Source organism: Equus przewalskii, chromosome X (genome assembly GCF_037783145.1).
Source record: "Equus przewalskii isolate Varuska chromosome X, EquPr2, whole genome shotgun sequence".
Taxonomy (NCBI): domain Eukaryota; kingdom Metazoa; phylum Chordata; class Mammalia; order Perissodactyla; family Equidae; genus Equus; species Equus przewalskii.
Window position 1 is genome coordinate 123,176,216 of NC_091863.1, and position 107,770 is coordinate 123,283,985.

Genomic DNA, 107,770 nt, shown 5'->3' on the forward strand with positions numbered 1-107,770 from the left:
CAATGACAAGTGCCCCCTTTGGCAGCGAGCCAGGTCAGCAGAAGCCATAGGAGGGTCTTGGGCGGTAGGCACAGGAGGAACCAGAGCTGGGGGGCGTTTCAAAAGCACCTCGGCATATCTAGACCGAGGCGGCGCCCCTGCTGTGGCCCTCAGGAACAGGGAAGTTGTGCTGCTGTGCAGAAGGTCGGCAGCCTGCCTGCCCTCTCGACCTAGGGCATGACGGGCAGACTCATGCCAGGCCCTTCCCGGCCTGCTGCCCCAGAGCTTCCCATCACACGCAGGAGCAGTGTGCCTAGAAAGGGTGGCCTTGGAACACCCAAGGGAAGGCGGCGTATGGAGCGGGCTGCCCTTTCCTCCCACGGCAGTCCTGAAAGCGGCTGGCTCTTTATATTTAGGGACAGCCAGACTGAATCAGGAAACACATCACCATGCTGTCCTATGAGCTGTCTGATAATGAAAGCCCAGACCTTGAGTCACTTTCACAGAGAGATTTATCGAGAATGCTAACAGCACAGGATACAGTACTTCCCAACAAAAGGTGCAAACGCGTCACTTAGAAAGGCATGCTGAGTATTCTTTGCTTTCACACGTATTAAAAAACTTACAAAAATAAAATAAAACTGCGTGCTGCCCATCTTTTCAAATAGTAAAAGAACCTTATGAAAAAAAACCACTTGATTTTACAACAAAAGACACAAACGGACATTTTTATGTAAATTTATAAGGCAAACTCTTTATATAATAAATAGGTTACAGGGATTCAGTGGGGGGTGTTTTTGAAACGTATACAGGTACATTCAGACAGGTTTACTGAAATGGTACAAATTTCCTTAATAAATTGCCTTTTGTTTTTAAATATATCAGTGCTTTCAGTCATTTGGCTATACACAAAGAACCTTTTTTTTGAACACTACAAAAAAGCAATCAATATATTTTTTTAAAACGACCTACTTATTTTCTAAAGTAATTGTCCCAAAACACAAAAACTGAAGGTGAATGCGATAGAGGGCTTTTCAAGACATCTCCAGCCAAGTCTGTCCTGGGCGGCTCCCCGCACCCCAGACACACCTCTCCCATGCTCAGCCGGGCTTCTGTGCTGGAGCCGGCTCCCTCTGCACAGGGCGGCCTCTCTCACTGCGACTTGGGAGGGGGCAGCCACCCTGCCTGGTTCTTTCCGCTACTAAACCCCATGTGCAAATGGTCACTACAGTCAGCACTGTCCTCGCCTTTCAGGGGAGGGGCCGCCGGGCACTAAGGGCACATGTTTGTCCCTGTTCTGTGAACCCAAAACAATGTCTGGTGGGGCTAACAACTTTTCTGAGAAGGGTCTGGTTTTGACATGGAAAGGGAAAGGCATTTCTCACATCCAAATTTTGCTGGGGATTAGATGACAGCAAAGAGAGCGCACCCCCTCTGCCAACATCCTACCGCCCAGATAGTGGGGTCAAGAGGCCACATGAGTGTTGTGCACCATGGGACGGGGTGGGATGTGATGGAGGTGTCCTGAACCATAATGCCCACCGCCTGGCCTGTCCAGGAAGAGCTGTGTCAGGTGGAGAGTGGCCAATGTGCCCTGTCAACATATACCTGATCTGTGGCCACAGCGGAGGTCTCCAGGGAGATGCCCACCCTTTGAGCCACGCGACTCAGGCCCACCCCATCCTCCTCCCACAGGAGCGAGGTTGGCTCTGCTCACACACCCCTCCTGGCTCCTCTCGTAGGAACATCAACCTTGTCAGTCCTTAAAAATAGCGATGATGCTAATAATCTCGGGGGTGAAAAAAAGGCAAAAGAATCCACTGGGTGGAACAAAACCTGGTTTTGCTCTGACTTTGAAAATGGCAACACATCAGCTATTCGGTCCGTCGGCTTAGGCTTCACTTCTTCAGGTGGATTTGGGCTGATTGGGGCAGGGGTCATCTCTTCGGATCTCCCCTCCTGGGGAAAAAGGAGAGCCCCTCTCATCTCGGTCACCATCCCCTCCCTCTGAATTCTTTTGTTTGTAAAGAAAAGGTGTCTAGAAGCATTTGTCTCTGGAACAATTACTTTAAACATGGTTACAATACAGACCAGTTCAAACACAGAAGAGATTTACTTAGCGAAGTTCCTTTCACCCACCAAAAATTACACAAATATAAGCCTCAACACCACAGTTAAGAGGACCAGTAGAGAGAACCTCATGTTTGGAACACAAAAGGAGAAATAAAAACCAAACCAAACCCAAACAGAAAAACCCCAGAACGACAAGGGGAGGGCGCGGGAGGAGGGAGGAGAGCGAACACAGCACACGTTACAGTGTCCGGGTACACGGGAGCCCTGCGCGAGGAGCGGGCTCGGCACACATTGAGTAACAGTCCTGGTGATATTTGGTCATATATTCATCAACTACTGACTCTGGAGCGGCTGTTATTGATTGAAGCAGTGACAAATCAAACGGAAAAGGAGGCCTTGGTAGCAAGGGAAGGAGCAGGCTTCAAGTTCTGCAAGCCTTTTGCACTCCACCGTCCAGCTCCCCAGAAACACTGAACTGGGTGGGCCCCGCTCCATCCAGGCAGAGGTCACCCGGTGAGGCTAACTTGGGCGCTGATTTCAGATTGCAGTCAGAAAGCACGCACGTGGACACATTCGGACACCCACCTGTTAGTGACCAAACATCAGCGGCAATGGCCTCCTTGCCTCCTCTGCCCCCATCCCAGGCTGGGTGGGAAAGGACGTTATGACCCACCGCTAATACTGAACATAGACTGGAGCAGGCCCGAGAGTGGGTGCACAGGCTGCCCCAGCACAGGTCCTTCAATGGGCCCGAGGGCAGCCCGGCCACCCAAAGAGCCTATGAGCATTTCTCTTCTGGATTCAGGCCTCAGAAGAAGTAATGACGCAGGGAGGGAAGCTTTTGGCCCTGATGATTATAATGCTCTCTGCTTTGGAAGAACAAGTTTCTAGGTTTTTTTTTTTTTTTTTGGTGTTTTTAATTACTTAAAAAAAAACGATCAAAAAGAACTGTTACAGCTAAACTCTCTAGCAGATATTGCTCATTAAGAATTACAAAAGCAAATGCAATTACTCGTAGGATAGGGGAGAAGAGAAAGGGACGTTTCTGGAGTCTTCGCTACCTCCTGGAAGGGACCCACTGGACTCTCATATGTGGTTCTGGGTCCCTGGCGTTCTACCTGGTGTGGCTCACACATTCAGAGACACGACAGGCCTCCCATCTCCCCTCCAGCCCTTGGACTCAGCAAAGTGGGAGCCCCACTGGTGGGGAGGCCTGCTGAGCCCACTCCACACGATCACTCTGACTGGGTGATTAGAAAGGGTGGGGGAGGGGTGTCAAAACACCCCCATGGACTCCAGCTGCCCGACCCAGAGGTGGAAGGGGACCAGGCAGTGCCAACTACATTCTGGACTTCGCCAGGGCAAGGGAGCGCTCTTGCACCCACCCACTGAGGTGAACTGTCCTGCATCAGCATCCTGGGACCTCTCTCTCAAGCACAGGAGAAACAGTGCAAAACCCAGGTGTGGCCTGGAGCCTCCTTTGCTTGGCACAGGGAAGCCCTTGAAAGAAGCAAGGAAAGACCACGGATCTGCTTGGACAGAAGAAGTAACCAGCAGACAGATTTGTCTTTTTGTGTTTTTTTTTTGTTGTTTTGTTTTTTTATTTTCCCTTGTCCTATGCTATGGTTATCAGAAATATTGTAATTAAGCAACAGGTATAATTTTAACAGGTCTTTTTTTGTGTGGAGCCACAAGCAAAATGAGTTTATAATTGTGCAATATACAGATATATATATATAAAAATTCAACTGCTTTGTGTGTCTAGTCGGTGCGTTAAATAAAAGGGACAGAAAAACTAAAAGCAAAACTAAAAAGCAAAAGCCCAGGACAGAGGAGGCCAAGGAGGCCTATGTGTACAGTCTATAAGGTATTGGAGAGACTCAGCGTCACCAGGAAGAACAGCTTTGTCACTTGACACACAAACACTGTGGGGAGAGGGACTACCAGTGGGCAGGAGCCAAACCTCTCGGCCTTTTCATCTCATTTTTCCCTTGCTGCTGAGTAGGACCTGAGAAAAGGCAAGCTAGACAGGGAGCTAGGAGAGCCAAGGCAGTCTGCAAGTTTCCCAAAGGTTCTGGAACTCAAAGGCCGGAGTCCCGTGTCCCATCCCCCAAAACTCCCCCGCCGCCCCGCCCCACCCCCCCCACCATGAGGGTCTCAGCTCTGCCCAGCACCTGTCCTCACACCTGCCCTCCCTCTGCCCTGGGGTTCTCATGGGTGAGGGACAAGGGGGGCACACACCCTGGTGAGTGCTCAGGCCTTTGTCCTCACCTCCAAGTTCAGAAGGGAGCGCCACTTCACCCAGGCCCTAGGCCCCAAGGTGAGCAGACAGGGAAACGTCCTCAGAGGACAGGCTGCATCACAGGCAGAGGCTGAAGGGGAAGACATCACCCTCTCCTTCCTAGTTGCCTGGGTCCTAGTCAGAACTCATTTTTTCCTGACAAATCAGTGCTTGGGTAGGCTCTGTCAAGATGAGAAAGGAACAAGACACAGGTGGTACTAGGTAGTAAGAACATCGTGGGCCTTCGGAGTCACTGGTTAACACTCCACTTTCTACACCAAGAGCTGGGCTCCTGCAGCTTTGGGATCAAGCGGGCCACCCCATAGGGCATGGGTGGCAGCCAAGTCCCCGGGGACTGCTCCGCAAGGAGAGACTGGCTCTCCAATGACAGGATGGCCCTGAGTCTCAGTTCCAGCAGCTTCAGGCTGGATCCCCCTTCACCTGAAGCGCCCACCACACATCAGACCAAGCTCCAAGTATTTTTAGATCAGCATTTTTGCAAAAGCTTGCTCTTATTCATTCAGAAACATCGAAATGTAATTTTCTGCCAAATGTTTTCTAGGTTTTCCTTCTGAATTGTCGAGAACGGGATTCCGTGTTCACTTTTTTCCCCTTTAAATATGTAACTTTAGACCCTAGGGAAGGCAGTATCCTAGCAGTGTGTAACAATGAGACTATGCCTTTTGTAAAGACTGATACAGTATCTAAGAGAGAAAGACACAAAACTGGAGACTCAACAAACCCCTCCCCAGTGGGCGAGTTCACTGATGAGGAGAGCAAAGATGGGGCCATTACAGAGAGCAGAGTGAGTGGGGACACAGCATGGCGGGGTTGCAGGACCACGGGATCAGGGGCTCTCCCGCAGGCCTAGCGACGCTGCCGCACTTGCTCCCTGTGCCATCAGCTGGGACTCGGTGGACTGGCTAAGCAAATGCCCACAGGGCTCCAGACAGTTTGCTTCCCAAGATCTGGGCCCTTGGTCCTAGAATCCGTGCGTGAAACTCAAGTCAGGAAACAACTCAGGGCAACAACACCAGCTAGGAACCGATGCACAAAGTTCTTCTCTAAGAAGCAGTACCTGTGACCTCTCCTGGCCCCGTCAGCCCAGAGAGCCCGGCAGGAATGCTCTGGAAAGGGGGCACAGAGCTCGACTGCCAGGCTCCACTTGGGCTCCGTGAGATCCAGTTGGCCCCACCTGGTGGATTCAGCTCATATCCACTGCTCCCTCCTGGGTTTGAGCTGCTTACTGAAAATTACTTCAAATCCAGAGGTCCTATCAGCTAAGGAAACTCCTGTCTCACCAATGTGGCAGTTTGTTTCTGGCCAGTACCCTCTTTCATGATCACCACCACAGCAATGACAAGCTGCGCAGAGGAGCCGGTGACAACTTGGGGCTGCTCTGGGTCCCAATGCCACGGGTCATGGCCTCTAGCCTGGAATAATGCCACTGAACAAACTGTTGCCCGCACCTGCCTTGGGGTCTCAGGAGTAGCAGCCAGATGCTGGCTGTGGCCAGCAGCCCTGGGCTAACACTATGGCTTTCACCTTCCAGGGAGCTGAGGGGCTGGGGTCCTTGGCTAGTTTGGCACCAATGGACTGGGGGATGTGGCCTTTCTAGGTGTCTCCTGTGCCTTCTCATAAGGGAATACAGCACCAGCAGAAGGGAGCTGTACTAGAGCCTGGCTGTGGCCCAGTGTCCCCAGTTCACTGCAGTCCAAGGTCGGCAATTCTACTGGTTACGATAAGCCCATCAACAGGCAGGGCTGGGCTCGGCCGGGCATTGTGGGAGGAACTGGAGGACATACAGAACTCTGTCGGGAGAGGAGGTAGTAACTAACAACTAGAACGAGGGTTGGGGAGACTGAACGTGAATCTGTGACCCAGTCCCACGGGTATCTGAAAGCTGTCAGTCAATTCCTGTGTTCACCGTCCCTCCAAGATGCCCCCCAATCTTCGTGCTGTTTAAGTACACACGAAATTGAGGTCACACCCCTAAATTGGGCCAGACAAAGCTGGTGAGAATCCCGTGGCTTAGAACAGGGGTGGCATGGGAGCTGCAGGGCCCCTGCACACCAGGGCGACAAATTGCCAAGGCAGCCTGCTTAAAGGTGATTCACTTGTGATATCTTTTGGGGTGGGGGGGAGAAGGAACGTGGAAGAAAGGGAAGAAAAGAGAGAAAACCCTAAGGAGCCTCAGGCACTGCCTGCAGCTTTGGAACTCTAGGGGAAGAAGCTGGGGAACAACTGGGCTGCAGGTCGGGCCGGATGGGAAGAAAACGACACTTGAAATGCAGTGCTCTTGACCACCAATGCCTAGCCAGCCCCTGAATGAACTGTCACAGGTGAAAGGCGGGCCTGGTGGGCCCCACACTCCTCTTCCCAGGACCAGATGGTACCGAGCTGATGGGGAAGCTGGCTCCTGACACTGGTCCCAGAAGCTATATTTCACTGGACTAAGTGTAACACATAAAAACCTGACTGACCAAAACGGACGGGCCTCCATGACAAGCTGGCTTGACATCATGCTCGCATGGATAGGCGTCCTTTGGGGGTGCTGGGAGTATGAGGCCACTGCAGGGTCAGGAGCCTTTTGTCCTTGGAGAAAGAGGGGTCCCGAAGGACTCATTCCTCCTGACCCCCCTTCCCCTCCTGGGGAGGAGTCAGAAGTGAAGCCTGGGGGACTGGCAGCAGAGCGGGTCTGGTTGTGAGACTGGCTTTTGCAGCATAAGGAGATGGATACAAAAATGCCAGAAAGGCCGACTCTGGCTGTACAAACAGAACAGGGCAAACTCCCTTGCTTCTAACCATTCTGGAAGAGACAGACACGGCTTTTCTTAAGCTACTGATTGGAACTGTCAACTATGGTTCCTGATCACTAAGGACTGGCAAAGAAGTACTAGACGGTTTCTAGGATGTTCCACTCCTTCATGGTTACGCCGCAGTAAGGAAGCCAGGGAACAATAACTGAAATACACGAGACAACACGCACTTGACAGTTCATGGCAGCAGCTCACATGGGACGTGCTTGTGGGTGTTTCTGGAAGCATAAGACTGCTGTCTCATTTGCTACTTTGATAAGGTACTTCTCAGTTGGACAGATTTAGATATAAGAGACATCTCTGTAAACACAGAAAAGGATATACCAATATGATGAAGATATGCAGCTAGATAAGGACTTCCTGAACAGAGGTTGAATGGATGGGAACCCAAATGAAAACTGATCAGTTAACATCCCACAGCAAACCTGAGCCTCTAATCCGGCACACCACAGCCCTGGCGCAAATGTGGAAATGTGTGATGTCCTGGCCCCACTCAGGCTCCAGCAAGCAAAAGCCAAATGTTTTCCATTTGAAAAGGACTCAAGGTTAAAGAAGGAGCAGCGAGGCCAGGGTCTAGGCTCTGGTCCCAGCTCAGCTCTGGGGGCGTCTGCATTTGTTCCGCCTGCTGCCCTGCTGCTACACTGCGTTAGCCGGGGCTGGTAGAGGCCAAGGTCAGAGCTGGGTCACTCGATGACTCTGGCAGGCCACAGGGGGTCTCTCTGTGCTGTCCTCGGCTCCCAAATCCAAATCCAGCCTAACTTCTCCCACCCGCTTCTCTCGAGTAGAAGGCTGAGAAGTCCCCGTGTCTGGTGTCTGACCAGGGAAGTGGGCTCCCTAGGAGAGCAAGACATTGCTGTTCTCTTGCCCTTTAGATAGGCTGAGGGGCTAGGGGCCAGGTGGACTCAGCAGAGCTCGGGGCTTCCTCAGGGCTCAGAAGGGGGTGGGAGTGGGTTGGCAGGGCAGAAGGCCAAGGGTGGGGCAAGTTCTAGGGAGCTGAGCTGAACAGCGTCAGCTCAGGGAACAGTTGGGCATTGCGGCTGCCTGGAACAGAAGGGATGGACAAGGAGGGAAGAAGAGGGGAAGAAATGAAAAGATGAAATGAAAGAAGGCAGAAATGGAAGGAAAGAAGAGAAACCAATCAGGAAGTCCTTATAAAATTGCAGCAAACACTTAGAGTTTCGGAGCTTCGTGGGAACCCTATGTGCTGAGCCCACTTTAAAACAAGCGCAGGTATATACAGATCCAGGTAGTTCTAAACACCGTCACGTCTGGTGGCTTGAGTGACAAAGTGTCACCGACTGAAACCAGCTTGCTCTCAGAGCATGTTTGTTTTGAAGTGGGAACATGAAGACTCAATAGTGCAAATAGTTCTAAGCTGTCCCTAAAGGAGTAGAATTGGAAAGTTTTGGAAGAACATTTTTCCCTCCTTCCCCCCGGCCCCCTGCCCGTCCACTAAGCCTCTACCTACCACCAATCACAGACTGCTCTGGGCAACTAGGAATCCCTCGCCCCGCTGCGCTGCACTCTCGGCAGGCAGTCGGAGCCGGGCCAGCCTGCCTCCGCCTTGTCCTGTTGCCTGCACGGTCTCTCTCTAGCGCCACCCACGGGAAGATGGCCCTGGGCCATCATCCTCTCCTCTGGCTCAGGCCGGTCTACACCCAGAAGCTCAAAGGACAACTCCCTCCTAGCCATGCCAGAACTGGAGCAAACAGGTGCTACTTCCCTGTCCTGTGAAATGTCCCTGTCGGTTTTGGATTGGGGCTGGCATGGGGCCAGATTTGTGCCACCACGGGTGGGATCACACGGGCTGTAGCCACTGTCCATCTTCATCTCTTCCTCTAAAGAATCCAACTGTCTGTCCGGCCTCACACCTCCTTGTCCCAACATGGGTGAGAGTGGGGGAGCTAGAAGCAGGGTGGGGGAGAGGAGAGCTGAGACTGGGGCACCAATGGCACCAAAAATGGGAGTGTCCTCTCAACTGCTCTCTGTCCCTAATGACCACATTGGGGGGAGGTCTGGGAGGGAGGGGAGGTGCAGGCGTACCCTAAGAAGCCTGGTCAACAGCTTGTCTGGTCAGTAGTATCTGCAGCAAGCCTTGTTGAAGGAGCCTAGTTTAGAAAAGTGCAAAGCTACTTCTGGCCCTGGTTAGGTCTTCAACCTGACTGTGCTTGTCGGTAAGAAAAACATCCCCAATGCTCCAACTACTCCCACCCTGAAGCCACGAAACTCTAAGTTTACTGAAAGAAAAAAAAATATTTTTTATTTCAGTTAATCGGGAAGCTTTGTCAGAGCCCTACCCATAAGGAGAAGAGACAACAGCTGCCTTTATTCTTGTTGGTTTGCTTTGCAATCCGCTCTGCGTAAAGTCAGCTAACTCTCTCGGTCACGGGCGTCCGGCTGTCCACAGGCTCCTCTCTGTTTGGCCTTGGCATGGAGGATGAAACAATGTCTTTGCGCTCTCCCTCCCCTCGGTGTTTGTACTTTTCTGCGGCCGTGGCGGCGGTTGCAACCGCGGGCTGAGTCTTAGCTGGCTCCTTGGGGCAGCCGTCACTCTCCAGTGAGCCTCCTCTCGGCATCTTCTCCTCTTTGCAGACGCTGCTGCTCAAGTCCTGGGGCTCAGGGGGGCTGGTGGGGTCCTCGGAGCTCTGGGGCTCAGGCGGGGGTGGGGGCGGGGGTGGGAGCAGCGGTGCAGGCGCCCTCGGGGGCTCTGCGTGGTGGTGGTGGTGGTGATGCTCCTTCTTGGGTGGTGAGGAGGTGCTGCTGCTGCGACCTTTGGGGCTGCTCTCCTTGCTTTTCCGCCCGGGGCTCTTGCAGGTCTTCAGTCCCTTCCCACTCTTCTCGCCGAGGGTGGACACCAGCAGGGGCTTCACCACCTCCTTCACTTCGATGCTGACTGTCTCCCGGGTCTTACGCTTCTTGATGGGGAGCACGGTCTCCTGCACGGACCGGATGGAAGACTCCTTTACGGCTTTCTTCTTGGCTTCGGCGGCAGCGGCTGCCACCACACTGCCCGGCTTTCGGCCTCGTTTCTTGGGAATGGCCTGGGGGTCGGCCTCAGCTTTCCGCTTCCTACCTGGGCGTTTGATAACCATGACCTGGGCCGATGTGGTAGCCCCACCCCCTTCAGCCTTGCTCCCCGGTGAAGCTTGAAAAGGCATCTTGACAAGCAGCTTCCCGGGACTTTTCTCCAGGACCCTTTTCACCTGCACGCCCTCTGATGCTGCTGCCTTGGGTCTCGCGGTGCCACTCCCTTTGGGGCGTCCCCGACCTCTGCCAGTTCCTGGAGCTTTGGGAGATTTGGGCTTCTTAGGTGGTTTCTGCTCTCGCCGGGAGGGGCTCCCTCTCCCAGTTACCGTGAAGTCAAAATCATTAGGGTCCAGGGAGGTGTCGCCTACCTTTTCGAAGTACGCAATCAACTCCACTTTAGAGCGAAAGGCTTTCCCCTGGGGACTGTGGGAACAAACGGAGAGACACAAAGAACGATTAGAAGCTTCCACGGCAATACTGGAGATGGGGCAGAGCAGAAGATGGTGATGAACTCTGACAGAAGATGTTCTGCAACCGAAATGCCGATGACACTCCCTGAACAAGAATCACATTTAAGAGAAGCCAAGATGAGCTAAAACGAGATGGGCCAGCCCTGGTTATACCTGAAGTAACTGGACCGCTGGGCGGCAGTGGGCGCCTGCATGGCCAGCTCTGATGCCTGAACAGCTCAGTGCTGTTGCTCCATAGCTGTCACTTAGATGCCCCCGAGGACCCGCCTGCCACTGAGGCCCTTCCTCTGGCCCCCAATGGGGTCTAGCTTGGGGACCCTGTTTAGTTTAGTCATCAGGCTGGAGCCCATTCTGCTGGCTGAACTGGGGCATGCGGCTCAGCCTCACTGGGACTCGGTTTTCTCACCTGTCAACAGATAATACTTTGCTCACCCTTCTCACAGTTGTTGGACTCAAATGAAGCTATCTGCAAATGTCCTTTGAAAACTGCTAACCTCTTCGGGATTATCTAAAGGGAAGACCTGAAATGTACTTATTCACTCCTCTGAAGCTCTGGCTTGGAAGTTACTCTGTTTCAATAAAAAACGCCCGGCGACCAGCCCAAAGCTGGACAAATGCAAAAGGGACAGCTGGAAAAGCACATGGAGCCTGTCTGTATCTCTTCCTAGAGAGCCTACCTTTCCCAGCAAGATTCACAGAGTGGACTGAGCCCTATGAACTCCTATTCCTTCTGGTTCACGAAGCTATGTCACAGAATGACTCTCCCAGAAAGGAGGTTAACAGGCTCTGAGAAGAGCCCCTTAGCTGGATTTTCTCTAGCTAGGAAATGGCAGGAACCCCGGGAACTCCACTTGCCTCCCGAGCCCAGGCCACTGTGCATGGCAGGCCCCATGGCCTCAGAGCCCAGCCTAGGCAGGGCCTTCTGTCCTCAGTGCTTCCCAGGTGACCTTTCCTGGCATCCTCACTGTGGCCCTGGGTAGGCCCTACTGCTATTCCATCTCCAGACAAGGCCTCGAGGGCTGGCAGGGTAAAGTCGCACTCTGCTGCTCTGTGCATGTCTCTCCCTCAGGGAAGTGACCTCTGCACACAGTCGTTCTAAGCATACCCGGGCGCACCTGCAAGCAGTGTTCACTGGTGAAGCCCCCCTGAGTGAAGGTGGGATTATGCACACAGATTTTCCTGATCAGTGAGTAGCATCAGTTTCTTAGCAGCCCTCCCCACCTCCAGCCCACCACGGTCTGCAGAGACAGGAGATGCCCTTACTTACTTGATCAGATACACATCATACTTCCCGGCGGAGCGGCCAGATTTCCTTTGCTTAAGCTTTCGGGTCCAACCTTCAGGCAGAGTGGGGTCGTCGTACATGGGTCCCCGGTCTCGAATGATGGAGCGTCGCTGTTTGGGGGATGCAGAAGCTTCTGGGACAGCTGGGGCTGAGCCTGACCCTTCTGAGGTCTCTGCTTTGCCTGCCTCTGCTGGCTCAGCAGAATGGTGGGCCGGTGGCTGCAGGGGCTCATGCTTGCCCTCTTTGTCTTCTTTCTTATCCTTCTTCACTTTTTTAAACTTCAAGGGTTTGTCCTTGAGGCCCTGGAGATCCTGGTCTTCTGATTTTTCTTCCCTGAAGTGTTAAACAAGTATGTTAGTATTACAGAGAACACACTGGTTTGCAGAAAAAGTGAGCAATGGCAGGTTCAGGGGACCCCAGCACAGGCAGGGCCCTGAAAGATGGGGCTGCCCTGCCAGTACTCACCCCGATCTCGATGCCCTTTCCCTTCACAGGTTTCTTTAGGGGCTTTGGGCTGCTGCTAGTAGTGGCCCACTGCCTGTACTGTGCACTCTACCTGCACTGTGGCCGCCTCAAGTCCTGCTGTCCCTAGTCCCACTCCTAGCACACAGAAGAGTGAGCAACTTGCACAGGCGGCATTTGTCTGGGTAGAAATACTGTGTGGCTTCTCAGCACACCGCCTTGGCAGAGGCCACTTTATGAGCTGTGCCCAAGGGCCTCTAGGTTTAATGGCTGACAAGAGGCCTTCAACTGCTGGAGAGGGAGCTGCCCACCCAAAATGGGGGTGGCAATCCTCTTCACGAAGGCCTAGCTTGGGTGTTACTATAGCCTCTGTATTTTGGGTTTTCTCAAATGTGTGCCTGATCAAAAACAGCCGTGGGGCACAGTACAACTTGCTGATGGGAACACAGCCCAGCATTCCCCACTGGGGAAGTGGCGTGCAGCACAGCGCTGTGCAAAGAACACATGGGTTTGGAGCCAGCCAACCTGAACTCAAATCCTGACTCTGCCATTTCCAAACATGGACCTGAGCAAGTGACCTCAATATCCCATGCCTCAATTTCCTCATCTTGACAATGGGTACCAACACCCCAGAGGGAGATAACTCAGAAAGGCACTATATAAATACTGGCCAACTCGGGCAACCAGAAACCACTGCCCAGGGTTCTGGCATGAGAAGAGAAGCGATCCCAGGTCAGGTGAGCCTTTATTACCAGATGCTCCCTTACAACACATGGCCTTGGCTGATGAGAGGAACGAGCAAGGAGAAAGGTGCAGAAGAGCGCCCTCCCCATTCCAGGGCAGGTGCCTCCCCATTCTTTCATGCTGAGTAACTCTTTCCCTATTCTTCAGTTCTGTCCGGTAGGGTCCCTTCCTTGTGTACTTCAGAAATGGTCACTGTGAGGTCCTAGACCCTGGGATCAGAGTCTGGGCATGATGCTCTCTCATGGCTGGGCTAAGAGGGCAAGAACATAACTCGGGCCAGGGGAGGTCTGGAAAGCAGAATCGTGGGCTTGGAATCAGCCACCTGCTAAGTCCCTCAGTTGGCAGTTCATTCTGGAAAAGAGCAAGACTATTCCTGTCCTCTGTGACTAAGACCTAGAGCTGCCCTGTCCCACACGGCTCATGTCAGCACTGGTTCACTGCCTTGTGGCTGGTCTACCCCAAGCAACTTCCCTTCTTGTCCACACTGTAGGGACTTCAATGAAAGCACCATGCTGTGCAGGGGAAATGAGGCTCGAATGATGTGGGTAAGTCAACAAAGGCGGGTTAGCACCAGGACTCACTCGGCGCCATGAGGACACACCTTTCCTGAACAGCTCAGGTCAGGCGTGGGGAGACCGGTCGTGGTGAGGGTGTCCCGGCCCACCTTGGGCTCGCCCCTCAGTTCCTCCCTATCCTAGATCTTCCTCCAGCAGTTTAGGGCTCCAAGAATGGGATCCACCAGATTCAGCTCATGGCCCACAGGAGACCTTTTCTTGCTGTAAAGTGCAGGTTCCTTAATATGTTCCAACACAGAGCTTACTTTTCAATTCTCCCAGTCTTAGCTTCTCAATGGGAAATGAGTGAGAAGCTCAGTGTGGCCTGCGGCCCAGTGTCATAGAGAGGAGGAGAGGAAAAGAGGAGTTCGCCAGCAGCAGAATGGCAGACAGACTGGAATCACCACTTCTACATAGCCCACAGAGGCACTGCCGAATGCCAGGGCTGCTCTTTGGAACCTAGACAGTCCCAGACTTAGAGAAACCACCACACCAAAGGAAAAGGTCTGGCTTCTTCAGAACTCTCATTTGTATTCCCCAAATACTTCAACCACCGGAAAGTCAAGTACAAACCACATGCCCCAGGAATGCCTCTTAGATATAATCAAGTGTGTCGATGCCATCTAAGGCAATCCCTTCTAGAAATTTACCCTGAAGAGACACCTCCGGAAATGCAAAACAACAGATGCATGATGTTATTTGTGAGAGCATTATTTTTACTAGCCCAAGACTGCAGACGACTGAAGATAGCCACCATCGGGGACCCACTGACTGGATGACAACGCCCACACCATGGAGAGCTGTGCAGCCGGAGACGGGGCTAAGCAAGAGAGCCTTGAACTGCTGGGGAGCAATCCTCAGGATCTACCATGAGGTGAAAAATGTGTATAGTAGGCTGCCTTTTACCTGAGGAAGAAGGGGACCTTAGGAAGCATACAGCAGAAACTAATGGAACTGGTCCCTGGTGCATGGTAGGTGGGAATGAGGTGAGGTACAGGCGCTGGGCGAGACCTCTCTGGGTATGCTGAAGTGTAACTGCAACTTCTCAATCATGTGTAAGTTTACATAACCAGAAATAAAACAAAAACAAAAAGTAACAAAACCCCACTACATTGAAAGTAAACAGAAACAAAGGAATTTAACTGTATATCAAGTTGATAACATACCACAGAGAAAAGATTTATTTCAAATACCTCTGACTGCGGTGCTCAGTACCCCGTGGGTGGGACATATTCCATGGCCAGCAACGGTACCCCAGGGACAGGGAACAAGCCTAGAGTCTGCAGAAGGGCACCAGGCTGGCAGTGGGGAGAAGCGGGGGTAGAAAGCAAGGAAGTGCTTGGAAGCTAGCAGGGAGAGTCGAAGGGCCCCTCGCACTGGACAAGGCTATGACCAGGTGAGCATCCAAAAGAATGAACTAATCAGAACACAAAGAAGAAAAAATCCACGTGGTGACACTGGGAGAAACAAGAAAGACCTAAAGGAAGTGAGGGGGCAAGCCATGTGGCTGTGAAAGGGGGAAGAAGGTTCTGGGCAGTGGAGAGGCCTCAGGCGGAGATGTGGAGGGCTTGGTTGGGTTTTATTGTGAGTGCGACAGGAAGCTATCAGGGAGCTTTGAGCAGGGGATGGAGACAGGGGCTCTCATCTTCAAAGGATCACTCTAGTCACTGTGTGGAGAACAGTTAAGAAGAAAGCAGCGAGGACCCATGAAAAGTCTCTTGGAATGGTCTTGACGTGGCCCAGGATGGGGACAGTGGAAGATTTGGGAGCTGACCAGGAAGTGGAGCGACAGAGTCGGCTGCCAGACTGGTGTGGGGGTGAGGGGCAGGGACAAGTTAAGGACCATGGCCAAAGCCTGGGAAGATGACAGTGAAACTGACTGACGAGGGGGAAGCCTGGGCCAGGAGCGGCTGGGGGTTACAGCCACATCCACGGTTAGAAGTTCAAGGAGAGGAGAACATACCTCTTCAGCTACTAGCCACAAAGCAGGGAGATTCAGCTGTGCCCAGACTCTGACTAGAGTCTAAATGAACTGTTTGGGTTTTTAAGTTTTTTATTGTGATAAAATGTATGTAACATAAAATTTATCTTTTTAACTATTTCTAAGTGTAAATGAACTTTTTTTTTTTTTGGTGAGGAAGATTCGCCCTGAGCTAACATCCGTGCCAGTCTTCCTCCACTTTGTGTATGTGGGCTGCTCCACAGCATGGCTGATGAGTGGAGTAGGTCCACACCTGGGATCTGAACCTGCGAACCCCGGGCCACCAAAGTGGAGCACGTAGAACTTTAACCACTCAGCCACAGGGCCAGCCCCTAAATGCTTTTAATAGCACTGAAGATGAGGAATAAAAGGGCCTTTAATTCTATCTGTAATATTCTAGTTCTTTTGAATTTAAATTACTTGAAGCAACTAGGACAATATGGTGATTTTCAATTCTGTGCATTGAGGGGCACACAGGTGGGTGTTACTTTATTTTCTGACTGCTCCTCTTCTATTTAAAAACAAATAACAAAAGCCCACAAAGAAGCCTGGAAGCCATTCTGCTTGGCATGAAGTGGAGGTAAAAATGATGTGGAATAGGTAATCCAATTGGACTGAGCTGCCTGCTCAGTCCCAGGGTGACTTGAGGGAGGGAGGCCAGGCTGAGGTGCTAGGCAACTCCCCAAAGTCCCGCCCAGCAGGAGGTTTAAGGGGTTTGTTGAAACACATACTTTTTCAAAGAAACCAAACAGCCCTGTTCGTCCTCCCTCTAATCAGACCATATGTATGTGCATGTGCACACATGGGTGCACACATGCACACACAATCTTGAAATGAGTATGAGGAGAACTGAACACCAAGTTCACAAGTTCAACTCTTCAGCGTTGCAGAGGAAAAGAAAAGGAAATACAACTAGACAAAGGGACTTGTCTGAGGTCATGGTTGAGTCCACGTGTGTTCATCGACTGCCCATGCCCTGAGCCAGACTCTGCTAGGGGCTGAGACGCCAGGGTGGAATTAGCATCACTCTTCGTTCTTCAAGAACTACCAGGTTAGTGGTGGGGACAAAGAGGTAACAAAGGAATAGTGACACCTTCCCCTGTTCCAGGCAGAGGGAAAGCCCAGAGACTGAAACTCCCTGGAGGAGGAAGGCCTGAGCTGAGTTTTTAGGGCTGAAGAGGAGTTCCACAGGCCGGCAAGGAGGGCTCAGGGCAGGCAACACCAGACGGGCAGAGGCAGTGATATCGACAGCCTTGTCCCATCACCCCTGTGACGTTCCTCCCTAGAGGGAAAAGTGACTAATGATGCTTGTCCCGTGTAATCAGCAGCTCTGGGTCAGCCCTTTCTCTCATCTTGGGTTAAGATGGCACTTCTGAGAAGCCTTCCCTGCTCCTGCCTCCCCCCTCCCATGAGCAGGAGCACTCTATGCCCCCCAGTGTACTTCAATGAGACCACCGTGTGGGTCAACCTCCCCAGGCGGTGTGTGCCTTCTTTACTGTCATCTCCCTGCTAAATGCACAGTGCCAGGCACAGGAGCAGCACTTAATAATCATGTGCCAAGTGACAGTCACAACCCAGATGCTATGCTACATTTGCTTCTTTTTTTTTTTTTTTTTTTAAGATTTTATTTTTCTCCTTTTTTTCTCCCCAAAGCCCCCCGGTACATAGTTGTGTATTCTTCGTTGTGGGTCCTTCTAGTTGTGGCATGTGGGATGCTGCCTCAGCGTGGTCTGATGAGCAGTGCCATGTCCGCGCCCAGGATTCGAACCAACGAAACACTGGGCCGCCTGCAGCGGAGCGCGCGAACTTAACCACTCGGCCACCGGGCCAGCCCCTACCTTTGCTTCTTTTGATGGCTGTATCCCTCTGGCCACTAGCTTCAAGGAACAGGGGCTAGCTTAGTGCCCAAAGCAAGCAGGCTCTGAGTAAGTGAATAAATGATGAGGTTGGGTGCTACCAGCAGCCTGCTGGGCACTGGTGGGTTGGGGTTGGCAGGAGATGAGGCTGGGGCAGTCACTGAGGGCCTCGCTGTCATGCACGCCCAGGAGTGCAGACAGTGCCATCTACAGTGATGGGGAGGGAGGGGTCATGGGGGCAGCAGTATGGAGGATAGTTACACTGGATGGACGGGTTCTAGGCTTCCACAGATTGGCTTCCAGCAATAAGGTGGTCAGGTCCACAGATACTCCTCCTGCTGAAACTACTAAAAATGCCGGACTGAGTATCCTCTAGAAGATGCTACAGAAGACAGTCTTTAAAATGTCTTACCTGTACTTACAAGCTGGCAAGAATGTAAGGAATACACAGGCTAAGGAGTAAGGGAAGGAAGGTAGGGTCCTGTTCTGCAGAGGAATCTGGCAGGCCCCCCTCCCCTACCAAGAAGTGATCAAACAGCACTACTGACCGTGGCCAGCCTGCTCAAGTGCCGCCCCATCCTGCAGGAAGGGGTAATGGAGGCCATGAGGAAACAACAAGACGAGTCCAAAGACAGGGGCATTGCACACAACAGGGGCCCTGGGTTCTTCAAAACAGCCTGCAGCATGAAAGAAAAGGGCTGGGGACTACTCCTGGTTAAAGGAGACCAAAGAGACAGGGCGACTGGCTCCATGGCTCAAAGGTGCCAAGAAGGGGCAGTAATGGGGGTATTTGGAGAAATGTGAATATGGTTCCATGTTAGCTTGACGCTAAACTTCCTGAGTGTCAGAACTGCACTGAATGCTCTTAGGAAAGCCATGCTGAATGAAGTACTTAGGAGTCAGTGTAACAACGGCTGCGACCAGTCCTCGAATGGCAAAACATGCACAGCATCAATGTGGCAGCAGGTTTAAAAAGGGGGAGATGACACTGATCTAACTGGAAGCTGTGCTGGTTGACAGCAGTATTTTGAAGCAGTTTCAAGCAAGCTTTCTGACAATTAAAGAGAGCCTTCACGTTACATGAACATATTAAGAGAAAAAGCTGGAAACCTTGCGGAAGTGCCTTCTTTAAGTGACTCAAAGAACCACAGTGTTGTGCTCTATACGGTGAAGCTATAAGCGTGAATGAAGGTGTCAAGATATTTCCCTGTGTTAAAAAAAAAAATCTTTGCTGAAGGCAGCGTTGCCTAGGACCTGACTCTCAATGTCGACAGAACGACTCATCTGTGCATTGTGTGGGAGGAAGCAGCCATCTGGGAGTTATGGTGAAAAAGGGTCAGCTGATGGCACTGTTGGGTGCAAATGCCAATGGAGATTTGAGCATGCCCCAGCGTTCTTTGAACCATAATTGTCACTGCTTTTGTTAGTGAGGTCTGGTTTCCAAATCATATAGGTTTGACATGGTCTACCCCAGCCCAGTTTTTCTCATAACAATTCCTGTTTTTTTTTCTTCTTCTCCTCCCTGAAGCCCCCCGGTACATCGTTGTATATTCTAGTTGTAGGTCCTCTGGTTGTGCTGTGTGGGGCGCTGCCTCAGCATGGCTTGATGAGCAGTGCCATGTCTGCGCCTAGGATCTGAACCGGCAAAACCCTGGGCCGCCAAAGCGGAGCGCGCAAACTTAACCACTCGGCCACGGGGCCAGCCCCCACAATGCCTATTTTTTATTGTGTGATTTGTAGAACACAGATTTTTTTTTTTCAAGAATGCACATATCACACTGAAGCAAAAAGACCTTCACAAATCTTAAATATCTATGAAGCATGTGAAAGAAGGCTCTTGAGTAATAAACCATCACCCATTGATTTTGCTGCTAGAAAGCAAACATTAGATCAAATCCTTCCTTTGATCTAGAGAAGGAAAATTAGAGTTGCAGGAATCTTGTTTTTAGGCCAAATCGCTGTATCCTGAGGGGTCTGATGGCATGCAGAAAGCAGCCTCAGGAAGCTGTACCTGGCGCTCATTTGACCCAAGGCTCCTGTGTATTACAGGGGTGTAAACAACCAACAGCTGGCAGGTGCAGCTGGCCAGGTAACTGTGGCTGAGGAGGGACCACTCAATCCCCAAGGCTTCCAGATTAAAAAAAAAAAAAGGCTACAAAGCCAGGTGAAAGCAGCAGCTGAAATGTTTTTTTTCACTTGAATTGGAATTCAGCCCCCTCCAGAGTGAGCTCCAGGGAACGTTCCAGAGCCCCAGCAAGATCCTGACCTGACCCAACTTCAGTCATGTTTGCACCAGGCCAATTTCAGGAGATGTTATTTCTCAGCACCTTTCATTTCCAGTCATCCATCCCATGAAGCTGCATAAGGAGCCCAAGTACCACAATGAGGCCACGAATCGGAAGGGCAGGGTGGCAGCCACTTCCCAGGTGAAAGGTCAGGGATCAGAGGAGAGAAATGGCCTCCTTGCAGTGGCTGCTTCCATCTTGAAGTGTCATTCACTTGGAGCTTCCAATTCTTTCTACCTCCAGTATGCGCTGCAGAATCTCAGGATCAAGGAGGCTTCTCTGTAAGAATCAATAAAGGCAGCAGCACTTTGAGATGTCAGCTTCAGCCCCTCTAAAGATCTGAGAGAAATCAAAATGGTACCAGAAGACAGTCTCAGTGGTGTCTGGGGAGCAAAAGAGGGGATGGGGTTCAGCTCGAAGGCTACCGTGGTAGAACCTGAAGTTCAGCAGCCCTGCATGGAATTCAGTATATTTTTAAATACCCCAGTTTTTAGAAGATGCAAGAAACTGTCTATGTTTTGAAAAGGTAAATAAAACAGTTCTTGCCACCCAAAGGTAGATCCCTCTCCAAATAAAGGCAACCAATGCCATACAGTAAGTCTCATCTTTACAGCATGAGTCCACTACACATGGGGAAAAGAAAAGCAGGTTTAAACAAAAATTGCCACTGTGGATAACAGTTAGGTAGTTCCTCAAAAGGTTAAACATGGAGTTCCCATAGGACTCAGCAATTCCACTCCTAGGTGTAGACCCAAGAGAACTGAAAGCAGGAACTCAAACAGATACTTGTACACTAATGTTCACAGCAGTATGATTTACAGTAGCCAAAAGGTAGAAGCGACACAAATGTCCATGGATGGACAAACAGAGAAAAAAAATGCAGTCTATCCATACAATGGGATGTTATTCAGCCTTAAAAAAGACAGAAATTCTGACACATGCTACAACATGGATGAACCCTGGGGAAATGCTAAGTGAAATAAACCAGTCACAGAAGGACAAATACTGTATGATTCCATTTATATGAAATGTCCAGAATAGGCAAATCCACAGAAAGTAGTTTAGTCATTGCCAGGGGCTAGGGGTAATGGGTAACAGGGATTAACTCCCAATGGATACAGAGTTGTTTTTTAAGGGATGATGAAAATGTTCCAGAACATTTTCATCATATCCCCTAGATAGAGGGGATGGCTGCACAACACTGTGAATGTACTAAATGCCACTTGATTGTACACTTTAAATGAGTGAATTTCATGGTATGGAATTATATCTCAATTTTTTATTACACCCCACTAAAACGGCAGCTGACTTCACCAATTACCCTTAATTGTACGTAAAGGTAGGTCTTAGGATGCCCATGCAGTGCTCAGAACCCACAGCTGTCTCCAAGCAAGCCTGTCTGGCTGCAGGCATAGGGCCCAGGCAAGCAGCTCTGTTGTCCATCCAAGAGAAAGAGGCCAGTGTAGGGACCTAGGGTGACACATGTTAGACTGGACCAAGCTGACCAGAATGCCATCTCTGAGGCCTAAGACATGGTAATCATGACAGAAAGGAATTTATTTCAAGAAGTTTAATGACTAGGCATTTAGCCAAGTCGAAGGCTGTTGGCCAAATATTCTGAGGGTATTTGATCAATCTTTTTTCTATGTACATAACATAAAATTTACCATCAGCAGCACTTAGCACATTCGCAATGTTGTGCAACCATCGCCACTATCTAGTTCCAGAACATTTCATCACCCCTGGAGGAAGCCCCATACCCATTAAGCAGTCTCTCCCCCAGATCCCCACCCCCCAGCCCCTGGCAGCCACTCATCTCTTTTCTGTTTCCACGGATTTGCGTCTTCTGGACCTTTCATAGGAATGGAATCATGCCATCTACGGCCTTTTGTGTCTGGCTCCTTTCTCTCAGCATAATGTTTCCAAGGTCCATCCATGGTGTAGCATGTGGCAGAACTTCACCCCTTTTTATGGCGGAATAACCTTCCATCGGATGGATACACCACACTTCGTTTATCCAGTCACATGCTGATGGACAGCTGGGCTGTTTCCACCTTTTAACTGCTATGAACACTTGTGTACAAGTTTCTGCATGGATGTATATGTTCAATTCTCTTGGGTCTATACCGAGGAGTGGAATTGCTGGGTCATATGAGAACTCCATGTTTAACCTTTCAAGGACCTGCCAGACTGTTTTTCCATGGGGCTTCCTTTGGGGGTGACGAAAATGTTCCGGAACTAGATAGGAGTAAAGTGGGGCAGCAGAAACTGCTTCCACTCTGGGATGCTTAGCAGGAAGGAGCAAGCTTTAAACAGAAGTCATCACAGCAAGAACACTGGGAGTGGTGTCGGGGTGTTTCATTTCACCTATGCACTCATTCAGTAGCTAACATTCCTTGAGCACCTTCGAGGTGCTGCACCCGAGCTGTGCAAGGGCAGGGGCGCCACAGGAACAAGACGCACTTTCTACCTGCAGCCATCTCTCCTCTTTCTCTGGGGTGGACAGTGTTCTAAGGCAGACGGTCAACAATGAAATCAGCAATGTTGATGAGTGCTGCAGAAGGGGAGAGACTGGGAGCTGGGGAGACTCACTGAGGAGCTGGGGAAGAGCTCCAGAATACAGATGCGATGGTGACACTGTGTCCCGAGGATGTGGAGCCGCTGTGGGTGGGGGAAGGATAGAGCCCAAGGCAGTAAAGTTGGTAAAGTTGTGGACCACAACTGCAACCCAAGCAGGGTGGCTTCACCATCAACTGTCTCCATGAAGGCAACTGCAGAGGGAGCTGATCAAATGAGGTAAGAAAGGGAGAAAATCAAGAACTCAATCCTTATTAATGATGTTTGCGTGATTTCATCTCTTCCCCTGGAAAGACTGTATTGTTAGGATTCACTCTCCATTCTCCAGGCTCCACATTTAGCAACTTCCCTTCCATCATGTTCCCTGGTGCCTTTGTTCCTACATCCTGCAAGGGTGCTCACGGTGATCTTCCACACTTGCCAGGGCAAAGCTGGCCACCAGTGCCCCAAGACAAATATCTAGTCTTCAAGGTCCCAACAGCCAGTCTCCATAAGCACTGACATCATTCTGCCCTTTTGGTCCCCAGTAATACATTCCCACAGCTGCTTCTTCCCCTAGTTTTCTGTTAATACTTTTTTCTTCTTACTTTTGTATACTTTATGTAAATAAGTTTTGCAGACTTTTACCGAAGTGTTGGCTGCTTTTACTGAAGAACAAAATATTTGCCAAAATAAATTTAACACAGAGGCAACATATTTGGGGGGAAAAAGGGGCAGAAAGGAGATGTCTAGTAACAGAAGAGAGAACTCTGCATAAGGGCCAGCTCATTTTGTCTAAATCTCTTGTCACTAATGTGAAGTGAATGCCTATCTCTAGTGCAGGTCACCCCACATCTGCATGCCTGATGAACTTCTGTTTCCCGATGATGACATCTGAGCCCACTGAAATGACCAACAAAATAGAAAAAAGGGGAAATCTCTCTACCAGTGCTAGCAAACAAGAAGGGTGCCACCAATGGCTGAGAGAGACTGCTGTAGGATGGGGTGTGGTTGGGGTCACTGCTTGCATGGTTCTGCCACACTCAAACATGTGAGCAAAGGAGGGATGTACCAGGTAGGTCTGGGGATAGGATTCCCCAACAGAGCCCTAGGAAATCTTCAAGGTCAGGACAACAGGACCTGGAAGCCAGGCTGGCTGAGGTGCAGTTTGCTGGTGGCAAATGGCAAGGCCTGGAAGCCCACTAGTGTCCTACATGGAAAGGCCAGTGATAGGCTGAGGGGTTTCCCTGGGCACTGCTGAGCAGGGAAGGGGCAGAGAAGGGCTACGGCCTCTAGTGCCCCTGTACTGCTGGAAGCCCCAGAAAGAGGTACACAGATATAGAGGGAGACCCTACTTGTTTCAGCGACCTCACAGCAGCACCCTGGGCCCCCACTTTATCCCCACCGTGGTTTCCGATGAGAGGGGTTCAAAGCCACTGGGAAGCTGCAGGGACTAAATCTCTATCCTATAAATAACTCTGGGTACTGGCTAAAAACTAATTAACATGCCCGGTGACAAGACAAATATCACCAAATTGGTCACTTCCCTGTGTACAAACACCAACTGGGTAGAAAATACAATGAGAAGATTGAATGACATCCTTCCAGTCAAGATCCCCAAGGAATTCCCTCTGGAGCTTGACATTTACCCAGAATAAGCATCTGTGAACAACCAGAGAAAGTACGTGCGGGGGGGGGGGGGGTGCGCGTGTGTGCACGCACGCACATGTCTGTGTCTGTGTGTGAGTTGCCACACAACAGAATCAATTCCACACGGATTAGAGAATTAGGTTCAAATAGCAGGTTATAACTTCCCACAGAATTGCTTTCTCCCAATCACTAATAAAATGAGAAACAAACAAAGGAGGGGAGGAGTGTGAAGGGACGAATTCATCAAACAAAGGAAAGGGACATAAAATCCAACGCAGGATGTTTCAAAACCTGGCAGCCAGCCGTGGAGAGGATTCCAGAGGACAAAGCAGCAGCAGGACTGAGCTCTTGCCCCTGCCCCACCCCTAGAAGCCATGCTAGGGAGCTGACAACACCCTGAGACCTCTCAGCCAATAAGATGGAAGGAAACAACTGGGTGGGAGTCTGTAACTTTTTTCCGTTAGGCCCAGGAACTACAGAAGCTCCTGCTGGGAGGCTTGGAGGTGCAGGAGAAACAGCTAAAGCGCCCACCCAGTGAGCCAAGCCGTCTCTGTGGGAGGCAACCACTCTTGGGTACACACGGACTCAGGGAACCACCTGGAGCCTGAGGTACCCCATTCCTGCATCCCTAGGGAATGGTGTACACATCCCTCAAGCAGCTAGAGTGAGCCTTGGTATAAGACATTTAACGTAGTTCTTAGAACAGAGAGAAGAATCTAGATATTGCTGAAGACTGCCTGGCTGCAGCTCTCCCAGTGTGCAACTTCTCTCTGACCAAAGGAAAACAAGCTCACGATAGCCCAGAGGGGAAAGCAGTGAGAAGATGCCAAGAGAATGGGAAGAGAATGCCAAGAATTTCCCCGCCATACCAAAGCAAACAGAATGACTGGACGGAGCCATCCAAGCCTGAGCCAAGATGACAAGAAAAGACTTGGTAACTCTGCAAATGTATTATGGCCAAAAGAAAAAAAAGACAGGGAGAGAGATGGCTCAGGAAAGGCAAAGTCTCTCACCAAGAAAACGCTGCAAAGAAGAGAAAGAAACTCCTCACAACTTTATAAGAACAGGTTCTCAATAAGAGTTCAAAGATGAGATGATAAAACGGTAACATGAAAGGTCAAATTCTCAACCTAGAGAAACCAACTGCCCACCCAAACACATCATTATGGAACTAATAAATACATTCAGAAACAGAATATACATAGCTGAAAATAAAATTAGACATACAGTGAAGGCAGATAAAAAGACAAAAGCTAAAGCAATTAGAGCAAAGCTAATAGCATTGGAAAAGAGACAAAGACAATCCAACATAACGATAATTTGTGGCCCTTGTAGTAGGGAACCCAAAAAATGGAACAGAAGATGCCATCAAAGATATAAGAGAACTGACCTAAAACGAAGATGAGCTGCATCTGCAGCTCGAAAGAACACACTGTGTTCCAGGAAAGTGTGATAAAGGAAGCTCAACAGTGAGATAGACTCTGCTCCACTTCAAGGACAGGGGGAAGAACTCCTCAGGCACCTCGAGAGACAAAGCAAACAACTTCCGGGGGGAAACCTCAGAAGCCCAGGCATATGGAACATCTACAAAGCTGTGACGCAGCTCTGTGCAGCAGCGAGGAGCACAGGCTCGGGAGCCAGCCCGCGTGACCTCAGATCCTGACATGGTCGTTATGGGTGTACGGGTGCATGTATGTGTGCACATGCACAGAACAGAGGTCAGAGAGATGGGAAGGGGCCCAATCCCAGGGGAAGGGCTCTCTGAGGTGAGTCTGATCCCAGATCTGAAGGAAGTGAGGGGTGAGGGAGCAGGTCATGTAAAGAGGGGCCCAGGCATAAGGAGCAGCAAGAGCCAAGGCCCTGACCCCAGGAATAATCTGTCATGTTCCAGGAAAAGTAAGAGTGATGGGCTGGAACCAAGTTAGCAAGGCAGAGAAAATGAGCTCAAAATGAGGCAGGCCCAGCTATGTAATTTGCAGAGCCCAGCGCAAAACGAAAATGTAGGGCCTCCTGTTCAGAAATGGAGAATTTTGAGATGGCCACAGTACAGCATTAAACCAAGCACGATTCTTCTAAGCCCTGGGCATCATAGAGGTTGCATGCCCAAGAAGCCAGCCCTGCTTCCAAGCAAGAGAGTTTGGGTTTTATTCTGAGAGTGATGAGAGGCCCCTGGCAGGTTTTTCTCAGAGGGATAACATGATCAGATGAACAGTTTTAAAAAGTTCACTCTAGGGGCTGGCCTGGAGATGTAGAGTGGGAAGGGGGTGAGATGGCATGGAGACACAAGGTGCTGCAGGGCAGGCTCACAGTTCGGGGTGCTAAATGTTTATTAGGGATTGACACCTGTGAAAGGAGTGGGGAGGAAGCGGACCTGAGCAGAGGAAGAAGCCAAAGTGCAAGCAGGCCCAACAAAGCTCTGGCCCACCTCACCCAGGCACCTGGGCACTGCCCAGGAAACAGCATGACCTTGGTGAGGAGGCTCTTGCAGCTGAAGGCCGCCTGCTGACCATCCTCCCCATCAGGGATCTGCACAGTGCCCTCCATGCCTGCCACACAGGGCCATTGCAGAGTCCAGGCAAGCAATGTGGTGGCTGGTCGAGGTGCCATCAGTGGAGGGCATGTGTGTGCTGGAGGGAGGGGGAGTGCGGGAGATCAAGAGTTCTGACTTCCATATTTTATGTTTTCGGTCTTGAGGCATTTCACCTTCTTAAAGGGCAGTTGGACATATGAGTCTGGAGTTCGGGGGAGAGGTCTGGGCTAGAGACAGACATCTCAGAGGCCTCATCACATAGGTCTGAAGAGCCAGTGAGTGACTGAGTGAGGGCACTTCAGACGGGCGTGTGGACAACCCCTCCCCCACAATATCTGGAGTTGTGATGAGGAAAGAGTCAGCAAAGGAGACAGAGAAAGAGGAGTGAGGCAGTAAAAGGATGATTGGGTGTATCTGTCCAGATTACTGGTGGCAAGCAACAGAGATCAATTCTAGCTGATTTACACAGACATGGACTTTATTAAAAGGCTACTGGCAAATGGAAGGTGGTGATATTTGCATGATGATATGAACATACTTAATATCATAGAATTGTACACTTAAAAATGGCACAAATAGGGGCCGGCCCGGTGGTACAGCAGTTAAGTGCACACGTTCCACTTCGGCAGCCTGGGGTTCACCAGTTTGGATCCTGGGTGCGGACATGGCACTGCGTGGCAAGCCATGCTGTGGCAGGCGTCCCACATATAAAGTAGAGGAAGATGGGCATGGATGTTAGCTCAGGGCCAGTCTTCCTCAGCAAAAAGAGGAGGACTGGCAGCAGATGTTAGCTCAGGGCTAATCTTCCTCAAAAAAAAAAAAAAAAGGTACAATTTTAGGTGTATTTTACCACAATAATAAAAATTGGAAAGAAAAAGGCTCTTAGGTGGCCAGAGATCCCCAGGGGGCTGGAGAAATGGGTTTGAGTTTAGTTGGGCAGCAACAAAATATTCCAAATTCTGCTGCCAGGCTGGTACAGGGCAGCCGGCACTGCCTCTGCCACCCTGCAGGGGGCACCGCGGCCACTGTGGTCCAGGAGCTGGTCCTTCCTGCAGCCCTGACACTGAATGAGGGCTCCTCCTACTGGCCTTGACCCACTCGGCAGGTGGGTATAACTGATGGGCACATGCCCTTACCGTCCTGCAGGACTCAGGCCTTCTGTAGAGGGTCAGACACTAAGTAATTTCTACTTTGCCGGCCACAGTCTCTGTCACAACCACTCAACTTGCCAGTGTGGTGGGAGAGCAGTCACAGACAATGCATAAAGGAAGGGGTGGGACTGGGTTGCAATAAAACTTTATTTACAAAAACAGGCAGTAGGCCCTATTCGGCCTTGGGATGTAGTTTGCTGACTGCCTCCCCAACTGAAAGGGAAGCTAGGAAAAGCAGCATCTGGCATTTTCAGTGACTATAGTCAGAGGTCACCTGGCCTCCCATCAAACTCAGAAGGTGGGCTGAGAGTTCCCCAAACACAGAAGGGGGCTCAGATGTGAGGTTAGGTGGTCAAAGAAAATAAAACTGACTAAGCCAGTGACACTGCACCAGGAAAAGGTGGGGTCCCTGAAGAGACACAAGGAAGGGGTTTACAGGAAGGAACAATCATGTCAAGAAGGGGACTCGCCAGTGGCCATGGCAACATGGACATCCACTGGGGGCTGACAGGACTGTTCCGTGGAGTGCACTGAGCAAAGAGTGGGAAGTGAGGAGCGGGGATGGTGAGTAGCCAAGTCTTGACAAGCCTGGCAAAAGTGGGAACAGAGAAGTGGGTGGGAGCTGAGAAGGGAGTGCTCAGTGAAGACGGGAAATTCTAAAACATGTTTGTATGGCGATGGGCATGATTCATGAGAGGACAGAAGACTGAGAGTCCTGGGGAGCGTGGAACCCGCAAGCTAGGAGCACAGGAAGTTTTTGTCACCAGTGGAGTTGTCTGTCAGAGCACCGGGGGTGGAGTAGTTTCCAGTGATGACAAAGTCCAGGCTGTGACTGTGGCAGTGGGTGGTTGAGGTCACTGGAGCAGAGGTGGTCAAGAAGACAGGCAGCCAGGCACTAGGAGGACCATCTACGTGCACACTTAAATCACCTGTGAGACAGAAGGGACTGGAACAGAAAGACAAAGACTGGGCCTGGCAGCAAATCCTCAGTGGAGGGGGGACTGTCTGGGGTAGTGAGCAAGCCCATGACAGGGAGTGTGTGGGCTTAGAAAGCTGAGTGGCATGAGCATCACAACGTGGTTTTTATGAGAGCATGGATCTCGAACGCAGAAGACACAGCTCCTCCCCCTGCTTGGGGTACATGAGCTGTGACAGTCAACAGACTGCTCTCTTGGTATGAGGTACTGCCGGGGAGCTGGGAGCACGAGAGGAGGGATCTAACCCGGATGGGGTCTGGGGTCTTAGGGAGGGCTCTCTGCAGGAAGAGATACCTGAGCTGAATCTTCAAAAATAAGCAGGAGGAAGAAATGCGGCAGGGGAACCACGGACAAAGGCTAGGATTGTGAAAGCAGTCCTGTACGGCCGAGGGGCACAGGAAGGAGAAAAGGAGTGGCAACAGAAGAGGCCAGAAAGAGGCAGGGGTCATGCTAGCGGCTTCGACACCATTTGAAGACAGAGGTACCAGTCTCAGGGTTTAAGCAGGGGAGTGAGATTTGACACTAGGGACTGTATGTAAGATAGAAACGTGTAGGAGAACTGCTGAGTTATTGTAGGAGTCCTAGAGAGAGGAGGGCTTGAACCAGGGCGGTGGCAGAAGGAATGAAGAGAGAGGTGGGAGAAATGAAGGAACAATGGGCAGGGCTGACTTGCTTGCTTCCTGATGTGGGCAGTGAAGGGCAGGGTGGGCGACTCTCGGGTTCCAAGCTTGCGTGACTGGTGGTGCTGTCGACTGATAGAGACCAGAGGACATTGCGTTTGGCTGGTCTTCTGATCTATCCTCCTTATTTTAGGGGAGGCAGGGGGTGGTAGGCAGCAGTGGGTTAAGGACAATGGGAGGGAGAAGAAAGGGCAAAACCCCTCAAATGGTAATATCTGACTAATGGTCACATACACCCCATGAGCCCTTTTTTTTTTTAACATGAAGCAAAACAAGTTTTATTTCTTTCATATTTCTTTTTAACGCTCTCTGTCGCCACCTAATGGGATGTCAGCTGAAACCCAAAGACTCACCCGTGGACAGACAGGAGGCTCCTGAGACAGCAGCCACCCAGGCAGGGGGGATAGGACACCGCCTGGGTGAAGGACCTGCCCGGCTAACTTCAGATGTCTGACAATACCTCTAGGGTCCACGGGACAACCTTCTGGAAGATCAGAGGTTCCTGCAGCTAACAGAGACATTCATTCATTAATAATACCTCGTAAGATCATTTTCTGCAGATGTGCTTCGAGCTTGACTTCTCTGTACTCCCAGGATCAACTATCAAATTGAGGCATGCTGAGGGAACCACTGTGTAGACATCCATGAAACTGTTGTTTGGTGGGACAAAAATTCTGGGGCACCTGAGCCTAGTGAGCTCAGTTTTTGGTTCTAGTGTTTACTGTACCACATCTAGGTTTAGGTGGACTTACTTTATAAATTTGGGAATGCAAAAAAATCTCCTAGTGAAAAGTCTTAGCTCTGGGGGCAAAACAAGGAGCTACACCCCTTGCTTCCAATTGCCTTCCTTCCACAGTTCTGACACGCCTACAAATATCATTCACTGAACAAGAAGTGTAGCAAGCCACACCAGAGGCGACAAGGGGAGGCTGTGGTGGGCGAGTGGAGGCAGTCACTGCCCTCAGTGGCTTCAGCCTAGAGGGGGCACATGCGGCAAGTGGTAACTTCATAGTCATCTGGGACTGCTTGGAAAGAAGTCTACTGGAGCCTCAATGCAGGATACAGAGCCTAGTGCAGAGGAAGGGACAAAGACGGAAGGGCCAAAGAGCATGACCTTATTTAACTCCCCTTTTTGCCAGTGAAGAGACACAAGAAGGAAATCAACAATTTCACATGCCAAAGAGAAGCCACTAAGATAAACGCTTGAGTATGGTAAGTTCTCACCTGCAGAGTGTGGGTAAGCACAAGCCTACCTTGCAGGCTGGTACGGATTCCATGAGTGGATCCTAATCAGGCAGGCAGGCAGACAGCAGTCTGTCCAGAACCACTGCACATGAGTGGGGGGTGGGCAGAGGAAGGACCCAGTAGAGATGCGACCCCAGGGGCTGATCAACAGGAAGGTAGAGATGGTGAATATAAACTACTCTTTTGGAAAGCCAGGCACAGAGAAGATGTGGGGTGACCAGAGGCAAGGGGTAGGGAGCTGACAGAAGGCCAAGAGAAGATACACTAAATTTGTGATGGAATGTAAGGCAGCTTTAAAAGGACCTTTACTGTTTTTTAACACACAGGTGTCTTAGTCTCAACACCTGTGCTTGGCTGCCACAGTGAAATACCACAGACTGGGTGGGTTAAACAACAGAAATTTATTTCTCACAGTTCTGGAGGCAGGAAGTCCAAGATCAAGGTGCCAGCAGATTCGGTGTTTGGTGACAGCTCTCTTCCTGGCTTGCAGATGGCTGCCTTCTCACTGTGTACTTATACAGCACATGGTGGGGAGAGTGTGAGCTCTCTGATGTCTCTTTTTAAACGGACACTAATCCCATCAGGCTCCACCTTCATGACCTCATCTAACCCTAATTACCTCCCAAAGGTTCCATCTCCAGATATAGTCACATTGGGGGTTAGAGCTTCAATATATGAATCTTGGGGGGACACAAATACTTTAGTCCATAAGAATGGGGATGTTTGTGTTGTATTGTTAAATGGAAAATGAAAAGGCAGGGTATGGCACCATGCATACTGTGTGATACCAATTAAAACTCAATCCAGGAGATAGTGGCACAGAAATGTGAATGTATTTAATGCCACTGAACTGTACACTTAAAAATGGTTAGGATGGTCAATTTTACGTTATGCGTATCTTACCACAATTTTAAAAAAAAGACTCAATCCAAGAGAAGGCAAGAGAGGAGAAAAAATACAACAGACAATGTGAAAAAAATAGAATGCACAAAATAAAATGGTATAAACAAATCTAAATGCATCAGTAATTAAATAGACGTTAATGGTCAAAACAGACAGAATGGATCTTTTAAAAATCTAGCCATTTGTCATTTTCAAGAGCTATACATCTAACCCACAAAGACAGAGAAGGGAGGAACGTGAAAAGCAGTAGCAGTGACCAGAAACACAGGCGGCGCAGTGCTATTGCTTTCAGGTGAAGTCAAAGTCAAGGCAAAAGCACTATTATAAAGAGGGTCACTTCATAATGCCAAAGAGTTCAATTCACTGGGAAGATAAAAACCACTTCTAAAACTGAAAACCTGGCCTCCAAATAAATAATAAAGCCAAAATTAACCAAGCCCATGGAGAAACCGTGACACACGTTCCCTAGCAGTAGGTAAACCAAGTAGACAAAACGACAGTAGCAAGAGAGGATCCACACTTTCATAACCCAGTGGACAAAACTGAGGTGATAAGCTTATGCAGGCTCTGCACCCCCAGCTGGTGGGTGCATGCTGTGTTCAGGCGGTCACGCGCTTCCAACAAGCCACAAGAGCTGCTGTCACACAGATCATGTCCTCTGACCACAGTGCAGTTTAGCTAGAACTTGACTTTTTTTTTTGAGGAAGATTAGCCCTGAGCTAACATCCGTGCTCATCTTCCTCTACTTTATATGTGGGACGCCTACCACAGCATGGCTTGCCAAGTGGAGCCATGTCTGCACCTGGGATCTGAACTGGCAAACCCCAGGCCGCCGAAGCGGAACGTGCAAACTTAACTGCTGTGCCACCGGGCTGGCCCCTAGAATTTGATTTCTTAGAACAGTAACTAGGAAAAAAACCCATAAAGCCACATGCTTGGAAATTCAAAAACACACTTCTAAATAATTTTGGGCCAAAGAAAGAATCACAAATAAAATTAGAAAACCTTTTGAGCTGACTTAAAAGTGGTAACACTATACATTGAAACTCGCTGGATGGATGCAGCTGAAATAGTTTGAGAGTCAGCTGTAAATGCTCACACCGTATTTGAAAAGAAGGCTGGAAATCAATGAGCTAAGTCTACAATTTAAGAATTGAGAAAAAGAAAACCAGAGAATGTACCCCAAGAAAGCAGAAGATACAATAAAGATAAAAGCAGAACTCAATGAACCAGAAAGCAGACATGCAGTAATACAGGACAATAATACTCAGAAGTTCACTCTTTGAAACACGAATAAAACCAACAAAATTCCACCAAGACAAGAAAAAAAAGGGAGAACGTACAAGTGAACAATACCAGAATGAAAAAGGAGACATAAATACAGATGTTACAGAGATTTATAAAAAGATGCGCACAACTTCATGCTAGTAAATTTGGTAATGTAGACAAAATGGACAAAAATATACCTTAGCCACACTGACCCGAGCAGGTGCAGGGAAAATAAAAATAGGTTTTGAAGTGTGTGTACGTGCACAAAACACCTCAAAGGACACATACAGGACCCCGGAAGCAGATGTTCCCTGTAGAGGGGCCTGGGTGGCAGCAGGGACACTCAGAGACCAAGCGTCATTCTAGAATTTGCACTTCCTGAGTTGTGAATTGTGTGCATGCGTCATCTGCTCAACAGTGGATCCAAATACACCCGGAGACAAGGAAAGGCCTCACCTGGCTGCGTGTGCAGACTGGCCCAGGAGGTGGGGAGCAAGCTGTGCAGCAGGAGCAGATCCCAATATCAGCTGGCACTAGGTCTTGTCTTTCTTTCTTTTTGTACTTTTAATCTTTACAATTTTGGTAGGTGAAAATGGCATCTTCTTTGTTCTCATTCGTGTCTCTTTCATTATCACCGAGGCAGAACTCTTTTCCTATCTTCATTGGCCACCTGTATCTCTTCTTTTATGAATTTCCTGTTCATATTCTTTGTTCATTAGTGGTGACTAGTGGTAAGTTAGCAATAAGAACTGTTGCTTTCAAATCTAGACTGAAAAGGAAATTTAAAGATCTGCCCAAGTGCACTCACAATAAGTGACTGTTGAATGCCCAAACTAATTGTTCCCACTACCCAGTTGGAGGCATTAAGCCTAGGGTCATTCATTGGATGGTGATCTGCAGCTGAACTATTTTCCCCAATCCAAACACTTCAGACTCACCCAAATCCCATGAAACTGCACCCAAGCATGCATGCATTCATTCATTCGTTCACTGAACAGCCTGTTTGTCAAGCACTGTGCTTTGATGGAGGCCAGGGTCTGCTGAGAGCCTCACTCACAGTGGGCACCAGCAGCACTTCCCACCCTTCCTCACCCCTTTCCAGAAGGGCCCTTTGAGCTGCTATCAGTACTCCTAAGTTAATCGCCCATTACCCAAATGATACAGAGTCAATCAAAAAGCTCAACCAGGACATTTTCCCAATACTTTCACAATCATTGCTTTACATACAATCTCACTGAATGCTCAGCAACCCACCATAGCAGTGTTTAACCCCGAAGGCAACACTGAGGCTCAAGGAGGGAAAAGTGACTTGACAGCTAGTAGGTGAATGAGCTGGGATTTAATCCTAAGGCGACATGGCTCAAAAAACCTATGCTCATCCACTATATTCAAGATAAAATTGTGAAAGCATGTTTTTACCTTGCCCAGACCCCATGAATTGCATCAAGGTCCTGGGTTGTAAGTAAGAGAAACCAACTCTAGCTAACTTCAATCACAAAGGAGTTCTTTGGCAGATCTGGAAATGGAGAGAAGAATAGAGAACTAAGCCCAGAAAAGCAGCTGCACAACTGAAAACATAGCCAGGATTGTACTAAAGAACTGTCTGGTTGGGACACCCACCCTTAGGTACCACTGCCACCTCCTCATTGGACATTAGCCATTACTGCCGGATTCCTGACACATGTGCCACTCACCATGACCTATGTCTCACTGTCCCTCAATAATCAAAGTTCCTGAGGGCTGAATGGCTTTTGCCAAGCCTAGGACACACTGCCATCCCCTAGCTTCCAGGGAGCAAGGGGAGGCGATATTTGTCCTCAGTGGCAGGTGCTGCCAGCTGCCCCCCAACACTCAGGTTCTCCATCTGCCTTCCTAACAGGACCCTGTGCTTGGCTAAGGAAAGATATTTCCCAGTTTTCCAGCAGAGCTGGGATGACATTCTGGCCAAAGAGACGCTACCAGAGTGCGCTGTTCATTCCATTCTTCGTGCCTACTCTTGCCTTGTGGACTGTGAGCAGAGCACACCTCCTTGCCCACTGGCTCTGTGCTTGCTCACGCATCTGGCATCCACTGACGGGACTGAGGAGGAAGAGACTTCAAGAGGCTTCTGTGTCTCTGCTCACTCCTCTTGGGCTCCTGACATGCACCTAAGAAGAGACTGTCCTTAAGCAGCTGCTTTTCTTCCCTCGGTCCTGGAATGACAGGCTTGAGAACAGATCTGAATCTCATCTTGCAGTTGATCCAGACCCGTGAATAAGAAATAAATGATTGCTGTTGTAGCCACTGTTTGTTCCTCAGTAAAAAATGATGCATGTGGGGATGGAAATTATTGAATGGAACTGGAGGGTGAGGCAGCAAGTGCCTGTCTGCCCTTCCCCGACACCCTCCTTCCTAACTGGAGAAGAGGGTGCAATAACTAGAGCTGCAACTGCCTTCTTGTGACCACAGGCAACCTTAAGGATAGAAGTCACCTGCTCAGGGTGATGGAGGAAAAAGATTGAGGGACCCTGGATCCCGGATACTTACATAAGCCACTGCACTGGCCATGGACAGCCTGCCCCGGCCATGGACAGTCTGCCTCCAGACTTCAGGGCGCACAAGAGAAGAGGACAGCACAACCCTCCAAGCCTGTCTCTTTAGGCCTTCTTAAGTAGAAGCTAGGGCTCACCCGCCTCCTAGCCAAGATCCACATAATGGGAAATTCTTTTAACACAGAAAAGGTATTAAGGTGCTTGGAGGCCAAAAAAATAAATAAGTAAACCACACAACAAAATGTTCAGGATAAACTGTATGTGAAGTTTATTCACTACATGGCTTTCTCACGAAGTTATCACAATCACTATAACTTAAGCTATTGAAAAATGACACAATAAATTCTGAGATTCTTCCTATTTCTGTTGGCTAAAAATGCAACCTTTGAATTGTTTATAAGTGAATTCAAGAGACAAAGGTAAACCCAGATAATTCAGAATGTACTAAAGACAACACATATGCCTTCTATGTGGTAAGCTCCCAGCATTATTTATTCAAAGAAAACTTGCCTCATTGCAAAAATATAAAAAACTTTAAAAATAAAACAATTAATGATACAACACACCACTTCCTACAACACCAGCTTCCTTTCTTTTCCTTCAAATTAGTGAGTATCATAACGTGATCGGAACAAAAACAAAACTTTATTCAAATTGCTGAAACTCAGGAAGTTCAATTAGCCAGAGAATGCTGCTTTCCCAAACTACAGCCCCTGAGAAGGGAAAAGAGTGGTTCCTACCTGCTGAGTGAGCCTGGGGTCTGGGCAGTGGGTAGACACACGTGGGCCCAGAGGCCACGTGGTGAGCCAGAAACCCTGTCCCTTATTGCTCCCGGGAGACCCAGGTGCTGTACTATGCAGGGGAAGGCCCTGAGGAGCTGCAACAGGGTCTCTGCTCTAGAAGCTCATAACCCACCAGAGAAAAAGTAACATGCCAGAAAACCACTGTCTTTTTCTGGCTTCAGGGGCTGCACCATATATCTGTAGGGGTCACTAACGGCCTAAGTGGAGAGTAGTGAGGCCCCTCAGACCCAGGAGCTGGGGTGGACAGTGTCAGCCTCCTCTCAGGAATCAGTTCCTGAGGTTCCGTCCAGTCTGGAGAAAAACCACAAAGGCTATTCTCATGGGTACTTTAAGTAGCACATCTGTTGGCAAAACACAAATGTTGTTACACAAATATGAAGCCACAGATTACGAAGGGACCTGACAGCCTTTAAAATCCATTTCTCCTACTTTGCACAGCTGCACTGGGAAATCGTGCTGCTAAATTACACACTCATAAAGGATGTATGTTCAAAAAGTGGGGGAACTGTGTGGGTGCTATGTAGATTTTCATCAACTTATTCCATACTTTTGGATAACCGTAAATCCCCAAAAAGTAACTCTAACTCCACATATCTGCCCTTTATATGTACCTTCTGACTCTAGACTGCAGATTTGATTAACCCATAAACAATACTGCTCCTCTTGGCCACACAGAAGCTAATGAGTCAACAGCAGAGGAGGCTGCATTCTGTTCTGCCTCTCTGAGCATAAGACAAAATCTTAGGGAAAGGTCCCACTGCAGACTTCATCCATCCATCCATTCCATAAGTATGCATGACTCCAGCACTGGAGATACAGCAGGGAAGAGGTGAAAAAAATCTCAGCCCTCATGGGGCTTAGATTTCTAGTGGATGGGAGAGGTAAAGGGGGCAGAGGGAGGGATGGAGATAAAGAGAACTCAAATAAAATCAATGAATAAAACGGGGTATAGCAGATGATAAGTGCTAGGAAGGCAGGGGGAAGTGGTGGGGTGGAGGCAGGTGTCAATTTTCAGGGAGGGCCACATTGGGAAGGTGCTGCTAGAGCAGATGGGAGGGTAGGGGCCAAGGCCCCGAGGCAGGGGTGTACCTGGAGGATCCAGGGAGGAACACAGAGGCCAGGGAGGTCACAGTGACTGAGTGACGGGACAGTAGCAGGAGAAGCCTCGTAGGCCACTGTGAGGACTCTGGGTTGACTCTGAGTGAGAGGGGAGCCCACTGGAGGGTCCTGAACAGAAGAGTGCTATGCTCTGGCCCACAGATTACAGGCCTAAACAGAGACACAGGGAGCAAGGGCAAAGGCAGGCAGCAGGCGGTGAGGCTGGGAACTAGGACCAGGATGGGATCAGTGGAGATGGGAAGAACTTGCCAGAGAGCATGAGCAGGGTTTGTGGACAAACAGGACATAGTGTAAGAGAAAGTATCGTGGGTAACTAGCATCAGGTTTGTGGCCTGAGGAGCAGGAAGATGGAGTTGCTGTTTACTGGGAAGAGGAAGAGCAGGGAAAGAGAGGGTGTGGCGGGTCAGGAGCTCAGTTTTGAACAGGTACAGTTGGAGAAGCCTGTTAGAAACCAAGCAGAGATGTCAAGTTGGCACTGAGAGCACAGGTCTGGAGTTCAGGGGACCCGGTCATCCGCAGACATAAATTTGGTAGCCAGTGGCTTGCAGATGGCATAGAGAGGCATGAGGCTGAGTAAGATCACACTGGGAGTGAGGGTGGGGAAGAGAAGTCTGAGCCCGAGGCCCTCCAACACCACATGGGGCACAGAGGGAGACCCAGCACACACTCACCAGGGACCTTTCGAGGACTCGTGGATGCCAGGTACCATTCTAGGTGCCTGAGCTACCTCCGTGAATACAGCAGACAACCCTGCCATGTGGAGTTCTGCTCCAGCAGGGATGACAGACAGTTAGGACAAGCACGGTCAGTCACCTATTGTGCTAGAAAGGGATTAAAGCTGTAGTTTGGAAAAAACAGAGCAGTCAGGGTAGGCCTCACTAAGAAGGTGCACCCTGGCACAAAGCCTCAAGGGAGGGAAGGGACTGACTCACGTGATAGTGGGGTCACTGACGCTGACAGGCCAGGTAAGAGGAGAAGTGATAACTGCCCCCGGATTTAACAACACAAAGGTCATCATTTGTGTCAGCAAAGGAACGAATGGAGAGGGCTCAAGAGAGCATATGGAGAGTCAGAGTGGAATCTTGCTGGTAAAGGGAAGGAGAGAAGCTGGAAGGGTGGTGGGGCCAAGAGCAGCTTTTGCCAAGGTGGGAGAAGTAGCAGCAAACATCAGAGGAGGACTCGCAGAGGCAGGAGAGGGCTGGAGAGACGGCCCAGAACAGGAGCAGAAGCGAGGGCCCAGGAGAGGAGGGGGGAGTGCAGAGCAGGGTTAGATGCTGGCAAGGAGATGTGGGCCTGCGGATATTCTCTTCGGATTGCTTCCCAGCTGTCCAAGAACTAGGAAATGAGGTATCAGCGAGATGGTGTGACAGCTGATGAGGAGGTAGGAGAGGCAAGAAGAGACTGGGGAATTGCAGTATACTAGCTGGGCAGTGTGAAATACTCCTAAAGTGAGTGGACGTGAACTTGAAACTGGAGCACTCAGGGGACTACATTCAGCTGCATGGCAGAGCAGGTGGGGGGCAGGCAGATGACTGAATTTCACCAAGGTTGGGGGTTCATCAACTGAGTATGACGAAGTAAGAAAGTGACAAGGCTGAGGAGGTGGTATGCCAGGGAGTAACCACGATTGTCTGTGCCATTTATGCTGGGAAGGAGATGAGTGAGGATATGAGGGAAGCAAGGGCCAGAGAAAAGACGGAACCACCAAGAGCGTCGGAGTGCCCACAAGGGCAAAGGATTGCTGGAGTTGGGTATAGAGGCAGTGAGCTGGACATATAGGAGGATCTTTGCTTTTGCAGATGATGAAAATGATTAGGGCTAAATTTTCGGGCACCAGCACCAGCCACTGTAAAAACTGACTTTGAGAAAGAATAAAAAGATGTGGCTACCCTTCAGAGCATGTGTATCTTTCAAAAGTTGTCTTGAACCTGAAACCATGAGGCTTCTAGAAGAAAATGTAGGCAGTACACTCTGACATCAGTATTAAAAGGATCTTTTCAGACACCATGTCTTCTCAGACAAGGGAAACAATAGAAAGAATAAACAAATGGGACTTCATCAGATTAAAGAACTTCTTTAAGGCAAGGGAAAACAGGATTGAAACAAAAAAACAACCCACTAATTGGGAAAAAATATTTGCAAGTTATATATCCGACAAAGGGTTAATCTCCATAATATATAAAGAACTCACACAACTCAACACAAAAAATCAAACAACCCAATCAAAACATGAGGAGACATGAACAGACATTTCTCCAAAGAAGATATACAGATGGCCAATAGGCACATGAAAAGATGTTCGTCATCACTGACCATGAGGGAAATGCAAATCAAAACCACACTAAGATATCACCTTACACCCATTAGAATGGCAAAAATAACCAAAACAAAAAGTGACAAATGTGGAGAGGTTGTGGAGAAAAAGGAACCCTTATACACTGCTGGTGGGAATGCAAACTGGTGCAGCCACTATGGAAAACAGTATGGAGATTTCTCAAAAAATTAAAAATAGAAATACCATATGACCCAGCCATCCCACTACCATGTATCTATCCAAAGAACTTGAAATCAGCAATTCCAAAAGTCCCATGCACCCCTATATGTCCATTGCAGCATTATTCACAATAGCCAAGACGTGGAAGCAACCTAAGTGCCCATCAACTGATGACTCGATAAAGAAGATATGGTATATATATATACAATGGAATACTACCCAGCCGTAAAAAAGAATAAAATCGTCCCATTCACAACAACATAGATGGACCTTGAGAGAATTATGTTAAGTGAAATAAGCCAGATAGAGAAGGACAATCTCTGTATGACTCCACTCATATGATGAATTAAAAAATGCAGACAAAGAGAACAGATTAATGGCTACCGGGGGAAAGCTGGGGTGGGCACAGAGTGAAGGGGTGCACCTACAACACGACTGACAAACAATAATGTACAACTGAAATTTCACAAGATTGTAAACTATCATAAACTCAATAAATATTAACTTTAAAAAATAAAAAGTAAAAAAAAAAAAAAGCATCAGAAATATCAAAAGACAAAAAAAGAAGTTGTCTTGAAGAGAACCGTAAGTACTTTCACTTTTTGTGTGTGTGTGGAAGATTAGCCTTGAGCTAACATCTGTTGTCAATCTTCCTCTTTTTTTTTTTTTCGCTTGAGGAAGATTAGTGCTGAGCTAACATCTGTGCCAATCTTCCTCCACTTTATATGGGTCGCCACCACAGCATGGCTGACAAGTGGTGTAGTTCCACACCGAGGATCTGAACCCACAAACTGGGACCACCAAAGCAGAGTGCACTGAACTTAACCACTACGCCACTGGGCCAGCCTCAATACTTTCACATTTTAATGTTTCATTTTTGTCTAGTCACAGAACAATGTACAGAAGTATGAGACTGGACTTCAGGGAACAGTTGATCTTAACTACACAAACTCTCCAGTGAATAGGGAGGCTTGTCCTGTTAGAGCTGCTGAACTGTGGCAACTGGACAGCCAGGAGTTCTTTGGGTGCTATGTGAAGACTACTTAGGATAAGACGAATATCTCATTAAGTCTACCGTGAACTCCTTTAGCTGAACTGCTGTAGTCATGCTACACAGAATAGGACTGAATTGCCACTGCCCCTCTGCGTATAGCCTGGATTCCACTGAAAACAACTGTTCTGGGGGGACTCCTGGCCCCTTCTATCCTGGAGATGGACAGGTTTCTATAGTGAGTTCAATGGTGGCCCCCAAAAGATATGCACACATTTTAACCCCCAGACTCCATGAATGTGACATTATTTGTAAAAAGCGTTTTTTTGCAGATGTAATTAAGTGAAAGATCTAGAGATGAGATCATCTTGGATTTACAGCGAGCAGACGTACACACAAGAGAAGGCCATGTAAAGATGGAAGCAGAGACTGGAGTGATGCAACCACAAGTCAAGGAATGTCTAGGATTGCCAGGCAGCCATCAGCCACTGGAAGAGGCAAGGGAGGATCCTCCACCAGAGCCTCCGGAGGGAGTGGGGCCCTGCAACACCTTAATTTGGGACCTCTGTCCTCCAGCACTGTGCAAGAATACGGTGCTGTCAGTTTGGAGTGCTTGTTGCAGCTGTCTTGTAAACTCACAAGCTTGTACTTGAGCTCTAATTCTCACTAGACTCCTGAGCTTAAATGAATGATCCATGGACCTTCTAGCCTCCTCGCCTTTACCAAAGAGGAAGTACCTGCCCAAAGCCCACCCTCTGGGGGCCACTCTCCATACAAGAACTCTACTTCTCTAGGGTCCCATCTCCTCTTCCTCACGCAAAGGTGCTCTCATAGCCACCCACCTGAAAAAGACCCTCTGCAACCCCATATCACCTTCAACCCCACCCCCATTTCTCTGGTCCTCAGCACAGCAAAACTTCTCAAAAAGAGCTGTCTACACTGTTTCCACTCCCTCACCTCCCACTCACCCACTCCAATCTGGCTTTTGTCCCCATCACCTCTGATGAAGTTCACCACATTACAGCGAGCTTCCTGCTTCAAATTTTTCATTAAAGGATGACAAACTGTAAGCATGCATTTGCTACCTGGCCCTTCAAATCTCAAAGAAACAAAGTACAGATGTACAAAGAGGAAGAAACCTCCAACAGATAGTAGGAGGGGACTTCTGAACAGATGAGGCATCTTTCACAAATTTCTAGATGCTGGAAGTGGGAGGAATGTGTTGACTAATAGAACAGAGCAGAATGTACTACTGTACAAGGGAGCTACAAAGGAGCTGGAAGCCTGTGTGCCTCTTAGAACTCCAAAGAGGCTCTCTGCTCAGAGCAGACCAGGCCAGGGGCAAGCAGTGCCCCTCCAACTTTCATATACATGAGTCACCGAGGGGGCTTGTTGACTGTCAGATTCTGATCCGGAAGGTTTGGGGTGGGGCACTTCCAGCAAGCTCCCAGGTGAGGCTGATGGTACTGGGGCCGGTCAGTGAAGCACACTTTGAGTGGCAAGCTGCCACTTCCTTCCACTGGCAAGAAACCAGGGTCTTTTCTAAATCAATGGCTGGAACCTTCCCTTCTTCTCCCCATGGCTCCTTGTGTGGCTGGCAGCAGCCCAGGTGAAACCCACCTCTTTCTGGCTTCTGAGGGTACAGTATGTTAGGGCTGAACCCCATCTGCTTCCCTCCAAAGCCAAGTCTAGTCAACTAGCCCTGCCCTGCTCCCCACAGAACTCCTACTCCAAACTCCCCTTGGGGGAGAGAACCTATAGGAAATAGGCAACTCCACCAGAGCAAGGGCGGCACACTAGCTACCCAGGCCTCTTGTCTCCAACCAAAACGGCTCTCCAGGGCCAGGGGAAGAGACCCAGCAACGTGGAAGACACACCAATTCTGTCCCTAGAGGAAACAGATAATATTCTTGGAGAAATTCTAGAAGATAATGCAACCATAAAACCAGAACAGAAACATCCGCAAATAAGAAAGAAACAGATGATGAAAGAGTTCAGAGATTAACAATGGGTCAGCTACAAACACAAAACAGCAGTGTGGCACTGTGTACAATAGGAAAGGGCTGAAAAGGACCCAAATGTCCATCCACAGGGAGCTGCTCAACTAAAGCATGATTCATCTATACAACGGAATCTGTGCAACAGGAACAAAAAGAATGAGGAAGGGAGAGCCCCACACCACCATAAAAAAGGAGGGTATCTACCCTGATAGGGAGTGATCACCACAACAGATGAAGTGAAAACAAACTAAAAACAAGATGCGGGGGCCGGCCCCATGGCCGAGAGGTTGAGTTCACACACTCTGCTTCTGCATCCCAGGGTTTCACGGGTTTGGATCCTGGGCGTGGACCTAGCACTGCTCATCAAGCCATGCTGAGGTGGCATCCCACATGGCCGAACTAGAAGGACCTACAACTAGAATATACAACTATATACTGGGGGGCTTTGGGGAGAACAATAATAATAATAATAATAAAAATAATAAAGTAACACTTCATTAAAAAAAAACCAAGATGCAAAACAGTATATCCAGCACATTCACTTTTCATGTAAGAAAGGAGGAGAAATGAGAACACACACATTTACTGGCTCATCTTTCCAAGAGGAGACACAAGAAGGATGAGCAAGAAACTAATAAGAAAGGTCATCTATAATGGTGGGAGAGACTGGATCAAAGGGGTAGAAACAGAAATGTGACTTCTGAGTATACCTTTCTAGATAGGCTTGGCTTAAAAAAAAAAAGTAAGCCTGCTATACTAGATTCAACAGACATCAAATTGCATTTCAATAAATACAATCAGAATAAAACAAAAGAGAATTACAAAAACCATACATGTTGTTTATGTGTACATAAAGTGTGCATATAGGCCATTAATATAAAGAATCACTATTACAATCCTAACTTTTTATTATTCCACAATCATAAGTAAACAAAGTTTGGTGAAGAAGCAATTCTCCATATTAAATTAGGCTTGACTTTTGAACCATTAAATACTTCACATATTTCAAAAATAAAGACAGAAAAAAACCACAAAACAAAAAATAAACCTAACTGTATATCAAATCAATAACAACCACACAGAAAAGAATTATTTCAAGTGATTTTTCCTATTATAACGAAAAAATTCAAACATACAGAAAAATTGAACTGTACAAAGAACACCCACATGTTTATCACCTAGATTCCACTGTTGACATCATTCATCCATCCATCCATCCACTGTATTTTTGATGCATTTTAAAGTTCACACATCAGTACACTTCATCCCCAAACACTTCGGCATGCATATTATTAACTGGAGTTGAAAATTTATTTTCTTTTTTTTAGATAAAATTTACTTCCAGTGAAATGACAAATCTTAAGTGTATTATTTGATTTGATAAGTTGTGTCAGGTGCATGCACCTGTATAAGCCAAACCCCTATCAAGATAGAAGACGCCACCAGAGCCACAGAAAGCTCCCTGATGCCACTTTCCAGTCAGCCCCACACCACATTTGGTCCTCAGCGACATTTGGTGTTGTCAATTTTCAGTTTGAGCCATTCTGGCGGGTGTGTAGTGGTATACTGTTGTGGTTTTAATTTGCATTTCTCTGATAACTAATGTTGAGCACTTTCTCATGTATATTGGTCATGGTTCAGATGCCTTCCTTTGTGAAGTATCTATTAAAATCTTTTCGCATTTTAAAAATAGGTTGTCTTTTTATTATTGAGTTGTAGGAGTTCTTTATACATTCTAGATACAAGTCCTTTGTCAGATATATGACTTTCTATTTTCTCTATGATTTGTCTCAACTATTTTCTCAGTGATTTGTCTTTTATTTTCTTAATGGTATCTTATAAAGAGCAAATGCTTTAAATTTTAATGAAGTCCAATTTACCCATTTTTTTCCTTTAATAGTGATTGCTTTCTGTATCCTCAGAAACCTTTATCTTCAGATTGTGAAGCTATTCTCCTACGTTTTCTTCTAGAAGCTTTATATTTTTAGCTTTTAAAACATATAGGTCTATAATCCATCTTGAGTTAATTTTTATGTATGGTGTCAGGTAGTGTTACGGGTTAAATTGTGTCCTCCTTAAAAAATATGTGTTGAAGTCCTAACCCCCAGTACCTAAGAACTTGCCCTTATTTGGAAATAGGGTTGTTGCAGATCTAATTAGTTAAGATGAAGTCATCTTGGAGTAGAATGGGCTCCTAATCCAATATGACTGGTGTCCTTATAAGATGACAGCCACGTAAAGATACAGACACACATGGAGAACGCCACATGACGAGAAAGGCAGATAATGGCGTTATGAAGCTGCAAGTCAATGAACACCAAAGATTGCCAGCAAACCACCAGAAGCAAGGAAGAGGCAAGGAAGGATCGCTCTACAGGTTTCAGAGGGAGCGTGGCCCTGTCAACACCTTAAGCTATAAGCCACCCAGTTTGTGGTACTTTGTTATGACAGCCCTGGGAAACTGATATGGGTAGGGTTAAGGTTCATTTTTGTTTGGTATGGCCATCATTTGCTATCATCCAGAACCATTTACGGAAAAGGCTTTCCTTTCTCCCACTGAATTTCTCTGGCACCTGTTAAAAATCTAACTATCATAGAAGTTTGGTCAATTTCTGGGCTCTCTATCACATCCACTGAACTAAGTGTTTATCCTTAGACAAGTATCAGGTAGTCTTCATTAATGTAGATTTACACTCAGTCAAAGGCAGGTAGTGTAAGGGTTCCAATTTTGTTCTTTTTCAAGATTGTTTTGGATATTCTAGATAATTCCCATTTCCATATATGTTTTAGAATCAGCTTGTCAATTTCCACAAAAAAGCCTGCAGTTATGACTGGGATTATGTTTAACCTACAGATAATACATGGGGAACTGACACTGTAAAGATTATTCAGCCTTTCAATCCATGAACGTGGTATGTCTTTCTATTTATTTAGGTTTTTAATTTCTTTCAGCAATGTTTTCAGTTTCAGTGTATAGATCTTGTATATTTTTCATTAAATTACTTCTACTGGTACTGCACTGTAAACTTCATTTTCCAATTAATTTTTGTATAGCTGACTTTGTATCCTGAGACTTTGCTGAATTCACTTTTAGTATAGGTCTGTTTTCTTTCTTTTTTATAGATTCTTTCAAATTTTCTACATTACCTCCAAAAAAATTTTTTTACTTTCTTTAATATTAATGCCTTTTATCTTTTTTCTTGCCTGATCATACTGGATAGAACTTCTAGTACAATGCTGAACAGAAGCATTAAGAGTGGACATCTTTGCCTTTTCCCTGATTTTAAGGGTAACATGTTCAATATTTTACTATCAAATACAATTTATCTGTAGCTCTTTCATAAGTGCACTTTATCAGATGAAGAAGTTCCCTTCTATTTCTCATCTGCTGAGTTTCTATTATGAATGGGCATTAAATTTTGTCAAATGCTTTTTCTATATTTATTAAGATAATTAGATGCTTTTTCTCCTTTATTCTCTTAATATGGTGAATTACACACTGGTTTTTGAATGTTAAACCACATTTGCATTCCTGGGAAAACCCTCACTTGGTTGTGATGTATTATCTTTTTTACATATTGTTGGATTTTATTTTCTAATGTTTTATTAAGATTTTTACATTTATGTTCAGAAGGATATTGGTCTGTAATTTTCTTTTCATGTAATATCTTTGTAAGATTTGGTATCAGGGTTATGCTGGACTCATAAAACAAGCTATGAAGTGTTTCTTCTTCCTCCTCTTCTATTTTCTAAAGGCTTATGTTTATGTAAGATTAGCGTTATTTCTTAAATATTGGTTAAAATTCACCAGTGAAACTATTTGGGCCTAGAGTTTTCTCTGTGGGAAAATTTTTCAATAATGAACTAAATCTTTTTACTAGACGAAGGGCTATTAATATTTTCTACTTCATATTTTGTCAGTTTTGATATGTCCTGTTTTTCAAGGAATTTGTCCATTTCATCCACGTTGTCAACGTCAGGTGTTCATAACATTCCTTTATAATTCTTTTAACGCCTGAAGAGGCTTTAGTAATAGCCTCTTTTATGCCTGATACTGGCAACTTACGTGTTTCTCTTTTTTTTTGAAGATTAGCCCTGAGCTAACTACTGCCAGTCCTCCTCTTTTTGCTGAGGAAGCCTGGCCCTGAGCTAACATCCGTGCCCATCTTCCTCTACTTTATACATGGGACGCCCACCACAGCATGGCGTGCCAAGCAGTGCCATGTCCACACCCGGGATCCGAACCAGCGAACCCCAGGCTGCTGAGAAGCGGAAGGTGTGAACTTAACCGCTGTGCCACCAGGCCGGCCCCTGTGTTTCTCTTTTGATCTTGATTAGTCTGGCCAGGGGATTATCAACTTTGGTGATAGTCATACACTGAATAACGAGGTTTCAGTCAACGACGGATTACATATACGACAGTGGTCCCAGGCTACTGTTGCAACTGAGAAGACACTGATGCAATTCTGGAAGGATTACAACATCTATGACTGTATCAAGAACGTTGCTTGGACTTGGGATGATGTCACCAAGGAGTGCATGAATGGCATCTGGAAAAAGACACTCAAGAGGTTCATGCATGACTTCAAAGCATCTGCCAAGGATGTGGAGGTTGCAAAAACCAACAAGGCTGTGGTTGTGATGCCAAACAACTTTAACCTGCACAGATGAGGATGACCCTGAGGAGCTCCTAGAGGTGGTTCCTGAGGAACTGACTAATGAGGAGTTGCTGGAACTGGGACAGGAATACATAGCTGAAGAAGAGGCAAGAGAAAAGGAAACTGCAGGAGAAGAAAAAGAACTTTCCCAAGAAAATTCACAGTGAAGAGTTTAGCAGAAGCTTTTGCAGATCTCAACAAGCTCCTTAAAAAGTTTGAAAACATGTACAGCAATATATCAAAAAGATTATACACCATGATCAAGTGGGATTTACACCAGGGACACAGGGATGGTTCAACATCCACAAGTCAATCAACGTGATTCACTACATTAACAAAATGAGAAACAAAAACCACATGATCATCTCAATAGATGCAGAGAAAGCATTCAACAAGATCCAACATCCATTTATGATAAAAACCCTCAATAAAATAGGTATAGAAGGAAAGTACCTCAACATAATAAAGGCCATATATGACAAACCCACAGCCAACATCATAGTCAATGGACAAAAACTGAAACCCATCCCTCTCAGAACAGGAACAAGACAAGGGTGCCCACTTTCACCACTCTGAATTCAACATAGTACTGGAGGTTTTGGCCAGAGCAATTCGGCAGGAAAAAGAAATAAAAGGAACCCAAATAGGCAACGAAGAAGTAAAACTCTCACTGTTTGCAGACAACATGATCTTATATATAGAAAACCCCAAAGAATCCATAGAAAAACTATTAGAAACAATCAACAACTACAGCAAAGTTGCAGGGTATAAAATCAACATACATAAATCAGTAGCATTTCTATATGCTAACAATGAACTAACAGAAAAAGATCTCAAGAACTCAATCCCATTCACGATCGCAACAAAAAGAATAGAATACCTTGGGATAAATTTAACCAAGGAAGTGAAAGATCTATACAAAGAAAACTACAAGCCCTTCTTGAAAGAAATCGACGATGACATAAAGAGATGGAAAGACATTCCATGCACATGGATTGGAAGAATAAACATAGTTAAAATGTCCATACTACCTAAAGCAATCTACAGATTCAATGCAATCCCAATCAGAATTCCAATGTCATTCTTTACAGAAATTGAACAAAGAATCCTAAAATTCATATGGGGCAACAAAAGACCCCGAATTGCTAAAGCAATCCTGAGAAAAAAGAACAAAGCTGGAGGCATCACAATCCCTGACTTCAAAACATACTACAAAGCTACAGTAATCAAAACAGCATGGTACTGGTACAAAAACAGATGCACAGATCAATGGAACAGAATTGAAAGCCCAGAAATAAAACCACACATCTTTGGACAGCTAATCTTTGACAAAGGAGCTGAGGGCCTACAATGGAGGAAAGAAAGTCTCTTCAACAAATGGTGCTGGGAAAACTGGACAGCCACATGTGAAAGAATGAAAATTAACCATTCTTTTTCACCATTTACTAAAATAAACTCAAAATGGGTCAAAGACCTAAAGATTAGGCCTGAAACAATAAGTCTTCTAGAAGAAAATATTGGCAGTACACTCTTTGACATCAGCTTCAAAAGAATCTTTTCGGACACCATAACCCCTCACATGAGGGAAACAATAGAAAGAATAAACAAATGGGACTTCATCAGACTAAAGAGCTTCTTCAAGGCAAGGGAAAACAGGATTGAAACAAAAAAACAGCCCACCAATTGGGAAAAAATACTCACAAGTTATTTATCCGACAAAGGGTTAATCTCCATAATATACAAAGAACTCACACAACTCAACAATAAAAAATCAAACAACCCAATTACAAAATGGGCAGGGGACATGAACAGACATTTCTCCAAAGAAGATATACGGATGGCCAATAGACACATGAAAAGATGCTCATCATCACTAATCATCAGGGAAATGCAAATCAAAACTACACTAAGATATCACCTTATACCTGTTAGAATGGCAAAAATATCCAAAACCAAGCATGACAAATGTTGGAGAGGCTGTGGAGAAAAGGGAACCCTCATACACTGTTGGTGGGAATGCAAACTGGTGCAGCCACTATGGAAAACAGTATGGAGATTCCTCAAAAAGTTAAGAATAGAAATACCTTATGAACCAGCCATCCCACTACTGGGTATCTATCCTAAGAACCTGAAATCAGCAATTCCAAAAGTTCCATGCACCCCTATGTTCATCGCAGCATTATTCACAATAGCCAAGTCATGGAACCAACCTAAGTGCCCAGCAACTGCTGATTGGATAAAGAAGATGTGGTATATATATACAATGGAATACTACTCAGCCATAAAAAAGGACAAAGTCGTTCCATTCACAACAACATGGATAGACCTTGAGGGTATTACGTTGAGTGAAATAACCCAGACAGAAAGACGAACTCTGTATGACTCCACTCATAGGTGGTAGTTAACATATGGACAAAGAGAACTGATCGGTGGTTGCCAGGGGAAAGGGGGGTGGGGGGAGGGCACTAGGAGTGAAGTGGTGTACCTACAACATGACTAATAATGATGTACAACTGTAATTTCACAAGGATGTTAACTTTCATAACCTTAATAAAAAAAAAAGTTTGAAAACATGGACCTCAAGACCGAAAGGTTTTCATTAATAGAGAGGAATGTTCCTGGTGCATTATCTGCTTACAAGCAAATCTACGATGGAAAAAAAGACACAAACCAAACAAACCACCATGGCCAGATTTCTGAAAAGAGTGACACTTCATCAAGAAGAGCCTCAGGCAGGTCCTTCAGGAGGTGTTCCGGAGGAAGGCACTGTTATCACAGGAGATGACAGCTGTGTGTGTGTCACTGCTCCTGAAGACGTTCCAGTAGAACAAGATGTGGAGGTGGAAGACAGTGATATTGATGATCCTGACCCTGTGTAGGCCTAGGCTAACAAGTGTGTTTGTGTGTTAGTTTTTAACAAAAAAATTTAAAAAGTAAAAAAATTTTAAAATAGAAAAAAGCTTATAGAATAAGGACATAAAGAAAGAAAATATTTTTGTATAGCTGTACAATATGTCTTTTTTTCTTTAAGATTTTATTTTTCCTTTTTCTCCCCAAAGCCCCCTGGTACATAGTTTGTATTTTCAGTTGTGCGTTCTTCTAGTTGTGGCATGTGGGACGCCACCTCAGCATGGCTTGATGAGCAGTGCCATGTCCACGCCCAGGATCCGAACCGGTGAAACCCCAGGGTGCCGAAGTGGAACGCGCGAACTTAACCACTCGGCCATGCGGCCGGCCCCAATATGTCTGTTTTTAAGCTAAGTGTTATTACAAAAGAGTCAAAAAGTTAAAAAATATTTTTTTTATAAATTTAGTGCAGCCTGAGTGTACAGTGTTATAAAGTCTACAGTAGTTACAGTAACGTCCGAGGCCTCCCCGTTCACTCACCACTCACTCACTGACTCACCCAGAGCAACTTCCAGCTCTGCAAGCTCCATCGTGGTAAGTGCCCTATACAGGTGTACCATTTTTTATCTTTTAGACTGTATTTTTACTGTACCTTTTCTATATTTAGATACAAAAATATCATTGTGTTACAACTGCCTACAGTATTCAGTACAGTAACATGCTGTACAGGTTTGCAGCCTAGGAGCAATAGGCTATACCATATAGCCTAGGTGTGCAGTAGGCTATACCATCTAGGTTTTTGTAAGTATACTCTATGATAGTCACACAAGGATGCAATCACCTAATGATGCATTTCTCAGAATGTATCCCGATCGTTAAGCAATGCATGACTTTATATTCAAAGAACCAACTTTTGGCTTTGTTAATTTTCTCTATTCTTTGTTTTCTATCTCATAGATTTCTGCTCTTACCTTTATCACTTCCTTCCTTCCTTCTACTTACTTTGGGTTTCCTTTGCTCTTCTTTTTCTAGCTTCTTAAGGTGGAATCTCAAAACCACTAATTTTAAACCTTTCTTCTTTTCTAATAACTGCATTTTATAAAAGCTATAAATTTCCCTCTAAGTACTCCTTTAGCTGCATTCTATAAATTTTAATATGTTCTATTTTCATTATAATTCATTATTGCTTGAAATCTTTTCTAATTTTTCTTGTGATTTCCTCTTTGATCCATGGGTTATTTAGAAATGTGTTGTTTAATTTTCAAATATTTGGGGATTTTCCTAGATCTTATTGTTATCTTATTGTTATTATTTCTAATTTAATCTCATTCTGATCAAAGAACATAATCTGTAGGATTTCAAGCCTCTGAAATTTATAGACACTTGTTTTGTGGTTCAGTAAATGATATGTTGTTGAACTGTATCATGTATACTTGAATAGAATGTGTGTTCTGCAGTTGTTGAGTGCATTATTTTACAAATGTCAATTAGGTCAAGGTGGCTGGTAATGTTCAGATCTTCTACATCCCTACTGATTTTTCTGTTTTGTCCTATCAATTACCAAGACAAAGGTATTAAAATTGCCAAGTATGATTACAGATTTGTCTATTTCGCTCTTTAATTTTGCCAATTTTTCTTCATGTATTTTGCAGCTCTGTAATTACATACACACGCATTTATGACCGTTAATGTCTTCCTGATGAACTGACCCTTTTATCATTAAGAAATGTGTCTCTATCACTGGTAATATCCTTTGTTTTGGAGTCTGGTTTTTTTGATATTAGTATTGCCACTCCAGCTTTCCAATGCTAACTGTTTGCATGGTATATCTTTTTCCATCCTTTTATTTTCAACCTAGCTGTGTCTTTACATTGAAAGTGTTTATCTTGGGGGCTGGCCCGGTGGCGGAGTGGTTAAGTTTGCACATTCCACTTTGGTGGCCCGGGGTTCGCCGGTTTGGATCCTGGGTGCAGACATGGCACCGCGTGGCAAGCCATGCTGTGGCAGGCGTCCCACATATAAAGTGGAGAAAGGTGGGCACGGATGTTAGCTCAGGGCCAGTCTTCCTCAGCAAAAAGATGAGGATTGGCAGCAGATGTTAGCTCAGGGCTAATCTTCCTCAAAAAAGAAAAGAAAGAAAGTGCTTATCTTATAGACAACACATAGTTTGGTCTTGCTTTTTTAATTCAGTCTACAATCTCTGCCATTTAACTGAAATGCTTAGTCCATTTACATTTAATGTAACTATTGATCGGATTGGATTTAGGACTACTGATTTGTTCTTTCATTATGAGTATATTTTCTTTTATGTTCTTGAGCATAGTTACAACACCTGCTTTAAAATCCTTCTCTGCTAATCCCAACATCTGGGTCATCCTGGGATAGATTACCATTGATTGTCTTTTCTCTTGAATGGGTGTGGGCAAAGTATGACCTGCAGGCCCAATCTGCCCCACTGCCTGTTTTTGTAAATAAAGTTTTATTGAAATGCAGCCATGCCCATTTGTTTACATACTATAACTGCTTTCACACTACAATAGCAGAGTTGTGTAGTTGTGCCAGAGACTGTATGGCCTGCAAAGCCTAAAATAGTTACTATGCATAGAAAAAAATTTGCTTACTCTTGCCCTTGAGTAAGAGTCACATTTTCCTATTTCTTCAAATGTCCAGACATTGTGAGTAATACACCGTCAGACTTCAGATTCTGCTATGTTCCAATGAAGAGTACTGATTTTTTATTTTAGCAGGCAGTTAACTTGATAGAACTCAAACTCCAAACTGTCTTCCCTATGGTGGGCAGCAGCTGAAATCTCTGTTTATTTCTTTTGCCTTAGCTAGACTGGAACTCAGCAGAGTTTATATGAAGAATCTGGGTCCCTTGCCTGTGGTTAACTGCTTTCCAGGACTTCTGCCCAAGTTTCCAGCTGCTGTGGTTGCTCTGAACTCTGTCCTCTTGATTCCTCAACCCCTGAGATTGTGGGTCTCTATCCAAGTCTCAGACTCCCCGCAGCAGCACTCACTAGGACTCTCTCAGGTGAAAAACCATCACAAACAGGAAATTCACCTAATGCAGTTCCCATCTTCCAAGTATCAACTTCCTTCCAGTTTCTACCTACTTTTAGGTACATTCTAGTGCCTTTTTAAGTTGTTTTTAATTTTTGTCCAAAGTTTTTAGGTGTTACCTGCAAGAGGGGTAGTCCAAAATGGGCTACTTCACTACTACCAGAAGCAAATCCCCCAGGCAACTTTTGAACACAATAATCCTGATTTTGCATCCTTACTGAGATATATCCTAAGCACAAAAAGAAATCTTGAACTTCATTTCGCATTTTTATTGTTAGAGATAATATTTGTACAATTTTATAACTATTTTATACATATTACAAGGTAAGACAAACAATTAACTATGTTAATGTTAATTAGGAATCAACATTTTCAGTGTAAGAGAAAGATATATAAGGATAAATTAAAAGTTAAAGACAAACCCTCTAATGTTAAATTTCCAAAGAAGATATCATCGTGTATTCATGAGTTTAAATTTTTTTTCAATGTATTTTCTAGCTTTGTCCACTGAAAGGGCCTAGACGCAATTTCACTCCAGTAAGAATGACTATATCTAGCACTCAAATCTTGGATTCTAAATATCATTTCCCACTAAAAGGAACCAGAACTCTTGGAACCAGTTCTGGGGCAGGAAAAGCACACTGTGGGATGCAATGTCTTGTGCCAGAAAGCAAAGAATTGCTCAAAGACTAATTAATGAGGGAATGCCAAGAGGACACAGGTGCCAGCATGAAGGGACTCTCACTGACCAAATTTACAATAAATTGATCAAAAAAAAGGTGACTGCACCTGAATTGTAAAGCATCCAATAAATAAAACTTCACTAGTCCATACTGACATGAAAGAGAAGATAAAACACAACAGCAAATATTTTGCCACCATTTGAGGTGACTATTACACCAACTCCTTATTCTGGAATTTAGTCATTAGTTTAGTAATTAAAGGCAAAGATTCAGCATTTATACTGTCTTTTTGGGAGAAAATACAGTTCCCCCTTACTTGATGAGGGAAATTTCTTTACAGAGGAATACCAATATTAAATGTAGAAAAGATGACAGAATTAGAAAATCCATCATTTTGTAACCCCCAATGTAATAATAGATCCAGGCAAGGGTCATCAATGAATGCTAAAACCATTAGGTGAATGGCTATTGGGCAACAGGATCTTTGTATGGTGCCAAAGCATCACACCACAGATTACATACACAATTACAATAGGAAAACTGGACAACTGCAATGGAAAGATGTGGAAATCATCTCCTTCTTCAACCAAGTGGTAAAATGCAGCATCACAAACTACGGGGGAACCAGCCAGTATGTGCTTCCTAATCTGACGCTAACATGAAATATTCTTGTCCAAAATGTTTACCTAAACAAGCTAGCAGAACCTACCTCTCATTTACAATTAATATAAGGGATAAACAGGAAAAGAGACACATCTAGAATGTGGGTCTTCTTTAAGACAACTGGGCTGGTTGCTTCAAAAAGTCTATGTCAAAATAATTGATTAGGGGCCGGCCTGGTGGCACAGCAGTAAAAGTTCGCATGTTCCGCTTCTCGGTGGCCCAGGGTTCGCCGGTTTGGATCTGAGGTGCGGATATGGCACCACTTGGCAAAAGCCATGCTGTGGTAGGCATCCCACGTATAAAGTAGAAGAAGATGGGCATGGATGTTAGCTCAGGGCCAGTCTTCCTCAGCAAAAAGAGGAGGATTGGCAGCAGTTAGCTCAAGGCTAATCTTCCTCAAAAAAAAAAAAAAAAAAAGAATTGATTTAAAAAAAAAGTCTAGGGGCTGGCCCCATGGCCGAGTGGTTAAGTTCACGTGCTCTGCTTCGGCAGCCCAGGGTTTCGCCAGTTCGAATCCTGAGCGTGAACATGGCACCGCTCATCAAGCCATGCTGAGGCAGCATCCCACATGCCACAACTAGAAAGACCCACAACTAAAAATACACAACTATGTACCAGGGGGTTTTGGGAGAAAAAGGAAAAATAAAATCTTTAAAAAAAACGTCTATGTCACAGGTGGACTGGAGGTAGGGAGGCTGTTCTTATTAAGAGACAAAGGAAGCATACTCAAATGCAAGGTATAAATCCTAATTGCTTACTAGCTCCCCCCCACCAAACAGCTATAAGAGACATTTCGGGGAAATCAGAATTTGAAACGGCTGTCTGATGACATTAGAGAATTATTGTTAATTTTTTAGATGTGCTCGGGGCACTGTGCTTTTATTGGAAAATGTCTTTATTTTTAGGAGACATAAGCCCAAACAGCTAGGGATGAAATGTCATGATGTCTGTGAATTCCTTTCAAACGGTGAGCAAAAAGGTATAAAAATGCACATATCTATACAGACCAAGAAAACATGTCAAAATATTAACAATCATTGGATCTAGGCAGTGGGTGCACAGGCTTCCCAATAAGTTAGAAAAAAAGATTTGGCTGAAATAAAGAACTTAACAGAAGGGAGAGAAAAAGTCTAGGAGATCTTCCAAAATTCAGAGCAAATAAATAAATAAATAAACAAACAAATGGAAAATATTAGAGAAGGCTAAGACAGAGGACCAATATAAGAAGTTCAAAATTAAGTTAACAGGAATCTCCATAAGTAAGGGAAATTGGAAGGATAGAAACTAACGTATTTTTTTAAAAAAGAGTTGACAACAGACAAAAGTATTCTGATTGAATGACTCCAGCACAGTGAATGAAAAAGACACAACTCTAGACACATTCTTATGAAATTTCAGGACACTAAATAAAAAGAAAAGATCCTAAAAATTCTCCAGGAAAGGAGAGAGAAAAGAAGGCCACCTACAAAAGAACTACAATCAGGGGCCAGCCAGTAGCATAGTGGTTAAGTCTGCACACCTGGCTTCAGTGGCCTGGGGTACATTGATTCAGATCCCAGGCACAGACCTACACACCGCTCATCAAGCCATGCTGTGGCAGCATCCCACATACAAAATGGAGGAAGACCGGCACAGACAGGAGGGAAAATGATTTTCAACTTGGAATCCTACGTTCAGCCAATCTGGTAGAAGAGCAGAAGAAAGGCATTTCTGACAACCAGTCACTCAGAAGACACGTCTGTTATAACACTTTCGGCTGTTAAGAAACACAAAAGCCAACTCAAACTGGCTTACACAATAAGAAATATATTCTCTCATGTAACTGGAAGCCCAGAGCTGGGGCAGGGCCAAGGTTCCTCCTGTCTCTCTGTTCCATCATCCTTGGTGAGGAAGCGCTGTTCTCAGGCTTTGTCCCTCTGTCTGAGGTACACACTGCCAGCAGCACGTTCCTTATTTATATCCAGTGAGGGGGAAAAACCCTTCCCTGAACATGCCATGAAAGCCCTTCCCTTCAGTCTGAGTGGACCAACTAAGATCATAGGTCCAGCCTTGATCAATAACAGTTGCCAAGGGAATGCAATGTGCAGAATGACTTAAGGATCCTCGCTGGAGTTGGGAATAAGGTGGAAAGGTGAACACCAGGGTCCTGTTAGGAACAGAGAAAGAGGAAATGGATATGGGTAAGTGAAAACAGTGTCCACTACAGTTTACTACCCACGTGCCCTATCTTAGCAAGTTATTTAAAGATGTATTCCAGAAAACAAGGAGTAAACCAAGTAAAAGATATGGGTTCTGGGAAATAGTGGCCCCAACCCAAGAGCTCAGAGAAGGGAAGATCCAGGTGGCAGCTGTGTACAACCTTAGCGAGCAAGTACTTGTCCAGATTGCAAGAGAAAGAAAGAGAGTTCTGAGAGGAAGGCCTTTGGAGGAAAAATGCAAAAATCACAGGGAAAAAAGCAGCATGGCTGAGAGGATTTTACAACAAGATCAGGGAATACTATTAAAGAAAAGCAAGGGGCCGGCCCCGTGGCCAAGTGGTTAAGTTCACGCAATCTGCTTCAGGCGGTCCATGGTTTCTCCAATTGGATCCTGGGTGCAGACATGGCACCGCTCATCAAGCCATGCTCGGGCAGCATCCCACATGCCACAACCAGAGGCGCTCACAACTAGAATATACAACTATGTACGGGGGGCCTTTGGGGAGAAGAAGAAAAAGAAGACTGGCAACAGATGTCAGCTCAGGTGCCAATCTTAAAAAAGAAAAGCGAAAGGCAATCAGAAACAGTGGGGAAAAAAAAGAGTTGTACAAGAAAATCAAGGTCCAAATACAAAGCAGGGTGAATTCTGGCGAGGATTTAGGATTTTAAGCCGATGACGGAGACTAAGAAAAGAGAATTCATTTGACTTTGATCGGTCTTTCTCCTCTGAGTGGTTCAGCGATTGTGACCCAGACCTAGAAAGGAAATGCAATCCTAGCATTTATTTGGCCCCACAGTGAACAATATTCGTATATGCATAATAACGTCAATGGTGTTGACTGGTTTTCAACGTTAGAACTAACCTATGACCACTTGGATGTGGCTGCAGGGCAGAGCAAAAACAATTTTAAGAACAGATACGGTCACATATAGCTCTCAGGAGGCAGAAGCGGTGGAGGCGGGAAGGTGGAAGGAAAAGCAAGGTCATTAATATCCTCATCTTATACAGAGGGGAAGTGTCATCTAGACTAAAGTTGATGGAAGAGGAACTCTGTTTAAAGTTAGAGAAAATGTAAATATGAATCTCAACATGGGAGGTGATGTAAGCTAAGTCGTCCTCCTTCATTTCAGGGAGTTAATTTAATTCCCCAAAGTGGCAAATCAAGAAAGATGTATAAGCATATGATTTAGTTTTGAGGTAACCATCAAAGAAACTAAAAGTAGAAATGGTTAAAAGCCGTCATCTCTGGGTCATGGAAGAGGAAGGGGAAGGGGCAGACTTGTTTTCACCAACCTCTTTTGAGAGAGGTTATGCTGTTATCGAGTGGCTGTAATATTTTGATAAAAACTCAGAACACAAAACAACCTAAGCTTTCAATAGTTTCCTACTGCTCTGACGTCAACATCAAAAATCTTGCACCCAGCCCGTTCAACTTCTCTGCCCAGATCAATGACACCCCCTAAACCCTACTCTGCTCCAGCCACACAGGGCTTCTCAAGTGCCTCAGAGAGCTAAGCTCCTGCCAGACTCAGGGCCTTCACACATGCTCTTCTCTGTCAAGAAAGCCCTGCTCCATTCTGTGCCTTGCCCACTTCTGTTCACCCCTTGGTTCCCAGCTTGAGCACTGTCTCCTTAGAGCAGGCTTCCTTCTCCCTCCCAAGACTGAGCTGTTCCCCCATAACACACGGTCACAGCGAGCCCCCCCCATACTTGTCCTTCAAGGCACTTAATCCGTTGTAATTACACAATTACTTGTGAATTACTTAAAGTCTATCTTGCCCACCAAACTTAAGCTCCAGGAGGAAAGGTACCAATCTGTCTCAGTCACCCTACAGCCTGCCTATCACAGTACCCAGAGTACTGTAGCCGCCTGACTCCATCATGTAATGAATGGTTGGATGACAACCTAATGAACTGTAGATCCTTCAGCATGGAGCAGCAAGAAACTCCGTACTTAAACTGAATTGTATTGGCCAGATGAAAAAGTTATTAAACATGGAACAATCCTACTATTTACAATTGAGTGTCATTATAACAAACAGTCCTATGAAATGTGTAGTGTTTCATGAGTGTCGGTGAGGAAGCTGTACAATATGTCACCCAAAGTCCTGCTGCATCCATCTGAAAGATGACTTGTGATTTGGACTGAGGTCTTAGCAGTGGAGATGGTGAGAAGTGGTTAGTTCTGGGGTACATTTTAAATGTAGAGCCCCACAGGACTTGCTGGTGAAACAGAGGAAGGTGAGGGAAAAGAGCAGAATCTAGGTCAACTCCTATGATTTTGGATTGGTAACTGAGTGGATGTTGATGTTATTTACTAGAGATAGAAAAGACAGGAGGAACAGTAGATTTGAAGGGGGGAAAAAAAGCAAGAGTTCTGTTTGGGACTTGTTAAGTTGGAGATGTCTATGAGCAACTCAAGTGGAAACACTGAAGAGGCCATCCAACGTGGGGCTCAAGAGGGAGGTTAAAGATGCAGGCACACAGTAGAATCGTCAGCACACAGCTGTGCCCGTCATTCGGAGCACTAAAAACGCAGAAACAATGGAAATGCCCCTAATTAAATCAAGGCCTAGCCATCAATGCGATGTCATGTAGTCATTAAAAATGATGATGTAAAGACATTATCCAGACATCATCTATCTGTAGATGGCAGATTTATGGGCAATTCTTACTTTTCCCCTTTCTATACTTTCTAAACATTTTTTTTCATTGAACAGATATTGCTTTTGTAATTAGAAGATGCAATTACGTTATTTTTATTTTAGGGAAAAGTGATGACACAAATCTATTTTTACCAACATAGACAGACATCTACAAAATATCATTGAGGAGAGAAGGGAAGTTACTACAGCACATATTACATGATCCCATTTATCTAAAACAATATGTATGCACGCACATGGGTGCATAAAGAAGACTTTTAAAGGATGTTTAAAATGCCAACAGCAAAGGTAACTTTTAGGCTATTATTTACTAAGCAATTTATGTGGTATTAAGTGTTCTTAAACAGTTTTAGTTGCATTACACTTTGCGTGGTATCTGTAAAACACTAAATGTGTTCACAAAAATATCTGAGATAATAATGTGAACCAAGCTTTAAACGTCATTTTGTTTCCCTTTATTGCACCTCTGCTCTAGGGCTTTCCTTGCTCTCCTTCTCCTACACACTTACTACTCAAGTGCTGGCTGTCCTTATATATGTAGCTGTATGGTACGTACACAATAGGCGTTCTTCATCTTTTTCTGCCATGGACCCTTTTGGCCCTCTGGACGCCTCCTCAGAAGAATGTTTTGAAATGCATAAAATAAAACGCATAGAAATCGATTAACAACATACTTTGAGAATCAGTGCTAGAGTAGTAGGTGCTTCTTTAGTAAACCATTAAATAACCAGATCTAGAGATGGGTCTAATAACTACCCTAAGTTTGAAGCAGTAATGAGCACAAATGATATTTCAAAATATCTGGAACTATAATATGGTATGAAAGTATCTTTGATCTCTAGTGGTGACAAAGTCACATGTATTCGTAATACTACCATAGTCTACGGTCATCACTCAGGGAAATCTGAATTTTTAGGTGAGTGAAAATAAAGATGGAGTGTTTTTCCCACCCAAAGCCACAGAACCCCTGAATTCTCCAGTCTGAGTAGGAGCCCTCAGTCTAGAAACATACACACCAAACGGTAACAGCAGTTTTCTCCACATGGTAGAATTTCCAGAGTGATTTCCATATGCATCTTCCAAATTTTCTACAATGATGTTTTACTGGTGTAATTAAAAAAATCAAGACCTTAATAAATACTGTTTTTGTTCATTTGTTTTCTCTTAACCTGGAAGAGTGGTTAAGAAATTTCACACAGTTGCTTACAAGCCACATTAACTTTTATAGGGTGATACCACTTAAAAAAAAAGACTTTGAACCTTCCCTAACTACTTAAGTATTATGACAACTTTAATCATTCCCCTGTTCTTACAAGCCTAGAAAAAAATTCACTAGAATTACTTATTCTGGAGTTAAAAAGGACAAAAAGACAAACTGTTACAACTGCAGACGTCAGTCTGTTTTTTTGCCAAGTATAATTCCAAAAACAGCTGAAAATATTAGAGCAAATTAATACTTAATATGGACCAATACCTTCTGCTATTTACAAAAACACAAAAACCAGAAACACACTGAAATTTAACATTTTAAAAATAAGTTACTAAATATGTGCAAATTTAAAATATAACTTATCAAAGTAATGTCAAAACTTAAATACCACTAGAAGCCCCAGAAAAACCAAAATGCTTTAATGTTTTCAAAAATAATTCACACGTGGAAAGTCAGCTCATGCTAAAAAGTGCTCAAGTTCGTGTTTTAGCAGCAACATGGAGTGTGCAAAAGGAGATGGGAATGAAGGGAAATGTGCATATCTCAGAAGCCTGCTTTGCTTTCTTTCAAATCTAAAAATAAAATCTTTGGATTGCCCGATTAATAAGTCCAGAAAATGGATGCCTTTTTTTGTGGAAAGCTTTCACAAACACAGAAACAAAAATATCTTCTCCTCAGTTAATAGGACCAAAGGATGTAAACATAAACCAGATGTCAATCCTTGTTTCTCTACAATTCCATTCTCCCTCAGGGCTCTGGTGGGGCTTTTGTTGTAAAGATGTGTCTACAGCACAAGGAGACATGTAAAATGAGTGAAGGTCTGCACAGAGCAACACGGACCAGGCTCAAAAGCGAGGCACTGAGTGAAAAGAGCCAGTTGCAGCATGTTACATACAGGAGGACACCACTCTGTAAATCTGCAAAACACTTTCAAGTGTTATATGTTGTCACATGTAACACAGCATAAAGCTTGCATAGAAAGCATCCCCATCACCTCTGAGGGACGGGCTACCTCGGGGAGGCAGGGCAGCAAGTGCAACCATGGGCTGAGATTTTGCTGGAGCTGTCACATTCGAGTTCCATAAAAGGAGGTTGATGTGAACAGGACAAACAGCTAACATTTCCAAAGTCTGGGTGGAAAGCACCCGAGTAGCTACCACACGAGCAAAGTGCGGAGGCTGGGACGAAAGAGTGCCAGGAGGACTGCGGGAAGGTAGGATCTCAAAGGCAGAAGAGTCGGGATGGCCTGAGGGAGGGCAGAGGAGCTGCGAGGAGGGCTCCGACCCCACCTCCCGAGCCCAGGCTTGCGGAGATTACAGCAGTACAGGCCACAGTGGCTGTCAGAGTGGACCTAGTACTTGACATGACAGGAATGAGCTTGCTTACACACTGCTTCCTTCACCATGAAAGTCTTGGTAAAAGAATAATAAATAGGGGCTGGCCCCATGGCCGAGTGGTTAAGTTCGTGTGCTCCGCTGCAGGCGGCCCAGTGTTTCGTCGGTTCGAATCCTGGGCGCGGACATGGCACTGCTCATCAGACCACGCTGAGGCGGCGTCCACATGCCACAACTAGAAGGATCCACAACTAAGAATATACAACTATGTACCAGGGGGCTTTGTGGAGAAAAATGAAAAAATAAAAAAATCTTAAAAAAAATAAAAATCAGAAGAACTAAGCACTGTGTTTGGTACCATAGTTGACTCACACGCCATCCAAGCTCCTGCCCTCCTCCCAGGATTGAGTATCAGACAATGAAGTGTGTTGGAGAAGGGGAAGCCCTCTCCTTATGGGTCCCCGGGGCCTCCCAGGGTAGCAGTCAAAGGAAAGAAGGTTCCATGAAGAGATCTGGAGTGGGAGCCCCAGGGCCCTGATGAGTGGGTGGGAAGTCGGCTCAGAGCAGATGGCCTCCAGAGCAGCACAAGGTGAAAAGGGGACAGAATGGATGGTGAAGAGCGCCTCACACTGCCTTCTGGGGCTCAGGAACATCTCAGAGTGTGCTGCAGCTTGGAAAGAAAGCCAAGCCTATTTGGCAGAGCTGGTGCAGCTGTGTCTGATTTCCTACCAGCATTCCCTGGTAGGAAGCCACTCCTAGCCCCCTGGCCTGTCTTGCTCCACCTGTCTCATCTCCGAACTCCTCAGACCCAGCCAAACAGTTCTCTCTTGTCTGAGCCTCCATACGTGCTGGTCTCTCCCCTACTCATACTTTCTCCAGAACTAGCTAATGTTGCCTTATCGTTTAAGTCCTGGGGGTCACTTTTCAAAGAAGTCTCTTCCCTGACCCCACCCCGAAGTCTAGGTGGGATCCCTCAAATATTTACGCGCTCCTTCAGTGGCCAGTACTTCATCATACCATTTAGCCCCTTGTGAAGTAATGGCCTTTTTGCCTGTCCGTATCTCCCTTTAGACCAGAAGATTACTGGGGGAGGGACAGTCCCTGGCATCTAGTACAGTAACCAACACGTAACAGATGCTCAGTATAGGGTAAACAATAAAGGACTGCTCTACACATAAAGAGTACAACAGTTAAAGAGAAACGAAGCAACAGCACTCTGGTCCCGAATACTTCCAGGATATTCCCTATGCATATCACAATGCAAACGAGACAGAAAATCCAGCAGCTGCAGGAGACTCTTCAACCCTGAGTCCCAAGGAGCCACCACAACTTAGTACCAAAATCAAAATGCTCCATTTTCTTCAAGATATACAGATGAGAACTGGCTGAAGTTCCCCCTGCCAAGTAAAGGTCCTGCCAAACAAGTTCTGCTCATACGAGGTCACATCTGATGATATGGAAGCTTCCGAAGTTTTGCTCTCTAGTGCGAAATGCTAAAAATTATTTCTTCCTAACCTAATGAACAGTTCTCTAATCTCTACAAATAGCATTGCAGTCATAAATTTACGTGCTTATCTACTCATTTGTACCCTTTTCTTTAAAACTGTCCAATTAAAAGGGCATCCTTGATTTAACAATATCTATCAAAGTTTAAAACGCACATATCCTTTGACCCAGTAAGTCCCATCTCTAGGAATTTATCCTACAGATAAACTTGGCAGTGAGCAAAAAGGTACATGTAAAAGACTATTCACTACATTATTAGTGAAATAAAAAACAAGGGAAACGTAACTATCCATCAACAGAAAACTGGTTAAGTAAATTACAGTGCATACATCTAAGGGACTACTAACCCAATCCTTAAAAATGATACGGTTCTACAGGAACTGATACCGAACAATCTCTAACATACATTAACTAAAAAGAGCAAACCTCACAAATGTGCACGGTTTTTAACTGCTTATGTAAAAACACACACACATAAAATATATGCATAAACACAAATATAAAAATATAAAATAGGGCCAGTCTGGTGGCACAGCAGTTAAGTGCGCACATTCCGCTTTGGCAGCCTGGGGTTCGCCAGTTCGGATTCCAGGTGCAGACATGGCACCGCTTGGCAAGCCATGCTGTGGTAGGCATCCTACATATAAAGCAGAGGAAGATGGGCACAGATATTAGCTCAGGGCCAGTCTTCCTCAGCAAAAAGAGGAGGATTGGCGGCAGTTAGCTCAGGGCTAATCTTCCTCAAAAAAATAAATAAACAAATAAAGTAAAATAAAATAATATGAGGTAGCTAAAAGAGTCAATTTCATACAGACAGAAAGTAGAAGTGTGATTGCCGGGGCTGGAGGACGAGGGAGGAATGAATGGGAAGTCATGGTTTAATGGGGACAGTTTCAGTTTTGCAAGATGAAGAGGGTTCTGGAGATGCACAGTGGTGATGGCTGTACAACAATGAGAATGTACTTAGTGTCACTAAACTCTATACTTAAAAATGCCAGACCGGTGGTGTAGTGGTTTACGTTCACATGCTCCGCTTTCGTGGCCCGGGGTTCTCCGGTCTGGATCCTGGGCGCAGACCTACACACCACTCATCAAGCCATGCTGTGGTGGCATCCCACAAAGAAGAACTAGAAGGGGGCCAGCCCGGTAGCATAGTTGTTAAGTTTGAGCACTTGGCTTTGGTGGCCCAGGGTTCACAGGTTCAGATCCTGGGCGTGGACCTACACACTGCTCATCAAGCCATGCTGTGGCAGCATCCCATATACAAAGTAGAGGAAGACTGGCAGGGACGTTAGCTCAGGGACCATCTTCCTCAAGCAAAAAGAAGATTGGCAATAGATAGTAGCTCAGGGCTAATGTTCCTCACACACACACAGAAAGCACCGCCCCAAGCCAGCCGTAGTGGTCTAGTGGTTAAGTTTAGCATGCTCTGCCATCAGTGGCCTGGGTTTGGTTCCTGGGTGCCAACCTACAGCACTCGTCATCTGTCAGCGGCCACGCTGTGGTGGCAACCCACATACCAAAAAAAAAAAAAAAGAAGAAGAAGAAGAAGATTGGCAGCAGATGTTAGCCCAGGGTGAATCTTCCTCAGCAAAAAATAAACGACAAAAAAAAGAACTAGAAGGATTTACAACTAGGATATACAACTATGTACTGGGGCTTTGGGGAGGAAAAGAAAAAAAAAGAGGAAAAATGGCAACAGATGTTAGCTCAGGGTCAATCCTCCTCACCAAAGAGCATAAAAAAATGGCTAAAATGGTAAATTTTATGTTATGTATATTTTACCACAATTTAAAAACTTTACACACACACACATAAATAAGAAACTGGTAATGATGGCTGCCTCCAGGGAGAGAAATGGGTGTCTGAGGACAGGGTGGCAAGGAGATCTTTTATCATATTTAACCTTTTAAACCATCTTTTTCATTCTGTACTAGACACCTATTAAAAAAACCTTTTTTAAACCCAGCCTTATAGAAGAAGCCTTTTCCTTAATCATAAATCATTTATATCACTTCTTTAAGTAAAAATATTCGGGGTTCACTGGTTTGGATCCCAGGTGCAGACATGGCACTGCTTGGCACACCATGCTGTGGTAGGCATCCCACGTATAAAGTAGAGAAAGATGGGCACGGATGTTAGCTCAGGGCCAGTCTTCCTCAGCAAAATGAGGAGGATCAGCAGCAGTTAGCTCAGGGCTAATCTTCCTCAAAAAAAAAAATTTCAATCCAAATCAGGATTCCACTTCAGTTTTGAGGGCATTTATTAGATTTAAATGATGCAAGCTGCAAAAAAATTACACTTGTTCCCCTAAGAATATACTCGCCAAAAGCTTGTCTTTATTTTTATCAGCTGTTACAGAAAAGCCTCAAAGTCATCATAGAAGAAAATTACCATTTTTATCAGTACACAACTTTTATTTCATCACAACCGAGCTAGCTGAATATAGAACTGTTTCAACAGCAAAAAGCCCTCATCATAATTCAAGACAAAACCAGCCTGCAATTACATGAGTTAGAAAACAAACCATGCTTATGTTGCAGTCTACTCTAAAGCTCTAACTTATATGTCAGAATTTAAAACACACAGACATACACACACACCCGCTCTGGATGCCTCCTAGTTTATCTAAAACCTACTTTTGTGAAGATCCACTGTTTTCTTGGATCTTCCAGAATGAGCACTGCAGCCGGGCCGCTGGCATCACAAGCCCTGTAGCCCCGCTCCCAAAGAGAAGGCAGCACTTGCAGGGCCTAGTACCACCCCTGACTCAAAGCAGGGGCTCAAATATTTACTGGGTGAATGAATAAATGATTATCTGCTGATAGGCCTGTCATCAAGCCTCACAAAGAAGAAATTCAGAAAGAAAGAAGTAAGAGATGCTTTGTTAATTTGAAGTCAGCACATGAGAGAAGTGAAGACTAGAGGATGGCTGCGACACAACTGGCTAAGTGGGCTCCAGACCTCATCTCATCCAAAAATTAAATACAAAAACAGGTATTTTAAAAACCATATGATGGGCCGGCCTGGCGGTGCAGCAGTTAAGTGCGCACCTTCTGCTTCGGCAGCCCGGGGTTCGCCAGTTCGGATCCCAGGTGCGGACATGGCACTGCTTGGCAAAAAGCCATGCTGTGGTAGGCGTCCTACATATAAAGTAGAGGAAGATGGGCATGGATGTTAGCTCAGGGCCAGTCTTCCTCAGCAAAAAGAGGAGGACTGGCAGTAGTTAGCTCAGGGCTAATCTGCCTCAAAAAAAGAAAAAGAAAACAAGCCACTTACCTATAAGATTCTTTTTTATGCATCAAATATGTGTGTATGAATATAGTACATCATCAAGTTTTTTAGGAAGAAAATATAGATGAACACTGACACGTTCTTAAGAGTAGGAAAGGACTTTCTAAGTATAAAAGCAACAGAAGAAATCATAACAGAAATTTTATGTATCAAAAAGACAAGCAGAGTCAAAAGATACATGACAAAGTAGAAAACATATCTGCATGATGACAAAGAATTAATATCCTTAACACATTACAAGTTCTTACAAATCGACTTAAAAAGAAATATCCTGATGGAAGACTGAAGGCAGAACACAAACAGACAATTCACAAAGACCAAATACAAATGGCCAGTGATTACTGAAGTTCGGCCTCAGTAATAACCCAAGGAGCAGAAATTTAAAAGATGGATATCCAGTTCTGGGAGGGTACAAGAAGTGGCACTTTCTCAGACTGTGGTGGGAACTGGGACAGCCATCCTGGAAGGCGATGTGGTGATATCCACCAGCAACTCCAAGTCTAGGCTGCCGTTCTTCAAAAAGCGACTGGCACACGAGGAAGTTCAATCCAGTAGTATCCTTAATAGTGAACCATTGGGAAAACCAATAGGGAGAAAATGCAGGACAGTAAATCAGCACCAGACCACGCTGCTATTTAACAGAAATGAGGCAGAGATATGAATCCCAGGAACAGATGCAGAATATGTATAATACCATCTTCATTTTGTTAAAAATACAAAAGGTACATATTTGTACAGCCTGAGAAGAAGATTCAGAAGGATCTAAGTTAAGTTATTAAGAGTGGTTACTTTGGGTACTGGGCGCGGAGAGCAATGGGGAGCTTTCACTTTTTTACTTGGTATACTTTAAAATTGTCTGAATTTTCTACAAAAGCACGTATTATTTCTTATAATTTCTTAAAAAGGAAATGAAGAAAAGTAATAAGATATCAAGCACTTATCTACTAAAGACAGATTCTGTCCTTTAAGAATTCCCTTCAAAGTTCCTTGAAGGTCAAATGGCCGTGTCTTTCCCACTCATAAGTAATAGATATGTTTTAAAATATCTCTTCCTTTCTACATTTCTTAGAAGAAACTGTGCAGAGTCACTACTACCTGTTTTATAAAATCTGTTCATAATCTGAGAAAAAGACGGTTAAAACATAACTGCCCCCCGTCCCAGGCCTAGCATCCACCAGAAGAAACCCATTCACTGCCCATATTACATTTAGTCCACACAATTTCTGAGACAATGCACAAAGCACCAGCCACACAACTCCCACCAGCATAAATACGTGGTGTACAAAGAACGTCCTGTCAGCAGGGCCCAGAGCACACCCCACAGCAGTAAAGGGGAAGGACAATTTGAGTCACAGGATGAGGAGTGGAACCAAATTGGGGACTTGGAGGCAGTGCAATGCTCTTCACTTCCTTCCACACCTTCTGGTCTACTCTGCCCAAACCCTGCCGCTCATGTAGTCCCTAAACAGTCCCTAAAGAGGCTATCTGTTACGGATGTCCACACAGCTTTAGACTGAGGTGTCAGAAACCACTAGAGAGACATAACAAAGTGCTACCTGGGAGTCTCAGCTGGAAGCACAATGGCAGCTTATGTGTAAACACATTTTTTCTTAGGAAAAGAAATGGAAAAATTCAATTAGAACGTTCTGCCTTACCACACGAAATGTCTGAAATCCAGGTGTCAAAACACCAAACGTGGAGTGACCACTGATTTTAAAAAAGCTTGAGATACTAAGCCTGACAGTTGAGAAATTAAGGAACCATTCATTTTTACAAAATTAAAGTCTACACAATGGCACCAAAGTAGCCAAAAGTGCAGCTGACAGAGCACCTGAGCATCAGACCTTGAATGGCCTGGATCTCCAGCTTTTCAAAAGGCATTCATTCTGCTCTAGAGTCTCAAGAGCCAGCCGTGCGTCTGGGTGCTCTCTTTAGTCCCCGTGGGAGGAGCGCGGCAAGCACGTACCATTAGCTGTGGGCTCTCCCATGCTGACAGCTTCCAGGAGGCCATCCTTCTAGAGGACCACACACCAGTTCCCATGTCTGAAAATGCATTACCACCTCTCACTAACGTTGACCAGGAAGTCATTTACCCCAAAACAAAGCAAACAAAGCACCATGCTGAAGGCCACTGGGCAACAGCAGCGGCGGCGGCAGGTGAAGAGCTCAGTCAAAGCGCTCTCAGCTCAGCTGACCTGCTTCAAGGTGAACTGAAGTTGCAGATCACCAGTTCCGGCTCTAATCTGACGCCCGCCCCCAGATCACACCGTGGCTACCAAGTAACCCTACCCAAACTGACCTTTCAGGGCTCAGGGAAGTGACTTTTTTTTATTATATGGCACAGTTTGGCACAGTTATGTCTTCAGTCTTTGGGGTACTTTTATACTGTCCAAGAGTAGTATATCTTGTTTTTTTCCTTTTTTTTTTTTAAAAACAGATGGCCAAACCAGGACATATACTAAAAAAAAAAAAAAGGAAGGTTACTTACCTGAGCCCTAACATTCCAGCTACCATGGAATCCTGTTGGAGCTGGTCTACAGAAGCAAGATGTATTCTGGGGAGTCACATGTCACATCAAAGCAGGAACTGGTGAGTCTGTATTTTTATGGAGCCTAAAACAAAGAAAACCGTAAGTTGAAAGCCCCCGTTGTGCTGCACGACCTCTTTCCCAGGGCTATGTGGACATTGTGAAGATAAACATATAGACAAAGTACTATGCTATTTCCTGGCTGACCTAGCTAGAAACAACGGCTAAACTGAAAATGACTGGCACGTAACACACTGCTAAAATAAAGGAAAGATTCATGCGGGTTAGAATCGGCACTATCACAGGTCTTGTCACCTCTGAGGGACACTGTGACACCATAAAGCATACCATTAGTGGTGATCTCTGGTAAGCATTTCTTGCACTATGCCATACAGAAATACTCAGGGAGAGAATACATGTTCAAGAGAACATGCAACATCAAAACGTCACTCCAAAAAGAACAAGTGAAATCCAGAGGCAAAGGCTCCCTTCTTTTTCAAGCAGCTGAAGTTGGAACAAGCTGCTGTAACTTCACGGAAAGGGGCTTTAACCCGGAGAGGAAAAAAACTACATCAATGGAAACCAAGCGCCCTGGGAGAGCCAAAGCCATCCTCCCAAATCCACAAGTCTGTGTCAGAGCCTCTCAGAGCAGTAAAGTGCAACATTCAACAAACTGAGTTATTAGTTTGATAGTTTATCTTCTTCTTTAAAACACGTTCAAAAAAGGACTTTTGTCATTACATTTTTCACCGTTAAGATAACCATCATTTCCCTGTTAAAATCTAAACTGCCCCATATTAGCTAATCTCTGATACTTTGCCGGCCCAAGAGTAGCACTTTTATCTTCAGACTAAAAAAAGCCTAGAGTGTACAACTTAGAGACTACTTACACAATTACTTACGTACTCAAACCCAGAGGAAGGACAACACCAACCAAGTCTTTTACAGCTCTATAACTACCAGGATGGTACCTAGAATTATCTACTGAGGTGCAGAGGCCTTATAATTCCCTTAAACAGTCAAGTCATAAAATGCTTTGAAATCCCAGAAGTCAAGCTAACAGTATTACTCAGTTAGCTATATAATAAAAATCAAACTGGTACCCTGGCTGGGAGGCTCTGGAAAAGACACAACTTCTCACAGCTGCAATTTTTTTTTTACTTGTAAACTGAGGGAACTGGACCAAGGTTCCTTCCAGCTCTGAAAGTTTAAGATCTTTGATTAACTCAAGATTTCATGGGGAAAAGAAAGAGCCAGCAAACGAGAACAGTTAGGTGAAAACCCAATAAAGCAGTCATTGGCAGGTCCATATAGACAATGCCCACAGCTCTTAGGCAATGAAGACAAGTGAACCCCTCCTAAGGCTTGCTCCCAAGAGTCCAGACTTCTGCAGTTAACTGCAAAACAGCTATGGTGAGGACAAAACCCTATGCCAGCAGACCCAACAGAAGCATGCCTGGAAGAAGTTATAAAGGCCAAGGCTTTATTCTCTCAACAGAATGGTCACCTCCCCTTTGATATGGGCGTGGGGCTGCCCTGCCGGCCCCCAAATCTCCACTCTTACTCAGTTCCTCCCCACACCTACCATCAAAGTAGTGGAACCAAGTATTTAAGCAATGGCATGCAAATCAAGCTTTCAATAGGGAAAGGTTTCTTGCAAGAGAAAGGCAGAAGAGAGCAGGTAAAGGCAGAAGAGCACAACTTTTGTGTAAGTGAGCCCAAGGAAGAGGAACCCGTTCACATCTGTCCTACTCAAAATGAGTTAAAGGCACAGTGGTGACAACAGCAGTTTGACTGGAGAGGACTGGTACAGAAGCACCAAGGACAAGGTCGTTCCGTGGGAGCAGCAATAATGCTCTACCCAAGAAAGAAGGTTGTGTCTGCCGGCAACCACACGAGGCTGGTCTGCACGCATGTCACCAGTGCAGAGGGCAGTGAAAACCAGCAGGTGTCCTGCCATCCTCCCTGGAACTTACCACCAGTCTAGGACTATGTTTGTCCCCCTGTGCGCTTAAAACACCAGTTACTACAAATGTCAAATATTTTCTGTAATTCTCTCCTCCTCATAGATAACACAGGCAGCCTGGAGACAAACTGCTCTTAGCTAACTAAAAGATTTCCACTGATATTCAACTTTCTAAACGATTACAGGTTCCTGGACACATCATTTATCATGCAAACAGTCCCAGGCAGGTACATTAGCGACGGAGACTAACAATTTTACCTCTGTTCTTCTTTATTCTAGGTTAAAGAAGCGAGCTTCTCATTCCATCTCCACGTGGGGGAAGGAGTATTCCGGTGGGGGCAACATACATCGGACTCATCTAGCCAGTTTTTCTGTCAAAGTCCACAGCTTGCCTCCCCACCCCACTAGATTTGGCCACTCATAGGCAGGGCAGGCGGAGAAACAATGACTCTGGCTGGAAATTGCAAACAGAAGGCAAAATTGTATTCTAACCCTCCCAATATACAAACAGCACAAAAGTCAGAGAAAGGTTTGACTGCACCATGCTCTATCAGGTGAAATAAAGACCTGGCACTCTAGGTTTAAAGCATTCGAGGCAAATTTGTAACAAGAAAAAGACAGTGTGACAGGCCAGCACCAGCAAGAAAGTGTATAAGGTTTCTTCACACTATTAGGACACAGACTTCAGATGCCACCAGGCACTTTGCAGAGAAACTATATTCTGGAAGCTGTGCTGTTTAAAGGGCTAGGGGTATGACAAACAGCTAACTGGAGGGGCACCCGAGGAGGCAAACGCATTGCCAATGATGTGAAACAAAGCAGAGCCCTCATCTTGTCACGTCTCAGGTTCAGACGTACAAACCTTGGAATCTTCCTCAAGTGAGGCTTGTGTGGACAAGAATGTACCTCACTGATCAGCCATCTAGCTGACATGCCACAAATGGGTGATCTGTGGCAACCTATTTAATAAACTGTATGTCTACTAGATTGACTGTGCCCTTTAAGGTTCTGACATGCCCGGGTAAGAAAATAAAAGCAAGTGTTTTGTAGGCTTCCTGACTGGGATTTGAAGTAGAAGTCCTAAAATGCCAATAAATAAGCCTATTTCCCCAAATCTCTGATGAAAATTCCCAAAAGACCTAAAAAATTCAGACCCTGGTTTTTTTTTTTGTAAGGATCCAGCATACTTCAAAAGACCCAAAAGGTCAGCTTAATCTCGTTGTTAACTGAAGTCACTGAGATCCAGATAAAAATTCCAGCCACGAAACTCAAATTTCTCCTCTAGAGTAATAATTGCCTATTAACTGAGTTTTACTTCCAAGACCCAAATATGCTTCATTTTTCTAGTATAACAAAATGCCTAAAACTTGTGAGAGTCCCACAAAGTCTAAGCCACTTAGCATCACATGCTGGTAGGTTTGGTTCCATGATCACCAACCACCCCCTGAATTCGATCCTACCATCTCACAATTTGGGGTATGATCCCGCACAGGAGAGAGATAGACCGTGTGAATGGCTCTGCAGAGCCCATTCCTGTTCCTGGAAAATTAACCAGAAGCACACATCTGCCTGACCATGAGTCAGGAATATCAATTTTGTGGTGGAGCCCATTTCTGCTATAACCAATCCACACAGAGCGACCGCCACAGAGGTAATCCAGAGCAAGCTTTTCCCCCTCGGGTCCACACTTAGCAATGTCATAAACGGTCTCCTCTGTGAGAGCAATCTTTTTAGAGTCTTCACAAAGACCTTACGTCTTCAGTGCAAAACCACAGAAACACTGGCACGCCACGTAAAAGTCACCTGAGTTTCAGTTTGGGTGATTCGGTCACAACCAAACCAAAAAGAAAATAAACTTTCAGGGACAATTGACAGGAACCAGAGCGATGCGATGAAGTGGCCTCATCTGGTACTGGTGATCTTGAGCAGGGCGTGCTCCAGGACTATGGGAGCCCGTTACATACTATGTCCCACTCCACTTATGTAACTGGACGATCCTGGCGAAGGGGGGAGGATGGGAAGGCGCTCATATTCTGAGGCCACAGCACCCCAAAGACCCTGGGGGCACGCACCCACCAAGGAGCCTCAGGTGCTGTCGGACACACAGTCCCCTACCCAAGGCTCCTGAAGGGAACTATAACCGCCTCTTTATGATGGGTTATGGGACCAGGAACACAATGTCTAGTCCCTTTTGTGGGTGGACAATAATTCCCACCTACTTGTTCTTGCTAGATGGGAAAGGAGATGGTGGACCGACCAGCTCACAGTGGGGGCAGAAAGTCATGGAATGGGCGAGAAGGAGGGGGAGGCAAAGCCTGGAGACGGGGGTGAGAACGCAGGAGCCCTTGTGGCGCACTCTCCCGACGGGAGGCGGACTGCGCACGCGCGCCGGTGGGGGGGCCGAGTAACGGGAGAGGGGGCGCGCGAGGGAGGGAGAGGGGAGAGCGCGATCCAGGGAGAGGCCGGGGCCGCGGGCGCGCGACGTCGCCGCGGGCCCGAAGCCCCGCGAAGGGCACGACGCGCGCGCAGCCCCGACAGGCGAAGACCCGGCGACAGGGGCGCCTGCGGGGCCGGGGGCCGGGATGCGCGCCGGAGGCGGACGGAAGGGAGGGGGGCGCCAGGCGAAAGCGGCCCTGGGAGGCCACGGCGAGGACAGTCACCCGCAAGTGCGGGTGACGGGCCGAGGGGGGGAGCCGTCACCGGCGGCGGCGGGAGGGGGAGGGTAGAGAGGAGGGACGCCATCCGCCAGCCGTGTCGCCCGACCCCGCGGGCCCCTCCCGCGCCACGTCCCGCCCCTACCCCCCGCCCCCCGGCAAGGGTCCCCGCCCGCAGCCGCGGCGGTCCCACTCACAGTCTCTCCTCCTCGCCTCCTCCTCCTCCTCCGCTCGGCGCGGCAGCGGCGGCGGCGGCCATTTTCCGGACGGCTTTTACCACAGCCCTCTCTCCGAGAGGAGGGAGCGCGCGCGCCGCCGACGCCGGGACCCCGCACGGCCGACGTCGCGCCCCGCCCTCTCGGCCGGCCTGCGCGCTGCTGCACCTGCGCGCCCGCGCCCCGCCCCCGGAGCCGCCGCGAGCCCGCCCGCCATTGGGTGCGGCGGCCGTGGTAGGGCGGGGCCTCGTCGGCGACACCGCCAATTGGCAAGAGTTACTGTCCATTCCGGCCAGGGAAAAGGGGGCGGGCCCCCTGCCCAGCTGCTGATTGGCTACCGTCGGCCGTCATTTGAGGAAAAGAGGCGGCTTGGACGCGGAGGGGTTGGTTTAGTGGGCGGAATTTGAATATTAAGGATTAATGGGCCCTTGCGGATGCTGGGGCAAGTGGAGGCCTAGGCTCCCGTCGCCTTATTGCGCGGCCCTCCCGGGTCATTGACTTGCTGTCCACAAACGCACAAAGTACGCTCCAATAAGTGGTTCACTGCACCCGCATTTTCTCAATGTCACCATCTTCAGTAGAAACAGCAAACTTGCCTGCCGTGGAGCCTGATGTTCCAACCCAGGGACCTTGGTTTAAGAGGCCTACCCATTGCATTCTTTCATCTGAGTCTGCCTTGTGCCACACTCTCACAGGGGCAGGGAATAAACTCACAACGAATCACAGCCCTGGCCTTCGTGAAACTGGTGGAGGAAGAGGGTGCATGCCAAGGCTACACGAGACCTGTCGTTGGTGGACCAGATGGTTTGGTGGAGGTGTGGAGAAGGGGCAGTGGGAGCACAGAGGAATCAGCAGTTAGCTCTGCCTCTGGGAAAAGAGAAGACTTCCTAGAAGAAGTGATTTGGGAGCTAAGATCCAGCAATTCTGTTTCGGAAAAATATTTAAGAATATGAGAAAAGTTTTAGCCAATGGGCTGATCAGGACAGGACTGTTTGTCAAGGAAACATTACTCCGATTCCAGCCATCATCCAATTCATCTGATATTCCTTGTGCTACTCTGTGCTTAACAAGGAACCTTCTGATTCTGACTTGGCTCCCCCCCCCCCACCCAATTCATTTATTAAATACCTGCTATATGCCAGGCACCATTCCAGGCTCTGGATACACAGTACTGAACAAGACAGTGAACTAAGATTCTTATGGAGAAGATTCATACTAAACATACAAATAAGTATATAATATAGTGACACATAGTAATAAAGGCTTTGAGATAGATAAAGCTAGGGTGAAGGGGGTGCTATTTAGATATCCACAGGCTTCGTCCTCATTTTATTCCCCCATATGGATCTCTAGGGAGAGAACATTCCTAGCACATTCAAAGGCCCTGAGGAGATACTATGCCTGGCATGTTGGGGAGTAACAAGGGCTAGAGAGTGGTAGGGTTTGCAGTTGGACAGGCAGCTGGAGCCACCATGGGAACTGGGAGCTTATTCTGAGATGAGATGCCCTTGGAGGATTTTGAAGTGGGAACTGACATCATCAGATCTATGTTGTAGGTGCAGTGTGGAGAACTGTCCGTGGTGGGACAAAACTAGGAGCAAAAGCCCAGTCAGGAGGCCCTGATGACAGTCTAGGAGAGGTGATAGTGACTTTGACTAGGATGGTAGCAGTAGAGGTTCTGAGAAGTTGTGAGATTCAAGCTATATTTTCAAAATCAAGCAGAAAAGATTGGAAGCAGGGTATAGAGAAAGAGAAGAAACAAGGATGATTCCTGAGTTTTGGGCCTGAGCAACTGAGTGAAGGGGTGCCTTTCACCATGACGGGAAAACTGCAGGAAAAGTACGTTTTTGGAAGTAGAGATCAAGAGTTCTGTTTTGGTCATGTTAAGCCTGGGGTGCTGTTAAGCCCAGGGTTAGACATGCAATTGGAGATATTGAGTAAGCGGTTGGGTCAACAAGCGGTCAACAAACTGAACATCCAACTCAAGAAGCTATAAAAGGAACAGCAGTGTAAACCTGAAGAAGCTAGAAGGAAGAAAAATAAAGATGACCAGAAATTTATGAAACAGAAACAAATGATAGAGAGGACTGAGAACATTGAGAGCTGATTCTTTGAAAAGCCAACCCTCTACCAAGCTCCACATAAGGAGAGAAGAGACGAGCAAATTGCATGAGAAATGAAAAGGAAATGCAACCACAGATACAATCGATTACACAATAGATGATAGATAAAACAGAAAAAGTTTTAAAAGGATATTATGAACAACTGTATGTCAGTAAATTGGAACACATAAGCAAAATGAATAAATTCCTGGACAAGCACAGCTTACAAAAACTGACTCTAGAAACAGAAAACCTGGATAGACTCTCTATAACCACAAAGAAATTGACTATATATTTTAAAATCTACCCTCCCCCCAAAAAGCAAGCTCAGAGAGCTTTCCAGATGAGTTCTGCCAAATCTTTAATGAGTGGGTAATTCCAATCATAAACAGAAAAGAAAGAAATCTCTCCAAACTTATTTTATGAGACCGATGTTACTACTATAAAGAGCCAATAGAAGTATGGCAGAGGATGTAGAAATAGATGTAAAAATTCTAGACAAATAGACTGAATCCAGCAGGATATAATGATATAACGAAGTTGAGTTTTATCCTAAGAATGCAAGGATGGTTTAAAATTAGAAAAATCAACCTTAACATATTTAAGGGGAACAAATTATATGATTATTTCAACAGATGCAGGAAAAGTGTTTGATAAAATTCAACACCTACTTATGATCAACAAAAACAACAACTTTGGGAACTATGAATAGAAGGAGACTTCCTGAGTCTGATCAAAGGTAATATCTATAAAACCATGAGAGCAAACATCATATTTAATGGTGTTAAGTAGGAACAAAGCAAGAAACAGAACAAGAACTAAGGTGCAACATCATCCATGGGACATAACACCCAAGTATACTCTCCTCCCATTCTCTGACACCTTACCCTTGAAGTTTCACCATGAAGAGAGAGACCCATTAATCCCAAGTTGATTCCTTGGTTGTTAGGACACAGGCATATAGATCCAGCCAGTAATAAGAAGCTGGAAAAAGGGGCCATCCCGGTGGCATAACAGTTAAGTTCACACGCTCCCCTTTGTGGCCCAGGGTTCGTGGGTGTGGATCCCGGGCGTGGACCTACACACCGCTCGTCAAGCCATGCTGTGGCGGCATCCCACATACAAAATAGAGGAAGATTGCCACAGATTGCCACAGATGTTAGCTCAGGGACAAGCTTCCTCAAGCAAAAAGAGGAAGATTGGTAACAGAAGTTAGCACAAGGTCAATCTTCCTTACCAAAGCAAATAAGTAAAATAAAATCTTTTTTAAAAAGCTGGAAAAAGTAATGGGGAAAAAAGATTCAACTCACTCCAGCTACAGAAATTCTAAAACAGCTGGGAATAAACTTAATAAAAAATGCCAAAAACCTATATTAAAAAACTATAAAACTTTACTGGAAATCATATAATAAGACCTGAAAAAAAAAAAGAAACTACCATATTCCTGGAAAGGAAGAGTTGACATAATAAAGATGTCGTTTCTTCATAAATTAATCTGGAAATTCTTTGCCTGAGTCAAAATCCAGGAGTTTTTATAGACTGTAACAAGTTACTTCTAGATTGGGAAGAGTAAGTGAATAAGACTAGGAGTCAAGACATTTTCGAAAGAAAACCAATGAAGAGAGTCTTGCTAAATTCCTTAGTTTGAATAAACGGGACTTAAATGATACACTTTCAGTCTCACCATTGAAAAATAGAAAGATATACTAGAGTTTAAAGTATTTACGAGTGGAATTTAAAGTGGGCCATGTTAAAAAATGGAACTATGACATTTTTTAAATGTGTCCCCTTAAAAATAGGACTGTAGGACATAAAAACCAGGAAAATATATATGGGAAGCAATTGACAGAAAACCAAAAACCAGAAGGATTTTATCGATGTGGCAGACAGAGCACAAACTTCTACTCCATCTGTCTAAAAATCTCTTGAACTGATAGAAAATGCATATTCTTTACAAGAACAAATCCAAAATTACAATGGAAAATGAGAAGGGTAAAATAGTCCCAAATTTTAGAACTAACATCCAAGATGATGCCACAAAAAAATAAAAAACACAAATTTGTTTCAAACACCTCAGAACTTTTCCTAGAGTTGCTTATGTTAGACCCCTCAAAAACAAAAAAAGGACAATCTCGGTAAATTCCAAAATGTAGAAATCATGCAGTTCAGTCTCTGGCAACAATACAATAAAATTCAAACTTAGGAACAAAAGAATGGGCAAAAGTAAGACAAAACAAAACAAACAGTCTCCACTTGGAAGTTTTAAAACAGTCTTCAAAATAAACTTTCTGGCTAAAGAGGACACAAAAACGAAAATTATGAATTCTTCAAAAACGACCAACAGTGAGAGCCCTATATATTAAACCTATGCTGTGTAGCCAAAGTGGTCATCTAGAAAAATTAATAACTTTAGCTACATTTATTAGAAAATAGGAAAATAGATAAGAAATGAATTGATTATGATTCATGCTCACACTCATGCACGTGTGCACACGCACACAAACACACAGTTTTCCTTCTTTACCCTTAGAAGCTCACTACAAGAAAAGGATCAAGGAATAGAAAAGAATAAACCCCTCAGAGTGAAGAGAATGTGGTAAGGATGGAGGCTATCCTTAATGGACAGATTTCAACATTTTTTGGAAAGCAGATGGGAATTAGTTGATTCAAAAAAATAGGCAGGAAAGATCCGCCTAGAATATTTGACAAGGGAACTACAGACGATGTGGGAGCCAGTTTGCCAGCTAGAACACCAGAGAGTAGGCTCAGCACCAGCAGGCATGTGGTGGAAGGCGATAGAATTAAATAGGACTGCACGCATGGGGATTGATCGCGAGGCCTCCCCTACAGAATGACTGCACCAGTTAGAACCTCTTCTCCTCCACCAGATGGCCGAGCTGCAGCTGGTGCAGGCCTGCAGGGAAAATACCTGACAGTTCTCTAAAGAGTGGGATGAAAGTCTGAAGAGAGCTAGGGCTTGCAGCGTGGATGCTGGCAACCCCTAAACAATTTTCTCCTCATTCTAGCATTTGTGGGATGTGAACTCCATTCCTTAGCTCCCTGCCCTACACAGAAGACTCATAGCACGAAAACGGACCTATTACCCTAAAGCAGATTAAATCTGCAATAGCTATCCAGCCCTTCTTTTTTTTGTTAAAATTTAAAAAAAATGGTAATGTGTCTAGGCTCTAGTTTCAAAATGGCCTCCCCGCTTCTTTATTAAATATAAACCAACCACTAAGGACCATCAGAAATTTGAAGAAGGCCTTTAACATGAAAAATAGTCAAGTATAGATGGCTAATGAACACATGAAAAGATGTTCAACATCACTAATCATCAGGGAAATGCAAATCAAAACTACACTACGATACCACCTTATGCCTGTTAAAATGGCTATAATCACTAAGACTAAGAATAACAAATGTTGGAGAGGGCATGGAGACACGGGAACCCTCACACACTGCTGGTGGGAATGCAAACTGGTGCAGCCACTATGGAAAACAGTATGGAGATTCCTCAAAAAACTGCAAATAGAACTACCATATGACCCAGCTATCCCACTACTGGGTATCTACCCAAACAACTTGAAATCAGCAATCCAAAGTAACGTATGCACCCCTATGTTCATTGCAGCACTATTCACAATAGCCAAGGCATGGAAGCAACGCAAGTGCCAATCACCGATGATTGGATAAAGAAGATGTAGCATATATACACAAGGGAATACTACTCAGCCGGAAAAAAAAGACAAATTCATCCCATTTGCAATAACATGGAAGGACCTAGAGGGAATTATGCTAAGTGAAATAAGCCAGACTGAGAAAGACAAACACCAGATGATTTCACTCATATGTGGAATATAAACAAGTACTGAGATAAAGAAAACAGTTCAGTGGTTACCAGGGGAAGAGGGTTGGCAGGGGGCACTGGGGGTGAAGGGGAGCACTTATGTGGTGACAGTCAAGAAATAATGCACAACTGAAATCTCACATTGATGTAAACTATTATGAACTCAATAAAAAAAGATAGTCAAGTATAGTCTATAGGGGAAAAATGAACTTGGAGGAATCCCAGAAAAGGCAGGGAATATATGGAAAAATTTTAAATTTAATTAGCATATTCAGAGAACTAAGAGAAAATATTGTATCCACAAAACAAGAACAGAATATTATATAAAAGGAGTGGAGAACGAAAAAAGTATTCTTGGAAATGAAACATGATTATTGAAGTTCAAATTCCAATAGAAATATTGAAAGATAAAACTGAAGAAGTCTCCCAGGAAATAGAACAAAACAACAGAGACAAAAAATATAAGAGAAAATATAAGCACTTTGAAGAGTGATCTAGGAAGTCCAGCAAGCAACTGGCAAGAGTTCTTGAGAGATAAAACTGAGAAAAAGGAATAGGAATCAGAATAAATAGCATGAGACTTCATAACAACACTGGATGATAAAAGGTATTAGGGCAACGATTAAAAAAAAGATAATAGGGCAATGCTTTCAAAATTCCAAGAGAAAATGACTTTCACTTTAGAATTCTGCACCAGCCAAAATATCCATCAAATATGACAATGGAATAAAAATATTTGTAGATATGCAAGAACTAAGAAAATTTACTTCTCAAATATACTTTTTTATGGAAACTACTTGAGGATGTTCTCCAGAAAAACAAGGGTATAAGCCAAGAAAAAGGAAGATATGGGATCCACAAGACAGTGGATCTAATCCAGGAAACAGTGACAGGAAACCCCAGGGATGCCAACTGGGCAGAAGGCCTGATTGGCAGTCAGTTCAGGTTGGAGTAGGAGAATGGCAGCCTCTGGGAGAGAGGACTCCAAGAATCAAAAAAAAAAAAAAGTGGGGGCGGGCCTGGTGATACAGAGGTTAAGTGCACACATTCCGCCTTGGTGGCCTGGGGTTCACTAGTTCGGCTCCCGGGTGTGGACATGGCACCGCTCGTCAAGCCATGCTGTGGCAGGCGTCCCACGTATAAAGTGGAGGAAGATGGGCATGGATATTAGCTCAGGGCTAGTCTTCCTCAGCAAAAAGAGGAGGATTGGCAGATGTTAGCTCAGGGCTGATCTTCCTCAAATTAATTAATTAATTAATTAATTTTTTAAAAAGTGTGTGTATGTGAACTCAACATGTTAGATAGTGTGATTGTGAATTTGAAGAAAATAGAATATCATGATGGTGATTGGTACAGGAAAATAAAGAAAAGCAATTCGAAACAGCAGGGAAAAAAGAACTGTGCAAGAAAGTTACGATCAGGGGCTGGCCCCGAGGTCGAGTGGTTAAGCTCGCGCACTTCGCTTCGGCGGCCCAGGGTTCCGCCAGTTTGAATCCTGGGCACGGACATGGCACTGCTCATCAAGCCATGCTGAAGCGATGTCCCACATGCCGCAACTAGAAGGACCCACAACTAAAAATACACAACTATGTACCCGGGGGGCTTTGGGGAGAAAAAGGGAAAATAAATCTTTTTTTTAAAAAAAGTTATGATCAAAATAAAAGGCAAAGTAAAATATATTATAATTTTACCAGTTGATGGTGTGTAAGAAAAGAGAATCAATTGGACCTTGAAGCTAAGAAAATTCTGTTTTCAATTGTCCCAGGGGTCATCAAATTAGACTTATAAGAAGGAAATGTAGTCCTAGCATGCCTCCTCTTGATCTGGCATTAAAAAATATTTACATAAATATCATAATGTGAATTTTTGTCTTAGGTTTTCAATTTTTAGAGTCAACCTATGCAAAAAACAAGGAGGGATAAGTTTTTGTTGCAGAATGGGACTCAGCTCTCTTCCCCTGTGTGTAGTAAAGGGTTAACCTGGGTGTTCCTGAGGGTGGTCTCAGGGACCCCTCATGCATCATGTTTGATATTCATACTGTTATCTTTAGTTCTCTGTAAGTTTACAAAATACACTCCAACCTCTCGTTTCATTAACTTTCGATAGTAATGTATCTTGGACCACTTGGTATCAGCTACACTTTACTTTTGCAGCGTCAGAGCTAACATTTGCACCCCATCCTGAGAAAGATGAAAAGATAATCGCTGAGGGAGAGGTGGGGGAGTGGAGGGAGGGGGAACAAAAGCATAACAGGGTTTGAAGGGGCCCAATAAATGATATCCATTTTTTTTTCCCTCCCCGAGTGTCATGGAACTTGACAATGTGATTCTAAGGGTCGTCAGAGTAAATGCACAAGATGGCCAAGAAAATACCGCCTCAAGGGAAGACTTGCCTTACCAGCTATCCAAACACACTCTGACTCGACAGTGGTGAAAACAGTGCAGCTGCAGTGCTGAAAGAGACAAATGATCAACGGAACTGAGTAGACCCCCAAAGCGACCCAGACACAGTTGGGGCAGATCCCCCTTCTGCCTTGTTGGTAGAGCCATGGTTATATTCCGGCTTCCACTCTTATCTTGTGTGCTTCATGAATAAATCCTGCTGCAGCAAACTGTGGCGGCTGGAGACTCAGTTCTGGCCAATGAGAAGTTCAGGCAAGTCCTCCAGGGGCTTGGGGGAAGCCGCAGGCCTTCTGCTCCTCCTGGACTGGGTTGGGTCTGAAGGTGACATCTGAACTGGTGGCAGTAGCTCAATCAGGCATCAGGGGTCTCTTTATGAGAACTTTCTGTGTGGTTAAGGGTTCCCCCCGCCCATAACTACTTTTTCTGTTGCCTTGATCACAAGTTGCTTGTGACCCCAAGCTGGCAGGGGGCTTGAGGCCACCTCTGTGAGGTCTTGGGAGATTAGAGACTTCGTCAGTATCTGTTGTTATCTCCTGGTTTTGGTTTTTAATTTTTTCTTTTTTTTTCCTTTTGCTCTGGTTGGCTACTATTTTATCTTCTTGTCTTGTGTTTAGGTTCTCGAAGAACCAGTTTCAGGATGGATTTATTAGTTTTCTGTGTTCCAGCTCAGTACTTTCTGTTCTCATCATTCCTGTTTTCTAGATATTCCACAATTTTTTCTCTGACTTTTTTTTTTTCTGAAGAAGATTTGCCCTGAGCTAACATCCATGCCAGTCTTCTTCTCTTTTTTAGTATGGGCTGCCAGCACAGAATGGCCGCCAACAGAGTGGTGTAGGTCTGCGCTGGGAACCCAACCTGAGCTGCTGAAGCAGAGCCCACGAAACTTAACCACTAGGCCACAGGGGCTAGGCCTTGGCTTTTTGTTTTTTACTGAAGATTTTTTTTAAAGGAGTTCTAAATTCTAAAGGCAGGCTTTTGCGTTTTTTTCTTCTTCATTTTTCTTGTTAACCTTCTATTCCAAGAATGTGTGCTGTATTATTTTCTTTTCTATTTCTTGAAGTTTCTTGGGGACCCTCTCCAGCTTACTCCTTGGTCGGCAGCTCATCCGTCACCCTTCTGCCACGATACCTGGCATGAGTTGTTCTTTATTGTGATCTCAAAGTGACTGTTTTATCCATTAGGGCCCTGCCAGGAAAACAGAAATCACTTCAACTGAGGGCGTTGAATTCCAGGAGGGGGCACCTAGGGCTAGTGGGAGGTTGACAGGGCAGGGTGGGGGTGCGTAGTGACGCAGCTCAGGGATCAGCACAGGCATGAAGTCACTGCTGCCCCTAGGCTGGAGGGACACAGGGAGAAGACCTGGGATCATGGTGAGCCTCTCAGTGGGAGCTGCAGCTGCTGCCCGCGTGGCCGCGCCGAGAGGGAGAGAGGCAATGCCGGGCTGGCTCCCCTCCTCTGGCCCTCCAGTCTCTTGCTCAGGCCTCCCACGGTCAGTCCCAGCCAGAAACCAGCTGAGCCTGGAGCCCGAGAAAGGCAGGCGAGGGAAGAGTAAGGAATGGATCTGAGGACAAACAGGCCTGGGCAGGCTTTAAAAGAGCAGCAAATTAGCATGCTCATCCTCCTCGCCACCTCCCCTCCTTCCCTGCCCTCTGCTTCTCCAAACTGTGTGCTTTTATTATTACTTTTAGATCTTCTACTGGTTTTACTTAAACCTTTAAAATGATGTATTCAAACCTTTACTACTTGATTGATCAACATTGGACATTATCTATTGATAAGAGCAATTTTTATTGAAAGATAAAGGAACCAGCCACTTGAACTTTCTCCCAACTCTTCTCCCTCCATCTCTGATGTCAGTCTCTGAATGATGATTTCTGCTTCCTCACGCTTCCAGACGTTTACGTTCCGCTTTGGAAGAGCAGTTCCACAGATGCCCGGCTTTCTCGAAGCTCTCAGGCTTCGTGGATCAGTGCTCACCATGAGTCTTCAGAAGGCCTTGCTCCGTGCCTCTGCATTTGCTCGACTTTGTCATCAAGTATTTTGGCAAAGGTTTCAGAATGTTTCTTTTCAGATAATCATTCATTTCCAAAATGGGATGATTCCACCTGAAGCAGTTTCTGAAGACACCCCTTGGCCTACCTGTACCCTGTGGGCCTGCCACTCCAAGCCAAAGCTCACTGGTTTGCCCCTTCGATGTGCCAGTTAATTTGAACAGCCTGTGCACTGGCTAAACTCTTCCGAGACGCATCTGCTCTCGACAGCCTCCTTTGTAAATTAATGGAAAAAGCAATATTCATGTCTGACAAAGGGGAATTCAAAGAATATTAAATGGTACCCAAAAAGTATCATTTTATGTCAATGAGGAGAGCACTTTACCATAAATAAGTCACTGTAACAAATCTTTATGAACCGAGCAGTATTTCATTGAAGCAGAGAAAGCACAGTTTGCTAGATAAATGAAGAAGAAATAGGCAGAAAGGTAACAGTCTTATTCTTGGGGCAAAACGAAGAGAAGGGTACAGGCTGGTGTTTTGTATCCTTTTATGGGAGGATCAGTCAGGTGTGGCCACAAGAGGAGACAGAGGAGAGGCTCAGGAAAACAAAGTTTATTACACTCACGAGTCCTAGAGACAGGAGGCACACCACACAGGGCCACATCCGGAAGTCCCAGGGTGGTCAGGAAGAAGAAGGCAGGAGCAAGGGGATGGTTTAGGCCAAAGCCTTTACTGGGGTTTCTGCAGGAAAGGCGAGACAGGGCAGGACAAATAGTTTAGGACTGGCTAGTTTGAATAATCTCAGGGAGCTGTGGGCTGTGGAGGTGTCTCTAGTGCCTGGCACCTGGCCCTGGGATGATGAAGGCAGAGGAATATTGCCTCCTGGGCTGTAGGGGCCGGCTAGAGGAGGCAATTGATTGGTTAGTTTGCATATCAAAGACATACTCCCAACTGGGCCTTTTGCTGTCTCTAAGAATTGGTTAGCCCTAGGAAGGGCAGTCTTTCTCTAGTCAGAAAGATTTTTTTAGGATGTCAAAACATCATAATATACAGAAAATTTGAAATACAGTACAGTTGGCTAAAACTATAATCCGTCACATTGGTTTTCTAACTACGTATCAAACTGTGTACACTACAAAGAATATATGTTTTCTAGTTCCAGTGAGAAATTTACAAAAAGCGCTAATAGATTCCGCTGCAGAGGAAATCAGAATCAACCGCTCAAGCGCCCTGGGCTCAGAGAAGCCCTCCCCACTCACTGCAGCTAAAATAGCAGCTGCCACCTCTGCCCTGTCTTGCTCCATGCCTGGCTGTGCCTCCCTTCCAGGCACCTAGCTCTCCCCAACGGCACAGGATCTAGAGGCTTGTTAACTTTCGTCTCCTCCGCTGAAAGGTGAGCTCCCCGAGGGCAGGGCTGCATCTTGTTGTCTGCTCTATCCAGTGCCGGAGAAGTGCCGGGCCCATTGTTGGCACTCAAATGTCATTTGACCCAATGGATAAATTCCCCAAACACACTTGCACCTCTATCACCTTGTTATCAGCGTCCAGAAAAAATGGCGTCTTTGTTGGATTTCTTCACTCTTGGAGCTCTAGTCTAGAATGATGGGCAGTGGGAGGGTTGCAAGTTTAGATAGGGTGACAGGGAAGGCTCACTTTGTAGAAATGCACATGGAAGGTGAAGAATATAAAATCTGAGTGACGAGTAAGGAGAGGGCTACCTGGTCACTCTAGGATGACAGATGACGAAGCGTCCAGGCTCGCCAGAGAAGAGAAGCTAGATGGGTCCTGGTCTGCCCTCAGCTTCCCTGGAGCTCCCTTCCTGTGAAGCCAATGGGCAAGGTCATGAGATTGCTGGGAAACAGGGCTCCCTAGTTGGGCATCTGGTGGGGCTGGCATGCAGACCAGGGACCACACGTGTCTGTCTTTTGCATCACACTTTTCTGATCCAGACCGGCTGCCCCTAAGCCTGGGACCTGGAGCCAGGCAGGACCCTCCTCCTAGGGCTCCTTCCCCTCTCTCTTCTGTTAGAGCTTGTGTCCCTGGGGCCCTCGTCTTCCTCTGTGATGTTTACCCCACATTTGGGAGGGAGAGGAAGCATATTCTCCAGCAATTCCCTGAGCAAGAGTGTGCAGGAGAGAAATTTTTGAGAACTTGCATGTCTCACAAAGTCTCTATTCTGCCTGTGGATAGCAGTGATAATTTGACTACCTATAGAATTCTAGGTTGGAAATGATTTTCCTCAAGCACCTAGAAGGAATTGCTGCGTTAGCTCCTTGCTCCAGGGGTTGCCATTCGGATTCTTGCCTCTTCCTACTGAACTCGGGGCCTCTCTCTCTGGAAGCTGGTTGAATCTACCCCTTGTTCTCAGTGCTCTAAAGCATCAGGAGGAGGTACCTTGGAGAGGGTCTCCTTTCACCCATGTGCTGGAGGCCTGGATCCGGGTGCAGAGGAAGGGCTCTCCGCTCTGAGCACACAGGCTGCAGCCATTCACAGGATCTCCCTGTTCCGGGCAGAATTTCACTGCCCCCAATTACAACTGGTGTCCCACAGTCCACTGACCCCTTGTTTTGCCCTCTCCAGAGAAGAAAGCTCTCAATTTCTGCCAACTCCAGTGCCTCACCCTCAGTTCCTTCCCTGCCAGCTTGCGATCTGACTTTCTGCTCGGCTAAGTCAGTTCCAACTCACCCACCTCTTTTCCCAGCTTCAAAATGTCCTCATCCTGTGCCCTCCCCTTTCGCGTAGATTTACGTTATTTTTCTCCCAAAAGTTGCTTTACTAAGGCTCAGAATTAGCTACGGATGTTCAATCTGCTATCTCAACCTGAAATGAATCTCTTTGGGCATTTTGATGTTCACAGCAGCTGTATTTGTAATAGTTCCAACTGGAAACGCCTCAAATGTCCCACAGAGGATGAATGAGAAACACACTGTGGTCCACCCGAGCAAGGGGACACTACTCAGCGACAAAAAGGAAGGACATAGCCAAACATGCGACAAAAAGGATAAACCTCAGAGTAACCACGCTGCATGAAAGAAGCCAGACAGAAAGCCAGGACGTACTGCGTGATTCTATTTATAGAAAACTCTAGAAAATACAAATTAGCAGATAGTGACAGAAAGCAGATCAGGGGTTGCCCAGGAATTGGGCTATGGGGAGCGGTGGGAAGGAGGATTTACAGAGCAGCACGAGAAACATTTGGGGGTGATGGCTCCATTCACTATCTTGATTGTGCTGCTTGTACGGGTGTGTACATGTGTCAAAATGTGCCAAATTGCATACTTTATTTATTTATTTATTTATTTATTTATTTATTTATTTTTGAGGAAGATTAGCCCTGAGCTAACATCTGCTGCCAATCCTCCTCTTTTTGCTGAGGAAGACTGGCCCTGAGCTAACATCCATGCCCATCTTCCTCTACTTTATATGTGGGACGCCTACCACAGCATGGCTTGCCAAGCGGTGCCATGTCTGCACCCGGGATCCGAACCGTCGAACCCTGGGCCGCCGAAGTAGAATGTGCGCTCTTAACCGCTGTGCCACCGGGCCGGCCCCCCAAATTGCATACTTTAAACAATACACTGTGTTGTATGTAAGTTATACCTCGATAAAGCTGTTTGAAATAATGCACTTTATAGGAATGGAATACTGCAGTATATATTGGTTTGTGTCTCTCATCTCTCACTCACCATTATGATCATGAGATTTACCTGTATTATTAAATATAGCTAGAGTTCATTCGTTTTCATTCCTGGATGACATTTCAATGTGTGAATATGCCATAGTTCAGTTATCCATTGTACTATGGATGGGCATTTGTGTGGTTTCCAGTTTTTTGCTCATTATGAAGAACCAAACACTGCTATGAACATTCCTCTCAGAGCCTGTGTACATACCTTTCTGCTGGCCGCATGCATACACCCAGGAGTGGAGTGCCGGGGAAGAGGGTATGTGCATGTTCAATTTGAGTAGATAATGCCAGTTTCTCAAAGCGGTTGCACCCAGTTACAGGTCCACCAGCAACTACTGAGTGCGCCTGCAGCTTCCATCCTTGCCAACACTTGGTGCTGTCAGAGCTGGGATCTGTCATCCTTTCCAGCCTGGTGAGTGTGTGGTGGTGCCTGATTATGGGTTAATTTCCCACTTCCCTGATTCCTGTTGTGATCGAGTGCCTTTTCACATCTTTGTGAAAAGGTCTGCTTTGGTAAGGTGCCTGTTCAGGGCTCTTGCCCATTTTTCTTTGGAGTTGTTGGTCTTTTTCTTTCTTTTTTTTTTTCCCCGAGGAAGATTAGCCCTGAGCTAACATCTGCCACCAATCTTCCTCTTTTTGCTGAGGAAGGTTGGCTCAGAGCTAACATCCGTGCCCATCTTGCTCTACTTTATATGTGGGGCACCTACCACAGCATGGCTTGCCAAGCAGCGCATGTCTGCACCGGGATCTGAACCAGCAAACCCCAGGCCACCAAAGCGGAACCTGCACACTTAACCACTGTGCCGCTGGGCCGGCCCCATTGGTCTTTTACTGATTGAATGGCACATCTTTCTCTATTCTGTATGTGACTCCTGAGTTGGGCGTGACAATCTTCTCACTGTGTAGCTTGTCTTTTCATTCACTTTATGATGTTTTTGAGGAATCCAAGTACTTGATTTTAATGTATGCCAGTTCTCTACCTTTTCCTTTGTGGTTAGTGCTTCTTGCATCTCATGTAAAAACCCTTGCTTACCTGTAGTAATGAAGATATCCTCATATATTTCTACCTCACAGTTTCACTTCTATCTCTGTGTGAATGCAGTTGTCCTGGCACAGTTTATTAAAAGTTTCATCCTTTCCCACTGCCCTAAGCGCCACCTCTGTCGTGCACCAAGTGTCCACAAAAGCAATAGGGTTACTTCGAGGCTCTCTATTCAGCCTCACTGGTCGATTTCTCTAATCTGCTCCCAAACTCCACTGTATTAACTGCCATAGCTCTAGAACATACTCTGCGTCTGGGAGAGCAAGTCTTCCCACTTGTCCTTCACCTTCAGGAGTGCCTCTTCTGTTCTTGGGGCCGTGCAGTTCCGTGTAAATGTTAGAATCAGCTTCTTGTGTTGATTTTGATAGCTATTGCATTGAATCTGGAAATCAATTTGGGGAAAATTGACACCTTTACAACATTGAGTCTTCCGATCCATGGACATGTGTAGATCGCATTTATTTAGGTCTTCCTTATTGTCTGTCATTAAAATTTTTTTTAAAGATTTTATTTTTCCTTTATCTCCCAAAGCCCCCCAGTACACAGTTGTATATTTTTAGTTGTGGGTCCTTCTAGTTGTGGCATGTGGGACGCCGCCTCAGCATGGCTTGAGGAGTGGTGGTGCCATGTCTGCGCCCAGGATCTGAACTGGCGAAACCCTGGGCTGCCACAGCAGAGGGCGCAAACTTAACCACTTTGCCACAGGGCCGGCCCCCTAAAATTTTTTTTTTTAAGATTTTATTTTTCCTTTTTCTCCCCAAAGCCCCCCAGTACATAATTGCGTATTTTTAGTTGTGGGTCCTTCCAGTTGTGGCACGTAGGACACCACCTCAGCGTGACCTGATGAGCGGTGCCGTATCCGCGCCCAGGATTCGAACCGGCGAGATGCTGGGCCACCGAAGCGGAGCCGGTGAACTTAACCACTTGGCCACGGGGCCGGCCTCCTCATTAAAATTTTACAATTTTCTCCACAAAGAGCTTGCAAATCTTTTGTAAATTTATTCCTAGGTACTTAGTGATTTTTAAAAATGCCATTACAAATGGTATATCAATTTTTTAAATTTCATTTTTGAACTGTTTGCTGCGGATAGATAGAAATGCAATTGATTTTTATATATGGATTTTGTATCCAGCAACCTTGTTAAACTCTCTTAGTAACTGTAATAATTTATCTCTAGATTCTTCAGCATTTTATTTTTCGTTTTTACTTTTTTTTTTGAGGAAGACTAGCCCTGAGCTAACTGCTGCCAATCTTCCTCTTTTTGCTGAGGAAGACTGGCCCTGAGCTAACATCCATGCCCATCTTCCTCTACTTTATACCTGGGACGCCTACCACAGCATGGCATGCCAAGTGGTGCCATGTCCGCACCCGGGATCCGAACCGGCAAACCCCAGGCTGCCGAAGTGAAACGTGGGCACTTAACCGCTGCACCACGGGGCCAGCCCCTCTTTAGCATTTTATAATACACATCAAATCGCCTGTGAATAATGACAGTCTTTTCTTGCCTTTAGCTTTTATTTATTTTTCTTGCCCTACTGCCCTAGCTAGGACCAACAGTGTAACATCAACAAAAGTGGTGATGATAGTGGGCATCCTTTTATTTCTGATCTCAAAGGAAAGCTTTCAACATCTTACCACTAAATATGATGGTTGCTGTAATTAGATTTATAGGTCTTTTGTTAAGGAAGCTCATTTTAATTTTTAGTTCCCTGAGTTTTCTTTTTAATTATGAATCGTTGTTGAATTTTATCAAATACTTTTCCTGCACCTATTGTGATGATCACATAATTTTTCTTCTTTAACTTATTAATGTGGTTAATTGCAATAAATGATTTTCTGTTGTTAAACTCAACTTTCCACTCTTGAGATAAACACAACTTGGTTGCCATGTATTATCATGTTTATATATTGCTAATATTTTGTTTTGGATTTTTGATCTATGCTCATGCATGAGTTTGGCTTATAATTTTCTTTCCCATAATGTCCTTGACAGGTTTTGGTGTCTTTTTTTTTTAGGAAGATTAGTCCTGAGCTAACATCCATGCCCATCTTCCTCTATTTTATATGTGGGACCCCTGCCACAGCATGGCCTGATAAGCAGTGCGTAGGTCCGCACCCAGGATCCCAACCAGCACGCCCGGGGCCACTGAAGCGGAGCTTGCGAACTTCACCGCTGCACCACTGGGCCAGCCCTTCTTGCATTGTATTTCTGATTGAAGCTCACAACTATATTGCTCATTATTTCTAATAGAGATTCTCATATCTGGCATTTCTTGGAGATGTATCTAGGTCAACGTAACCCAGGTTTAACCCATGCAACTCATGAAGACATGGCAGATTTTTAGCCCTTGGGAAACCAACTTGCTTCCCATCTGTTGAAGAAACTCATCTAAACACTCCTGTTTGTGTGCAGCCTGTCCCTGGGAGCTGCACCATAACCCGGCCTTCTCTCGCTAGCTGCCTTGCTGCCCTTTGACACGTGCTCATCATCTCTCTGGCTGAGATGATTGCTTTCACAGTTTCAAGGTTTCCCCCACAGTCATTCGCCTCAGGATAGCTGCCATCAGAGCAGAGCCTAGGCCCTCAGGAGGTCCCAGCAGTGTGCTGTGACGGTCCTTGAGTCTCTGGCCCTCCTTCCCAGGAGGGCTGCTACTGACTGGGGAGCTGAACCTCGGTTGCAGTGACTGAGCTGGTTTCTGGGCTCTCGTTTGTCAAAGTCTGGTGGCCACGTGAGGTTTCTGGTCCCCTGGCCCATCTTGGTTACTTCCTCTTATCTTTCACGGTGAGAGACTGAAAGTTTTGTTTCTGTGAACCATGACTGTGTTCCAGGATACAAAACTGACCAGACCCCTTTTAGCACATTTGTCTTCCAGTTTAGAAACTGGAAGCCTGGATGAAGTGTCCTGTCTCCCGGTTTGAAGTGACACCACCAGTTGTCTGCTCTGTGCTTCCAGTCTGAGGCCAGAGTGACTGTGCCCGAGGACCAGTGCTTTCTACCTGGGCAGCCCCAGGCCCGTAGCCTGCCCTGTGCACTGGGGGGTCTGTTTACACTTAGCTTCTAGCTCTAGCTGCAGAGCTGGTCCTATCTGCTTTCTGTGGTCTTTGCCCATGAGCTCTACTCCCTGGAGGCATCACCTCAGGAGATCAGGGCATGCTGCATGCCTATGTCCTCTAAGATAAGATACATGCAAGTAGATGTAGAAATGGGACAGGTTCGCAAGAGAGTCGCCGTCATGAGAATGGCCTCCTTGGGAAGAGTTTGGTTCCTGGGGGAGTCCAGGGCACCTATGACATTGGGAGCCTAGCTTTGGCGGTCTGAGTCTTGTACTGGGAGGGAAGCAAGTGGAGTCCCAGCCAGCTCCTTAGCCCAACTTGTATCCAAGCTCCCCAAGGCTGCTTTGGACTGCTTTCCCTTTCTTTCTTTCCCTCTGAAGAACCAGACGAATTCCAGGAAAACATACAAGTGGGCTAAGGCAGGGTGGCAGGAGAAGCTGTGGGTGCCAGCATGAGATTGGAACCTTCACACTGAGTCCTGGCTCACCCTCAGTGCGCTCTGACAAAATACCAACTTTCTGCAGTGCCGCACGAAATGGGGGCAGCCCACTGCTCAATACGCATGCAGGAGTTCCTGAACTTATGAACTCCGCGCTCCAGGGAGACTGACACTTCATCCTCAACCAAGATGCCCAGCTCGGGCACAGTCCCAGTGGGAGGACTTCTATCTTCACAGAAGGTCTTGTTGACAGTCTCCAGCATGACGCAGAGTTCAAGAAGATTCTCCTGTTGGGTGAGGGCAAGGCTTTTTTCTCTGTATGCATATCAGTGGGAGGATTTTTCTTTAAAAGATGCCTTTGCCCACTTCCTCAGGAAATAAACAAATGAGGACACCGAGGCTCTCAGAGCCAGGGGAACTCTTATTTTGATTGGTTTTGAAGACTCTCAGGATGACAACACTTTAAAATTTAAAACACCTCTGATGCTCTAAAAGAACTGGCCGCTCAAGGTTAGGAAACAGAAGAAACCCCAGCTTGGGTCAGAGCCCAGGCAGGTTTCCTCAGTGAAGCCCTCACCACCAGTCCCCTCCCAGCTCAGGAGGCTCGCCCCAGGATCAGGGAGAGGAGACCAGAGGCCCAGGTCACCCTTACACCTTGGTCGGGGGTGATCCTGGGGTTGGAGGACCTCAACTAGTATCTTGACTTCTCTTTGACCTCAAGGAGAGGGAGCCACGAGAGAGCCACTGCGTTGAGGGCAGGTGAGTAGCAGAGGCTGCACCAGGGCTTCAAGGTCATCAGGATGGTCCTGTGGTGGAGGGAGTCAGGACAGCAAGGAACTGGCCAGGCTGGGCCAGCTGCTGCAGTGACAGCAACCCAGGGGCCACAAGAAGGGAGATGGGCCCTCCGAGCCCACATTCCAGACTACACCTGAAGGGCTGGTCACAGAGCAGGGAGCAAGAAACTGCAGAGGAAGTTCCTGAGGTGGCTTTCCTGATAAAGACCTGTGAGACAGAAACAGACTGTGCTAAACCATCAACAAGAAGACATTCCCATCAAGCGTGCCAGAAGGAAGGCTGCTTTGTCGTTCTATTCCCTCTATGGCAAATTATGTTTCAAAATCGTCGTCGCATGGAGATGTGACCAAAGAATACGCAGCCAAAATGTAGGAAGAAAAAGAGAACGCAGGGAGGCCAAGTAGAAAATATAGCGACAATGGTAGTATTTTGCTGGCTTTTGTTATTTTTGTGGTATTCGTCAGTTTTTTTAAATTTGTAATTTGTTATGATTTCTTTCTTTTTCCTAAGTAAATATACACTTTTGGAATTTACTTTGTATCCTTTTTCTTGAAGAAGGACCCAGATTCTATCAACTTCAGTCTCCATACAATGCGGACCTGCTCTCTGGTATCCATGTCCAGGTATTTAAATAAATTAAAGAAATTGATCTTGTGCGGACAATAAAATATCATGGTTTTTTCTGTGCACAAAGGTAATTTCTGAGTGCTCAAAAAGGAAAAGAAAAATTAATCAATAACATCATAGAATTTTTTATTATTATACTCTAACAAGTAAAAATAAAATATGTATAAATAATCATATAAAACCAACTAGACTATTAGTAAAAGCCTAAACAGCAGTCTTATTTCCTCAATACATTCTTTCTCTCTCTACAAAAGTTTTTGGATGAGAGAAATGGAAAACTGGATTTTTTTTTCTTTAATTGCCACAATGTCCTTGTTGCTAAGTTACAGGACAAGGAACAAGGAAACGCACGTGACTATCAGGCCAAACACTAACTGTCAGGAAGAAGCTTCAGGAGCCCCTTCTGTATTGAACTCTCTTCCCATTATTTCAAGGGCCTTCACAATGGAAGAGAGACAACTGGGGAAGTGGTCTATGAGCCTGATGGGGATGGGAGAATGGAGAGGAAGTCTCTGCCCGCTCAGGTTTGCCCTGCCCCAGACCCCTCCATGGGCCAATGGACCAGTTGCCAACAGTTGGGAGACTCCTCAAGTCCCCACCAGTCATGAAATTCGAGGGCCATTTAAGCTGGAAACTGGGTGGCCTTGAGTTGCAAAGGCCCTGGTCATTGCACTCATCTTCCTCGTTTGTTGTGATCATCAAGTTGTGGTCTTAGTTGTATTCCACTTGGTAAAATAAAGCCAAGAAAATCATCTAAAACTCCAAATTCCTTCAATACTTCTATGCAAGGTAAACCCTTGAATAAATTAAATTGTTTTGTTAATTTTCATTTAGAAGATAGCTCTGTCTTCTCCCCAATTTTATCACAGTATAAAGTATCATGCAAACACTCCATTTGGGTTTTTGAAAGATTTGCGATGTATTTATTATTAATTTCTTACAAGAGACTTTATGAAGTGGAACTTCCTAAACTCACGATACTTATCCCACAGGTCAGCTACATTATTATTTCTCACACTAGGCATCTATGGCCATGTAAATGTAAACACATGAGTCAAACTAAACTGAGTTAAAATAATTAATGTCTTTATTTTTAAAATTGATCCTTTTAAATTTCCAACAATAGCAGTAATTATGTAGCCCTACAAAGCTACTCCACTTTGTAAAGTGAGTAATTTTCATTCATCGACTGTGACCGTATTGTTTTTCAATGTCAACCTACTATAATTTCTAAGATTGTGTAATCCATCGATTTTGAGACCTTAGGTGAATAATGCATTGAGGTAATTAGCAAGTAATCTCCACCTGGACAATCTCCAAAGGAATTAAAATTCACAGAGACAGAGAATGCAGAAGTACACAGATACTTTTTACTTACATATTCTTGTCTGTGTGTAAAGACAATTGCCCCTCATAACACTCAAATTAAATTCAGAAAAACCCTGTAGTATAAACATTATTTTGTGCTCTGCCTGGTTATTTTAATTATATTTTAAAACCTAAAGTCTTAAAGCTCTAAATAATATTGCCATATGAACGCCTTTTACTGTGACTGCCTATAACTGGAAATTCGCGTAATACATATAAAGGTGCGTTAAGTCAATAAATGCTTTAGAACCTGATGTATAATAGAGAAGAGAGGCGTGGGCGCTCAGAAGAAAAAGGGTCTTTAAGTAATCAATATCTTCTCAGCACAGGTATGCTACCCAGAGGGCAGAGGTTTTTTCTCACCTGAGTAGAAACTGACAGCTCAAAATAGTCGCCGGAGGTGCATTTCTGCTGTCCCTGGGCAGGCTTATTTCACAACTGAGGCCAATTATAAGAAAATAAGAAAACCGAACAAGTAGTGAAGGCTCTTCCTTAGTGGAGGAGCTAAAATTCCTACTGGTAGTCGTGGCACTTTCTCCTGTGGGCTCTTTTATTTTTTAAAGATCGGCACTTGAGCTAACAACTGTTGCCAATCTTCTTTTTTTTTTCTTTTTCTGCTTTTTTTCTTCCCAAATACCCCAAGTACATAGTTGTATGTTTTAGTTGTGGGTCCTTCTAGTTGTGGCATGTAGGATGCCGCCTCAACGTGGCCTAATGAGTGGTGCCATGTCCACGCCCAGGATTGAAACCGGTGAAACCCTGGGCCGCCGAAGCGGAGCGCAGGAACTTAACCACTCGGCCACGTGGCCGGCCCCTCCTGTGGATTCTTATCAAATATTGTGACTCTGGTTACACTGTCAAGGCCATGGGCATTTCTGGTTCCAGGGTACCTGTGCTCTTATCAAGCAACTGACCAGTCTCCTCGCACAACTCTCTTTGATACTGGCCTTCTGTAAGACCAGTCCTCAAATTAATAATGATGCCCACGAGAGTCTTCTCTATACCACTGTCCTTGGTAGATGGCTGCTTGGTAGTGCGAAGGTTTGCCCCTTCACCTGGCTTGGGTGACCCATCGTATGGCCCATGTGAATAAAGGGGAGGCATCAGGAATAACGAGGCATGATCAGAATGAGCCACAGTTATTAAAAAGAACTCGATGGGATTATAAAAGCTACTCTGTAAATTTATTAAAATGTCATTAATTTAAATATATTTTGGTAAAAAGGAATGAAGTTCTGGCACATGTTACAATGTGGATAAATCTCAAATGTATTATGCTCAGTGAAAGAAGCCAGACACAAAAGGGTCACATATTGTGTGATTCCATTTCTATGAAGTGTCCAGGATAGGCAAATCCATACAGACAGAAAGCAAATTAGGGGTTGCCAGGGGCTGAGGGGAGCAGGGAATGGCGAATGACTGCTAATCGGTCCAGGGTTTCTGTTTGGGATGATGGAAGTGCTCTGGAACTAGATAGAGGTGGTGGTTGTACAACATTGTGAATGTACTAAACGCCACTGAATTGTACACTTTAAGATGGCTAGTTTTATGTTATGTGAATTTCGCTTCAATAACAAAACACTTAAAGTGTGTTTTAATAACCGCATAACTTCTTAGGATGAATTTTAAAAGTCTCATATTTTCATGCAAGGCCTAAAACAAGAACTCTCAGCACAGTGACTGTTATACCTTCGGAAAGACCGTATTCCAAGTTTTAAAATCCCCTTGCTGGGGCCGGCCCCGTGGCCGAGTGGTTGAGTTTGCACGCTCTGCTTCAGCGGCCCGGGGGTTCACCGGTTCGGATCCTGGGCACGGACATGGCACTGCTTGTCAGGCCATGCTGAGGCCATGCCACAACTAGAAGGACCCACAACTAAAAATATACAACTATGTACCAGGGGGCTTTGGGGAGAAAAAGGAAAAATAAAATCTTTAAAATCCCCTTGCTTATTGACAGCATTAGTGGCATACAAAATGGACACACTGTCAGGCCCAAGGTGGCTGGAAACAAATGGCCCAGCAGGACAGCGTCGTGGTGTACAGCCTGGTTACTGCATCCACATCAAGGCTTACCAAGTGGTGACAACACAGACAGCAATGCTTGGGAAGGGGCAATGCTGCTGTCATAGACCTACACACTCCCCTATCAGAGAACTCGGTGCCAACCGTTTAACAACTTCTTCCTGTCCCTCAGATTTTCTCTTGGATGTGGGGATTGACAGAGCACTTCTCACTGGATGGGTGGACTGTTTCCAAAGATGGCCACTGCAATTGCTCCCATTCTGCGCATCCTTTTGCAATATGACTTGGCCACTCCTTCCAACAAGAGACAGAGTCTAGTTAGCCTTCTCTTGACCAGAGCTGACCCTGTGACTTGCTGCGATTAATAGAATGTGGCAGAAGTGACACTGGGTGGCTCCCAGGCCTAAGCTAGAAGAGGTTTTGCAGCTTCTGCATTTGTCCTCTTGGAAACCAGTGCTGTGAAAAGAAGTTTGGGCTGTCCTGCTCAAGAGGCTATGTGGAGAGAGAGACCTTGGAGGATAGGATGCCATGTGGAAGACGACAATACAGCCCTGCTAACAGCCAGCCGTGGGACTGAGGCCATCTCACATGTTCCAGCCTCCTCGGCTCTGCTCCCAACTGAATAAAGTCACCTGAGGCACTCAGACCAACACCATGTGGCGCTAAGAACCAGCCCCTTGAGCTCAGTCAACACATAAACTCATTAGAAATAACAAATCCTTGTTGTTTTAGGCCACGATGTTTTGGAGTGGCTTGTTATGCAGCACTAGAGAGCAAATACACTGGAGATCCATGCCCGACCCTGAGAACAGCCTGAAACAACCTGAAAAACCCGCCTCAGCTGAGAGAGGACTGAAACTCAGGAGTCCGAGGACAAACCCCAACCAGAAGCAGGTGACTTCCTGGGGTAGGCAGCTGGCCCAAGACCAGTGGAACAAGGCATAATTACAAAAGACTTTGAGGGAACAAGTGAAATTGATGGAGAGCCAGCTGCCATCGTCTGTCCTGGAATGTTTTGGCATTGTCCTTAGTGTTCCATTTTCGAACAGTCACACAATGGAATCTCTTCTTGCTCTTTCTCTACTTCTCCATTTGACAGGTTATGCCTGTGCAGACTGGATGCACAGCCCCCAACAGCAGGAGCACAGTAGATCTCCTCGATGCCGCTACACTCAAGAAAACCTGAAGACAATGACCACAGAGATTCAGACACTTGTATCACGATGGATTCGGAAACCCACAACTGTCTTTTGTTAGAGGAATTTGGGTTGAGAGCATATTAACCTTGACTTTGATTCTTTCAAATTTGTCTTAGCATTCTGCCCCTGGATCTCACATGCAAAATATATGCATTCCAACCCAACAGCCCCAAAATTCTTAACCAGTTCCAGCCTTAATTCCAAAGTCTAAAGTCTCACCTAAACATCATCAACATCAGACATGGGTGAGACTCAAGGTCCAATTCACCCTGAGGCAAAGTCCTCTCCAGCCGTGACCCTGTGAATCAAACAAGTTCTGCGCTTCCCACATACACTGGTGGGACAGGCACAGGGCAAACACTCCCATTCCAAAGGGAGAAACTGGAAAGAAAGGGCTGACAGGTCCCAAGAAAGTGTGAAATCCAACAGCGCAAACAACATCAAATCTGAAGGCTTGAACTCAATGATCTGCCCACCAGCCCACTGGGGCAGGGGTCCTGCCTTCCGGACACACTGGGGCGTCCCTGCCCCCACGGCTTTGCTGGGCGCAGCCCATGCAGCAGCTCTCAGGGATTGGAGCTGCGTGCCTGCGGCTCTCCTGGGATGGAATCACACACTGGTGGCTCTACCAGTCTGGGACCCTGGGGCAGCCCTGACCCCAAGGCTCTGCTGGGCAATGCCCTAGCCATGGCCCTCTGCCTGGGTCGCATGCCTGCAGCTCCAGGTGGCTCCACCCTTCGAAATCCAGGTGGAGGGAACCACACTCCCAGGGCTCTGCTGGGCGCGGGTCGGCCCCCATCCTTTGGCAGCACTGTCACCCCTGGTGCTGTGGGAGGCACTGTCCCCACAGCTTGGTTAGGGGTTGTCTGGCCTGATGAAACCCAGGCAAATGCCCCCCATCCCCCAAGAGAACCCAAGGAGGCAGCGCTGAGGACCTCTGTATAGGCTTTGGGGTCCTTCCCTTGTCTTGAAGAATAGCTCTCTGGTCTTGTCCTGTAATCTCTAAGAAGTTCCACAGCCCTCCTTCCTGTCTCCTTCCCTTCAGTTCAAATTGGCAGATTTCCTGCTGGGGTGGCTGATGACATCCGTGGTTCACCCCCACATTCGTCTCCTTATCAAAGGGTCGCACGGCCACACCCTTAGTGTTCTCTTCCAAACTTGCCTTCTCATTGTTTACAAGATGGATAGGCTGAGAATTTTCCAAATTTTTAAGTTCTGCCTCCCTTTTGATTAACCTTTTCATCTTTAAGTCATTTCTCTCTTCTCGTATCTTACTGTAAGCATTCAAGAGAAGCCAAGCCGCACTTTCACCACTTGACTTAGATAGCTCCTCAACCAAATATCCAATTTCATTGCTCACAAATTTGATCTTCCACAAAACACTACGACACAAACACAGTTCAGCCAAGTTCGTTGCCACTTTATAACAAAGATGGCCTTTCCTCCATTTCCAATAGCATGGTCCTCACTGGTGTCTGAGACCTCATCAGAATGGCCCTTAGCATTCATATTTCTACCAACATTCTGTTCACAACCCCTTAGCTGTCTCTGAGAAGACTGAGGCTCTCTCTCCTGCTCCCCTCTTTAACTTCTCGGTCCTCACCAGAATCGCCTTTAAAGCTCTGTTCATGGTAGTGCAGGCTTTTTCCAGGACGTGCCTCCAAACTCTTCCAGCCTCTACCCATTACCCAGTTCCAGAACCGCATCCACATTTTTAGGTATTTGTTACAGCAGCACCCACTATTCAGTATCAAATTACTGTCTTCGTCCATTCAGGCTGCTGTAACAGAATACCACAGACTGGGGTGGCTCATACACCACAGACATTTCTTCCTCACAGTACTGGAAGCTGGAAGCTGGAAGCTGGAGATGAGGTGGCAGCATGGTGGGATGAGCGCCCTCTTCCAGGTTGCAGACTTCTTGTTGTCTCCTCACACAGCAGAAGGGGAAGGGGTCTCTCTCAGGCCTCTTTGCTAGGTGTATAATCTCATTCACAAGGGCTCGTTCTCATGATTCCATCACCTCCCAAAGGCCTCACCCCCCAACACCAGCACATTGGGCATTAGGATCTCAACATATGAATTGTGGGGGGACACAAACATTCAGACCATAGCAAAATTATAACACATTTATAACTAACCTCAGGTGCAATTTGTAACAAGTCAACGGAGAACTTGACCAAAGGCAGTTAGCTCATCCCTAAGCATGGCAGTGCTAGCCGTGTGCTGGGCCTCTTCCCAGGGGCCGCTGGGCTGCAGAGCAAAGTGGTCATTTGCACCAGCCAATCAGAGTTGGTCCTCCTGCCTCCCAGACTAAAACTGGATAAATCGAATTTGTAATCACATCCTCACCAGAAATGTCATTTATCAAGGCAAAGCTCAACTAATCAGACTCAGAGCAAGGGTGGGTGGACGTCACAGGAGGTGGCCTGGAGCCTCTCCTCACACCAGGAGGGTCACAGCCTTAGAGAGAGGCAAGTAAATCACTCTCGCTGAGAAGGAGGGGCGACCTGCTGCCGACCCAGTGGGGACGAGCTTTCTGTCCTCGGCAGCCTGAATCAAAGGCAGTAAAAACATTTCTAGAACAATGGAAACAAAGCATATCTCTTGTTGCACTGTGTGAAAAAGGTGGGACAGATAAAAGGAACACACACGGTACCAGATAAAGGGAATACACACAATAAAAACACCAGGCCCTGAGCTACAGGAAATACAACTGTTCAATACAAACAGCTTGCCCTGGGCTTCTGTTGGCATTGTTTCCCTAACAATGGCGGATAGCTAAAGGGAAGCACATCGCATGTGCACGTCTTGTTGATAATTTTAGTTGCATTTATATTGTATAAGCTTTTGTCTGATTCCCACTGTCTGTGAGAGTGAAAATAAAAAAAAATAAAAAAACAATTAACTGGACCACAAATTGAATTAATGATGTTAATATAAAAACGACAATAAAGAAAATGCGACTGTACTAACGCCATTAAACTGCGCACCTCAAAATGGTTCTGGTAGTAAATTTTATGTGTATTTTGCCACAATTTAAAAACCAATTTTTTAAAAAGAAAAAAAAAGATAAGAGATTTCTGGGTTCAGGTAGGGGTGAGGAAGGTAGCAAAACCCCCAAATTCCTCCACTTCTAACAGCACAAAAACACAAGAAGAACGAATGAAACCCTTTCAACTACACGTTTCGGGAAACCAGGAAGCACAGACAACTGGCAACCAGAAGCCACTAGGGCGTGGCAGGGCAGCGGGGCAGAACAAAGGGCCCCAGCGATCCCCAGGACACGCCGACCAGAATCCTTCCCCTCAGGACACTCCGGATCTTGCATGGGGACAGGTGTGGGCAGATCCGAGAAGGTTGAGGACAGAGGTCGGTGCTGGGGGACGGAGACAAGAGGCGAAGAAAGGGGAAGCGGCCCAGGGCGGCAGCGCAGCGCAATCTAGCCGGACGAGCGGCACGGCGTCGCCAGAAGAGGGCGCTCGAGAGCTAGAGCGCAGGCAAGTGGTGGCCCCTTCCTGCCCCCAAAGCGTCTCTGCGCTAACAGCTGGCAGCTAGGAAAACGAAGGCGCTCTAATAGAAACAGTGAAACATTTTGTGCTCAAGTATGGAGTCAGGGGCTTGCACAGATTCCATTCGCGTCAGAAATTCTTTTTGATTCTCAATTTGTCACAAGTTTGGCCAGTGGGAGCTCCCGCGTCCTTTTGCCATTCCCCACCGTTTCTGACACAGCAGAGATACTCCAGGCTTACCTTGTACTTCTTTTGATAGACAGTACCGGGAATACGCGTGCAATATATAAATCTATACACATGTATTTAAAACAATGAGTTCAGATCAAAATTTCCGATTAACTTGCAATATTATATCTCCTTTCTTTTACACTGAAGATCAGGATTTGTGAAGCAAATTTCTAATTTTTTTTGTCCTAGGATATAAAGAAGCCAGTTTGGACATAGCAATACTAATGGGAAAAGAGGAGCCTGTGGTGGGGGCACGCAGACTCACGTGGCAGCCTCTAAGAGGGTCTTCCCCTGCTTGAGCACTATCCCCACCCCTGGGCCCCTGGGCACCTCGAGTTCTCCTCCCACGGGAGGCTCAGCGGCCAGGGGCGGCCTCGATTCATCCCAGGTAGTTAAGAAATGACTGGCCCTGGCCCAACCCAGCTTCAAGCTCAAAGCTTGAAGTGGTCGGCCCGTTTGGAGTTTGACAGACACATAGCCCACAGTCTTTGACTTTGTGTTCATCAAGTGGTGGCAATGCGGACACCAATACTTGGGACCGGGCTGTGCTGCTGTCATAGACCCACACGTTCCCCTGTCAGAGACCTCAGTGCCAACTGTTTAATAACTTTTTTTTTTTTTTGAGGAAGATTAGCCCTGAGCTAAATGCTGCCAATCCTCCTCTTTTTGCTGAGGAAGACTGGCCCTGAGCTAACATCCATGCCCATCTTCCTCTACTTTATATCTGGGACGCCTACCATGCCTACAGCATGGCTTGCCGAGCGGTGCCGTGTCCGTGCCCGGGATCCGAACCGGTGAACCCCAGGCCGCTGAGAAGCGGAACGTGTGCACTTAACTGCTGCACCACCGGGCCGGCCCTGTTTAATAACTTCTTTGTGTTCCTCTGGGTTTCTCTGAGACATGGGGATTGACAGAGCACTTTTGCCTTAATGGTAGACTGTTGCCAAAGCTGGCTTTTACCCTTTTTATCTTGCTGTGCAGAAACATACATTCACCATGTGCTGTGCTATAGTTGACAGTGTAATGGAGAATATTTTTTTAATTGTAATTGTGATAAAACACGCATAGCATAAACTTTATCATCTTAATCATTTCTAAGTGCACAATTCAGTAGTGGTAAATTCTGTGTAGCCAACCTCCAGAACTTTTTCATCTTCCCAAACAGAAAGTCTGTCCCCGTGAAACACTACCTCCTCCCCCGCCACCCTCCCCCGCCCCCCGCAGCCGCCATCCTCCTTTTTGTCTCTGTGAAGTTGAAGTTGACTGCTCTCGGGACCTCACACAGGTGGACTCACACAGTGTCTGTCCTTTTGTGACTGGCTTTGGAGAATATACCTTTTTGAAGGCTCTTTATACCCAAACACTGAACAGTTGAATTACAGTGGAAATTCTGTACAGTTTGAGGCCTGGCTCTGAACTAAATTGTAACCCTATGAAAACGGGCCCCCTTTCCCTCCCCACCCTGGTGCCCCCAACTTCCACATTCTGTTTTCCTCTTCCCATCCTCCATCCTACTTACCACAGCTTATTTATTGTCCGGTGTTCACAGAGTCTCCTCCCACTAGAATGGCAGCTGCAAGAGGGCAGGGACCTCTGTCAGTTTCTTCCCCGGGAGCCTAGAACGGTGCCTGGCCCACAACTGGTATTTGAGGAGTATCTGTGGAATGAATCATTGACTGAATTTTCTGTACCAAATACTGTGCTAGAACTTTTCAAAAGGATGACCTCATTCAAGTCTTACAGCAAGTAAATGTTATCCCCAGCTTCCTGATGAGGACATATACTCTAGAGACGGTGACCGACTTGCTCAATGTCACAGAGTGTGGAAGTGGCAGCACTTCAGGAGGCCTGCAGCTGGGGTGAGATTACAGGACCGAGCTGAGAATCTGGAGACTATACCAAGGAGGGAACATCAGCAGGTCTGGGGAGTCAGTCAGCTGGAGGGGTGAGGAAAACCTGATTGTTGTCAGGTTCTGAGGTGAGCGATTCAGGCCTTGGGGGCATGGTCGCAGAAATGGCGGAACAGCCTGACCCTTGTCTTTGGACCCTATATCCATAGTGCGTGTTTACAGATCTCTGAGGAACTCAGGGTGGGAGTCATATTTGACCACACAAAAATTAAAATTCGATGTATACAAATCTATTCCAAATACAAAGTCAAAGGCAATGGATGAACCATAAGCAAAGTAAACCAGACAAAGAAAGAGCGCTGCTGTAAGATCCCACCTGTATGAGGCCCCTAGAGCGCCAGATTCATAGAGACAGCAAGGAGGATGTGGGTGCCAGGGCTGGGGAAAGGGGAGGAGGGTAGTGTTCCATGGGGACAGAGTTTCCATTTGGGAAGATGGCAAAGTTCCGGTGATGGATGGTGGGGATGGCTGCGCAGCAATGTGAATGTACCAATGCCACTGACTGTATGCTTAAAATGGTTCAGATGGTCAGTTTGATGTTCTGTATATTTTATCACAATAAGAAAAAAAATCAAAGGCAAATGGCCAAGAGGTTCCTTGCCCTGTAGCTCTAGCAGCCAGTGACCGTTAATGACAAAGCCCCTGGCCTGCTGGCTAGAGCCAAGAGCTGAATCAAGGTGACAGTCAGCCCCCAGGGCTCCTAATCAACACCCCCGAGTCAAGTCACTTAGGAGTAGTCGGATTAGAGACAAGTCCAGCTTCTCGTCCTCCAGCCTGCCTGGGCGGGTGGCCCCAGCTGGTCACGAGGGTCATCGGAGACCCCTGGCAGAGTGGAGAACCTGGCAACGCCCCTCGGCTTTCTCTAGCCTCCTGGCTTGGCCCTTTCTCCTCCCCCTCCTATTTCTCCTGCTGCTCTTCACCCACATTTTCACCCCAGCCTTTGTTCTTCATCTCCCTCTTGAGCACCCCTCCCCTTTCGTCCACCCTTTGCCAGAGTGCCAGACCCGAGTGAGCTTTCACTGGGCCTTGGGGAGCACACGTGTGAGCCCAGGTGCTAGGTGACTTTCCAGGGCAGTAATCTGCTTTCAGCTAAAACGGGACCTGATCTTCTGTTAGCCCTAATCATCAATTAGCTCCCCACTCTGCAGAGACGGCGGAGGTCCAGAACTCACTGCCACCCTGCCTCCTCCCCTCGCCTTCCCCAGGGTCTTGGGGCAGACCCACAAGTGAGCTCAGTCATTAGTGTAATGCTGGACAAGGGCGAGCTGGGCAAGTAGTGGGCCAGCTCTGTGGCTCAAGCTGGAGGCTTCCCCCAGACATCCTGCTCCTCCCCTGCCCCGCCCCCACTGAGATAGCACTTCACGTTTGCAAAGGGCTTCCAAACAACATGGCAGCCTTGGATGCCCGTGGCAGCTCCGTGGGTGGGGGGACAGGTAGGACTGGTCATTTCCCTTTACACAGAAAGAGAACCTGGCCTGAGAGGGAGGGGTCACCCCATCCAAGGCTACCCAGCCAGTCTGTGACAGTGCTGGGACTAGGCTGTCCTGTGTCCAGTGCTCAGAAGGAACCTGAGTGGGCAGGCGATCTCAGAGGAGGCCTACCTCCAGCTCTCACGTTCTCAGATGCTCTGATTCTTTGATCCTGCTGGGAGGAGGCAGATAAAGCTCCCTAGGACCCGGGAAGAGGGAAAAGCATGAACTTGGAAGTCACATGATCTCGGGTTGAGTTCTGGGGTCTGACCTGGTCACATCGGTCTGTGCCTCACAGAGCCGCCTAAACATGCTATCTTCGCACCATGAGCCTCTGCTTTCAATTCACTTGGGTATACACTCAGACGTGGTGTCACTGGATCCTATGGTACTTCTATTTTTAATTTTTTTGAGGAACTGCCATACTGTTTTCCATAGTGACTTCTCCACTACAATCTAATTTTAGAATATTTTCATCACCTGCCAAATGAATCCTTGTCCCCATTAACAGTCATTCCCCGTTGCCCCCCACCCGAGCCCCTGGCACCCACTAATCTGCTTTCTGTCTCTATGGATTTGCTTCTTCTGGCCATCTCATAGAAATGGGATCATACGGTACATGGCCTTTTGTGTCTGGCTTCTTCCACTGAGCGTGATGTTTTCGAGGTTCGTTCATGCGGTAGCAGGTGTCAGCACTTGGTCCTTGTCGTGGCTGACTCATACCACGGCATGGCTGGACCACATGTTGTTTCGTCATTCACCTGTTGATTTACTTTTGGACTGTTTCTACCTTTTGACCTCTTGTGAATCATGCTGCTTTGAGCATTCCTGTTCAAGTTTTTGGGTGGACATATGTTTTCAACTCTCTTGGTTAGATACCTAGGATGCACCTAGGATGCTGGATGCACTTTCTCCTGCAGTTAGGAAAAACCCAGCTTTCCAGGCTGCTGATGGGCCCTGGCAACTTATGGCCAGGAGACTTTCCTTGGATTCTACCCAGAGCCCCTAGAGCAGGACCTGGCACATGGCAGGCACAGACTGATGCTAGAAGCCATTCTTGCTACGAGTGGCAGAGCTGGGCCTCCACACAGCTCAGGCCCTCAGCTCGGCAGCCAAAGCTTTCCCTCTGCCTGCAGGAGCGGCCGTGTCACAGGAGCCAAAGCGTGCAGTGCTGAAGAGTCATGGCACTGAGAATGGAGAAGTGAGAACATGTCTTGGCTTTACTGAGCTTGAGGCCAACCCAGAGGAGGTGCCTGATGGCAGCTAGATTTGGGGACTGAGTAGACAGGAGCTGGAGTAAGCCACGAGAGAGGATGTGCTCCCTAAGAGGGGCCTGTGGAGGGGGATGGGGGTCCTCAGTTGGAAACAAGCAGGGCTGAGGAATTGAGCAATTAGCCAGACTGCAGCGGGCAAAGAGGGACAACAGAGGCAGCCCACCTGGAACACTGTCGAGAGGTTTGCTTTTGAAGGCAAGTCCAGAGTGAGGCTTAGTCAAGGGCAGTCCAAGGAAAGGTTGTGAACTCAGAGGAGGGAGACTTGGGCAGGTGGTATCTGAGTGCCCGTGGGAGGGCCTGGGGAGCACACTGGTGACCAAAGGAGCTGCAGTTCCTGGGGGGCAAGGGGGAGAGGGAGCAGAAAGCAAGGTACACGGTGGAGGCTCCCAGCCCAGTGCAACTGGCCTCCATCTGGGCCCACAGAGATGGCCTGATCTGCGGGGAGGCTCCAGTTCCAGGCCTCAGCTCTGAAAAGTCACCTGGCCCCCAATTCCCAGGGCTCTGGACAGAACCAGATGGGAAAGGCAGATTTGGACTCTGGGCTGCTTCCCTACCCACACTTCAGTCTGAAAATCCTGGCCCTTGGGCTCCC

General features: G+C 46.1%; 1 protein-coding gene across 13 annotated transcripts; it reads right to left on the minus strand.

The window, feature by feature from the left end:
• Nucleotides 1-2,922: 2,922 nt before the first annotated feature.
• On the minus strand, nucleotides 2,923-74,366 carry MECP2 (methyl-CpG binding protein 2). Of its 13 annotated transcripts, XM_070604580.1 has the most exons (7): nucleotides 74,183-74,296; nucleotides 69,327-69,450; nucleotides 33,234-33,546; nucleotides 31,018-31,117; nucleotides 29,714-29,868; nucleotides 11,917-12,267; nucleotides 2,923-10,602 (listed from the first exon to the last, which is right to left on the minus strand). In XM_070604580.1, exons 6-7 carry the CDS (start codon nucleotides 12,012-12,014, stop codon nucleotides 9,519-9,521), a joined length of 1,182 nt encoding a protein of 393 aa, XP_070460681.1. In that variant the 5' UTR covers nucleotides 12,015-12,267; nucleotides 29,714-29,868; nucleotides 31,018-31,117; nucleotides 33,234-33,546; nucleotides 69,327-69,450; nucleotides 74,183-74,296; the 3' UTR covers nucleotides 2,923-9,518. The 13 variants fall into 13 exon arrangements, with proteins under 13 accessions (XP_070460681.1, XP_070460680.1, XP_070460687.1 ...); XM_070604579.1 differs by lacking the exons at nucleotides 29,714-29,868; nucleotides 31,018-31,117 and adding an exon at nucleotides 34,197-34,293 and having other exon boundaries at nucleotides 74,183-74,292; XM_070604586.1 differs by lacking the exons at nucleotides 29,714-29,868; nucleotides 31,018-31,117; nucleotides 74,183-74,296 and adding an exon at nucleotides 34,197-34,293 and having other exon boundaries at nucleotides 2,923-10,438; nucleotides 10,548-10,602.
• Nucleotides 74,367-107,770: the final 33,404 nt, after the last annotated feature.

Bases quoted from the DNA above. Each gene is read 5' to 3' on its own strand.
- MECP2 (XM_070604573.1), bottom strand. From the start codon at position 74,244: ATGGCCGCCGCCGCCGCTGCCGCGCCGAGCGGAGGAGGAGGAGGAGGC. The intron at 12,268-74,182 runs GTGAGTGGGACC...TTAACACTTCAG, and splicing joins GGAGGCGAGGAGGAGAGACT to GGAAGAAAAATCAGAAGACC. The intron at 10,603-11,916 runs GTAAGTAAGGGC...TTGTTCCCACAG, and splicing joins TATGATGTGTATCTGATCAA to TCCCCAGGGGAAAGCCTTTC.